This window comes from Corvus kubaryi, unplaced genomic scaffold (assembly GCF_017639235.1).
Source record: "Corvus kubaryi isolate FWS band 111438036 unplaced genomic scaffold, C.kubaryi_AGA036_p1.0 split3-73, whole genome shotgun sequence".
NCBI classification, from domain to species: Eukaryota; Metazoa; Chordata; class Aves; order Passeriformes; family Corvidae; genus Corvus; species Corvus kubaryi.
The window spans coordinates 26,819,207-26,963,385 of record NW_024582091.1 but is presented as its reverse complement, the minus strand read 5'-3'; the positions used below and the strand labels follow the sequence as shown (position 1 = coordinate 26,963,385).

The window sequence follows — 144,179 nt, the reverse complement described above, 5'->3', positions numbered from 1 at the left end:
AATAAATGCAGGCCTATCTGCAACATATGGAACAGCCTGTAAGAAGGGTGGAGGTTCATGCTTCAGTTAACAGCCTCTTGCAAAAGCCAAGCTCTCACCTAGGTTTTAATGGAACCTGAAGGAAGCAGATTAAGTCTTTAAGACTGTGTAAATTAGTGACAGAGAAAATGAGAAACACATATTTTGGTTAACGTAAGAAAAACAACCTTCCATACACCCACAAAAAAAAAACAGCCAGGCATTGCTATACATTCAAAACAAAGTGCAAAGCAAAGTGTTTCCCTCTGGATTGTCAGCATCCTTTTTCAGCTGTCCAGTTGTTTCATATCTGAATAAGAAAGCCTCCATTTATTTATGTAGTCACGCTGACACCAGGGCTTTCTACAAAATCTCTCCTCGTGTTGCCTCTGCACTCCACCTGGTTCCACTTAAGCTCATTAGTGAGGAATGATACCCCACAGGGTGGTTCCCAGCAGTGCTGGTCCTTTCCTCACAGACCAGGGCCAGCTGCTCTCTTGCATCCTGTCATGTCAGGACAGGCTGTGGCATGATGTTGTGGTGCTGGACTGTGACAATAGGCAGGAACTACAACTCACAGTTTTGTCACTAACCTAATTTCAAACATCCTCAGCATGGACACGGTAGCCTGGCTCTTTACCTCTCTGAGATAAAAAAGTTGCTTCCAACTTACCTAAACTTATTTGGTGATGTTGAACTAATAAAACAAACCCTGAATAGCCTATTTTTCAACACTGTTCATATCTCTGTAAATACTGTGATGTTTGCTACAGGGAAACTAAAATTATGGAGACACCAACAGAGAAAATGAAAGGAAAATATCCAAGTATGCATTAAAAAATATCCACTTGACAGGTTTGCAAATAGACTTTCAAAACTTTTCAAACTTTTTGTTGCTGAAATTATGGTTATCGATTATTATTAGCCAGCACATGTTTATCATGAGCAATAAGATCAAAACAAAATAAGGCAGTTTCTAGAAAGGAAAATAAATGTGACAGCAAAATATGCCCAGAGAGGTTGATCCTGTTTTCAGAGAGTGGTTTCTAAAAGTAAGGGCACTAACTTGCAACTGATTTTCCTTGTACATGCTCATCACCAGTGGGAAACAGTTATTTGATGGTTGGTCTGCAATGGAAGAAGACCAAGGCAAGCCACAGATAAAGGGCACAGCTGGACAGGCATCAGCCTTGCTCAAGTCAAGGCATTAGCCTTGAGTCTGGGTCAGCAAGGTGCAAAACCAGGTACAGGCACAAGTTTAACCCAACTCAGGCAAGGACCAGCTTAAACACAGCTTCCAAGGCAAGGTGGGGGAAGCTGCAAACAAGACTTGTCTTGAATGAAACTGGCAGCTGCTAGGCAGGATGCACACCATGAAAACCTGCTGCATCTGCTGAAACCACTGCTGTCGTGGCACACAGGGGTAGATTTTAGGGTGGAGCACTGTGTATTGTAAGCATTGATGAGGCACCATGAGAGACAGCTCACAGGCTTCCCAGTGGTCAAATCTTCTCAACTTAAAGGCATTTTGCATATGTCTGAGCTAGCATTAGTTCTTTTCCCTAGTTTCTCATGCTTCAGCAAGAAATTCAAGCATTCTAAGATACTGCAAGGAAGACTGCTCTAGTGCTTTGACTTCTATGAAATATATCATGCTATTTTCACAAACGGCTTGTCATGGCCTCTGCTCAGAAGATTTCCCAACTAAATTTTGCAAACTCATGGATCTTTGATAAGTATCAAATTACATAAGAGCTTATCTCTAAGGCGCAGATGAGCCCTTTGATATCAGCGAGTTTATTACCTGATGCAGGATTTATTGAGTGCTTCCACAAGAGCCCTTCACCCCTCCTTGCTCTCAATGTGTTTATATACCTTTTAATATATAAAAGCTGGGATATACTGCATAGGAAGCATTTGGCTGCTCCATCCTAGAAGAAAATTTGTACTCTTCCAGGAATCCTGTCCATCCATCATCTCCATCAAAAGCAAACAAACTTTCATAGTGACTGCTGCCCACCAGGAATCAAGTAGTTGCCTCCTTTCATATATAAACAACAATCAACTTTAATCAGCCTTTAATCTGTCAGTAGCCCTTTGATAAGAAAACTATCCACTTATACTTCATTAATCATGTTTCAGCAGAGCAGGCCAGGATCTGCTAGTCCTGTGAGCAGAAACAGACTCCCCTGGGGGTTTTGGTTTGGGGTGTTTTTTTAAGGCCACAGAAAGGGAAAAAGCATGAGTAGGTGTATGTACTTGTGAGTGTGTGAATAGTTCCATAGGAGTTTGCCAGCTGGAGGAGAGGCATTAATCTGCATTGCATTACATCACTGAGCAGATATTAGAAAGCACCACAACCATTTTTCCTTAACCCTACATTATATCTCTTCACGCTGCACAGGACTTTACACTTTCAGAAAACCTCAAGACACAGAAATGGAACAAGAAAATAGAAAAGCTTTCAGAAATAAGGTTTAGAAAACAGAAACATTATCTATTCTCATGACTGTCCAGTTCATGCTTCTGCTTTGCTTTTGGGGGCCTTAACATCTTGAGAAAAAGGACGCCCCACAAGCAATTTTGGTTGTTTCAAAAGACAGACATAATATTAGATAGATAAGTTAAAACTCTTATTTAAAATACTAGGTGACATTTTTCTGCTAGCCTCTGATCCATCTCAGTTTTTGTACATTCCTACCAAAAAAAAAGCCTGATCTAATTGAACACACTTGCTGTAATCAGTGCAAAGCTACCATGATTGTCACATGTGTAATAACAAACCAGAAGAATCAGAAAGTGACCCAGAAAATTAATTAAGAAAAGCAAATCTGCTAAAAGTTTATCAAACAAACAAAAAAAACCACAACAAAACAACAACCAAAAAAAAATCAGTGCTTCTGTCTTTTGATGTTTCACAGCTTGCATGAGAGCAAAATGAAGACTTACATGTACTGATTTAGGTGACTCTCAAATTTTGGAAATACATTAAGCGATCCTCATGTTTTTAGCTTGGCTTTGTCAGAGTCACTGATGAGTCTTTCCTGAATTGCCACTCTTGTTTTGCTCTTGAAGCAAGTGCCACACAAGTCAGTGACCCTGTCTTTCTCTGACTACATAGTGCAGTAGCAGGCTGGGTAAATTGCAACAACCACCATGTTGTTTTTTAAGCTGCTGAGCGGTACCACTTTGGTGCCTGTGCCTGATTAACTATGGACTTGGAATCAACAGAGGAGAAAAATCTCATAAAAGAGAGTGATGTATTTCACCAGCATATCTGATAGTGCTACAGCAGCAGGATGCAGACAGACTCAATAGGTCATGTCCACAGGCTATTGCTGGTGGGAGGCAGCTCCCCTCCCTCTGAACACAGAGAATACCAACATCAATGACAGAGATGGTAAGTAAGACTCATACCCTGAAAAATACCTGGGTGTCTGCAGAGAGGAATTCACCTGAACCAATTTGGATGCTGGCCTTAGGATGAGATGATTTTCTGCAGTTCAACAAGAAAAATCCCACTTTACACACCTGAAAATTTTCGCTCATTCCCTTGCTGTACCCTGTGAGCTGGTGGAGGATCCCAAGAACCCTTGAACTACCCCAGCCAGATGCCAGATGGAATTTAGGCTTGACAAAGGAATGTCAGAAGTGGGATCATCTCTAACCATACCATCCCTGGCTATTAAAAGCATCCACCTCCCCTCTCCCTAGCAGCGAAGCCCTTCAAAACAAAGGTCCACTCACAGCCAACTCAATAGGCAGTCCTTTAAGTTGCAGGAATCATCAAAATCTCGCATTTCCAGAGGTCATCTCTCTGTGTTAGTTGCCCAGAGGGTCCCGTTCAGAGGCCCATTCTGGTGAGTCCCTTGCACGCAGCTTTGACAGCCCATCTCAGTGCAGTTTTCCTGCCAGCCCCAAAAGCTATCAGCCCTCGGGGAGGTGAAGGATGGCAGCACTGGCAGGCTCAGGATGCACATGAGGAGCTCTCTTTCAGGCATGCAGGGCCTCATGTTTGGATGCCCTTGCTGCAGCATATCAATCTCTCATCCCCAGTGTCACACACCCCCGGCTCTTTTAATCTAAATGTTCACATCCTCACTCCCAAGAGTAAGAAACCGCTTATGCCTTGGAATCAGCAATTAAAATCACAGGCCATTCCTTAGCTGATGGTGGATGCTGTCCCCAGCAAGATCCTTTCTTTTCCCCAAGCCTCCTGCCCAGCCACCAGCTCAGCAGGCACCACTTGCCCATCCTTTTCCCCCAGATAGGCAGGATCAGATCTCAAGGCCCCACTGCCCTGGGCCTCCACCCCAAGGTCAGCCCTGGCCGCCCCTATCCCTGCTCAGGCAGCCCAGCCCCCTCCCTTGTGCTGCAGAGTACAGCCCAAACACCCCGCTGGAACCCAGGTCCATCCACATACTCTACTAGTGGTAGGATCACTATCCAGCCCATCAGCACCTGCTAGTGCTTGCCACTCATTTTCAGGCATCATTTCACAATAATTACTATTCTCTTATTTCATTAACAGCAGTAAAACACTTTGATAGAAGTCACTTCACACGGTGTCTCCATTTAAGTTCACTGCTGGTACTTCTGAGAAGATGAGCAGCTCAGAGTTTGCAGCAATGGGTCAGCTGAGAGCTGCAGACCTACATAGTCACATATTAATTTTGCATTATGGGAAATAGTGAAAAAGCTCTGACATTTGCTACTACTACATCTAAGAAAAAATGTAAACTGATGCAAAGCCAAAGGAAACAGATGGGTTCTGTTTAATATGATGCCATATTGCAATTTAAAAAGGTCTTGTGCTGTGCTGTCTGACATGCTTCGCTTGGAAATGAAAACTTCTGGATTCCTCTCATTTCCTCTCCCTTAAGCTAATGGCAGCAAACATTTGAAGCAATTGCTCCCCCTAAGCCTCACTCACTATTAAATTACAGACAATTTGCAATGCAGGTCAGAGTCATGGAAGGCTGTTTCCATGTAGATGTTCGATCTGGCACCCTGCTGAAGCTAATGAATCAACAAAATTTTGTAAAATTTATTTTTTAATTTATTTATCTTTCTTTTTTTCCTGAGTTAAAAAGGCTAAGTCCCTGTAGACACTTTTCAAGGGGACTAAACCCTTGCTAAGGCATTCTGAACTGTGTGAAAAAGAATAGAACAAACTTTCTAATAGATATCTTGGAACTGGTGGAAATACAAGAGCATTTGCCTTGTTATATTCCTGTGCTCTGTGCAAACTGTGCACATTATTTCTCCTGACTTTTGGCAGGATTCACAAGGCAGATTAAAATCCTAATGATATTTTAGTTGTCCATATCCAAGACTTCATAGCTACACTTACATACTGCATAACCATCAAGTTATTGAAACTGTCTTCTCAAAAACTGCCTACTCAACACCTTCCCTTTTTTCATGGGGGATACATGCTTGGCTCTCACTGGTGCTGCTGTGTGTTGTACTTGAGCCCCAGAACCGTTTCCAGCGTTGGTGACCCCTCTTCTGTTTCCCGGGGTCCCACCTGCAGGGCACTTCCAGAGTGTGAGCAGTCTCTCCAGTCACCCACATCACACAGCAGGCCCTGTGGACCATTATTTCCTCTGAGCACTCCTGTTGACACAGTGCTGACACAAGTCAAGTAAAGCTCTAATGACTCTTTTGCAGTGGGGATTTTGATTAACAGCTCTGTCTCTTCATGGGATTTTTCACACAGCTAGTTATCTACCAGGTGTCTCACTGCCAGCCAGCCACTTGCACAATAGGCTAACACTGACATTGACTGTCCAGATTTGCTAGCTGCAGCACTGAGATAGGTACTGAGTCGGCAGAGCTGACTCTAAGTGAGAGGTCACTTTCTAACAAATTTTATTAAGACTCTGAGATCTCTCTGAAGGGCAACAATCACGTTTGTTAATTTTTGTAAGATACCCTGGAAAGTTGAGATGCTGGTGTATTGAGACATTTATAAAAGGTCACTAAGAATTTCCATGAGGAAAGTGAATTTCCAGTGAGGAAGTAATTTGATTGTAGAAGTTTGAGGACATTTCATCAGAGGCAAATAAAGAAGGAATATTTAATATCAGATTAAAATCATACAAGACCATTTTGCACCACGAGTGACATTTGACTGCCCTCCTAAAGCACTGTTGTGGGCAGTTCACCTGAGAAGAATGTCCGTAAACCATAATTCACTGAAAAAATCTCTACACTGCTAAAAGAAAAGAAAGGAATTTCACCCAGAAATGAGAATTATATGAGAGGCTCCTCACAATGAGGAAAAGATAGCCCAGCACGGAGCAAACAATAGTGTAAAATGAACACATTTGGAAAATATTTGAGGCAGAGAAGGGAAGGGTTACAATGGATTGCATATGATAAATCAGAACAAACTGAATGACTTGGTCCTTCACTAGATGGAAAAAAAACTGGTAGCAGATGGCTTTTGCAAAGCCAATTCATTTAGTACTTTTTTTTCCTTCAATCTTACTTCTTCTATCTTCATTAAGAAAGTAAACTGGGCTCAGGTGGCTGACACAATTAACATCAGTGATAAAGTGGTAACAGTTTAGGCTAGAACAAAGACAAACTGGAGATTATTTATCTATGATACACAAACAGTCCCACTTCCACCAACTCTAGCAAACTCAGGGACATGAATGAACTGATCTTTACAGCTTTCAAAATTCATGGGGAAAAAGAGAAGTACCAGAGCAATGCAAAAGCCCATCATAGCACCCACATTTGAGAACAGAGAAAAGACAAAAAAGAGATATTGTAGAATGACCAGCCTAAGTGTCCTGCAGGGGTAAATACTGGAAAATATAAACAAGATTTTTGAGGCAAAAGGGAGATGATCATCAAGCTGATACAAATTTTTTCAAGACCAAACTGTGAAAAATAACAGAATACGAATTCTCAGTATGAAACTGGCAAAAGGAATGGATCTAATTCTTGTGATCCCTTTGTGTAAAGAGAGCAGTGAATAATGTAGTAAGTGATTTCATATTTGCATACAGCAATATGCACATAATGCTGGTATTTATATTTTTCAGAGAAAGAATAAGAAAGGAGATGTCTAAAAATGAAAATCTAAAAGAATAATCTAAGATGTATTAAAAATTATTTCTTGTAGGAAACTTAAGATGTTGGATCTATGGAGCTCACAAAATTGCCGCAGAAGACTAAGCTGACTTAGTGACAGCAGACGTGTTCATTTTCATGATATTGATATCATGATATTTCAATAACAAATTGAATGGATCTATGGATCAACAGAAAGGAAGGAATGGCAAGAATTAATAATGGGAAGTTAGACACAAAATGGTTTAGGAAAGACTTTCCATCCTTTCTTATCTTCAAATCAAGACTGGTTGCTTTCTGGAACTGACAAAATTTGAAAAAATATGAAAGTTTGCTGAGGCTCAGTAACCAGTACAAGGAAAATATATTCACTGTGTATTTTTTTTCTTTTTGACAGAGTCTCCACATAAGCTAAATAGGAACCTTACTGATACATGCAAACAAAAGCCTAATCAACTTAGGAAGCTCTCAAGGTAACATTTACTTGGAGGTTAGAGAATTAAACACAATGGACTTACCAAGACATAAGCCAAAGCATCATTTTTTGGTAAAATAATGCCTCGATACAGGTTTCACAAATATCTCAAAAGACAACAAATAGTCTCATATGTCCCAAAACCAAAGAGGGTCATACAAGCTTCATTAAAGGTTACAGGTATAAACTGACAGCATCATCCAGCTGATTCAGATAATGCTGTACTTGATTTGTAATACACTTGTACTGCTGGAGGTTGGTTGAAGTAGATAATTGCACAGAGACACATTATATTTCCACTGGTGCTTGTGTGTACATGAACACATGCCAGAAGATAAAACCATAATATGAACAAATCAGTGGACTTAAAATTATGCTCCTGATTTGTAAGTTACAATGGCATGGTTATATTTGGCATACTCTGACAAAAGGCAATAAGAGCTGCTGTACCCTTTGGTTGCACAAGAACCTCCTACAATCAGACAACAGAAAGAATGACCCTCCCTCTAACAATAAACTCCCTGTCTGCACAGAGGGGCTGAACATGAAACGTGCATCTGCCAAAAGAGAGGGCATTCTTCTGAACCCAGTGCCACCAGTGATGCAGGACTGTGCACCATGCCAGGGTGCCCTTGCCAGTGCCCACCTGCAACCAGCACCATGCTTGTGCTGCAGCCTTTAAAAGCAGTAGATAATAATGTCAAACAGAAAGTCTCTGAGGAATCTTGGCAGAAACAAGGGTGTTAATGTTTACGCAATGTCCACAGGACAAACACGGAAAGGACAATGCTCCTCTCACTCTGTCTCCTTACCCTAGCAGACAACAGAAGAACCATCAAAGTACGTGGCAAATGTAGTCAAGCCTGCACAGTCACACACATGAATTTTCATTTCATGAAAGGAAACGAAATCTCAAAATCAGAGAATGAAGAGAAATGAAAAGACTGGACAGGACATATGATGAAATTAAATGCAATTGAAAAAAAAAATAGAAAATTCAGAAATGGGGTGAATATCATTTAATATAATGGGATGACATGAGGTGCACTGAAATGGACCGAAACTTGCTGAAAGCTACTCCTTGGAACCACGAGATTTCATTTCCTGTCATGAAATCATGAAACAAAATCAAATCTCGAATTTAGGGGACAAAGTGAAATGAACTGACTGGACATTACATATAATGAAATTAAATGCAATTGAAAAAAATAAAGAGAATTTTGAAATTGAGTGAATACAATTAATTGCAATGTGATGACATGAGTTGCAGTGAAAAGAACTGAAACAGGCTGAAATAATACTCATTGACATCTCAACATCTTGGTACTAAGTGAAATGAACACAAAGGAGAAGAATTATGATGAAATGAAATGCAATCCAAAAAAATAAACTATTGAAATGGAGTGAATAGCATTAAATTTTAAATGGGATGACATGAGGTGCAGTGAAAAGGACCAAAACTTGCCGAAATGATACTGAAATCGCAAGATTTCATTTCCTTTCATGAAATTAAGAATATTCATTAAAGGAGAAGAAATCTTGAAATCAGGGAATGAAGTGAAACAAACCCAGAGAAGAGGAATTATAATGAAATGAAATGCAATAAAAAAAAAAATTCTGGAGTGAAAACTATTCAATAGAATGGGATGCCCTCTTCAAGTCACATACAGACTGCTCAGCCACTGTTAGCCTTAGTTGGCTTTGGATTGATAAATTGAATGTACAAGGTGTCAAAGCTCGTCACCAGTCTTCATTGTCCCTAAGAGAAACGCGCAGTCTGAGAGTCATGAAGACACCAAATGCAATGGATGGAGTTTGTAGGTTTGGGAGGTCCATGTTTTATTCCTAGTTCAGACTTCACTGTGTGTAAAGACAAGTAATAAAGAAATAAAACAGACAAGAAATACGTGTACAGACAAGAACTAAAACACGGAGAAAGTAGCAAATTCTGAACCATATTAGTGATTTCCACAGTTTTAATTAGTGTTAATAAGTTAATTATAAATGCATTAGGGTGAAATTATGCCATTTGCTTTAGGAATTATGTAATGTTAGCTTTATGACTGATGTAAAACAGTCAGAGAACCAACTCAAAGTTTTTCATGTGGAGGGACAATTGTTTTGCACTGTTGTTACTGGTTATCTCTATTAGCTATATGATCATTTACCCTGGAGTGATAGCACTTCAGCATGGAGAAAGGGATTCTTTTGCTAAATTCAAATTACAATTAGAAACTGTGAGTGGTTTTATTCCCTTTCCGTCCTTTGTCACAACAATCTTATTTCTTGGTCCTTCACACAGCTGGAATATGTCTGTAGGTCAGCAGTGAGAGATTAGCTTCATAAATTACCCTCTCCAGGCCCACTGCCATTCCCAAAGCATCCTAGTATCTGACGACAGACATGACATTCAAGAAAAAGGCAGTGTTTCATCACACCATAGAAAATAAATGAAGCATGCTGTTAATTTTTGGTACCTCTTTATAGATATTTTGATAAGCAACTATATTTGTAGACCACTGTGTCCTTGCTTCAGAGTTTAAGGAGGAGGACATAACCTGATCCAGTTTACAGGGCAATTCAGAGCCTTTGCTCTGAACTAGAGTAGGAGAAGCACACACCTCACCTCTGTAGAGATTACCACACGTCCGAATTTCCTCAGCAAGGTCAGAGACGACGGCATACCTGGGATTTCTCGACAGCTTGCAGCTCCAGACATGTACAGCTTAGACTGGGGAGTTGGCCATCCAAAAAAACCAGGGGTTTATGGCCTGTCCATAGCAGCCATGAGTTTTCTGTATGGTGCTGTGCAGTCACATCAACAGAATGGGTTGATGTGCTTATATTGCATGACCTGTAAGTCTTGGAGTCTCCCAGGGTTCTGGGAGAGCTGACTGTACATTTGCCATAACACACAGCCCTCTGCCCAGCAACCCCAAAGCAGAGGTCACAGCAGTTGCGCCTCTCTCCCCTCAGTAAAGCTATGCTTTGGTGTGAGTTACTCTGCAAATGATAAATCACACACACGATGAAAACCTTCCCTCACTCTGCCCAGAAGGGATGTTCCCAAGAAGCTGAGGACCTCTCTAGCTGCCAGATAGACATCAGGCTGCAGTCTGTGACTGGGTCTTCCACACAGACACACAATGTCTTATTTTCAGCAGGTTCCCCAGTCTGCACAGACTTCTCTAATGGGTCCTGCTAGCATGTTGTTGGACCCGTTGCTTTATCTCTTTATAAAGCTGTTTAGAGTCATACACACTTCTAGCAAAGGGTTTCCACCGAGTCCCCCATGTAAAGTAACTTATTTTCATATTAGTACTGTTATATCTATCTAGCCAAAAGAGAAGGATACTTGTCAGACCTTATATGTGTGCTGGTGTGCAGCCCCATAACCTTGAACCAAGGAGAAGAGGTGGTGACAGTGAGGCCCCAGCTGAGCATTGTCCTGTTTTGTCTCTCCCCTCATTCATCCCTTTTGTGAAACCAATAAAATGCTTTAACCTGTCTTTCAAATTGCTTTTTCGCACAGCTGAGAGGATGCTGTGGAAGCATTACTAATGATATGGTTTGCCTGAACAGATCATATATCATTTGGGGTAGTCTCAGATGAGCTAATATTAAAGACATGGGTGATTCATCAAATTGCAGTGAGAGAGAGCAATGTATTAACCCCTTGACACACTCCAGTAAACCTGGATTTTAAACAAGATTTTTTGTTTAGAAACAGGGAAGCAGATGTAAGGGTGAGAGAGGAGGTGGTAGGACAGGAATTTGAGACTAAATGGGATACAAGCAAAAAAACTCTGCAGGATTAATTTTGACCAAGGAAAGAACTACTAAAATCCGGTTGTAATAAGGAGAGCACCGCTAAGTAGAAAAGGGCACAAATTGAGAGTTAATAAAAATATTAAGAATAGTCATGCTACAAAAATCTCACATGACAGGGAAAGAGAGACAAAACTGTTTTTCTAACTCAACCATTATCACTTGCATGTTTGCCTTGTCCAAAGCTGCCCATCTCCTCTTTCAAGGAGAATTTGTAGGTACAGATTCAGTAACACAGACAGAAAGATCAACTCAGCAGCAAGAAATGGTATTCTATTATTTGCTTGGTTGGGTTACTCACTCGATCAGAAAACAAAAGAGAAAATAATTTTTAAAAATTCCATGTAACAAATTAAACACATTAAAAATCCATAAATATTTGGTAGTTGTCAATTTAAATTCTTCACAATTACAGAAGAAATTTAAGGGGCTTAGAGAAGCTACAGTGCAAAGAAATTCTTGACAGGTCCATATCTGGGAGTTTTAAATAAAAATTCAACCCTCAATAGCATAGAAATTAAAACATGCCAGATGTTACAAGGATTTGACATAGTTCAACAAGGGTAAAGTTACAAGTTTATTAACTACAGCAGCTGGTATGGGAGGATTTGCAATTTTTTTATGTGACATAGAGTTGGTGCATGTAAGCACACAAGGGACATGAAAAAAATGTTGTGAAAGACCAACAAAACGAGAACTCATTAAAAAAAATTGCAAGAATGTGAAGTGTAAGGGGGTGTAATAAATTAAACGAACAGCAGAGGTCCTTGTTAAACAGCCTGCAGCCATACAAAGAAGAAGAGATGCAACAAAGGATCATTTATTTAGCTTGCCAGCAAGGATTTTTAAGAGCTTTCCTGAACTACAAAATCTTTTCAAGTTATAACGCTTGTAATTTAATCCATCTCCTTTGAACTGAATAGAATATGGGCTCTGTAGAGCTGCCCCCCCCCTCCCAGCTCACACCTCTCCACAGCAGAGGTCCTGCCGTGAGTCTGAGCTGGGACTCGGCAACACTGGCAAAGGACTGCTCCCCAGACATGCTCGTGAGCCCATCCTGAAACCTATTAAGAAAACATTTACATGGGTGATTAACTTATATTTAAGCAATTTTATTAATTAACAGGGTGAATGTAAAGAAGTTACACCTTTAGATTTCACAACTATATTTATCTAAAATAATACCAAAATGCCCATGACACCTATTAGTTTCCTTTTTTTCCCTTGAGTACTTGAGAAAAGGGGTAAGTAGAATAGTTTTGTTTCAGAGTAGGCAGAGTTTTTCAATTAATAGCTTTTAGGAACAGCAGGCCTTGCTGAGCCATACTGCTGTGCAGATGTTGGCATTCAAAAAGTAATTTAAGTTAAATGTAAAGGCAAAAGAGAAGAGCATGGGTTTGTGGATACTACATAAACTAGATTGTATTCCATCTGTCTGCATTGAATGTATATGCAGATAGATCACTTTTTCATGGAGAAGTATATATAGGTAGATACATTCCTGGCATCTAAAAGCATCTAAGAGTAGCAAAGTACAGCAAATACAAGAAAATAGCTTGGTAGAAGTGTGTAACAAAACTATGTCAGCAGGCTGGAAGCCCAGCCTGCTACCAGCCTAAGGTTCACATTCTGCAGCCTGCATTTCTCTTTATGTCTTTCCCAAGCCATCACCATTTGAGGTTCAAATTTACACACTTTAGGATTTATCCCTCCCAGCCTTTACTATCCCAAGATGAGAAAAAAACAATAGTTCTGGTAAATTCTGGAAACATTTTCTTCAAAATCTGGAAGTTCAGAGCACACAAGTCAAAGATGGTAACAACAGTACATCTTGTCTGTTAGTAATTGTTTTTCCTACCCAGTGAAAATCTGACCAAATTCAGTCAAGTTACAAACCTTTCAAAAGTACAGTTTGTGCATGTTCAATAGAAACCACGTTTACCTTTGCAGCTAAAGAATATGAAGACTGCACAGTGGGGCATAAAACTGCACTATTGATCTGCTCTAGGGTTGGCCCAGGAACCTCACCTGAGAGGCAGATTTCTACATGTTTTCATTGGTCCTCCTGCTGGGTCTTAGTAGAGCAGAAGAAAATGGTTAACTCCATGATGCAAAGAGAGATTGGTACTATCCACATCTCACCAGCCGCTCAGAATCACAGACATTTCCATCTCAACCTCTGTAGCTGTTTCACATTTCCAGAGCTGGTTCATCTAGCCACGTTGCTACAAAAACACAGTTGCTAACTCTGAAAAACCCAGCTTCTTGAGTAATGAGTGTTACAGAAAGCCCTGGAGAAATAAAATGCTTAACAAATCTACAGCATGCATTTCAATGGCGTGGGATTGCGTGCAGTGACTTCTATTATGGTGGTGCTCTTGAAGGGCTAAGTAGGTGCAGAGCTGCATTGTGCTGAGTTCTGTGGGTGAGGTTCCCCCTCCCAGCTGGAGTTATCAGTATGTCACTTTATAAACTGCTCATCAGCCTGATTCCCCAAGAAAATGCTGTCCCAGTCCATTCAGACACATTTATGCTTACTTAGGAAAGTGTGTATACCCAGTCCTGAGAAGTGCAGTTTCACATATGAATTTGCCTACTCATGTTTTCAGGCACAGGTTCTATGATGAGGTGCTTCTGAATCACAGGCAATGATTACACCAAACTTTGCAACAGCTTTTGATAGTCAAACAAGCTCAGGAAACCACCTTTAGCAGAGATGCTTTGTGTACTAGAACATGAAATAGTTACAAATCAGTTTAGCTTTCTTTTTGTTTCATATCACTGTAGACAGAGAGAGAAGAGGCATGTAAAGAGTTGGAGTGATATTATACAGCTTTTAGAAAAAGTGCCAGTGACATTCTCAGCACTCCCATTTACCATGCCTAAGTCTGCAGAGTGGTTTATATTCACCCACACTGTGTGCTTTCCAGCATAGGAGTTAAAATGATCTGTCTCTCTGAAGCACCAGCCTCATTGATTACCCAGTCAAATAGGTTTGATTCAGCACATCTCCAGTATAACTGCATCTCTAGTAAGCAAAAAATATGTAATGATACTCCATCTTTCCACTCAGTTTGCATATGCTAAGTGCTGCCGTTTTTTTCATTTTTATTTTCTGTTTCCAAAAATTCTGTCACTCTGCTTTTATATTAAAACCTTACTTAGAGGATTTCTCAAGTTTCAGAGTCCTCCCCTGACAATATGCAAACACAGAATTACCACATGAGAGTTCTGCCAGTGAGTTTAGCCAGGAACATTTCCAACAGGATGCAAAGCAAATACCTGAAAACAATCTCCCATCTATCAGTGCTTTATGTAACCAAAGGATCCACTGTTTTACCAGCAGGAAACCAAAGACCAGTGAGCAAAGTGATGACCTTTGCTTCACATGCCATACCTCTAGTAGTGACTTGCCACCCCCTACCAATGCACGCTCTGCTAGCTAATCACATATGATTTATGATTGCTATACTTAAATCTTGGAAACTTGCCACATATGTTGGGAAATTATGAAGGAAATTACAAACAGCTTCTCATATAGATTAGTGTCTGTTCTCCCAAATAGTTTGGGATTCTTAGGTTTGGAGAAAGCTGAAAATTCCCAATTTCTTCCATACACTAAGGTTTTGCAAAAAAATTTCATTTGCAAGAAATAGTTTGTCTTTTGGATTTTAATATTATCCAGCAGAGGTAGACCCATTTTTACACAACACCATTTTCCGTATCCTTATTTATTCGTTAATGTTAAACATCACTCTAGCACCTCCCTCACTTAATGTAGAGTCACTTTTCCTGTTTCCAGGATGACTGCTGGAGTTCTCCCCCAGCTGGACCAAGGGGACCTGATGCAGCCACCCTTCCGGGAATTGAATTCTGTCCTCTGAAACATTCGCTGCTCTTTGCCACATATGTACAGCATCCGCCAGCCACGGCTCTCTCCTGTAACTGTATTACTGCCTCCCAAATCGAGGCATGAAGGTCTTCTTCATACAAGAGACTATATTTGTTGCCAAGGAGGATCTCACACAAAGGCAGAGAATTTAACTTAGCTTGTTTTGGTTTTGTTTTGCTTTTTAACCAGGTTGTACTGCCACAGACATCAACAGCAAGAGCTGGATCTGAATTTCTCCTCACTGTGCCATTTTCACCCTTAAAAAATAATCATCTGATGCATGATTTCAAAAAGAACAGAATTTGATTGCACCAGTGAAATTACGGGAGACTATAATTTTTAACTAAAACTCAGATAATTAAGGGGGGAAACTTTACCAAATGGCACCTCTCTCTTTCAAGCAACTATGCATTTATTGGTATGGCTGCTTTTTCTGAACTTAATTAAATCAACAAGATCCCATATAAGCTTGCACAGCTGTATTGCCTTCCTGCAGTTTCAAATATTTTTATAATCTTGGGTGGAGCGTGGGATACCAGGTGCTTCAGCAACTAACTCTGAAAACAGATGATTTTTTCTAAACTCTGCTATACTCCCAAAGTGGAAATAAACATCTCTGCATTCCCATGACTAAAGAATCCTCTTTTATTCTTTAGCAAGCAGCAATCAGAATACAGACTATTAACAAAATAAAACAAAACAAAATGAACTGCAGGGTAGGGTAAGGAATTTTTAATGTTTCCTGGAAATAAAAACAATAACATTTCTTCCTTTCTTTTCCCTATGTGAATAAAAAGAATGCTGAAATTAAAAATTTTATCATACAGCAGCTTCTCCCTCGATGTTAAGTGACACAGGCCTTTTAAAGCAGGTAAATATGCTATCATTTCTAAGTAGATCACTCTTTGAAGTACTCAGTATTTTGGGAAGTGAGACGAGGAGAAAGAAATTAAAGATTGGGGAAATGTTAAATTATTTTCAAGCTGTTTAAACCTAAAAGTTAATCACATATACCCAGATGGGTTGTAAAACCAGATAATACAATGGTAAAACACGTCTAGAACTTTTTTCACTTCTTGTTATTTTCTCAGTGATCTAACATTAAATATAAATGAGTACTCAGAAACTAATGAAAATAACTGCTAGGTACCAAATAGCTTTCTGCACAGTGTGTGGTAAAATGGGATTACTGTGATGATTGAAGAGCAGATGAAACCTTTAGTAACTGCAACAAATCTGTTGTGAGTTAGCTCCTGTTTGCTGCAGGTTTCATTTCCCCCTCAGTCAGGACCAAGTTGCCTGGGGCCCCCACAGTGCAACATGCAGACCTTGTGCCTAAGAACGCCCCTCCTGAGCAATTTTTAGCAAGTCAAATATGCCCAAAGCTCAGCTACCAAATGCTGCTCCTACAGTGTTGTGCTGGGACAACAAGAGAGTCATCCATAATTTCTTTTCATATTATTCTTACCACCTATCTTTGACATTTTTTCTCTCAATGTCAAGCAAGATCTCTCATTGCAAGCATGCTCACCATTGCAATCAGAAGCAGGCTGCAGGTAAAAAAGGAGGCATTTCCTTCCTGTGAGGGAGCAGGAGAATGGACTGTTCCTGCAGGCTGGATTTGCTGGTCAGCAGCCTGTGCTGGGGCCATGGCTTCACTCTCACATGTTGCAGAAAGCCAGACCAGTGGAACAAGTTATGGCTGTGCAGCCCCAGCATAAGAGGGTGTATAGTCTCATTTGAGGAAGCCACCAGTAACTGGTGATTCCAAGTTCCACAGTTGCCATCAGCCGTCCGTCTTCCTCCACCTCCAAATATCTGCAGAAAAATTAGTGCTAAAGAACTGCCAAAACCAAATCCTCACAGACTGCTGCCATCAAAGCTGAGCAGTGGAAACTGCTGAGGGAGGCAACATTCTACATGTTTTGGTGCCAAAATCCAAGTGTGTAATAACTAGGATTGGGAATGTAGTCTCCATTTTCTGCCATCTCTTGGAATTGGGCATCTCAGAAGGGCAACCCCAGTCGCCCATGTATGCCTGCCTGGAGAGGATGCCTACCCAAGGACTGTAGTTTGCATTCTACTGTCTCATTGTAGAGGAACAAAGAGATGAGGGGAAGGACCACATGGCAACCACACAGCAGATTTCCTTTCCCACCGGGCCCCCAAAGTTATACACTGCCAGGGATTTCTCCTTTTGGCTTCATGTGTCTTCCCTTGCCTTCTGCATAATCACACAGAGCATCGGATGTACAGCTCAGCTCCGGAATGCCATGCATCGAAAATGCCACACGTCAGAAATGGCACAGCATGGATGTAGGACCTTACAACTTACGCTGCACTTTGCTTCTGCCTCCTTCAGCATGAGCAGAAAATTGCACCTCCTGCAAGAAAGAGGCTGTGGGGCAATAGCGATTTGTATTAACAGCTAAAAAAACAAACTCGTGAGACTTTGCTTTGGCTCAGATGGGGTTTTCCTCAGTGTGCTCCCTTGCTGCAGAAAAGGTCAGCTGCTGTCACTAAGAAACTAGCTATACCACATTTTCAGCTCCAGGTTGTGGCCTAAGAGTAACCACTGTAATTACTTTGGCTGTGATATCTCCTATTCTTCAGTTCTGCCATTCTAGACATATGGCTGGCACATCTTTCTATGCCTGTGCTGGGAGGTAATGTTGAAAGATATTTTTATACCCAGAAAACTTGAAACAATTTAATTTTATCATCATTTATATTTACCTAAGCTTGCTTCACCCATTCACTTTTTATCTTTATATTGCCTTGTTTTTTAATTTGAAATTCAAAAATGGTTATTTCCCATAATTTTTTCAGCCTCACAGGAGACCATGATGGAGTATTGCCTACTTGCCACAGGACTATTGAATTATATTATTGAATTATAGCACTATTGAATTTTTGGATAGGATTATTGAATTTTCATCTGCCTATGCATTTAGATTCCACCTTCACTAGTATTAACTTCCACTACTACTCTTTTGCCAGGTCCTGAGGACACCTGTGGAACAGTAATACCTTGCTTTACCCAGAGGGAAGCAAGATTTGGGGAGAAAAAAGGCAATCGTTCAAACATCACCAGGAGGCTTATGTCAGCTCTAAACCAGAAGTAAAACAGCTGACAGAACTAGGAGCGTTTATTTTAGAAATCTACTTAGATCTCTTCTGGATCTGTTCGCTTCTAGTTCTTTGCTAAAACAGCTGGCACCACTCTTTGACTCTTTCCTCAGTATTTACAAATATACACATAAAAGTCAGAGGATGCTGCTTTCAGAGATGTTTCTAAATCCATTCCTTTTGTATTTACCAGCCTGGGACATCTTGCAAAAACATTTCCTTGTACAAAACGCAGTTTGGTTGATATAGGAACTGCTAGCTATGAACAACTTGGTGTGACTGAAAAGCAGCTGGTTTTCATTACCAGGAAAAGCCTGATAAACACTCCGGTTAAACCTAGCACATATGATCGCTGCAGGTCACAGTAGTTATCAGTGGTCTTTTTCATTTAAAGAAATAATATTTGCACTGGCCTATCCATAACACAATGGGTAGGTTGGGAAATTAAATCCTCAGCAAAAAACAACTCAGCTGCTCAAAACTGAATCTCTTGTGTGTTCTAGAACTTAGAAAAGGAAAAATACAATATCCATTTGTAATTAGCAGCTGTCTCACTTTAAGTGAAAGGTGTTATCTCAGAGATGGGACATGAAGATGCACAAGCTACACTGAAACAACCCTTTAAGATGGCAAAGTCAAATGTGAGTCACCTGAATTTGGCACATTTCTGCACATCAATTAGGACACTGCTTCTAATTACAGAAAAGGATAACGAGCTTGTCTATGCTCGTTCAGTACACTAGAGGATGGTGTTCATTTAATGAGCATCCCACTGATAATTTATTTTCTCCTCATTATTCGCTATCTGGGCCTCAGACTCATGTACAGCATGCTGTTCAGTTGTTCATTTTCCCAATGGGTTTTTCCACAGGCTTGGCACAGCATCTGAGTGATTCATAAGCGGCATCCTTACATGTTGTGAGAACGTGGCTGTATTTTACAAACAGGAATCTGAAACACAGAGATATCCACAGGAAAAGTGCCCACTGATTTTGCAACACTTGTGGTTGGAAACTAGTTGCATAAATAAATTCTTAGTTAAGAAATCCCTTAAGCATCAGGAGGCATCAAATATCCCTGGCTGGTGGCAGCAGTCCTTTGGAACAGGGCACTGGGGAAGCAAAAAATTGAGAGAAGTTCAGAATTTGACCAGAAAAACACAAGGAAGAAAAATCCATATAGGAATATATGATATAAAGATGACAACACTGGCTCAGAAGACTGTTCAGCACTAATTTTTGGAGTCAAGAAAAATACCACAGAGAAGTATTACTATGTGACACTCTTGCTCCTGTATGCTTTCCAGCAAGCCTGCTCTTGGCCCTGCCAGAGACAGGATGCAGGGGGAGGTGGATTATTGGTCCTGGTCTGGCACAGGCATTTCTATCTCTGCTCTTAAAAAAAACCTGGCTAAACAACAGTTCTGAGTTTGGCCTAAGATTCTGCATGGCTCCATAGGGCATTATCAACTATTAGGAGGATTTTACTATACCCAGTAGCAATATGTTTGGCAGAAAGTGGATGGTGTATTTTAAGATGTCACTGGAATTCAAAGAGGCAACCAAATATTTCTGGTTGATAAGGTCTTGGCCTAAATGGTAGGTGATTTTGGCTTTCAGACCTCAGTTTCCTCACTGACACCTCTGCTCTTGAAAATATTAGCCTTTGGCTTCCTACAAAATCCCATAAAAATGCAGTAGCTTTGGATCACATAAGTGGAAAGTGAAACAAAAAAAGCTATACATTAAAATGTTGCACTTTTCATGCAATCTGACACGTCTATTCAGTACTCCTAATAACATAAAATTAGTGGATTTTACATACGTAGCTTCTTTTAGGTAGGCTATCCTTGTCTCAGATTTTTCCTGTCAGAAGTCACTAGATTATTTTTTATTATTATATTTTGTTTTTTCCCTGGTATGCAGCAAAGATTTGACATCTAGCTATCATCATGAATCACACAAAGAACTAAGAACCCATCACTGGCAGAGTGATCTGTTGCCATTTTCTTGGAATGTCAGTGTCACCTTGTGTTTTGGGAGAGATGATTTTGATGCTATATATCTCTTGTTCCCCTCTAAAGCATATTCACTTAGGAAAAGCATCTTCGCCTTCCTTTGTCATACAGCGTTAGAGCCTTTGAAAAACAAGAACATCAGCAAAATTTTCTATGCATAGTTCCCCACTCCCTGCAGATCTGTAAGCACAATGCAATAAAAGTCTGACCTGAAGGGATTTTCTAATGAGTCAATGCTGTTTCTTTCATTGCAGAGAAACATCACTGTCAAAAACAAGTTGATGGAAGGATTTGCTTGGAAAAAAAAAGTAGTCAGAAAAGGTTTATAAGACTCAGAATGGGATTTTAGGTCTGAGAAGTCTCCATCCCAGAATAATACTCTCCTGGGAGTGAGGAAAGGATGGTAAGGAGTAACACAAAAGGTCCCACAGCCTGGGTAGGACCTTGGATGTGATTACTGCCTGTGAACCCTTCTCTCCATACAGCAACTCCATATTGCAGAAATCATTAAATAAGCATGAGACTGAGGAGGCAAACAGACTTTACAGCTTGCTTGTCCCAACTTGGAGAACCCATAGCAAGTCCTAGTTCCTTATCACAAAGGGAAATCTAGCACAAGGTCCTAAACCCAGCATTTAGATGCTTCAGATGCGTGCCCTGACCAGCAATTTGTTGCTTGCTTGGGTTCATCTGGGTAGGGTAGAGAGGGTTTGTGGAATGGGATTTGGGATGAGTTGATTTCTTCTAACTTTTGAAAACCTCTGAACTGTATCTGTTTCATTTTTCCTCTGAATGGCAAAAGTTCAGAAACCACAGCAAGTCCTGCAAGAAGAGAGAAGTATCCCACTTCAGCCAAATTTCCCCTTCTCTCCTGGGGTCCAACAGGACATGGCAGCTCCATGCAGGTTTATACCTACAGAAACATCTTCTTGCCTGGAGTTCTAATGCACGAGTACACACACTGCTTTCAGGTCAGAGTTTGAAATAACACATAACCCAGCCCAGTGTCTTTCACACAATTGCCACCTGAAAGGACTGATTAAGACATGCCTTTCTCCACCAGTAGGAAGTCTCACCTTCCCATGTTACAGCCGGCAGCTGTTTCATTTAAGGGGCTTTGGGGCAAAGGCAAGAAACCAGGTCTCCTCAGCTGGGGACACCAACCCCCAAAGACTCATCTGGACCAGTAAAGTATACAAGGCATGGACCCAGCCTCTGTAGCATGATTGTTGGGGAAGATGAAACAGGAAAGCCTTATAAATATGATTGCCTGACAAAAGATTTTGGGAATATGAAAACTATAAGCGACATGATCATACATTTTCTTAAATTATTATCATGGTTCATGGCCCAGTTTTGGTTCCTCTTGCCGTGGTTTGGAGAATAGCCCAAGATAAGCATTTATTTCAACTGGGTTTTATGCAATCTTCTTATTTAAAGGGAAAAGATAAGCCCGTGAATACAACTTCTTTATTGTGCTACTTTGCTTTAGGGACAGGACTAAGCCCAGAACTCTTGGGGGGTTTTTTTGTTTTGGTTTGGTGGTGGTTTTTTGGGGGTCTTTTTTTTGGGGTTTTTTTTTGCTAGATATAGACCTTGACCTGTGTGGTTTGGTGTGAGGACAACAGTTGACCTACAAGGCACTAAAAAGCCCTAAACTCTCTGCACCACCTGATATTTAAGGCATTCTCCTGCAAAATGAGACTTTCAGACATGAATCCTATCAGGCATGGGAAAGATTTAAGCTTGGATCTGCTGTAAAGATAAATTCCCTTACCAGGGAGCCTGGGCACATACAGACAGTGGCTTCATTTCAAGTGTCCCGCAGGCACAACATTTGCATTGGATTGTGCATTGGATGTTGAGCCTGAATGCAAAGAGATTTGACAAGTGCTCCTTCCCAGGCAGCATGGGATCAGTGCACACAGAGCTGGCACAAAGACAAGTCTAAGTCCAGGCACACTAGTCCCCAAGGACTCATCTGTACCAGTAAAGCAAACAGGGCAAGGACCCAACCTCTGGAGCTGGATCATTCATTCTCATTATTAATATAATTATATTGCTATAATGGTTACTGGTCCAATATAAATATGTTAATGCCACACTTTTACCGTCTAGAACAGTGAATATTTATTGCTGCTGGAGCCCAGTGCTGTACATTATGACCAGACACCGTCAGGAAACCATTTAATTTTCTGCCCACGTTAGAAACCAGAATGTATTCCTAAATTGGAGTAGTATGCTGCAGCTCTGCTTATGAGTCCTGTAGTCATTCTTGCTCAGCTTATTCTGACACTTGAATATAGACAGAATATCACCATATTTCTGAAATATAACATTAATAAACTCTGAAGAGGCAAACTGTGGGCATAATTCCCACACCTACAATGCTTTCATACACATTGGAGAAAAGCTTTCTTTGTGTTGGTACAGTAATCCACTTCGCAATTACCAATAGCACACCAGGCTTGCCTAATTGAAGAGATAATGTCAGTGGAATAGTTTCCTGCTGTAAAATATTGTAAACAGGACTGTGTAGAGAAAACAGTAATTCTGACTTTTTTTTAGGGGCAACGTTTTATGTGAGTAACTCTGTCATTGTTGCTGTAAAGCATCAGCATAAAGAAACAAAGAGCAGATGATAGTTATTTCTTTTACAAATTAGAAACTTACTGAAATGATGAATCTCTAAAAATATATAATCAAATTGTGTCTCATGGTGTCCCTATGTCTCATATGTTTCATCTGGAGCAATACAAATTCAGCAAAAGAAGACCTTGATCCTGAAGCACTTAAATATATGTCCTTATCTTACTTCTTTATTTCCAATAGTGCTATTGAAATCGATAGTCATTAAGCTCAATCCAGGCATAAGCTTTCTCAGGGTCAAGAATAAAGTACAATTTGAGGTAGCTAGCAGTACCAGTCTGATTCTGAAAGAGCAAATGTCATCATTTTTTAAAAAGCTTCAGCAAATTGCCTCCCTGACATTTTTGGAAGTTATTTTGACAATCTTCTCCTTAATGTCTGAGTTATGTCAAGCTTGTGGAAACACACTGTAATGCCATCACTTTATGAAATTTTGTCTTCCTGTGAAAGGTTTATGTAATCCTACTTTTACATGTTACTTACTGCATTCCAAAAATAAATCAAGTTAATTCCGCACCACAGAGGTGTGGATATAAGCATCTGAGGCAGCTTAGTGTTGGCAATTTTGTAAAAACACATTTATTTTATTGTTCACTCATTTTCCTTCTGCCATCTGTTTCCCCATCTATACATTTCTCTTTTTTTGTCAAACAACTTCAGTTGCAGGTTCTGTCAGCTACAGACATTTGCCTCACAGGGAAAACACCACTTAATGGTACACAAGCTTAAATTTAAAAGCTGATCTCTATGTCTTTGTCCCTCTTCTTACCATTGTACCCCACCAGTGGCAGAGACTTCTGCTTTTTACAAAAAAAATGCATGTAATGCAGCAGAGGACAAGAACTTACCTCTGAGTGGGCGATGCTCTGAATGAAGAGGGCGTTGCTGTTCAGAAGGGAGCAGGACTATCTGTCACCCAGGTACCTCCCGTCAAGAGGAACAGTGGAAGGAAATGTTTACTTAAATGTAATTCTTTCTTGCTGTTCTGCACCTGTTACAGCCACTACTCTACAGGGACTGTACTTAAAGTCATATTACTATTTAAATTTCCTTTAACGAAACACCAGGTCAAACAGTGGAGGAGGGATAGCAGTTATTCCACTTAATCTAAAGTCTGTGGTAATGTAGTCCAAAATTAAGACAGCCTCATTGCTGCAAAGACTGACTCATGCTCAACTTTTTGTATACCAAAACCCCAAGGTCTTTCACTGCTTTCCAGACAATAAGCTCCAATCCCATCTCCTTGCAACTTCTTGAGGAGCTCAGCATTGCTTGGTGCTGATGGAGGTTTGAGTGACAGACTTGGGGAGCAGGGTCAAGCTGAAAGGTGTGTTCCCTTTCTTCCTGCACCATAAACAATGTCACAGGAGAAGCCTGGAAAATATCTTATTCTGTAGATCACGTTAGTTTACAGGGAAAGGTGGAAATCCATGGGAAGAATTGGTAAAAAGATTTCCTAGATGAGGAAAGAGCTTAGAGGTCATCAGATCCATGCAGGAGGGACCTGCTTCCCAGAATCCAGAGGTGTTGGCAGTGGGATCTGACCAAATCCTTATAAGAAGCTGACACATTTCAGCACTGATACCTCCAGCACTTTTAAGAAGCTGAGGATGGCAATGGACTATTATGTAGCAGATGTGTACACGTGTGACTGTCTGGTTTAAGAGAACAATATCAAAAAAACAAGAACAAACTAAGTTATTATCAATATACTACTAGCAAGATGAGCATATATGTTTGCAACACATTGAAAAATAAAAAAAGTCATCACTTTGTAGAGGACTTATAACTTACCCTGATACTTCCTTTGGGGGCTCAGCCCAAGTTATCACATGCCCATCTGTGCAATCTTGGGAATAGACAGGAAAATCCAATATGTGGATCTGTGGACTTGCTGCTAGCATGTGTAGTAACCATGTTAAACACAGGAGGAAAATAAAACTGAGAAAGATTTTACTGAGTTATCTGTTCTGCAGGAAAGGACCCTGCAATCCCCAAGGTAAGAGCCATACGGGTTTCCCAGCCTAAGGCATAATTCATTTCAATCTGCTTATACTTGCAATAATCAGAGAAATGTTACTGCACTAAAAAGGACAAAAGACACAACTGATATAACTCATCTGAAGACACACAAAACCAGAAAGGACAAAAACAGAACCAGTACAACCTCATGCACTAACAACATCACCGACTTTCCTCTCAAATCCTTTCACTTCTCTTCCACCAAGTTTCCTCTTCTCTGTTTCATCACTTTTGTTTCTCAGGTGAAATGGTTGTATATGCTGATAGAAAGGTCAAGGAGATGACGCTTTTTCTTTTATTTCTTTTCTCACTAACATTCTTTGATCTTTTTCTCCAGAAATAAAAAAACTAGAAATCTCCTCTCATATCTGCCTCCAAACCTGGACAAGGTGAATTCAAACTGCAGCTTGTAATGTTCACAGCTTAATTCAGATCCTATTTCCATTCCTCTTTTCCTGTCTAAAATCAATCTCTTTATAGCTTTTGACTTCTGTGCAACGTGTATTATCATCACTAACCAATTACTGTGAAATTTTGGAGTTGAAAGGCAGACAAAATGCTTCACAATATTCACTTCATTGCAGCTTTGATATTATCTGAACCATTGAGCACTCACTTTCCTCAACAGACTGTTAATACATAAAGTCCCCAAAGCCCCTTTCTAGACTTTATAACAAAATAAATAAAGAAGGGGGGAAGTCTGAAGAACAAACAAGTCAGCTATAGTATCTCTTAGAGGTTTTTCTCTCTAAGTGTTGAATTCCCCTTGCAGATCACTCGACCAGAATTGTTGACCAATTATAACAATAACACCACCAGTTCAGAATCAACTGCTTCAAACTGCTTCAGAATGCTGCTATTCAGAGTAAGGGCTATTCCTCAGTAGTATCATTGTACTTAAGCTTAGTTTGTACTTTCCAGAGAGTTTCCAAAGTAACAAATAAATTGTTAAAAAGCAATGTACTAAATTTATTTTCAAGTGCTAAATAGAGAGTTTCTGAGACATTCAAGAACTGAACCTATTTGGTTCCACATCTGTGCATACACACCCCTCGGTGTCAGAGATCAGAATGTCTAACACCTGGCTGCCACACAGCCAGGACTAAGCCCTTGGTGCTGTGGCAGAAGTCCTCTCAGGCTGTCAGGTGTGGTGGCAGGGTCAGCTTGTCTGCACACACTAAGCAGTAATGCAGGGAACGGATCCTGGTGATCATTCACAGAGGTGTGTTTGTCACAGGGACAGAGCAGGGTGTTTCAGAGGCAGCAGCTCCCCAGCTGCTGCACAGTGCTGTGACCCAAGCAGCAGTGGCATCCTTGGCCAGTCAGCCACCCTAGCTGTTGCACTACCAAATGACCTTCACAGCACAAACATCTCACATGAGCACAAGCACCTTGGGCACCTCACAGCAGCTACCTGCAAGCACCCCTGCAAGACCAGTGCAATCCTTGACACAAGCAAAATCACAAAGTGAAAGCTTTCAGTTTTTTGGAAAGTATTTACCTTTTGACTAGGAGTACATCACATCTACAAAAAGAATGTACCCTTTGCCTGTCCGGGGCTGACCTCTGCCCACCCCCTTCATGGGTCTTCCCCACACCCTGCAGAGGCAGGCAGCCCTTCCTCTGGGGGCAGGAAGGCATCTCAGTGCTGAAGCCTCCTTGTTGTGTGAAGCTAATGAAGTCTCTGTGCGCGTAATCTCTGGGGTCTGAGTATCTGCCAAATGAGCAAGGAGCTCGCTACCAACGTATGAAAGAGAAGGGAAGAGCCTACTTAGAGTCTGCTCACCTAAAAATAGGAGACATACATTTAGTGTAAGAATACCTTTGTCACTACCTTTGGGGGACCAAGGGAAAGTGCAGATGCTTGGAGTTCATCCTCATGCATTTCGCCAATTGAAAGTGTTAGAGAGGCAGCAGTGTGCTAGTTAAGTAAGTGACTCACCCTCCAAATATTTCATGGCAAGGCAGGAAGTAGTCTTTAGCCAAGGATACTGAAGGGAGAGCACTTTATACAGACTTCGTTTGTGCCAAGAGTTTTTTCCAAAGGTCATGCTGTGCTGCTTCTGTCTCCAAATAAAAGTCTTTTTTTTTTTTTTTTAAATACAGCTTGGTTTTAACTTGCCAGTTAAAGGTAATCAGTAGCCATGGGCCCATTCTGGATAAAGACTAAAATGGATGTGGTTTTCATTGTCAGAGTGAATACAAAATACCTGTACCAAACTCCTGATGCTGCTAGCACTTTCTACTGTCAGCGTTAACAAAGCAATGAGATCTGCATTACACAAGGAAATAAACTTGTGAGTACATGCTACCTTTGTGTGTGTGTGAGAGCTTCTTTCCTTCCCTGCCTGTTTACCTCAGGAATGAAACATTTAGTCAAAAGATGCCTACAGTCAGTATATTTGAGTTCAAAGACTCCAAAGTTGGCTTCTTACATGGAAAAACAACCCCCTTTTGTATCCTTTATTAGGACATATAAACAAACAGAGAATACTATAAGAGATATGTTATACTATATTTTTGTATTAGAGAATACTAAAATATAAGTTTATATTGGTTTTTCTCTCCCTCAGAGTGCAAAGTAAATAATTAAGAAAATAGTTGTCAACACTGTCCTCATTTTGCTCTTCTTACTTCAGACCATTTGAAAGGGGGATCTTATAAAGGATATTGAGACACTTGACAAGGAGAGACAAGAAAGAGGTAAACTACACTCGGTAATTAAAAGCCAATTTGGAATTGCATCTTTTCCGAGGTCAAAAATATTTTCATTACCTGCAATGCAATCACTTACAGATTATTTTAGTATGCTGGTATCTCTGTGAATCTCTGTCTTTCCCATGATCCAGGGTGTGTGATGGAATTATTTTTGCTTGAAAGATGTAGGAAAGATGTTTCCAGTCAGTTACTGCTGCCCATTACTGCTGTAAAGCACTCCAGGTCCAGTGACTGCAACGAAGTCCATGTCCCATATCCCAGGATCCCACATACATTTGATGATGGCCATTGAGGAGGAGACTGTCACTAAATGGTGGAAAATTCCAGTTTCTTGTCATACCTGCTTTCTCTGGATTCATCAGGAACCAGAGAGAAGTAGCAGGAAAAAACTTAATAATGAAGCTGTCACTGCACTTGAAAATGCATTCAAATTCTAAGCCATGACATGATCCCTCTTAAAAAACATTGGCGATTGTTTCAAAGGTCATCATACAAGGATAATTTTGGCCTTGAAAGAGCTATTGTGCTTCCAGACATGTGAAGTCTCTTTCTAGTCCAAATTAAACCCATAGCATTTTTACATGTTGACATTTTACTCTTCTTCTTCCTCCTCCTCAGTTCCACTCCTTTCTTTTCTGAGAGAATTAAGCTGCAATACTGCTGAAAGGAAATGAATGCATTCAGGTGGGGGGGTGGGGGGGCAAGAGATGTAATCCCAGTTCTCCATGATTCTGTACAAGAAAAACAGCTGCCAAACACTAGGCTTTTTAAAACAGCAGTGTTGTGTATTGGCACAGTCTCTGGAGTGGATTAATACAGGGTGAACACCAACAATACACTCTGCTAAGTACAGCCAGTGTTTAAAACCATCTTTTTCTTTTCTTTCTGTTGTTTTTCTTTTTAATAGAATCAATCACATTTGCTGAGGCTCAGTTGTGCTCTGGCTTTCAGTCTTGACTGCCAAACTGCTCTGCATCTTCCTCTTTTATTCCACGTTGAAGCTTTGACCTTTGAGAATTTTTCCCAGATTAAGTGCTGAGAAACATTTCTCATATTCAAATTGACATAGTTGTGTTGAAAAGGTTGTTTTCCCTCTGCCCAAACAATCAGTGCTGTGTCAGACTAATAGTCTGACCTTGACAGTGTTCTATCAGAGAAAGGGATCAGCCACAATATCTGAGCTGTCTCTGTCAAACAGCAGATATTGTCTGTTGTCTTGTAATCCCTTATTTTTTCAAATAAATGTAAGAATAAAGGAATGCAAATTCCAGGCTTAATCATCTGTATTGTATTGTATCTCAGCAAACCATCTGGTAAAGTCTTTCACTCACACAGACAATTGTTTTAGCAGGTAAGGAGTAACATTGGGTGTTTCAAGGTGTCACAACTGCAGATATCGCACTATAGACTATGGTATGAAGGCACCGCTCTGAAAAATTAAGATTTATATTAAAATTTATTAAACTAAATTTATTAAGATATATTAAGATTAAATTAGAGTTTCCCAAAGCATTCCTTTCCACATGAAATTATTTTCTTAGACTACGTGTTGCAATGATCAGCATAAATAAATATATATATTTAATATCTTCCGATTTGATTCTAGAGGTCTAGCCCATCTGCCCATCTTTTTTTTTTTTTTTTAATCCACATTTTGTTTCTGCATTTGTGAGCCCCTTTTATACACATATCTTTACATATTCAAATATGTGGCCACTGTAAATGCAGAGAGAGTAAATTCTGGTCTTCTGCTTTATGTTTTAAGAAAAAAACCTTTGCAGCCACATCCTGGTTCAAATAAATCAAAAAATTCCTATGGATTCCAGAAGGGTCAAGACATCACCTTATCTGCTCATTTGGCAGAACTATGAAATGACCCACATGATCTGGTTAAAAGATTGGAGTCTTGTTATATTTTCAAACATTTTACTTACGTATTCTTCCTGACACGTGGTTATCCATTATGACAGTTCAACCATTTGGTTTGCATTTTATTTTATCAAAGTGTGTCTTAATGAGGCACAACAAACTCTGCATTTGGGAAAAAGACAAGGAAGTTATTCAAGTAAAGAAATTGATGAATCCTGACTAATGTTTCTGAATGATCCCTTCATTCAGAAGCCAGGGATTGGGTAAGATTTAGGATACCCTGCTCCTGAAATATAGCTTTTTTTCCCAGAGTATTCATTAAACTTGCACTAGCTCTAGTGCTTGCTGATCTCTTAGCAACCAAGTTCAGGGAGCCACACAGACTGAAGACAATTTGCTTTGCTTTGCAGGGTTAGTTTTCTTCCTCTTCAGTTCCCTGAACTGGCTCACCACAGCATCAGAAAAAGGCCAGTGCTACCACAGGGAGTTAGATCAGCATAAATTCTCAGGGAGTTTGAAAATAAGGCTTAAAGGCAGTTAGGTAGAAGAGTGAGAGCAGCACAGTAAGAATCTGACTAAATTGGCATTTGATGACTGCATTCAATGTATCCTGCTTATCACATTCATCATGTTGAGCAGCACTATTGCAATAAAACACCAAGAAATTGTCAGCAGACCTATGTAAATATGTAGCGAGTTTGTTCAGAAACTACGCATAAAAAGACCTGCCAGAGCAACTTCCTTTTGTTTTCAACAGTTTTGGGACTTTTATTATCCCATATAATTCTGTAAATGAGGAACAGTTCTATAAATCATTTTTCAAAAGGTTCTAAGGAAACCTATGGAAAGATCTTCTTTTCTTTCACGACACAATTTTGTATTCTTGATAGCACCACTAAAACTGCATGACAAATTTGTAATGAAAGTTTAAAACTCAGTTGTTTGTAGTTTGCTTGTTTTCTCTTTTGCTTGCTTCTCTTTTTCTCTATTGCTCTGCAGTCTAGAGCAATAACTTCAGGTTACCACAAGCAAATCCAGGTTAGGCTAAATTCACCATTAACCAACAACAGGTGGGCAACAAGCTAGAGGTTCTGGAGCTGAACTTTCAGTGCTAATGCACAAGTCCAAAAACTGTGAAATCTAGCCTAAAGCATGTAGCCTCAAAATGTAACCCCAAAAATTGGACATCTCATGCAAAATAATGGCAGTCAAAACTTCATGATCTTAAAATCTTTATTTAAAGTTTCTGGTTTTGTTGCATCAAAGAAAGATAACTAAGGGAGCATCTTAGCACAGAGTAACATCCTCAGATCAAAGCAGTCACATGGTGATCCAGGAGAGGGCAGGAAGCACTGACATAACAAGAAGGTAAAATAATCAGAAAGGAAAAGATATCTTGTATGAGGAACAATGCTAAAATCAACTGTTCTGAGAGAGGACTCAGTCTGAGGTATCTCATGAAAATTGGCAAACAAAAGACATGTAGATGTCTTGATTTGATCCACAGGAAAACCTGCTCTGCAAAGCACTCTGCAAAGGACTCAGAGCAAGCACTGAGAAATCAGAGTATGAGGCCCACAGCAATTATTTTTGTCTTTCTGCAGATGCAATCAAAAAGGGAAATTTCCTTTGTTAAATTTGATGGCCTGTATGAACAAACCAGTCTTTCATGCAAATCATAGGATATGCATGAAAACACAGAGTCCATTTCTAAGGTACCCAAGTATGATGTTGGCTGCTATGGATACAATAAGTGCAGCCACTGCAGCAGCCATGAATACTCCTGTCACACCAGTAAAATTTAAGAAACCACTGTATTGTCTGGTTCAAGCACTTGCAAACCCTGATAAGGTCTGGAGCTAGAGGAAGATCATGAGAGATTGTCACAGAACAGAAAGTAATCTAAACTTCTGCCTGCGCTTATCAACTAAAGAAAACAGAGAATAGAAAATAGAAGCTTAAAGACAGATTTTTGCACCTGCAAGCAAGAATAAAACCTAAATGAGAAGGAAGAAAACTTTTTGGCAGCTAGAAGTAATTTCTCAGCTATGGAAACTAGTGCTAGTCACTAAAGAAAGTATCGGTTTCCTTGAAAACCGCAATGGGAATAACATCAAAGTGTTAGTGGCTTTACTGTTTTCTACATACCAGGAATTTTGACAGGTGTATTTTTTACTATTAGATTAGTTATAAGTAAAAATATATAGTGTTTTGTATTCTGCAGCTTTGTCAGGAGTTATCAGAATGATATTGGCTACACAAGTCTCATTTGGACTTCCCGTCAATTATGAGGAAAATGGCTGATGTTATGGAGACGCAGACTGTGTGGTGGAATGATCCAGTAGACTCTGAATCAGGAGGACTAGGACATCTCCACTCGTGTAGCTTTTGAAATAAATATAGAACCTGAAAAGTCTGGCTATACCTCGTGGTGTAGAAGTCACTGGATGCTGTGTGGGTGAGTTTTCTGGTCCTGACTGCTTCCACACTACAGATGGTAGCTTGACTGGATTGCTCCATTCACACAGCACATGGCAAAGAGCTCTGTTGGAGCAGAAGGGGAGCACTGAAACTGGAATACAAGTGGCATCCATCCACACTCATCATAGGTTAAAGGCTGTTATTCCAGCTGGCCTGATAGCCTGAAGTTACAGACTGGTTTACAGTACAGACCCAGTACAGATGAGGATGACCCATTTATTAGGGTTGTTAAATACTTTCAGCTCAGAAAACAGGTCTTGTTACATCCTTCACCTTGATTATGAAGAGCAGTTTCTCAAAAAAGTGTTGTCAGCCCAGCCCAGCAAAACCATCTGAGCTCAGTGCAAAGCTTAGAGAAATCCAAAGAAACATTTCCAAAGCTATCTAAACAGTGCAGTATTTCTCAAAATATCAGGTATCTAGCTGTGAGACCTTCCCAGCAGGCCCAAACTTCCAATGCACAAGGAGACATCAAAAGGGCAGTTTTCCAAAAAAACCAATAGCTTGTACCCTCATCAGATTTGACTTTAAAACTCACCACATCATGTCTGTGATCATCCTGGTTTAAGTTAATAACTTTCTGCTACTTAGAAAAAGCCACCAAGTAAAGCATCTGATTCTTGTAAAAGGCAAATGACTCTTCCTGTTAAAGTCTGCCTAAGACACCAGAGGAGAATGGGCTGTCCCTGGCGATCCACACAGCCTGTGCACCTAAGGGCAGGTCCCTCGCAGCACTGATCTGCTTGGAGATTTACACAATGCCTGTCCCCATGCGTACACATTCAGATCTCCGATAGCTTAATAAAAGTGGACAAAACAACATGTATTTCCTCACAGCTATGAAAGCAAGTGTCTAAAATTGAAGGGACTTGCTTAATCTTGGAGCTGCCTGACTGCATAGCTAATAGCTTGGCAATTAGGGAGCTACGAGGATTCGTTTGTACGTGTGGATAAGCAACTAAATCAGCCAATTTTCAACATGCATGCACACTGCTCTGTCTGTTGGCTCCATCGTGGCTGGCTGCTGTCATAGCAAAACACTCTGTGCCAGCTGAAAGATGCCAGTGTCTCCTAAACTCTTCTTCATTCTGCTGTATGAGAAAACACAGCATGGTTGATTCATGTTATGGCACCAGGTAAAGTCACTGCAGACAGAGCGTGACCCACACATTTGAAGAAACTTTCTGTGGTGCTGGGTCTCTCTCCAAACAGCCAACATCCCAAAGCTGCTGTTCTTTTTCCTCAGATCTGGACAGATCTGGGTAGCACTTACGCAATTCGTTAGCCATCAAAACTTGCTATAGAGCCAGTTAGCAGCTGAAATGGTGTAGCTGTTGCTGTCAGCATTTCCTGGCAGTGGGACAGGGGACAGCTGCTCAGCCAGCTCTGTTGCTAACAGACAAGTTGGGTGAGCCAGTATTGTGCCTCCTGTCAAAGGGAATTGTTTTGTAATTCTATCAAATCTGTCAGTTGGCCAGGGTGAAAATAACAATAAAATACAAAAAAAAAAAAAAAATTAAAAATCTGAAAAACAGTATTTACTGTATGTGAAAATGACTTTCATCACCCTTGCGGTTAGGAGAAAATATTAAATTCCTGTAAAATTGTGTGAGAAAATTTTTTGGGTTTTATTATAGGCCTTAGTTTCAAAGAAATACTTTTGGCTTATTATGCAAATTAAAACTGTTTTTGATTGCAGTAAAATCAGCAGTATAGTTATGTTCATTCGTGGTCGAGACTTAAATGTCAAGGACATATAGGAAGTATAATAAACACAACAATTTAAAAAAAAATCTAATTAACTGCCTTAGTTCATTGCCTTTCTCATGTAGAAAGCTTCTATTATTCTGATGTCTTTGATTAAGCTCTTTCAGAAAAACTCAGAGAGCTCCAGCTGTCCATCATAATCGATGAGCTCAGCTAATTGCATCATACTAGCCAGTGCCCTTCATCAGATAGTCAAGACTTTCAAGAGCATTCATTTAGTGCCTGCAGACTCGACATTAACAAATTAAGCTGTCAGGAGTACAGGTGGCAGAGCACAATCAAAATTTATTCCTCCTCCTTGCTTACTGGGCCATTCAGGGAAAGTAATTTTAGCATCCAAAACCAATAATCTAAGACAAAGCACCTTCACAGGTCTCTCCACTTAAACAAAAAAAAAAAAAAAAAAAAAATCAGAACTAGAGAAACCAAGGATTTGAAAATATCCCCATCAGATCATACTTACAGGTAACAGGTGAGATACAATAATCAAGACATGTAAGTCTGGATCTGCCTTGCTGAACTGTTTTTGCTATGGGGAAACATTTCTTTTTCTCATCACAGTAGAAAAGTATTTGACTGCATTTTAGGCTTGCTATGCAAGGCAACTAAGGCTGGTTTTCAAGCACTGCTGGCACAGAGCAGTTTTAAAACTGCTGCAATGCTTAAAAAGGGAATGACTGAACACACAGAGCTGGCCGGTGTCAGGATGCCTTCTTATGGGACATTCTGGGTTGGAAAAGAATGTTCTTGCAAGTCCGCTATCTCTCTGCTACATCTAGCACAAAGGGACATGTCAGGGGAAGTTCAGAGTTTAGTGGAGGCTTTAAAACCCACCAAACTTGCCAGAAAACAAGCTGCAAGCAAACTGAGAGCTTTGCTGCCCTAGTTAAACTGTTGGTGATCTTAGTATTGCTTCAGTTCTCTCTGTTAGATTACATTTTTGCTGTCAGCTGCAGGCAACATATTCCTTTTTGGCCACCAGCATATCCTTGGAGTGCATAGGATAAACTTGCAGGGATCTGAGACAATTTCTTCTTTGTGTTGACCCAGGAGGATCCATGGGAAGCCTTTTGGCAGTGAGCCAGAATATGTACTTCTGTGTGACTTCATATCCAAGGCTAAGTTAAGCACTGTTGGATTTGGGAGAGTTTTTAGCAGTTTTCCAGGGTCTGGGCTTTTGGGTGGGGTTTTTTTTCAGTTTTGGAAAGCTGTTTTATGGGCACTTCTACAGGGGTTGTAAAGTTCAGCATGGATTTTTATGTAACTCATTTTCTTTAGCCAATGTTCCATTATTATGATCAAACAACTGATGAGGAAGGGTGGGGAAGCTTCCCAGGAGGGAGAATGAATTAAAAAAATTAGCGATATGCAGCTTGAATTAGACAAACAATTTGGGAGAGAAAGCAAAGTGTCTAAAGACTCCAGACAGAGGGGAAAGAGGCCAGTTTAGGTCAAAGCATGGGGGAAAGCTGCACTGTGAAGGAGTGTGCTAATTGTGTCGGTTAATCAGGGTGTGAGCACCATAAACAAATTGAGAATATCTGCTTAAAAGTAAAGCAACCCTTAGAAATAAAGGGGATTTATTTTTACATTAATCTTCTTTGGTTTTGTTGTTGTTAGAGTAACCCCTTCCTGTCTTGACCAGGAAGAGCAGCTAGCCCTTGTGCCCAAGGTTTCAGTGAAGAAGACAAGACACAGTCAACAGGAGGAATCGTTCAACTAAGAGTAGCCTCACAAAGGAACTGCTGTAGATTTGGGGACTCTGCAATAAATTTGCAGAGGCAGTAAGGACACGAGTGACATCATGAAGGATTAACAAATTAAGAAATACCTTTCTGGAGATTTGGAGAAGATTTACAAGGAGAAGAGCAAAAGGAAAAAATACAAGGAAAATTGAGTTTGGGACAGGTCTTCACTTTAAGAGGATTTATCTTAATGGGATCATTATTAGTCAGGGCCACCCATTCTCTTCTATATGATGGGATGTGTTGCTGTCATCTACAAGATCTGCAACAACCCAAATAAACTACATGCTATGCTAAAATCCCACTTCTTTCTCCATCAATGTATCCACTAAGTACTGTCATCATCTACAAGCAAAATAGGCTTGTCCTGTTCCTCCTAATCAGATTCCCTCCAGACTCACAAACCTACAGGTATATTTGATAAAATTAGGGACAATTCTATTATAAAAATAGCTTTAAAAAAAAAAAAATCTCACATAACATTTAGTTTTTTCTACCACAAGGTATCACTTTCCTGGCTATCACAGACTGAATTGAATTGTCTTGGCTAATTTTATCTTAACAGACAAGTAGACATGCCCAGAACTTATATGAAAGACCATCTGGAAATATTAGGTTCTGGATGTGCAAGCCAAGGTGTCAGAGCAAAACACTGGGTCACAAGAAACTGAATTATTGGAATATTACAATGGTTCTCTTGGCATGAGAATTTTAACAAGAAATGAAAAGATTTAACTGTTTATCCTCAAAAGACAAGAAACACAGCCTCCATCCCTGCAAATACTCTTCACCTTCATCTCACCAGCCCCACCTTTTCTAGTTCACTTTTTAACATCTACGAGTCTTTGCTATTTATGCAACACTGCATGTGATGGTGTTTTCCTTTCTCATGCGCCCTTCTACACTTGAAGTTAGGCTAAAACCTCTTACTCACCTCTAAGCAATTTGTTAGAAAATCTGTCTCAGAAGCATACAGAATAGAATCCATAAGGACTGAAGTAGTTATTATCATTAATGGTAGCACAGCACATCTACAGGTCAGGCCATTCAGCAGGAATAATAATATAGCAAGAGTACCAGGAGGTTCAGATAAAAATGTTAAAAATGACCGGAAGTACTGAAATCCTTTCATATTGAAAAACTGTGAAAATGTTTTTATTACTTATTAGTTACCTCTGGGGAGAGGACATTGGACTGGGAAAACACTATCCTAAATCTGACTGACTTCTAGCAACCAGTGTAGGATGGGTTTATCAAGTTATCCAGTATTACATATGTTGTGGTTCATTCCCACTCTTGCAAGGTCCATACAGTTCCCAAGGACAAGGCTTCTAGCAAGAGAGAGAGGCAGCTGTTTCCCTGTTGCACTCTAGAGGAGGAAACCTTCAGACATCTTTCTCGGTAAACAAGGTTGCCTTTAATCCTGTAGTACTAAGGCATTTAGTCCTACATTTCCATCAGATTTGCAAGATTTTGGCATGCTTAATTGAAGAGTTTTACGGTAGAAAAATTGGGCAATGAGAAGCGTGATGGCACAGAAACACTACTAGGCTGGTTGTAAGAACCTCGGAATGAGCCAGATCCCAGTGTTGCCAGTAACTAATAACATGAGGGATGAGAGCTGTTGGCTTTAAAGTGTCTGCATGTGGGAAAATAATTAGTTGATGCCCTTAAATAGTATGGCAAAGAAGGAAAGAACATGCTTATGTCTCCCTGCACCAGATCTACAACTTGAAGTCTGGCAGTATGACATTCTTGAACCCTACAGCATAAATTCTACCTTCTACCTGCAAACTGAGACTGTTCCTAGAATGACATAATCCAAAACCCACAAAGTAAGTTAACAAAAGTGATGTTTTGTTTGCATGGCTATGATTTTATTAGCATCTCTCTGTGACACAAACTGTGACAGAAAAATTCTTGTTTGATGACCCTCAATTGCAACAGGTTTCTGATTGTAGATAACCAATCCATTTGATGATGCATAGACATGCTGCCAATGTCTTCTAACCTTTATAAAGGTACTTTGAACACTGGTTCCAAAATATTTTGGCTGTCATACATCACTCAACTGTCAACATTTCCATTGGACCACCATACTACATTATCCAATGTTCAGCTGGTAACATTTGGCACTAGAGCTCAACACGCTGCTTGCAGATGGCCCACTGGGAACTGACAAATCACACACACAACAGCTTGAGATTGGTTAATTTGGAACATGTTATTTGTAATAAGACTTCCACTGGATTCTTCCTTTTGTCTTTCACCAGTCCTACTGTCTATTACAGTGAATCAAAACCAAATGTTAAAGACTGGGGAAAGAACTGGGCAAAAGGAACAGAAGATGATACAGTGAAAACAGAAGGAGAAACTCCTGTCTCTGCACCCTGCCATATTGAAGAAGTCCTGTTCCAAATCTCAGGCTGCTTACGTAACACAGCCGTATCATCTCTGCCAAAGATAAAGAAACTGGAAGTCTATCCCAGCATAAATTTATATTTAAAGGTTTATATTTCATAAGCACTCTATGCATATTTTTAATTTTTTGAATTTTTACACAAATCTGCAGTTTTTGAAAAGGAATACAGTATTTTAAAGTATTTAAAATTAAATGCAGAAAACTGCTTTTGTAAGCAGGTTTTTTTTAGCAAGCTATTCCACTGTATAGTGATATTCAGGGAAACATATAATATTTTCTGCTGAAAAGACTTTGGTTATATTTTTTCTTGTATGGGACTAATATATTTGGGGAGACAGATCTTGTGAGCTGTGTTCCATTTTTTTGTATTTCTTTAGAGTAAATTATTCAGTACTTCCTAATTCTACCATTTGAAGTTATCAGGATTTTCTTTGTTATATAGAATCACGACATGAAACTTTTTCCAATTTTTAAAGCCTTAGGCCAGTCTGGGATTTTCGAAAGACATTAAGCAGACATCTTCCTCCTTTTAGGGCTTTGATCCTGAGAATAATTACAATATTTCCTCTCTCAAACTGCTGTAAATTAGCATGGTGAACTCTTTTACAGGGATACAAATAACTTTGTTCTGATTTTACATAAAGAAATATGATGGGTAACAATGTTTTTTTCACTTGGTAGCTTTTGACCATTTCAAGAATGATATTTTCTGTTTTCTGTAAGTGTGTTTCAGGCATTTTGCATTATTAATAACCTAGTAGGTGAGATACCTTCATCGTACACTGAAGTCCTTTGGTTACCTGCTGCCTATGTGCAATAAATACCAGGCTTTGCTTGAAGAACTTGTAGTCTTAGCATGCTTAATGACATTACTAATGGTATTTCTTGCTCTGATGAAGCAGATGAATACTTGAAGAAAGTCCCTCAATGGAATGTGCAGGATGCAGATGGTCAGTTGTCTGCACTGAGCAAGGCCCATGATGTTTCTTCTTCCTGACCAGGTGGACTGTAGCAAACACCCACAACAGTTCCACTGAAGTTAATTCTTACTCATAAGCTCTTGACTCATTCTTCATCCACTCCTAGGCAGAATTCCATCCATTTAATTTGCTGTCCCACATAAAGAGCAACTCCACCACCTCACCTTGCTGGTCTGTCTTTCTTAAAAATACATGGACAGCCATGACAGCACTCCCAGTCATGGGAGCTATCCCACCATGTCTCTAACTGAAATGAAGTCATGGCCCTGTGACTGCTCACAGATCTCTTATTCCTCCTGTTTATTCCCCATGCTGCGTGCCTTGGTGCACAGGCACTTCAGAGGGGTAATGGAGCATACCATTTTGCCAGGAGGGTTACAAGAGGTATACACACCCTTCAGGTGGTTGGCCTTCTGGTTCTCAGCTTGAGAGGCAACTAAGGAACATTTGCCACTGCTGTGGCTGGCCTGCTTATTCCCCACCTGGACGTGATGCTGTGAGCACTACCAATTTGGACACCATCCCCCGAGTCCTTCAGTTTAAATCCTGCCTCATCAAGCTGTCAAATGCCTGGGAGAAGATATAGAAGATTGGGTGATAGTTGGTTTTCCAAAAAACAAAAAATATCCAAAAAGTTGTCTCACATATATTATGGTAATTTGCTGCACAATTCACCGGGTAGTTAAAAATCTCCACTGCCACCATGGGAATTGTGATTCTGTCACTTACTGTCAAGATGTTTTGTTCTCTTTCTTGCCCCTGATCTTTACACCTCAAAGTTGTCCCTGTAGCAGAAGGCCTAATGGGGTGCTCATGGAGACCCTGCCTGGGGCCTCCCTGGTCTTCTGGTTCCTGAGCCCCAGAAAGAATTAGAAAAGCCCTGGCAGCCATGACATCTCACCCTCAGGCTCCGGGAGGACTGTGTGCTTGCCACCGCATCAGGTTCAGCTAACAGAGAGATGCTTCTCTTCCTCTCAGGATGGAATTACCCACAATTGCCATTTATATATTTTATTTCCTCCTCCTAATCTTGGTCTTGAACCTCATATCCTTGTGTCACACAGCATTTTCTTTTCTGCTGGGGTAATACTTTGTCCCACAAGCTTGAGTGGCCTTGCCTGCTCAGCTACACCATTTCTGAATCAGGCAGAGTTTCTTCACAGTGAACTATCATACATCCCTCTGTACAGCATTTATGGACACAAAACTGTGCCTACAGGTGTGTGGAAGTTAACTGCTCCCCAAAAAACTATTTTACCCTCAAATGTCTACTGGCTGCTTCCTCGGTTGATAATACCTTCAACCAGAAAGGAAAGGGTGAAGGAAGGGAAGAAGAAGGAATCCACTCTCAGAATAAAGCCCGGTAAGCCAATTTCTGTGAAGATTTAAGAACGAAGCCTGACAGGCCAGAGGTGTTACCACTCCCTTCACACAGGACCACTGAGGGACAGGGTGCTGACCCCTTGGCTGGAGCAGTGCACATTAGTATAATTATACCCTGACTTCATCCCAAAACCTAGCAAGGATTACTGTCTTGTCTTTTTGATATCGTAGTCACAAAATGAAGTGAGCTGTGGGCAACATATTCAGCTCACTTTCATATACACACTGCAAGCCTTGTTACCAGGGCCTCACAAAGCATCTCTTGAAAAAGGAATACAAGATGCTCTTTGTAAATAAAAGTTCATGAGCCTGAGGAATGAAGTCATTTTCCAAAATCGCAGTGAACGATATTCTTTTTCACGAGCCAACAAGAAGCAGAGAGGTGGGCTTGAGGGGAAGGAGCTGAATGAAACATGTTAGAAAAACCACTTAGCCCTATTAGCCCATGGCACAGCCAGGCTGTCTCCCTCCTCCTCTTCCTCCTCCTCCTCCCGCCCACAACCTCCCCTCCCCCATGACACAAGGAATGGCTAGTCTAGCGGGGTTTTTTTAAATAAATTTGGCACCTTTCTTCCTTCTGCTGAATAAACTGGAGATGTTAAAAAATAAACAGCCAGGAGAGTCAATGATTTGTTTGGAGCAGTCAGATGGACTTGTGGGGAGCTGGCGTGGAGGGGGAGGAAAGGGTGACCTCACTTTCTGAACAGTAAAGTTTGAGTGGGAGGGTCTCCACACGAAAGGTAAAAAAGGGAATGATGTGAACATGTGAAGGAAGCCAGAGCACTGAACAGAGCGTCAGTCTGTATCCTGACAGGGGGAGATAAGGTGGCTGGAGAGCTAGCGGTGCTTTCCTGGAATACAATCTCTGTTTGACACTCTCTGCTTAAGCACTGCCCATCTGTATGTTATTGTGCTGGAGCCTCTGGGGAAAAAGAGGAGCCACAGGCACGGAGAGTGGAGAGTGAACGAGGGAGGCAGCAAAAGCGTTTTTCTTCCCTTCTTTTCCTTTTTTTTCCTTTTTTTTTCCCCCTCTTTTAAATCGGGATCCGGTTAGACTGCCTTGAAGTGCCACATCTGGAAACTGAATGCTGAAAGAAAGTTAAAATAACTGAGGCACCACTAAGCCAAGGGGGGCTGATTGCAGAAGAGGGTAAACAATTACTGAGACGCTAGAAGACCACTGCTGGATGTAAGGGGAGGAAATGGCTTTGATCTCCGCCTGGCCCCTCGTTTCTCCTGTATTATTCTTTTTGAGATGCTTCTCCTCCAGCACAGCCTCGAGTGAGGGAAGCGTTTTTCAGTTTGACATTGAAGGTAGCTCAGCGGTCAGCACGCAAGAAGCCACTGTTATCAGAGGGCAGCAGCAGGCAGTAGCTACTGGAAGTTGGGTGCCTTTTGCTGAGGTACAGTAATTCCCTTCTCTCTCTAGTGTCTGCAATTTTCTGCTTTCACCTGTCTGTGTCAAAGCTCCCATCTGGTTAATGTTATCTTAATCATTCGATCCTTAAAGTGATACAGGAGGATTTTGTTGGGGGGGGAGGTGGTCTGAGACGTTGCATTTTGGGACTGGAGAGATACAGTTCAGACTTCAAAATGTACACATGCCCTGCCTGCTGTGAGCAGACAGCTGCTGTACTTTGCACTGAAGCTGGCTTAGCGTGTCTCTGACTTTCCTGCCAACATAACTAAACAGGCCTGTCCAAACAGAGCTATTTTACAAGAGTTAATTGTCACAACACTTTTCTGCTTGCCTTGTAATTTCTGCAATTGTAATTCACTGAAATTTTCCAAAAGAGTCTGTCATTTGATGGCAAACTCTGTACTGTAAAAGTTTGTGCTTTTGCCTCTGAATGCCATCTGCCTCCAAAATTGGAAGTTTGTTTTCACAGCGAAAGCAGGGGATGATAAATCAAATGAATCTAGAAAACTATCTGCAGAGAGCACACCTGCAGAGATTTTAAGACTTCCAAAAATTATGTGGTTGGGATTAGTGACAAACGAAATTAGAGAGATCTGGGAAGCAATTTGACAATGGAAAATTTTCCCACAAGCCCTGTATTTTGGGATTGATTTATACTTCTCATTTCAGCAACACTACATCGGGAATGGTCTACACAAAAGCACATCTTGAGGAAAAAATAAATCACTCCAGCATACATGGCACGGGGGCAGGGGGGCAAGGTTGGAAGTGGAACAGTGGACACAACACAGTAATATCTCATGCGTGGTAGATGCAAAGTAGGAGGCTAATTGAGTTCCATAAGGTCATGGGAAGGGAAAGAGTAGTTCTTCTAGCATAACATTCAAAAATGAGGTGAGATTAACACAGCTGTGTCACTGTGACAATATCAAGATCGCAATCTCCAATATCACATGGCTGATTTTCCACCTACAGTCCACTTGCCAGAATTAACAGCCGTGGAAATAATGTGCATAAAGCCTTCAGACAGCCAGGGTTGCTGCAGGGCTGGGCAGAGCTCATTCCCCTGCTCCGAGCAGCTGGACAGCCCCAGGAAACGCCTGCCCACCCTGCTGGAGACTCAGCACGAAACATGACCTGTGTGAGAAAACTGAAGGTTAAACCCCGCTTTGCTCGGCATAAGGACTCTTAGGAGCTATCCCAGTTTTTGGACAGGCTCCATGGTGTGGGATGTACAGATTTTCTCCTCTGGCCTTGGATCAGCCCCGAGAAGCTGCATTGCCACCTGTTGCTTACAACATGGAAAGTCCCTGAATGAAATGCCTGACTTAAAAGCTGAATGGGTTTTGTAGCTGCTTTTCACAGGATAATGAGCATCAGTGATTATTAGTCTTTCTTGATAAGACAGTCTAGTATGGTTTTCCCAAAGACACAGTTTACATTTCTTCATGTAAGTATATTAGATTTTACATTGGGAAAGCGCTGTGAGATACATTGGACACTGCAGGGGAAGGACACTTCAGTTTCCTTCAACCGTTTCAATCCTTCCTAAATTTTTCTTTGGCCCAACATAATAGATTCAATAACTGGTGTTTCTTCTGGCAGTTTACTTCAGCCCATGCAACGGCAGCACTTAGACTCTGGATCCCATGTTACGACTGGATGACAGTGCCTGGTATCATCACACCAAGGCCCTTGGCTGCAGAATGCTATAGCTTCATGAGGAAGAAGCAGGGACTTCAGGCCTTTTGCTGCATATTTCAGGACCCACCTCCATGGCAATTTCCAAAGAGGCCCAGTAGGATGCTTTTTGGGGAGAGGACTGATGGCTCTATAACAGTGAAAACCCACTTACCCATGGATGCATGTGTGTGGCTGGTAGCAGGATTTGAGGAACAGGCTTTAAGCCTGGAGGTTGATGTAGTGGCCAGAGAGTGATGGTTTGGCAGTCTCTCATCCAAGGACGGAACATTACTTCTGGTCCTCAAAGAGCTTCTCCCTCCCACAGCTCACCTCCCCTCCCTGAGCCTCAGGAACAGGGTCATCCCAGCAGGTTTGAATTAACCTCTTTTGAAGCGTGAGTTCTTAACCCACAGCTCACAGCGAACCACAGAGTAAACTCCTTTACACAGTGTGGTTTGATTCAGCTCCTTCTTCTAAATATTGACTCAGGCCTACAGCTCTCCCGAGCAGACAGAGGCTGTTAGTCACGTCAAACAGTGCCAAATGATACAAAGGGGGCAGTTTCACAAGGCAGAGTTACAAAGCCACAGATGGGGCTTCGTTGTGGTCTGTGGTGACCGTCAGCTGCAGCATGAAACATGCCAGTGGGAGTTTCCAAGATGTAACTGGTGGAATGCTCTTGAATCCTGGTAAGAGTTTAATGTTATGAACCTATAGAAGAAGAGGAGATCTCAATTAATGTAAATACATATTAGTGACTATTTCTCAGTTTTCCAATCCTCTTCCTTTACCATGTGTGGCAACCCTAAACTGGGAAGAACTGGCAGAAGTGGTTTAAAAAATCAGAATTAAAGTTAATGTGGAGCTTTGTCTTTTTTTTTTTTTTTTTTTTTTTTTTTTTTTTTTTGTGGCTGGAATTTGAATGAAAATCTCTTAAGAGAAGGAAACTAACTGCATTTTTAATGCTATGCTAATATGCTGTATCCATGCACAGAGAGGACCATGAGTTGGACTTCAGGCAATGTTGGCTACCTTGGTGCCCTGGTTCTTAAACATTATGTAATCCAGTATATGTGATCCAGTACACCTAAATTAGGCACATAAATTGTTCGTAGATGTTTCAATCAGAATCATGGACTCTCCTCAGGTACAAACCCAAATTCCCCATACAATAGTGGAGACCCTAGGTTTTCTAATCCTCGAATTCCTAGCAGTCTTCCCTGAAAATGCTCAAAGGAGTCTCTTCCTCTGTAAGGACGTTTTTGGATGCTTGTTTCAGGACAGCTTTATTAATCAGCTAAAGCAGATGTTTAAATTAACTGGACTAGATTCCACACAATGAAATGTTGCATTACCTATATAAGGAACATTGTTAGTGACCACCAGGCAGTAAGATATCTGCTTCTTGTTTCAAAAAAAAATTGCTTATAAATTGATTAAAATTATTCAGAAAAGTATTATGAGAAGGATTACAGTGTTAGGAATTTGAAGATAGCTGAGAGGCTCTGCAATCCAATTTGCCAACTCAGTGGGAGGTTAAGAAAAAAATTCGAACTTACTGTGTAAGTACATACACAGGCAAAAAAAAATTACCTAAGGACTTGTTAGTCTAATAAATTAAGGTCTTGGCATATGCAACAACAACTGAAGGTGACTATGTTGAGACTACAGGTTAGTTAAAAATTTTATTTTCAAAAGTGATTAAGCACTGGAGATTTTATTCAGTTGTGTTGGTTTGTCCATGAAGAGGCAGATCAATATGAAAAGCACTCTTAAGTATTCAGTTTCTTGTGCACTATTTAGGAAAATTAAGTTTCTTGGCTCACAAAGACAATAAGGGGAGGTGGGGGAGATGTTACAGTGCTGAATCCTGATGTCTGTGGGGAGACAGAGGGAAAAAGAGTGAGTGCAGAGCAGTGGATCCAGCTGATCAGTGCAGCCCAACAGCAGTTGGTGGCATGAAGTCAGAGATTGTTTTTTCCAAACAAGGATAGATTTAAATATTTTATAAGGAGGATTCATAAGAGATGGAAGCAAAGCATTTAAAACTGACAGGCAGATATCAAATAAAAGCAAACAAACAAGTGGCAAACATCAGGGATCTTTGTTTTAGTGTTCCACTCACCAGCTTGGATGCAGCAGAAGGAAAGTGAGACACTTCCAGGTTTGGTGAGGCACAGAGGTAAAACTGAAAACCAGAAGTTCTGAAACAGTTATATCCCACTGTCAAATACATGCCTCTAAAATAAGAGGCAGGTCATACATTACCATTTGGGTCTGAAGCCTGCCACTGTCAACATCTGTGTTTGTAAATTCCACTGATATCATGGGTTTAATTACATAGGTGTAGATTTTGTTCCCCATTAGGAAGAAAGTTCCTTACAGAGTCTAAGGTGAGAATAAACAATGGTACAAGACTTCAAATACCAGAGAGTATGGCAAATGATTCCCTGTGATCCACATTGTGCAGTCACTCTTCTTAACGTAAAATGAATGTAGGGTGACACCCAGTAAAATACTCATTTCATTCTGATGTAAATGACTACAAGAGGCCAGAGACCACTATAAGAGATGAGTGTGGGAAGAATTAGGGGAAGAAAGGGAAGACAGACATTCTGGGGAGACATCTCCCAAACCAAAAAAGACCATCTCAAATGTCCTGCATGGAAAGAAGAAGTGAAGTAAATAGTGGGAAAGGAAGTAAACTAAAGCAGGAAGAAGACAAAGGAGGGGAAAAAATTAGAGCAAGAATGAGATAATCAAGAGTCTTAAGAGTAAAGAAAAAAATGAAGTTGGGACAGGGCGGGAAGCCAATTCACAGAGTGAAGGAAGACATGATATTATTGGACAGATGGAAGAGGAAAACTGTTTCCAGCATCAGTGTTTTTGGCTCAGGGGAAAGGCAGAGAGGCAAAAGTCCTTTAAAGGAAACAATTATCATAGTCAAGTCAAAATTAGCCATTTACTATAAGAAAAAGTAAGACACAGAAGTTATGTGACGGAGTTTGTGTGTTAAAATGACATGTTTGACAATCATTTTTTCCCACCTGACTTTTACCAGCAGCTGCTGATAAATAGCAAGAAGCAGTTTGAGGTGCTTGCTTTCTAGTTCTCTAAAGTGATAAGCAATAATTAGCATAGGACCTGTGACAAACTCACCTCTCTAAAATGGCTCACATTAAATATATAAAATGACAGCAATCATAAGTCCCAGCCACTTGTTAACAAAGACTCAAATTATCATCAAATCTTCTTCACTCCTTTTCCCCAAAAAGGTTGAAACAGAAAATCTTGCAAACTGTTGAGAGAAACCACAATTTGATCCTTACTTGCAGCATTAATCTGTTCAAAACAAACTAGTACTACAAGAAGCAGCAGAAGGCCTAATCCTGAGGTGTGAGCCAAAAAGGGTTTTAGCTTGACAGGAACCTTTATATTCTTTTAAGCTAATGTGAACTGCATCTACTTTAAAAAAGCAGATCTTTAAAATAATTCACTTCAGATCCTTGAGGTTATGTTAGGTTAACTTCTATAATGGGCAATTTGGATTTCTAGCTGCTGGTTTTTTCTGATACAACAAGGTTATGTTCTGAGAAACATCTATTAGTGGGGAGGAAGTTTTACTGCAGATGTTTGTGATTCCAACTTAAGTTTCTCATCAAAACTTTAATGAAAATCAGATGCTTGGATTAGCGCCACCAATCCCCAAACCTTTTAAATCATAGGAAGCTGAAGCAAATGGAAGCACAAGACACAGCAGATGGATAGTTGGAAATTTTCTCCATTTCAAGAAGATGTATAAAACACCCACCACAAAACACAGTTTAAACTCTACTGCAGTGAATTCCCACAAAGTTTTGGGCAAGTACCAGCAAAGTGCCCCAAAGCTTATTCAGGTCTGTGAAAACCAATAAAAGGCATTTTATGCCCGCTCTTATTCACAACATGGGAAGCAAGGAAGGAATTAAAAGTCCAGTTTTTCCAGGGGGCATGAGAAGAAATAAAAGAATTGCTTTCTGAAGGAAAACCTGGCCTGATTTAAACTGATAACAATTAGAGCTTCTAGTGCTCAAGAGCTGTGTAAAAGAGGCCTAGTTTCTGAGTAACATATAACCAGCCACTGATAATTTACAACTTGCTTCTGGACTTAGATTTCAAACACCAAAATATAGACACCCTTTGGGTTTTATATTTTAATTGGTCCTCTTGAATGTTTGGATCTGATCCCAGTCCATTTTCACACACCACCATGAGCTGGGGATGTTTGGGTTATGCATCCTAATGCAAGATTCAACAATTGCTGAATAGAATTATATACAAAGCTGTTAGAGTTCCAAAGTTTTTGAAATCTATTTCTTTGCCATCAAATGATCTCAAAGAGATTTTCCTAACTGTCAGTCAGGATACATAAAGTGTGTATTTGACAATGAAAACAGATTGACTAAAATGCGGTAAATAAGATCTGGCTTTGTGGTTCCTGTTTAGCTGTATTGTGTATTTCTTTATACAGTTATCTTGAAATAAACGCTTCATAAATACTAGAACCCTTTTTTTTTCTTTTATGACAAACCAGCAAGAAACAGTGCTAAACCCACAGCATTCAAGAGCCAAAGAATGAGAGAGGGCTGTGAAAAATATTTTAGAAATGACTATTCCAATTTTACAACACATTGTTCGTAAGAACAACTAAAATATTATTGTTTAAGTCATGGCATATAGAAGCCAGGGTGTATGAGACAAACTGGCACACCTGAATGTTAGTTTGAAACATAATAACTACTGAACAAAAAGACTACCTGGATGAACAACTTCCAATAAGTTCTGCAAAAATAGACTTTTTAACTAAAACTGTAAGACTCAGAATCATTGTTTGACTCTGTCTACCCAACAAAAATGAAGAAAATTAGCTCATTCAGCCTTTGACCATTGCTGAATGGTGGAAAAGTAGCTACGTAGAACCAGCACCTAAACCAGATACTTTCTGAGCTGTGTAGCACCCTTTTACCACCCTACAATGCATCCTTTTACTCTTTTATGAAAGACCTTCTAAGTGCCAAGAGATTAGCAGAGTTTTCTGCCAAGGCTAATGCAAGGCCAGCATGTCCTAGGGTTTCCTACTGTGGTTTTCCACCTCTGAGCCTGGATGGTAGCCTATGGAGAGCTACAGGGGGCCTGCCATTCATTACTGCCTTAGGCTGTGCTTCCCACTCCTAGCTCCAGGGACCCTTCCTCAACAGCATTTTGTGGAAGCAAGCATTTGTCCAGATCCAGTATCCAAAAAAGAAAACAATAAAAAAAAAAAACCTGGCAGAACAAAATATAACATAGCCCTCCCTACCCTGGCTATTAAAGTCCTTCATGCCCCAGAAAGGCTAACACAGCCTTGAGGGTTGGCAAGGTCTCCAGAGCACGATTTCCTGGCAAAGTTCCATTCAGGGGGAGGTGGACAGGTATTGGAAGTCTAGACATGGTGTAAGGTCAGGGGAAATTTGCGTACCCTGCTCAGCCTATTGCAAGTTTGTGGTTTTCTGTGGCTCTCTCTTTCCAGTCAATGGCAAGGATAGTCTGAAGAGGTTCAACAGGGTCTCTAAGGCACCAGCTAATTACTTTTAAGTCAGCTGGAAACAGGCTGTTTGGTGATGGATTTCTGTGAGGGAGAAGAAAAGAAGTTGTTGGGTTTTTCTCTTGATGCATTGATTCTTCCCTCTCTTTGAGCCAACAAAAAATGTATTTTTTTTCAATATTAGACTATGCCAATGATGAAAGAAGCCCAGAGGCATTGAGAGAAGAAGGCAGGTTACCCTTCTCCCCAGCCCTGGCATTTCCTCTCTCCTTTCAGAGCACAGCCTCTGCTCAGCTTCATCCTGAACATAAGGCAAGCAGTATAAAGTTAACCATGCTGAGCTGTCTTACTCTCTTCCCACACACTTGCAAAGTGCTCAGATGATCCAGGGGAAAAGCCCTTTTTCTGAGAGCTGCCCAGAAACACAGGATCTTCCCATCAGCCTTCCCTAGCAGCTGTCTGTCTTGTCCATAGTTGGGCCACCCTTGGGAGGCAGAGACAGATGAAAGCTCTCTCTCCTCATCTTTCAAGACTTTCACATTGGCCTGGGTTTCTTTCTAACAGACTTTTAAATTGATGCTATGGCTATTGGCCAAGCAGATCACTGTTTTTCTCTGCTGTGATTCCAACATTTCAAAGAGCTGCAAAATCAAACCAGGAAACACTAGAAATCTGGAAGGGGGGAAAATAATGCTAAAGGAAAATCAAAAGAAGCTTGAGATTTACCCTCTCAGTCTTAATAGTGTTCCACAAACACAGTCGTACCTGCTTTAACACCCACTTTTCTTTTTCATCCCTTGAAAATTTTTGTCTCTATCTGGAAATCTCTCAGGGAGTACTGTAGTTTGTTATTTGATTATGTCTCACTTATCTGAGAGACTCAATGACTTAGAATGTACATTTCATGTAAGTGGGGACTGGGTGGAGGGTGGTTAATGAGGAAACAATGTAGATTTATCCCTTTTCCTGTAAATTGAATACATTTGGCTTTTTTTTTTTTTTGAAAGAGGAAAATTAACCAGCTACTCCTTCAACTGCATATTTTCTATTTCCAACAATGAGCATGTGTAAGAGCAAGTTTTTCACTCAGTTGCAGTACTAATAAGTAAATTAGAGACTGGTATTAATCTCAGATTCTTAGCCAGCTTCCAGACAGCTAAAACACTTTAGCCCTCCCCATTTTTAGAGAAGAATGCCTTTTAAGCAGAGGCTTTGTCTTTCCCACTGTATATGGAAAAAATGACTGTGCAGTTCTATGGAGAATGCCTAGTTGAGATATGTTTATGTTGGATCCAACCCCATCTCTGTTGCTGAATGGCAGTTTGTTTTCCACTTGAACTGGGGAAGGGATAACAGTCTGGGAACTCTTTCAACACAGGAAATTTTTAAAAAATTTAATACAATTACTAAGTCAAGGTAATAGATAATGTTGTTGTTCTGCATAAAGCCATCTGGCTTTCAGCTATTTCTTGGTTTTGCGGGAGTCCCCATCAGCCTGTCACTGCTGCCGTGGAGGCATGCACAAGCCCACCCAAGGAATCAGAACACAGAGTAACAGTGGGCTGGGGAGAAGGTTCCTTGTAATTTTTTCCTGCACACCATGCCGGCTTTGCTTATTGGTTTGGAGGTTACCCATGTGCAATTATCCATATTCACTCTCTCTCTGACTGCTACCTCTACCATGCCATAGGGAGAAATAGGGGTAACGCTTTTTTCTGTGTCTTCCTGCCAGCCAGATTTTATCTAGAATTGTAGCAATTAATTTCAGTCTTGCTAGTTTTTGTTTTAGCAGTCCCTGAGCTTTGCGCCTAAAACCTTGAGAAGAAGGTTTCCACCAGCTTCATAATCTGTGCTTTTTTGTCATCAAAAATAAACTTCTGTTTTGGAGGCTGATGAGTTGATAGCTCATCAGGTAATACATAAATAATCCCAGTTGTCATGGATAAGTCAGAACATGAAGTTTGCAAGTTAAAAAGTTATGAAGTTAGTGTCTTGTCCTGTGTCCCTTAAGGCAATCACAACTTTTCCAGTAAATTCTGAGGAGAGCTCAACCCCTCTGTATATATAAACGATGGAGAACTTCTAGTGTTTAGTCGCTGCTTAACACAGCAGCAGTTGGAAAACAAGACTAAATTCAATCATCAGATACACTCTTCAGCAGCTGCAGACTGGCCAGACATGGTGTGCCTGGCTCCAGATCAGCCCTGTGCTCTCAGGTGGGACCATCACTGGGAATGCAGGCATAAAGGAACAATATTGAGATCCATACACAGGGAATGACAGAAACGACACTGGTAACAGAAAATAATACTTCATTTGTTTCATCACTTATTAAGCAGTTCATTTACTGAAAAAGATTAGAGGTTCACAACCAGTGTCACTGCTTTATTTATCATTGTTTTGGTGTTTGAAGATTCAAATTACTGAGCTTCACAAAAACACACTGCTGCAGATTTAATGAGCATTTCATATCACTTATCTAGAACAGCTTATTATTACATTAATTTGCCCAGATCTATGGCAAATGCACTCACTGAGGTTTTTTAATCGAACCTATCTCAGCTTAGAATTTCATTCAAAAAATAAGAATATGCAAAAATATTGGAGGATTCCACTGAATGACTATTTAAGCAGGAAATAATTTGCTTTTACATTTGCAAATTAAATAACAAAACAGAAAGCTTGTTAGTGTGCAATTCACATAATTACTTTAGTTTGCAGTCTCATTAAATGCAATTAGAACTGAGATACCTGTCAAGATAAGTGGATAAAAAAAGATTACCAGCATTGTTCCCAAATTTCTTCACCAACTTCTGGTTAATTTCTAATTTATAACATCAGTGGAACACTCAAAGTAATAAATATTTCACAGTTAACAATGTCAGAAATTTAGAACAATATAGGGATTTAATGTACTACACCAGGGTGCTTATAATAAAACTATCATGAACATTGATTTGAAGACTAAACTAAAAAATGTGTTCCTCTCAGGAATGTTTACAGTTTGCAAAATAAATTTGAAATTGCAAATGGCTAATTTTCATGAGGTTTCTGCATTTGAACTGGTAAATACTACAGAGTGGCTTTTTGCATGCAGACAGTTGCCTAACAGCTGTAGTGTCCTATTAAATGGGTAATTAACTATCTAGCTATGATGTCACACACTGAATTACTTTCTCCAGTAATAATAGTTAGAATGTGACCTTTCTAGTTCATAAGAATTTGATACTGTAGACCAGAGGTAATGAAGGCTTATAGAAATTATAAATAGAGCTTGGAGGCCTAGGGGAAGCTGGTGAGCAAGTCTGTTTGTTTTTAATTCTCTAGTTTGAAAGGCTTCAAAGCTCAGACAAATTTAGCAAAAATCAACAGAGAATAAATAAAATTGCAGAGCAGATGTTCGCTTCTGCCTGCACATTGTGGAGTACCTCATGGTGGGGAGCAGAACTTCTGTCCATCTCTCTCTATGATTACTTTGATGGTAGAGCATGTCTGACCAACAGGTCAGTAATTAACTTCTGAGGGCCTCATTCTCCAAGAGGAAGACAAAGATCCTTCTGAAATGTCACTTCATAGGGGTTTATAGGTTCAAGTACAAAGACAATCTTGAATTTATTACTCACTGTCTGGGAATTTAGAGTCCATTTATTTCTTCAAATGATAACTTAAGAGCGAAGGATGACAGCTCTGTGAAAGGACACCACCAGGGAATTTTATTTTTTAAATTAGTTATAGTTTACCTCAGTGGTTTGAAGAACTCATAGAACTCTCCTCCTTAGCCAAGACTTGGTCTAGGAAGATACACATAGTAAATTAAGAGAGAATAGTAGGACAGATAAGGGGGAAGTTACCAGCAGAACTAATGTTCTTTGTACCTTGAGTATGAACTTCTGGTCTTAATTTGTTTTCTCAAGAAGATAAAAATGCTTTCATCATTGTATCTAACAAAAACAAATGCCACAGAATATATTTTTTAAAAACAACTTCTATATCAAATAGATTTTTCCATATTCATGCTTCCTTCCTTGTATGAAAAAAACGGATTTTCCTTAAATATCTTAAAAGCTCCCTTACAAAGTTAGTTTGAAGCTTTCATGGGAAATTTTATCATTGAACTGTAATTCTTTCTCTGGACATGCTTTGACTAATCCTTTTCATATATCTGGTATGCTTTGGCAGTAAATCTTTGCAGGTCACTCATAAAAGCTACCCTCAAATACAAGAGTGAGGTCTAACCCTAAGAAAGAATGGTGGGAAAAATGGGGAAGGCAGATATGTGCTGTGTACATATCAAATGTCTTCAAACCATGACTGTTTAGCTGAAAGACAAAATGTTCTTTCAGCACTGCATTAAGAAAAGTCTTGGGCCCAGAAACAGCTTTATATTCACTGCAGGCATCTGGAACAAGCAAAACACGACTACGCCATATCTGGCCCCGTGGGGATATTCAGTATCCCTGGTGGTTCTGACTAGTTCTCTTAAAAGACGTGAAGGTGTTGAGGAGTGTCCCTGCTGGGTACATTGGGTACATCTGGGACACTGGAATTACGTTGTGTGCTCTGCCATGGATTACACTGCGTGCATTTGGATACAGTCACAGATAATCGGCTCTAGGTAGCCCTGCTTGGACCAGTCAACCTCCAGAGGTCCCTTTCAGCTTCAGCTATTCTGTGATTCTGAGTGGCTGTGGTCAGTATTCCATTTTACTGATCGAGAAACTGAGTGGCAGAGTAATGTTCATCATCACACGAGACATGAGCAGAAGAATGTATTTTCTTGAGTCCCAGTGTCCTTATGAATATAATTAGAGATAGAGCAGCTTGTGCACAGAAACAAGGTGATGAGTTTCTTTGATGTTCAGCAAGAAGGAATATATTTGGTATGTTCATTTCAAACATTATAATGAAACTATTTCTGTGGAGGTGTTTGTAGATTAGAGGTAAAACATATGTAATAAAGTGGGTGAGTGGCTGGAACCAGGTGCAGGCATAGGCAGGGACAGCAAAGATAGGAGAAGAGGAGTAGGAAGACAAATGGAAAGCAGAACAGGGAGAACACAAGCATGAGTAGAGAACAGGACAACAACAGAACGGCTGTGGGAGCCAGTGGGGGCAGGTGGAGATCCAAACCCCTCAGTGTAATGTTCAGTTGCTCCATTAATAGATACAGCCCAGGAGAAGCACCCAGGCCTCCCCCAAGAAGGGCCAATGAGCAATCATCTCATCTGGTTGGCATTTACTGTAAGACTGTTTAAATTACATTCAAGCCTCGTTGCCAACAAGAGAGACATATAATATAGACAAGACTAAAAGGTAACCTATAAATAAAAGCTAGAGTGAGCTATAAATACAAACTGAGAAGCCATGGATTTGATCAATGTCTCTCAATATACAAATGGACTTAATGGAACACTCTGTGCAGCAAGCCCCTCATTGCTACAAGTACTCAGTGTGCTTTTGAGGCAATTGTAACTGCAAAAATCTCTATCCATAGGAGTATTCTTTCTCCTTTGGCAAATCCAAATCCATACAAATTTTGGGAACACAAGGTCTAGAAGAAATTAAACAAATGATTAGCAGCTACATAGTTACTATTGTAAAAATGTGGCAGCAGTATGAATGACAGTCAGGACAGTATCAGAGCTGTCATCAAGTACTTGTATATAAAGAGGCCAAGGACGCCTTCTAGAAATATTTTCTCCCTTGTGTCTCAAAAAAACAGAACAAAACAAAGCAGAGAAAATTTAATTAGACAAACTCTACCCCAAGTCATTCACTTCAGGATCCATCAGATCATAGAGTCATGGAATGTTAAGATTTGGAAGGGACCTTAAAGATCATGTAATCCCAGGCCCCCCTGCCATGGCTGGCATTGTTGGAGGAGCAAAAAAATCAAAGTGTTTCAATACAGCCATCTGTTATCTCAGCCATTTCAGCTGTTGAGAGGCAAAGATCACCCTCCCAAGCTTTCTTCATAGCAGGTATTATGTGAAAAAATGCACAGTTTTGCTTTGCATTTTTTGATTTCACTTTGCTGATGATCTTCAGAACAGTCCAGTGTTTGTGTGTCAAGCTGATGAAGATAAAAAGTGTGAAGAAGAGGAGCAATGCCAAATAATATTCAAAACAGAATGGTGGGCCTACTCTTTTGGAAAACGGGAATCAGGAACCGTACAAAGGCATCTGGCAGCATCTGGTGCTGGGTTTAATGATTTGTTATCTCCCAGTCAAGAAATGTGGCAAGTCAGCCTTTCATGGTTAGGCTGAATTAGAAAGATGGATTATCTGCTGATGCACATTGCTCAGATATTGTACACATACCTTTAAAATATGTACTGTCTCCTGGGCACACATAAAAACAGCATAGTTCTAACTTTAAATGCATCTCAAAATTTTCTTAACAGGGTTTCTCAGCCATACTCAATATTTGGTCCCAAAGCATTTTCAGCAAGAACTAGTGAGCCACTGAGTTCCTCATCCAAAAATGTGGAAAAGTCTAGGTGTGAAGAGCACCAGAACCCATTAATTAATAAACACCTTATCAGTCTGGTAAACTCAGTCTCTGATGGGCTCAGAGCAGTTGCCTACACATTCAGAAAAGGGGGTGCAGGTTTTCCTCTCTGCTGACCCTATGCAGCAAGTGCAATTCATATGTTTTCTAGTGACCATGCAAGTCCATCCAGTCCTCTGGGACGAGTGCAAGAACCAGCATGGCTCAGTCAGCAGCAGGGCCCTGCAGAGCAAATATAGGTATACCCTTTTCCCCCACTTAACCCTTGTCCATCCCCTTGTACATGCACACTTCTAAACCCCCTTGCAGTCAAAAGATACTCCTAAAAACTACACATATTGAATTCTCAACCCGAAATTTAACCTCCAGCAGTTAAGCACCTTTTCTGTGATCAATAAAGTGCATGTTGGCTGTGTAAGATGGCAAAACCCCAGGAGACCCCAGGGCTCCTGAGTGTGCTGCACACCAGTAGAGGGGCTGACACCAAGCTGGAGTTGCACACAGTGTTTACTGTACAACTGCTGGATTTTATATTTTGGCAACAAATGGAGAGAGGTTTCTCCTGCAGGTCACCAAAGGCAGGGGGGTCAGGAGAGTGGGATGCAGTGTTATCACAGCTATTTTTGTTTGCATAAAGTTCCCCAGCAGGCTGAAGAAGAACTAAATCTTTGTGTCTATGCTTATGGATAACACATCTTTGACCTGTGGAATTTGAAATGTCTGTTAGTTTGCTCCCAGGGAGCAAGAAGTTGTCAAATGACCATCAGTCTACAACTGGAAGTCAGGATTTTAAAAATCCATGTTTAAATTCACTGGAAGTCAATTATGTCCTGAGCTGAAAAGCAGATGTAAAAGTCACGTTGCTGTCCTCAGTACCTTTTGATGAACGAATTACCAGAAGTATATTTGTATATCTGTCCAAGGTAAAGAAGACAGTTTTGTAGTTAATGATTTCCAAACATGATAAGCTATAGATTTTGTGCCTGCCCACAGAGGTTTTAAGACAGGATGTTCATGGATTCAAATGCTTTGTTTATTTACATCCCAATTTGGTAAAGCAGTATTTTTAGTGTGCCTTTTGGAAGGAAACAGAAGATGTCCTTAGAATGGGGTCATTCCTCTTTCTAGGCTCGATCTTTCCTGCATGTAGGGAGAGAATTGGTTGGGCCTGTCAGACATCAAGATTTCCTTTGTATGCATCCACTTTCTCTACCTGAACATACTGACTTGTGGAACATACTCTAAGGAGCCTTTGCACTTCTCCAAGGATACGGGGTCCAGCAGTTTGGCCAGATCTATGGCATAGCTATTGCAGCTTGGACACTTTTACAAGGCACAGCACATCTGACATGTGCAATAGGTTACATCTCACAGTCTTTGTTTACAGAGCTGGCACCTACACGAGAGCTACCCCTCCACGTCCCTCTGTGCAGTCAGGAGAGAGCAGCAGGCACAGCTGATCTAATTTAGATGCATTTCTGTATACAAGGAATCAAACCATACAGCGGGTGTCCAGCTGGCTTTTGGCCACATGGCGTCCCATGTAGAGGTCTCCATGTGGATGACTCCCAGCTTGCTGTGGTTTGGTCTTCCCACACAGGCAGTCCCGCCACGCAGCTGCCAAGGCCAGCTTGCCCTCACACCAGCACGGCCACAGCTGTGTTAGCTCAGCACTGCACCTGGGGCACAGAGCTCCTCGGGGCTTCAGCCCGTGGACTCTCTCCAGGGCTCACACAGACATGCTGGGTGAGACCTGCTGAATGCTGCATGTTTGGCAAGATTTCTGTGAGCTCTTGGCTGGGGATTGAAAGTGAAGTCCCTATTATAGGTGATCAAAACCAGGAATCTCTTTGGAAGAGTCCTACCTATTCTGAGGGAGCCAGAGAAACTGAAATAACATCAAATGTGCAGTAAAGGACTGCTTTCTCAAACTTGTTTCTCTAATGTTCTTATTTCTAATAAACAATTACATAAATGAAAGTACTGGAAGATATTCAAGCAGGAAGATGTCTTTATTTTTAGGTAGGGCAATAGGCTATTTATCTCAAGTTGGCCTAAGCAAACAATCTTCAAAAATGCCTCAGAACTGTAGCTGCCAATTTCAAATACTGCTTATAAAGACAAATAAATAAAAGCAAGCATGCTTGAGTTGGGTTTGGAAATGTCTTCAAGGAGCAGAGGGCTGATGTTTCCATGGTAATGCTGTGCACTTCCAGCAGACTGGTCTCTGCTTTAGACACAAGGATTTTAAAATCGATGGAGGTGGTTTACAGTATTCACTCATCTCTGTATGGCAAAAGATGTAGAGTTTCAGAGATTTGATATAATTTTGAGTCCCAAACTTCTGTTTGTCTAAACTGTTCCTTCCAGATGGATAAACATTACATATTGATGTGAAGTTGTCAAGAAGAGACATTGCTCCACTCAATTTGTTTGATTTTTTCATCAATGCATTGAAAACTTGGACTTGAATTATCCATGTGTCCTACTTTTACAGGTATCTACGGCTGATATGATGCCTGCTATTTCAGAGGAGCAACATTTTTCTGTTTTCTTTTCCCTGTGTTCTGAAGCAAAGCTCCATAATGTTCAAGTAGAGTTTATTTTCTTTTCTCCTTCTTTTTTTTCTTTCATTCCATAAGAGACAATGGGGATTTCTAAGGGTCCTACAGTTCCAAAAATGGTAATCAATCTATGTCAACTGATAAACATTATTATGCAAATAATTCACAATATGTGTCACAGTTCTCCATAAATGTTTTGATTGAGAGATAGCCTCTCAGGTCAGATTTCACACTTCTCAAACTATGACTCCCTTAGGTTTATATCTTTTGACAATATTTTTACCACCTTTACAGAGCAGATCAGACTGCAGAAAAATGGAAACTAGAATGCACAAATATATCTTCAAAATTAAACTATAAGGCAAATTAACTTGCAGCACTATCAAGATAAAGCAGGTAAACAAACGGTGGTCTGTCAGCTTAACCAGAGATAGCTCCCTGTGTATGTACTTGGCTAACACCAGGTGACGGGTGATGAGAATTAATTATATTCTCTTCCACTGAAGGCTAAAAGAACATGATCAGGAACAGTTTCTAAGACTTGAATAGCATACCATAAATTATGATAGAGTAATTTATCCAACCTCTTGGCATAATTAATGTGTGGAGGCTGACAGAAACTAAGAAAATGTGCATTTTTGCCTCTTGCCATCAAATATCACCTTTCTACAAAAAATACGGGTGTTTGCAATATGGGATAGAATTTCTTTCTATTTTTTCAGATAGATTTGGGATGTTATGTTAATTAAGTGAATTTTCATTTCATCACAAGCCCATGGGTTTATCAGGTTCAGCTATGCCCAGACTGCATTCACTTTTACTATCCTGAACAGACCTTTGAAGTGAGAATCTACTAAGTAATACCATAATGTTTGACCTTTGCCCCCGTGCCTGAACATCCATGTAGCTCCCTGAGGATCCTTCTCAGATCCAGAAGGAAGCACACCTTTGGACTCCCTCTCTAGCAGCAAAGACCATAACAGTGCTAGGAGCTACACCCAAAGCTCTACTGGCACTAAACTTACCAGTGACCTGGCAGCTGATGTGCCATGACTACTGCTTTGACTGCTGTTCCTCACACTCAGTTCCCCATGGGCACCAGCTGTTTCCTCTTTTACAATGGTCCTGGAGGAAAACACTGTCTTTCTCTTCTGGGTTTGTTTTGGACCAGATGTAATGGGATTGCTGGTCCAAGACTATAAATAGTATAATGGATGTCACAAAGGCTGGGATGTCCTAATGCAGATCATTTCACCCTGAATACACATGCTTTTGTGTACCCCTGAACTTGGGAGGAAACTCTGGAAATAACAAGAACTGGTGTGGATCCAAGGGAGCCTTTTATCTTGGAAGAAAATCTTTGTGTTTATATATTCACAAGAAAGTCACAAGTTCCAGTACTAACTAAAGCTACGTGCCATTCTTTCTCACCATTAGATGGGAGAGTCAATGACTATGTCTGAAATACTGAATAAAGCAGTGTGGGGACCTCCTAGTCAAACAGGATAACCCAGCCCATCTCCATGTGCTGAAGCACTCTCTGTGTTTGCCCAGAGAAGGGCAGTCCTATACAAACTGCTTCTTGGCAGCACATCCTAACAGATGCCATGCCCTGAGCTGGGCCTGGTCATTGTGAGGAAAATTGCGGTCTGTCAAGGAGCCAAGACCAAGACCTGAAACCACACATTGCCTTTCTTCAGCTGGCCAATGAAGATGTGGCCACAGAGCACTCTGTGTTACCAGCACAGCACTCTTCCTTTGATGAAAGCAAACCAGAAGAGGCAGGTTCACAGCAAACACCCACCCCAGCACTGCTGCACCACTCCTGCGAGCTGGCAGCAGGGAAGGAATGGGGATCTGGTTCTGCCCTCAGTTTGCAGACACAGATAGGGAACAGCTACAATGAAATTGGTGGAACTGATTGAATATAATATGGGAAAAAATTCATACTCTGTGTATGTGAATTGTCCTCCATCTTCAGGCCCATCTTGCACTCAGACTAGCAAAAAGGTCTGAAGAAACAGAAAATTACTACAGGCTCCCCAGCACTTTCAGCATGCAGCTGGTTCTTGTTTTTAAGAAATGTAATCATTAAATCCAGATGTAGGGTGGGAGTGGGGGGAATAAATGCCCCATGGGTGCAAAGATTTTCAGGAGATCAGCAAGGCCAACATTTGATTGGACTTTTCAACTTGAACTGGAACAAAATTTGTCCCTTGGGGAAAAAAAAATCTAATAATTGTGAAGACATAATTGCTAATACAGACCTAACATTTTGGCCTTCTAATTGTCTTCACCATTCAGAAACAGACAGTGGATGGAAATGTTCCTCCCTCAATTGCCTACATAACAATTTTGCAGGAAGGGTATTTCCATTTTGTTCCAGACCTTTTTCTGCTTTGTGTGCAACAATTTTGTGCTCCCAGAACATTCAGAAATTTGAATCCCTCAATTAGCTCAGCATTCTGACACTTCTTTTTATAAATATGATATTGGCTCAAGCTCTGGAACAACCAACCAATCGCTCCATTATCGCTAGTAGGGTAAGGAGCAACAAAAATATATCAGAATAATTCAGAATGCCTGAGAAAACTTCAGAGCCCAAAGGAAACAATCTGGATCCCATTTTCCCTTCATTCCCTCTTCCCTCATAGCACTGACTGTCAATACCTCATTTCTGGTTTACATTGATGCAACCCATGGTTTAAAGTAGTGTTTTAAAATAGCAGGCATCAGCACCTTCCAAGCTTTTGGTGATTAATTGAATAACATAGAGGGGAAAAGTTGGAAAAAAACATACACATATGACTTCCCCACATCTCGTTTTGAAGAGGAGCTCTGACAATGAAAACAGAGGGACCCAGAATTGAGGCAGATCACTTGAGGAACTGAGAGGTGTGTCTGCTAATAATAGGAGGCAAACTGGTTCCCAGTGGACTTCAGCAAAGACTGCACAGCCCTCACCCGTATGCTCAAACCAAGGGTGTAGCACTGACCTGCACTAACTTGTTACTGCTGGGTGTGTGGACTAGATGAAAGCTCACTCACGGCTGCAGTGCAGACGTACCATCAGTTGAAGTATAAATGAGATTATCTTTATGACTGACTGAAGGATTTTCATAGACACCTTTACAAGCATTCCTACATTTCCATTGTCCATATTCACTATCATAAATGAAAAATTATTCTGCTTAGACCTGCAAAACCAATAAAGCTTTTGGGCAGACACTAAAGGAACACAGCTAGGACCACCCACTAGCTCTGAGGCATCAGAGAATATAACAAGCTTTAGATCTGTATGGGTGGAAAGGAATATTGCAAAGGCAGACATTGGGACAAGAATCTGTTTTCAATTTAGAAACTAACTGTCTCCCTTCCACAGTGTGTGGTGTAATCATTCAGCTGCAATCCTTAGTCTGGCAGGAGCCAGTCCTACCACTAAGACTAAACCATAAAGACTAAACAACTGAAAGAAACAAGCAGTACAAATAGACAGTATTTCTGCTGTCCCAAAGAGTCTGTGGTCTGAAGACTTTGCCTCCCAGGAGCTATTATCAAAGAAAGTGTTTCCAAAGCAAACCAGATAAAATTCTGCGCACAAGAATGGTAAAGGCAACTGAGTTTTCCATTTATGTTCATCTCAACTTCTCAGAGTTTTCTGGGTTAAGGGTGGACTAATGATTCATTTCTAAACCTCATTTTTAAAGTTTGTTATTAGTCATCTCCTAAGATACACTGTCTTCTAAGTGAGCAGCTTGTCTGGCTGGTTAGAAGGACCTGCCAACACTTGGGAATGGAAGCTAACATGCAGATGAGACTCGGGATTGCTGGCTCTTGCTACCCAGTGCTCCACAGTGGTAGCTACAGCACCATGCAGGCATGTGAGTGCAGGTCCCAGGAAAGACAGGGCCATAGCATTGTGCCAGGGCTGGCTAGCCCCAGCCACCAGCAGGGACCTTTGACACTACTGCTCACAGGCCAGGTGCAGCTAGGGAGATATCGCTGTGCGGGTACTGTAGACCTGCTGCTCCTGCCATAGCTTACGCTGGGCATGAGAAGCTATGGGTACCACAGTGCAGAAAAAACCTTCATCCCTGATTTCAGGGCAACCAAGGAAAATAAGGAATAGGAAGATACAAAGGAAAGCTAATCCTGATTCGATCAGTGCACTACAATAATAAGCCTCTTAGCTCATACAAATGCAAGAAGACACACACCCTTCTGAGTCACTTGAACTTTACACTTTTCCCACTTTTTTCAAGGGTAGGTGACCTCAAGAGCCACAGCATACAAAAAGTGTTGTAGAGAGAGCCACAAAAAGTATTGCAGGAAATCTGGTGTACGTCAAGCTCTGACAGCCATCTCAGGGTTGCTGTTTGTAAATGATAGCAGAAACAGGGTGTGGCAAATAATTCTTGGAGAGCTAAATGACAAGCCAGTGTCTTCACATCAGCTCTGCAATAGAATCGCAAGAGTTAGACAAGGGTAAGATATTTAGGATCCAAAAATTCATAAGTCTGCATGGATCTAACATAATACATGTGACACAAGGAGACTGGACAGGATGAGCAGGGTGACACAGGTTAACAGAGTGACCACAGGTTGCTCCTGTGGTCAGCCTGTGCATGTCTCACCAGCTTTGCATAATGAGGGAGAAGATCCTCAATGAAGAACAAGAATTTATACATAACATATCACACAAAAACTATCCTCTTTAATTTTCTTTCTATTTTTCAGTCTTTGAAGGGCATCTTAATAGCTTTGTGTTTCTGATTCCTTATATTATTGCTGTAATTACTATTCAAAAGAAGATGATCCAGATATTTACAATTTCTCTTTAATTTTGGTAAGCTTTGGTAAGTTATCAAAATTACTAAACTATATACAACAGGCACAGCCACACATTTATTCAAAAGGGCATTGATCTTTGTAGGTATGTTTCTGTTTCCTGTAGGTTATTCATTCAAATCTCATCAAGGCTTTGATGTAAATTTTCTAAAGCTTTTCTTTTTTATTTTTTTCTTAAGTAAAAGCTATTCCTTTCCTATAAACACACCTTCTTTACCGAATAAGGATTATGATTTCTGGTTAACTCATCTTCTAGTACAACATGCAGTAAGAATCTGCCAGCTCCACGCCCATAGCTTGTCAGGGACAGGACGCAGGCAGGAATGCTGACAGCTTTAAGACTCTAAGGCAGAAAAGCAAGCACCAGGACAGAGAGTGAAAGAACAAGTTCAGCATTGTGTGTGTGGTCTGCCACGATGGGGTTATACAATGTGCTCTGAGGAGATCTGATGGTTGTAGTCTTGCTTTCCCCTCCTCTCACCAAACCCAATTCTCCAACTATATATGCATAGGAAATACTTTCTTTTTCATTGCAGGGATGCCAAGAAGGATTTTATCGTACCAGCTCAGGAAAATGCTCTCCTTGCAACTGTAATGGTAATGCAAACAGATGCCTTGATGGATCTGGAATCTGTGTGGTAAGGAATTCCTGTCTTCTCTGACTGTCTGACTTTTGACACCAATGCTCAGTTTCAATACACAGCAAAAGCAGTGCCTGTACCACAGGAGCTTTTTCCTGAAGAATGATCATAAGTAGGGCCAAGATCAATACATTAATGGATTACCCTGGCCAAAATTCATTCTCACTTAAATTATCTCCGCAGATTCAAAACTGCAGATTCAAAACACTTCCCTCATGCAGTATTTGTGAGAGTTACTATGCTGGGGAAAAACTTTAGTCCATCAGAAATATGGAAAGAGTTTTGTATACCTCTAGAGAAAAAAAATGTATAAATTCAAACACATTTCATTCTCCCCTCTATGAATACAGTGCTGTGTATAATATAAACAATTTACAATGGTGAGTGACCCCTGTGAGAGTACATACATGTGTTATCCATAGCAATTCTGCTGCATGGCAGTTTCCTGCTGTGAAGGAACGACATGAGAAGGTTGAAATAATACACCAAGGGAAGAGTGTGTTGAATTCCAAGGTACTGTTACAATTTCCCATATGTTCAATCTGACTCAGAATCACCTCATACAGAAAGCTGTGTGTTAGTAATAGTCTTCAAACATTTGTAGCTCCAGAGCAAAAATCAATCCAGTAAAACTAATCCAAACTACTAGTGGGCAATCAGGACACTAATGCACTAAAAAAATGATGGAAGTTAGTACTGTATTTAAACCACATAGCAAGAGCTAGGCACTAGTATACTCTTCGCAGGCTTGTAAAGCAGGAGTAGAGCCCAGAACCACTTGCTCTGCAATGTGTTACTTTTGACAAGTCATAAACCTTTGCCCTCAGTTTATCTCTTCATAAAATGGACTCATAATATTCACATACTTTGCATCATTGCAACCACTATCAAGTTTTCAGTTATGTGAATACATAAAGTCAAGTTCCATGGCATATTTCCTACCATATTTATTTCTGTGGGAAGAAGACAGTGCAGCTGTTCAGAGCAGGAGCAATTAGTATGGCTTGGCCACTGTAAAGTGCTTAGAATTGGCTGGTTTCTGCAGAGCACATATTGACTTAGTCTTTAAAAACTAAATTTTCAAAAGTGGTTTTAGACCACCAGGCATTCCCAGCTATTCTATTTCACATACACAAGGCTTTTGCTCATGGGATGATTGTCCCCTTAGTGCCAAGTGACAATGATGCCAAAGGGAAACTTTTGATGGAAGACTTGGGACCAAGACAGAGAGCTTGTCAAATGTCTGCTTCTGATCACTCTGGTCATCAGAGAGCTTCTGGAGTAGACTATATGAGTTAGGAAGTGATTATATCCTCAGGTTACAAAGACAACAGAAGACCTGTTTCCTATCTTCTACAAAAATAAGGCTGAAGTCAAGGGTTCAGGACAAACAAACAAAAAAACCCAGAAAATTTACAGTATCAGGAAGAAATTATCTGGAAGTAAATGCGCATTCCTGACTGGGGTTTCTTCAGGATACTAAACTCTTGGAACCAGCTAGGTAGTAAGTAAAACTAAAAGCTAAACCCTAGTTTACTGTTTGGATTCAAATAGCTATTTGATAGCTTATCTGAAGGATTTAAAAAGCCATTAAGCTCAGGTCATTTACTTCTGTATAAAAAGGAACAGTGAAAAGGCTTAAGTGAAATAAAAGTGAAAGGCAGAGGGAAAGAGCAGAATGAAAGGGAGGTTTAAAGGTTTGATAGCATAAAACAGAACCAGAGATGCCCATGGGGGCAGCAGTAACAGGACCTTCCTGAAGATTCGGAAATTTCCAGAGAAGTTTGGAAGACTAATGAAATTGGTAAACAGCAAAATGTGACTGAGAAAGCAAGGGAGAAGAAAAGCTTAGAGAAAGAAAGATGGGACTTGAATTACAGCAGGAAGAAGCATGTCAAATGAATGAATTCATTCTGTTTAGGAAAAGGTGACTTGATGGTTGGTAATGTGACTTGTATTTGTATCAGCGGACAAAGGAGCCTTCCCTAAGGGCTGTTCTGGAGAAGGGCATGTGTGGGTTTGGCCAAAGCCTGATGGGGCAGAAACGAGTCAGTACCTCTAGAGCTGGGAGTTCCTGTGAAGAGATAAGACCACACGGTATGGAGAGCTCATCATTCTCTCTGTTCTCAAATTTTTAGGCAAACTACTCCAATAACTCTTGCAGTGGTAACCACCACACCTGATAGTAAGACAAGATTTTCTTCATTCAGTTACCTTTTAATGGGCTGTTAAAAATTAAACATGTATTTATCCCACATTATTACTGTTGTCATCCTCTATTTCCATGAGTATGAACTTGCTATCTCCCTGCTTCCAAGATGCAACAGCATTCTAAAGTTTTATCACTCATGGACTCTCCACCATAACCACATCTTACCTTAACCTTGAGCCATAGATACAGAATGTCTTTAGTAGAGGATCTTTAGAAGGACTGATCTTCCCCAAAGTTAAGGTTTTCTTTATCTGCATGTTTATCAACATAATGGAATGATTTAAACATTAAAAAAACCCATCACTTTTTAAAGTTAGCTCTGCTAACAATGCTGGAAGCAATAACATCAAAGTAATCATAACACTATGGTTGGTTGGTAGGTATTTTTTTATAGTAATAACTAAGCTGTAAGACCTGAATAAATGGACAAGACAGTACAAAAAGGAAAAAGTACTCTGTTTCAGAAGGGATGAAATTAAAGGTTTGGACCCCATATGATGCTCTGAGGCCATCACATTATGCAAATCCCTCAAATCAATTTGGCAAATGAAGTTCCCACAGCATACAAATTAATGAAATTTTCATTGGCCTGTGCCCGGAATTCAAAATCAAATAAAATTAAACCCTTTTTAATGATGCCTTAAGGTAGAGTGCTCGTATCTTTAATTTCTGCTGACATATATATCTTGAGGTTCTGTTTCAAAACTTCTCTCAGCTTATTCATAGAGTGCAAATCAAACCTACAAGTCATTAAAAGCTTATTGAATGACACAATCAATGAATCAACAATCTCTTTAGGTAACCAGACAGAAGAAATTATTGCAGACAGAGACTTTCTTGCATAGATGTCCTCATAAAACCAGTGCAGGAATCAGTCACGTAGTCCTGTAACTAAAACTGAGGACACACAGTCCATTTTGTTAGGATAGAAAATCACCCAAGTGTTAGAACAAGAATAGCCAGCACAGCATAAGCTCTACTAGTCATATATTAAAAGAGAGATGTCAAATACTGCTTCGTTTCAAAGACACCATCTGGTGATGCATGCAAGGCTGGTAGGGGAAGAAACACCAATTCTTTGTGCTATCTTGGACTTTGGATTTTTAACATAATTTTCTCAGTTCTGGCTAAGAGAAGAAAATTAAGTCTCTTTTCAGGCTCTAGCTTTTGATTTTAGAAACATGCATATATGTGATATTAAGTGGGTAAAACTGCAAGAGCTTCAAGTGGTCATCTGCAGACCCAGGGAGGTACATTTGTCCTGCATAAAGCCCATCAGGTTTTGCTACTAATAAGAGAGGAAGATATTAAGGGAATGTTTTGCCTCCTTCACCATCCCCCAGACTGCACCCCACCAGCAATCTACAGCTGACCTATTTCTTTAGAGCACCTCCACTGAGGGTTGGACAGCAGAAAATTCAGACATGGGAGTGGCCTTCAAATGACTGGTCATCAGAGGGGCTGTGATGGTCAGCTCTGGAAAGAGTAACTTATGGAGGTGGAACAGGTTTTCTAAAGCTGTCATATCCTGTGCAAGTAGTACAATTGTCAGGGCTTCACCATACTAAAAAATTTGATTGCACAGTCTAAGGAAGGAAGTTGCTTGAGGCGACTGCAATGTGCTATGACAATGACTCCAAATGAACACAAAAAAATGGATCAAAATGTTGGAAGTTTTCAAAAAATACCAAGCTGTTTATCCAGGCAAAATTTTTGTTAGACTGAGTTATCAGTGACCTACATGAGGTTTCTACTGTTAATGGAGATTAGATCTTCCTAGATGCATGAAAACACAGAACAGAAGAAGTGAGTCAGGAGGAAGCATTCTAGCAGAAGGTGAAGTGTAAATTTCTTGTTGTCTCCCTAAAAATCTCTAAGTGGTTTGTTATGATTTCAGTCCCATATATTTGATCAGTCTTTATATAGGGCATCCAAATACCCATAAGTAAATAAATAAATAAATAAATGTGACCATTTTGGAAAAGAAAGACTAAATGATCCTTTCCCGCCTTTTATGGAGTTTTTTTACAATAGAGCATATTGTTGTGGAAGTGATTTGTGTTTAAGCATTTGGGTTTACAGCTGAGTGGAAAGGTTGGAACAGATCTGGCAGTTTTGCCCAAGAGGATAATATGTTCCACATGGTTGCCAAGGCTGGTTTGGAGAGCTGCCAGTGGATCTACAACCATCCATCAAGCACGAACAAAAAGCAGTAGGGAGCTAGCAATACTCCCCAGCTCATTAGGTACTTTTGCCTACACAAGGAGCCTTGCTGCTTATAGCTCACTGCTTCTTTCTGCAAAGATGGGCTACAGATATCTAAACAGCACTGGTGATATAAGTTTGAAAATCTAGCCAGAACTGCAACAATCTCATGCTAAAATGCAGCCTTTCTCTTCTCCAGAGCATTTTAGAATGCAGAAGTTGACAAAAGCATTAGTATTAGTCAACTCATTTTCTCAGGTATAGCTATTTCCCTCCCTCTTAACTATGTTTAAACTTAGTATTTGTTGTCCTATCCAGCTCACTGTTGAAAACATGTACCAGTGACCCCCAACACTTTGTTTCCACTCCTGCACAGCCATGTAGGAGGCACAGAGGAAATCAGGCCAGGACTGTAGGAAGGGGCTGCTGCTGCTCTCCCACCTGCTCAGCCACATTTGTCACAGCTAGCTGCCACAAGTGATGGGTTGAGAAACTAGCAGGCCAGGTGCATTTGGCAAGGCATCAGCTCCCACTGTACTCATACAGGACAAGGTCCACAAATCAAAACTTTGACATAGATAGAGGGGGTATTTTGACCCAAACCACACCAGGAAATTAGTTTTGTAGCTATCCTCTTTTTTTTTTTTACTTAGACCGGTGTTTTTACTTCAGTAAAAATTGCACAACACTTTGTACTTACTTCTAAGTGCTTCATCTCCTCCTTCCATATGAAATTCTAAAAACTAACACTGCATCTCACAATGGCTGGAGAGACAAAGCTTGAAATCCTAAACCTCATAGATGGAAAAGATAAAACATGTACAACTCTTGGCTTTCAAGTCATTATGCTGCACTCTTTTTTTTATTATTATTTTGGTATAGCAACATATTCTGGTGTGCTGGCATGCACAATGCTATGCAGCTCTGTAACCTCAGATATGAGAGCATATGTGAGGGGATGTCTAAATCTACCTCCAAATACAGACTGCACAGCAATGTAAACCACCTGCATCTATTTATTTTTCCTTGTGCAATCTTCTGCATTAACAATTGTTAAAAGACTGTCTCTCAGAAGGACAAGTAATAAGGGAGAAAAAAGGTAAACAAACCGACAATTCCTGATATATTGTAACAATGACTGTTTTCATCTCCAAAGTAATAAGATCATCAAGGTTTGAGGACACTTCCAGATTTCACAGGCAATATTTAAGACCCTGTTCTTTTGGGAGGTTTTATTTGTGGTTTTAGGGCGGATTTGTTGATATACTGACTTCAGGAGAGGCAGGGCTAAGTATTAACTTTTGATTGCCCCTGGAGTGGATGGTATGGAGACACTGGTCTAACTCGTGCTCTGCACCAATCTGTGGCAGGTCCTGTCTTTCTTTATGTTTAGAGGGTACACAGAAAACCAGTCTGCTACCTGTTTCCTATGGAGAAGGTCCAGACCACCTAAATTGCACTTTGTTATCCCTCAGATGAAATAACTTCCCTAAAACTGCAAAAATGGCAGATTTAATGAAGCTGGTGCCTTTGAAGACCATTTGAATGAGCTCTTCTCTTGCGAGTTCAGGTTCTTAAATGAAGGTGGGGTAGATTCCCACCTCAGTTTTTCAGTTATTTTAATTTACACAAGCATGTTTGTCTTGTGGTGGGAAACTTGTCCTAGTATTATTGCCTGAAGAGAATAAACAAGCTTTTCACTATTATTTGTGCACAAGTGTATCTGTTGAAAAGAACTGCATCACATGAAGTGCTCTGTGTTCTCAGAACAGTGGTTCCAGCTTTACTTTCCCATCAAATATGTCTAGGAGCTCAGTGCTGACAATCATTTCCAAGTAACACCCCACACTCCTCCACAGCACCATTTCATGTTCTTTTCATGTGTGCACAGATAGTTACAGTAAGAGCCAGGTAGAAATGCTCACACAGATTGTTGGCCTCAGTGAGACCAGAGTAGTAAGACCAGCTAAGACATTTTCTTACACCGGCAAATACAATCCAGCCACTCGGTCATCAGACAAGCCGCTGCTGGATGAATGATTACACGCTGTAGATCCATACAGAAGCTTTTAGAAGCCAGGCTGCTATTGATGATCCACTGAAAATTATCCACTGAGAAGCAAAACACTTTTCTCAAACTACCACGCCAGTGTCACCCAGTGCTGGGAATCACCCATGAGCTGCAGGGAGGATGTTTTCCCTGCCTTCAGATATGTCTCTTGGGCTTAATGCACTCAGCAGTTTACTTGGAGATGCAAAATAATGGAACATTAAATATAAGAACACTTTTTCTATCACTGTAAAAATATGGTTCTAAATACCCACAGAAGTTCTGTCTTGCTAAATAAGATAAAGTTACTTTTATATAATCACTAACCAGAGAAAAACTACAAAGTGCTCTCAGTTAATGGGGTAGCTGGGTAAAAGAGCCCTTTTTCACTTCTGTTCAGTTTAGAAGATGAAAAACTGTAGATTTGAGAAGCAACATTTGCTGTCCGGCTCTGTTCATTGCGATAGTATTTGAGCTTTGGAAACCAGCAGCAGATTGACTCTCTTAATACCCATGTGTTGTTTGGAGAGCTGAGGACAAACAAGGTGAAGTGAACTGATCAAACACAGTGCAGGCTACAATCAAACAGAGCCCATCCAAGACCTCTGCCAGTGCTTCAGACACAGGGTGGCTCAGTGTCTGAGCACTCAGTGCCCACGGTCTCATGTCTCACTGGTGGTACATTAACATCACTTTTTCAGTGGATAATGACAAATGTAAAATATTTTTTAAACTGTATTAGCCTTCCATTAGCCTTCTGGCTCTCACCACATGCGCTGTGATCAGTGCACTTCTTTCCCCCTCCTCCTTCTCCTCCTCTTCCTCATATTCAAACTTCCTCCCAGTATTCTCTCATTTTAGAGGCTCTTAGTTAAAATAACCCTCCGGTTTTCCATATACTAAGTATTTTATCCCTTACAGCAAATATGACTAAGAAAAAACACCTTTAGCTCTAAAACTATTGATGGCTAATCTATTTAAAGACCTATGAAATAAAAATTGGGTTTTTTTCCTTTTTCTCATCTTGTTCTACTTGCTGTAGAGTTCTCTGGCCAAATGACAGCCTTGTACAAAGAAATAATTTCTGTGCAACGGGTTCTCTCTGACTATAAAGCACGCAGCAAGACAAGCAAAGTTTTCTAGAATCAAAAAGGATCTGAGCTAAAATAATGAGTCCTAATGGGGGAGCCTTTAAGGAATTCAAAGAAGAAATATTGATTTAAAAAAATCAGATATGTTTTTACGAGCAAAACCAAAAACATCAATGTTGCCAGGACAAAATTCTGCTGCTAAATAGAAGTCACAACACTTGGATACAAACTAATTTAGGAATGCTTATGCAAGTGAATCTTGACTATTTATTTTCATTATGTCTTCCCTAATCTCATTCCTCTCATACTCTTTTCTTCAAAGAACGCACCATGATTGGAGAAGAGAGCGAGTTTCAAATCTGCAGGGGCTGCCACAGGTGGAAAATTGATTAGCTGAGCTCACCCATCCCCACTCCAGCACTGCTGAGGAATTTCCAGCCACAGAGACACCAAGGCGCCCTCGCCCCAGGCTAGGGAGCTCCCTCCCATTTTGAGCACTCCTGAAATCCTACACACAGCTCTCCTGTCGGTTCCTAGCTCCTGGGGCAGGTAGCAGAAGAGGTCCCACGCAGGGCCTGACTGAACATCTCTGCGGCCCATGTATGATCTCCAGCAGAGGCAATGGGAGGTCCAGGCTACAAGGGCACCCAGACTGACCCATTTCTGAAGTCTCTGCTTCATACTCCACCATCACCCACAACTGCTCTATTAGAGTATGTCACAGGGTACATACCTCCTGAGTCCCTGGAATATCCATTTATAAATCTGTTGCTCATTAATTCGTCTAAGGAACCCCTTTCTAACCCTGCAAGTACACTTGCCTCCTGGCAACAAGTAGCAGAAGACTATGCTCAGTGTAGGGAAGTACCTCTTCAAGTCAGTGCCCCTCAGTTCTTGTATTACAGAATTTGGGTGAACTATTGTATTGCATTCAGCTTAGTCACAAACTTTCGAATTATTCATAACCCAAACACACCTCCTGCCTTTCTGTCTAAGCTGAGCAGCCCTACATTTTCTGTTTCTGTAAGACACTGGTGAATACTGAACAAAACTCATATCAGCACCAAGGCTTAGGTGTTCCGAATAGTGACTCTTCCCACTCCGAAAAGTTACTGTTATATCCTACCCTTAACTTCCTACCCTTTATCAGTTTTCAGTTTGCAAAAGAAAACTTTTTCAAGTTTCCTTTCAACTTAGTTGGTTTTTCGTGGAAGGCCAGATAGGTAATATCCTCTGGTTCCGCTTCATACCCTTCCTATTTGCACCATTATGCAGCAGTGAAGCAGGAGTTCCTGAATCAGATGCTTATTCATGTACTCAGAGATCCTTATTTATTACAGACACTGTCATCTTCCCAGGCATGGAAATCACATCTGTCAGTCTGCAGTTTCCATGGTCCATGCTTTTAGCTCAGAAAAGGAAAGAATCAAGGAAGCTAACCCAAACCTACAGCAAACATGCACAGATAGAGTACTTCTCCACATATGTCTGCCATGGATCTGCTTCCTTGCTGCCTCAAGTCTGGCACAGCTGTTTGTGTCTGCACTGTATCCATACAAAGTTCTGTAACTGGAGAGTTCTGGTTCAGGGACACTGCAAAACTTCACAGTTGCAAGAGTGGAAACCTTTTTTGCATCCTTCCTACTCTTTTAAAGTACCTTGGTGAGACAGCTCCCAATGCTCCCTTCCAGTCACCAAGTCCCAGAAGCAGTCTTGCTGAAACCTGTGTCTGGGCTCAAGTCTGTTGGCAGTATTTACCAGCAGATACCTCTTCTTTTTTGTTTTGGAGTCATTAAAAGGGATTTTTCCCTTCTGGCACATGCAGTTCAAAACAGGGCTGGCAGCTACACCTGAGGAGCTCTGACACTTCTGCTCCAGCACCTGCCAGCTACATATGTCTGTTTTGTCCTGTGCTGCACCTTGTCAACACTTCCTGCTGGTCATTGTAATAATTTATAGTATTTTTATTCAAAGCTGTGTCAGCTTGTTTGCCTGAATCTGTCAATACCTTGAAAGGTTGTGCCGGTTTAGCCAAAATTAGAAATATATCCTCTGAGAGAAGGCAGATTACAAACCACCCCTCCCCCCTACCAGGTTTGGGAAAAAAAAACTTTTTCCTCGAAGGAAAGTGAAAGAGGTAAAACTATTTATTTAACAAACACACGGGAAAAGGAAAATAATGCTAAATAATAAAATCTCTCGCTGTGGAGAAAAACCTGGGAAAATTTCAGAGTCCTCCCTTTGGTCTCCCTCCTCCTCAGAGCTGGGACTTGGCCCAAGGCCAGGCCCTTTGTGCTCGGTGGAAAGTCCTCCCAACGTGTCCTGATATTGAAGCAGTCCAGCAGAAAAAGGGAAAAAATCTGAAAGTCCAGGAAAAATGAAGTTCAATTCTCTGGAGGAAAAAAAAAATGAAAAACTGCTGAACAAGCAAGCAGAGTGCCTCTCTGCTCCTCTCCCCACAGCCCAGCAGCAGCAGAAGGAAAAGAAAATGCAGAGAATGAGAGTGTGTTATCTCTGTCTCTGTCCTTGAAAAGCACTGCTTTGAGAAGCTTGCTCAGTTTTCTCTCTCTCTGCTCGGGCTCAGTTTAAAAGCATAGAAAGGCATAAAACTAATTTCTGGGCATAGGGAATACATCAAGACACCCCAAGACAAAGGTCAAGGGTGATCTTAGCCATTCTTCTTCTTGGCCAGGTCTTCAGCTAAGTGATGTCTTTCTGAATCAGGCAGCACCTCCATTTAACTTTCACCATTCTGTCTCTTTCCACTGCAGGACTGCCAGAGAAACACAACAGGACAGCACTGCGAGCAGTGTCTGGATGGCTTCATTGGTGACGTTGTCAGAGGAGTGCCCACCTTCTGCCAGCCCTGCCCCTGTCCCCTGCCAGCACTTGCCAAGTATGTAAAGAGTCTTTGCTTCTCTTTGATTTGGGTTGGCTTTGGCCCTCTCCAAGGTGGGGTCAGCATCCCTTCCTGAATGCAGGAGACAAAGGCTGTTGCCCTCGAAAAACACAGGGGAAAATAAGAAGACTACCAGCTGCTCATGTTTATAATCACAGGAAACAGCATTTCACATTTAGAATGTGTAAAATATCTTTAAATGCTCATACCAATTCTTACCAAGAGGGAGGAGAATGAGCTAGTTCAAGTTCATCCTTTTATGTAGAAGAGATTATTCAGTTATCTGGTTGCTTTTAAAAATCCGTTACAGTACAATTCTCAAGAAAGGTGGCATGAGAGATTTACATGGCTGAGACAGAGAGGAAAAAAAGACAGACAGAAAGTTCAATCCATGTCACCTGAAGGGTAAACCCAAATACAAAAAAAGCATGGCTTTGCAGTCCCCTGAGTGTACAGCAGCTGGATCTGGTTAGCACAGTAACAGTTCAAAGGAAATTGTTGGAGGACCCTGTGACAGGTACAGTGCCCTTTCAGCTGATGCCCAGGTATTTTTGGGTAAGAAAGTCTGAAGCCTGACAGAAAACCCAGACCAAGTCAGGGAACTCCAAATGTTGTGTGCCTCGTGCCTTCAGAAAAAAAAGAAAAAACAAGAAAAAACAAAGAAAACACAAAAATACAAGCCACAACCAGCCATTAGAAACAATTAGTGGCATGTCAGTAATGCAGCTGAAAGAAATTATCAACTCCCTCTCGCTCAGATTCATGCTCTGGGAGAGAGGTATCTATGCAAATCCCACCACAGGCAGATGATAGTAAGTAGTTGCCAACAGGCTGAAGCTGTTTTTCAGGGAGCTAGATATTCCTCTCGTGTTGTTTCCCATTCTGCTTTCAGCAGGACTTCACAGCAAAGGGAATTTTGTCCCTACTGTATTTGTTTGCTGTTGCTATAGGATTACTCACACAACCTTAAGGTGGAATGAGCTGTGTTTTGCTCATCTGCTCAGGGCTCAAACTGGCAAAGGAACAAAATCACCCTGGACAAATTCCCACATATTCCTTCTTGGCTTTTGCAGTGAGCTGCAGACATGTGAGAAGGGCCATGGGGTGAAGAACAGCTATTGTTGAAAAGCTTCAGCTTTGCCTGGATTACAGAGAAAATCCTTCAGAAACAGCAGAAGAACCTGGTTTTGCTCACATGTAGAAAGGCTTAGGAGTGAGCAAGCTCTCAGATGAAGCAGACTATTTCTTCCAGTTTCAGTAGCAGCTGTGATGCCTGAAAAAGTAGAAATACAACAATCAGGAGGGGTTTTTTTCCTTAGCAAACTGGTTTTTTAACCTGTTGGGCACAAAGCAGCCACTTTGGTGTAAGAAGCGGTTCTCTGAGCCACAGCCTGGGCTGCACATGCCTGAGGCACTAGTGCATGAGCCTCGAGCTCTGCCAAGCAAGGTCGGTCAGGCAAGGTCTGGTCTGTGCTCCCTACAGCTCGATTTGACACAGTGTGTGACTGGGTCTGCATTCACCCAGACCCTGCCTCATCCTGCAGCCCAACAAGCTCTGCAGCAGTGCTCCCTGAGAGCTGGGAGCTGGCTGGTCCACCAGGCCACTGAGCACGGCTCAGTGCAGTGGGACCTGCAGGGACTTGGGCTACAGCCTCTGCCAGTGCTATGGGAGATGGAAGCAGAGGCCCTGTTTCAACACACTCCTTACCTAGGGACATTATGTCTCTGCTATTCCAGACCACTAGAGAGAAGGAAATCCCAAACCCAAAACTCAGCAGCATAGGATTGGGAAGGGAGAAAAAAAGTTGCAAGGAGCCTGAATGCAAACGCCTCAACATTAGCAGCAATACATGGCTTGGACTTGATGAGCCTCAGGGGACCCTTCCATCTCAGGATATTCTATGTTCTATGACGTTGTCCCCCCTTTGAAAATATCTCAGTAAAAATCCACTTCACTTCTTTGGTTTTCCATCAGAAAAGTCCTGAAGGTAATAATTAAAGGAACATTCCATCCCAATTTGCCTCATACCACTATTTAAATAACATGCAGAAATTGCCTGTTCAGCTTCTTGCATGAGAGAGACCTGACCACAGAAACAGTCTTCAGCTGGGGCTGGAACAGGCAAAAAATAATTGAGCAACATTAAGCTTTACTAAAGCTTAACTAAATTCAAAGAAAAAATGCTCTTTATTAGTTGGGGTTTTTTTTCAATTTTCCTGCATTAATCCTACTACATATAACGAGTAAGGCAAAATAATAACTCTACCAGAAGCAGAGAAGCATTAAATGGCTTTAAAAAAGAACATCCAAAGGATGTTGTTTTGTACTCTGTCTTACTTCGGAAATAGAATACCAAATCTGTGAACAGACAGACTCATCAGAGAGATATTTTTTCCAGGAATTCAGCAGTGTCTCTGGATTTTCTTAGCAGACTATCTTCCTATCTTCTATCCTGGGAACTTGTGGAGTAACTTTTGGACATTACACATAAAGTATAATGTCATCTCTTTGGAATAAAAAAAAAAGGAGGATGGAGGTTGTTTCACAGTCCAGCAGATGTTGTTTCTTTTCAAACCCAAGGGAATTATAAAGCCTTTTTTTCCCCCTAGAAGTTCACAAAAAGTATAAAACATGAGGAAGATTTTAGTCTTACTTTATAACTTAAATCCACAATGCGGTTTTTGCAACTACGTGAAGGAATTACACTTTGTGAAAGAAGAGGAAGCCTGCCAAACTATTATGACTTTCTCAACATGTTCTTGTAAAAGTCACACAGAAGTTAATTTGTAAATTCTGTGAGAAGAATCTCATTTTATGTTCTCTCTGGTTATATGAAATGTTTTGAAACAGCAAATATCCAGACAGCTTTTTTTGTCTCTGGTTGTCCAACCAATTGAGAAATGCTGGCAGGAACTGAAATTATGCGGGAATTCTCGTCACCTTTCAATGTTGTTTGTTCCTGGAACAAGCATGGGTCCTGCACTTTCCCATTGCTCTGAGTCTTTTGGCCTGTGTGAAATGGATGCAACCCAGCCACAGCTGTCCAGCACCGTACAACTCAGGAGCTGTGTTTTAGCAACCAAGGGCCTGCAGCCGGAAACTGCTGCCACTCTCTACTCTGGTTGCATTCTAGTGCTGGCAGAAATTTATTCACACATGTTGCAAACTAACTAGAAACATCTTAGACCATATCTCTTTCTTCCTGCAAATATATTTAAGCCATGTCCATCACTGTGTTTGAAATGCATATAAAATTTGCAATTTCCACATCTGGCCACTGCTGTTCCTTGGGTCTCATATTTAGTAAAACATTTGTTAAATCCTGAAAACATAAGAAAACAAAGGAATCCATGATTTAGAATCGTGGCAGTAGAAATTACAGCCCAAGCCATTACTGCAGTCAGCATACTTGGCATGTTGGTCTCAGAAGAGGCCACAGACTCTTTCCAGCTTACTTGGAAAAGATGGTAGAGCAGCCTCAGTTACTGTGAATGAGAGCAGCATTACTGAGGTCAGTTTTCACCACTAAGAACTTCAAGATTGGAATTGAGGAAAACTATAGGACTCGCATAGGAAACTGCTGCATCCATTCCAGAATCTCAGTTCCTGAAGTGCTCATTGCAGTGTCCTTCACAAACAATATTTTACCCCTTGGGATAATAGACAGGAAGGAATTAGGTTCACGTGACACGCATATTTATCTTAAGCTCCTTAGCTAAAGTGTGTGTATCAAAACCTGCAGATGTGTCTGATCTGCACTGCAAGACAAGAACTTTCATACATATACATCTGTATTTATATGGCTCCATAGTGCTATACACTAATTAGTGCTTCCTAAACTAAAGACTAAAGAAGGGGTATAATGTAAATTACACAAATAGCTTAACACCTATTCAGCTATGAATAACCAAGAGCCAGAGTTCACATTGACAACAAATGTCCATACTGTAACAAAGAAACATTCCCAAGTGTTTGTCATTGCCTGGTATTCTGACTATTCATCCTAATAAAATTCCAGCTTTGCAGTCTTCTGTTACAGAAAAAGTGGAAGTGTGCGTTGTGTCTGCAAGGAAAACTATGCAGGACCCAACTGTGAAAGGTAAGAAACTCATAGGATGACTTGTTGGTCAGCAATACAGAAGTCCAGAATTTTTTCAGAGAATCTTCCCATATTGGGCAGAAATCTTATGCATTGTTTTCATCAGGTAGAATCATGTCTGTTGAATGATCTCATTCAGTTCCTACTGAAAAGCACTAAAATTTGCTGTGCACGTCAGCATATGACAGACATTTACATATGATGTATTTTGATCTAGTTCTTGCACTTTGTCTACCTTCATGTGGCAATCTTCCTAAAAGGAATGCAATTTAATACTATAAAATGCAAATCAGAAACAACAGCTGAAGTGAAAAATATCCACCATGTCAATGCCTCTTGCAATTCACCCCTCTAAAATATGTAGCAGGTTTCTACCAAATAACTTTTACAAAAGCAAAGGAGAAAATCCACTATCAAGTCAAATTCTTAAAGCAGATGCAGCTTTTTTTTAGTTACATTTTAAATACACTTCACAGGCATAATTCAATAAAGTCAGGCAAACAACCATAGGCCAGTGTTGCTTTTCAACTTTCCCTTATGTCCATAAAGAATTTCCAGTAAATATTCTCTGAATAACAAAGGATACAAATAAATGGAACTATACAGCAGAAATATAACTTCATGTGCTGTAAGATGCTGTCTTACTTGTTATGAACACATATGGATTATGTTTCAATGAATGTCAGGGACCTGATTATAATTCAGAAATTGTTCTTGAACAGCCAATAAATTAAAAACCTCTCACACAAAGACTGAGGGATATGGGATGGCTCAGACGACGGCTTCCTGAACATCTCCTTTTGTTTTCCCTTAAAGCCCCTGAAGTGTTTAAGTCTTAAGTCAACTGTCATTAATGGGCAAGCCTTGAATTCAAATGATACTTAATGTAACAGTCAGAGAAGGGAAAAAAAGGATGCTTAAGATGCAAAGAGAAATCAATATGAAAAGGTAAGATGAACAATGAGTAGAGGCTTTTCCCCTTACAGATGATGCAAAAACATCAATTACCTCCACATCACTAAAATGATGACAGCAACAGTGAAAGCAGATGGCACAAAAATAAAAACCCACCCTTGTTTACAGGCCCACGACTGTATTCTTTTGTTCTTTCAAAATGTCAGGTTTATACACAAAGGATAATGCAGACAATTAAAAGGTCGTTGAGGTTTCTTAATGGTTATTAAAATGTCAACCCAGACTACAAGCAACACAAATCCCAAGAAATGGGTAGCAGCAGTATAGAAACAGCAGAAGATAGCATCGGCTTTGTTTTCTAATGGCCACTACCCAGCCTGACACAGTGCATCTGTCTCAAGGAAGGCAAAGCTGTGCAGAAAAAGCTACAGAAAGAAATCAGCCTGTCCTCATCACCACAGTAAAACTTCGGCTAATTGCTGGGGTAAGCTGCAAGCAGTGACAAACAGGACTTGCCTTCTGGTAGGCTCCTGGTCCTACTCCCATTTGTATCAGAAAAGTCAAAAAGTGTTTCAAAGCTGGATGATGAATTGCTTGTCCCTGCCCACTTGCCAAAGAGCGAGTCTCTACTTGGCGCACTGTGCTATTGGGCACTATCACCACTCCCTTCTCCCACTGCAGCTGTTGTGCCATCAGCTTGCTGGCACGGGATCCTGAGAGAGAAGGGTCATTGCCCCAGGCCCTTCCCGAAGCCCAAAGAACAACTCGTGTCCCCAGGGACAGGAAGAGGAAGGCTGCATCCTGCTCCCTGCTCTCCCTTCCAGCACTCCACAGCACTCGGTGACAGGCACTGCAGTGCAGTGTGCTGCAGGACACTGCTCCTCAGGCAGCATGTAGGATCTCCAGAGCAGCTCACCAGGAGGCAATCTGCTCCATTTCCCCTGGCATTTGTGTAGGAGGCTTTCTTGCGCTGCTCTGGAGGCTTGGCACAAACCTATCCACTTCATGTTTGCCAGCAAAAGGTGGCGTGAAATCACAGAGGCCCTTGCAAGGAACTGAGAAAACCAGCTTCCCAAAGTGAAATATAGGAATTAATCGTTTTTCTCCTGGACTTCAGGAGTAAAGCATCAGGGTGGTAACTGATGAAATCCAGGTTTTGTTAATGCATAACTGTTAAAAAAGATAACCGAACAAATGACACTTTAGTGTCCAAAGCAAATAGATGGAAAAGGTTCTTTTGGCATTGCCAGAGAAGAGGAAGTTAAGAGGAATTTCTTACTCACTGATAGTTACAGGAAGCCACTAGGGCTGCAAAATGAAATAAAGATAACTTTGCAGTTTTATTATGGGAGAGGAAATATTCCTTTTTAGCCAAAAAGGGTCATTTATTGATACAATATAGGAAAAGACATTTACTGCAGACCTCTTAACTTTTTCAGGCCATAAAGTGCAGAGATGGAGCAGTATATTTCCAGCCAGTGGCCTCTGCTCTTCTCACATTCTATCCAGTATTCAAAACAAGTTAAGTGCCTCAGCACTATGAGATACACTGAGAGGCAAAGGGAAGGGGAAAGTGAAGGTAACACATTTATTTTCAGCTCCAAAAGTTTCTTTTTGCTTTAAACAGCTGCTCCAGATGAGAAGTTATGGCTAATAAAAGTGAGTCATGGAGTCATTGAATAGTTTGGGTTGGGAGGGACCTTAAAGATTATCTGGTTCCAAGCCCCTGTCATGGCAGGGACACCTTCCACTAGACCAGGTTGCTCAGAGCTCCACCCAGCCTGGCCTTGAACACTTTCAGGGATGAGGCATCCACGGCTTCTCTGGGCAACCTGTTCTCGTGCCTCAGATGGCCATAAAAAGCAGCACTTACAAAATACCTGTGGGGGTGCGAGGAAATGTCCTCTACATTCCTGGCAAGTGAACTGAACAGTATATTTCAGAAAAGAAGGGAAAGAAGTGCCCTTGTCCTGATGAGACAGGACAGACATGGCAGGCCTGGTGGGGGTAGCACACTGTTGTTGGTAGATGTGGGCAACAGTGAGCAAAAGGCTGGTCTGACCCCAGCCCTACTCAGTGGCCTCTGTGAACTTGGTGGCCACATTAGATGATCATTTAGAAAATACCTCACTACAGAAAAACAATAAACTGAAATCTTAGAAAACCACAGCAAGACTTCTGGCATGACTGAAAAGTAGCTTTACCCATCACTGCCTGCTCTAACTCCCATGGGAATGGGGAATGATTCCACCAAATCATAATCATAAATGACATAAATGCATTCAGTGTTGCATTCACAGATCTTCAAGGGGTGCACAGAACTCCCGGTCACACTTTAATTCTTTACATCTGAGTCACTCAAATGATAAAATCTGCACCAAAGACTCTGGCAATGCTGCAAAGAGACAAAAAGAGTGTTTGTCATTGACAAAAGCAGTATTTGAGGCAGCCAAGTGGTTTATATTAAGATGCTTAAAATTTTATGTGTTTCTACTGTGAGGATTCAGGACTGGAACATGAACAAAGCACTGTTGAGGAAATTACTCTCTGTATGAAAAAAATATATAAAACAGAAAATGTAGGAACAGATCAAAACTCAAAGCTTTTATCAGATCCCCTACATTTTCATGGCTCAGACATGGCAGAACCTGGATTTGTCTGTGTTCAGATTGTAGAAGACAACAGACCATGGTTTATGTATCCAGATAGAATCTGGGAAAATTAATCTGAACTGCCTGAATGCTCACCCTCCCTGCTTACCAACAACAGACATAAAAAACAGCATCTTAAACAGGACTTTGGATGGGAGACAAGGACAACATAGTGATAAACCAGAATGAACTATAATAAATACTCCTTACCTAAATCATCGCAGCAACTATTCAATCCTCCAATTCCTTCAGCCAGCAATTGTTACACCAGCTAGTTATTCCCCTGCTGGCAGGAATTCTTCATTTCCAGTTTTGGGGTATGAGTCCCCTGATCTCTGTGCTCCAGGCCTCTGCTTCATGGGCCCTCCTGCCACCACACAGTGACGCCGTGAACAGTGTGGGTTGCCCCTGTCCTACCAGGTGATCCCTCCAGTCCATCAGACACTGCTCCTTGCTGCTCCAGATGCCAACTCCTCCAGAAAATCCCTCGCTCAAGGATTCACCCTCATTAGCGCTCCATGCCCACCCCAGTACCAAATCTCCTTGTCTTAATGGTTGTTTTGCAAAAGCTCCCCTTGCTTGTAGGATTAAGCACATTCCCTGATATCAGCAGAAACATCTTTAACTGCGACACTTTCTTTCCAAATAACCAAATCTATTACTACCTCTTAGCTTAGGGCCACTGATCAGCCAGGAATGTTACACATCACCAGTGTGTCTGTACTCTGAAAAACCACTATAGTATCAACATCTCTCTCAATGTAAGATGTAGAAAGTTCTCAGCTGAAATGCTTCCCAGAAATGACAAGACACGATAAGAAATTTGGACCCATTTCAGGCCTTCGTTGTGGTGCTTGGTACCCACCTCCCTCTCTCCTGATGCAAACCAAGAGAGGAATCCTCCCTTCCAGGTGACCACTCTCAGCCTTTTACCCTCATCCAACAGGCTAACATCAAACAGATCTGAAAAACAGAGTCTGGTTCAGGCCCTATTCTATTTGCAAAAACCAGAAACCACCCCAATACCTCACCACAGAAGTATTTCTATAAACCTTTCCTGGTCAGTACTTTTTATGTACATTTATAATAGAAATAAGGCCTGGACTTCCTCTGAGTTTCAGGATCCTGAAATGCAGTCTCTTACCCCAGTTTCCTATATAACACAATATAGTTGGTGAGATACAGAGCTGAAAGAGACCAAAATAAACACTGTAGAGCTGCCTTGCTGCCAAAGTAATTCTGTCACAGATTTTAAAACAATAGGGAGCAAATTATTTCACTGCTAAAGACACGCACAAAAAATAAATTAATGCAGACTGATGTGCTTGAGATAGCAGGAATGTTCAAGAAGGGAAAAATATATAACGGTACAGATTGAGATTAGAGCACAAAATAGCCTCAGTAGGAGTAAAGCTCCTAATTAGCCTTCTGTCCATTAGAAGCTGCAGACAGTGATCAATTCCTGGTAACATAAATAAGGTCAGAGAAAAAAAGGTGTTGCAGATTGGAATGTCATTGCTCGTCATTGCCTGTGTTGCTCTTCCTTTCAGGTGCGCCCCTGGTTACTATGGGAACCCTTTGCTAATTGGAAGCACTTGTAAAAAATGTGACTGCAATGGCAACTCAGACCCAAATCTGATTTTTGAAGACTGTGATGAAGTGACCGGCCAGTGCCGCAACTGCCTGCACCACACCAGCGGCTTCAAGTGCGAACGATGTGCTCCGGGCTACTATGGGGACGCCAGATTAGCTAAAAACTGCACAGGTATTCTCTACAGCTTTGTAAAGCAGAGCTGAGCAACAGGCAGCACAGCGTGGTCTGTGGATGATCTCACAGAAATTAGAGATGCCTGAACCAGTTGTCAGACACCTGTGGCTCTGGGAGGCAGGTGATGGGATAATTTGGATGACTGTTCAGTTGAATCATCCCAGGCACCAGGGAAATATCTCTTTCCATGTCCCATGAGCAAGTCTCAGACCCCAGAGTCCAACATCTCCAGTACCTGGGCAGGTTTAATGTAAGCACTGTTGTGTTCTCCTGAATCTTGTTTTAAATAAGGGTCCCTAAGAGTTCTTTGGGCAGAGTCTTCACCTTTGTGGTTGTCCACACTGTGACCATTCAAACTGATGGTGCTTAGAGACTTGAAAGTATGTTTTATGGGAACAGGATCATGTCCTAACCCAATATCCACTCACTTTCTGCTAGTTTCCACACTGGTAATATATTCTGCATTTCCTAAAATTCCTGTGTAATGCTGGTTACTGTATTTTCACACAAGAGATGACTGTACTTTCAGGGTCTGGTAAAGTGCTACCCAGAGCGCCTTAGCAAAACATACCTGCACAGAGGGGTCACAAAGCTTTATCTCCTCTAATATAATTATTCTCCTAATTTACATGTAGTTTGATCTAAACAGGGCTTTGACCTCATACCTTTCTTCCTTGCTTTGGCTCTGGGAGACAAGTTTACATCCTCTTTGAAAGCATTTAGGAACAGCCACTGCTAAAAGCAAAATGCAGGTGCTCCGAGCAAGGTCCTGGGGCTCCCTCACAGCCTCTTTGGCAGGGGTCCCTCAAGGACCAGAACACAAAGGAGGGAGACAGATCATTCCTACCTCAGCCTGACTCAAAGGTAAGACAGTCAAAGCATACACTCAACTTGGACCTCAGAAGTGCTCCAGGACCTACAGGTACAGAGCTACAGGCCTCAGGGACTTAGCAATGTCTTGATCCTTCTTGCAACTCTCAGTACACTTGGACTTTGCTTTTTACTACCTTATTATAAAGTGTTTTGGGGTGCACAGAATGGAGGCTGTGAGGATGTTCTGTTATCAAGTGCCCTTTGTGCTGCTATTTTCATTTGTAGGGGGCCACATATGATGCCACTACTGGTCCTTTCTGGTTTTATGTTCTGGTGACAGCTAGAATTTGAGTATCCATCTCCAGGGTGTAACTCACATTGCTAAATCACGTGCTTGAATTCTATTTATGCTGAACAGGAAGAGATGGTGCTCATGCACAGTGATCCCAAAAGCCAAAGCCAGCTAAAAAGACATCAGCTGCGGCGAATGGCGTGCCCCAAAACTCACCTCCTGCCTGGATTTAGGTAGCCAAGACATGCATGAAATTCAGCATGTCTGTGATTTTGAGGTTGCAAAAGGGAAACCTTGTTTATGAGCTTCATTGCCTAATTCACTTCACCTGAGATGACTTAACTGCAGTTTTCCAGGAAGGAATGATAGGACCCAGTCTGTGGCTCCTGAATTCCATGAGGCAGGAGAAACACACCCAGCACTTCAACTTTGCAAACCGCAGCAATCGAGCCCTGGCCATGGCCAAAAGCTTCAAGCACCTAAGAGTAACTTTGCCAGAAGTCTGAGAGTTACAGGGCATTCCAAGTGTCTGAGCAGGTTACGCAATAAGCAATTTTGGAAGGCATCTCTGAGCGTATAGTTTCGAAACTCAAATCAAACTTTCATCGCCTCAGTACAGTTTTTTGTTGGCACCCTTAAGGAGGTACACAGGTCTTCTCTCTACAGGCTGTTTATGCAGATTTCAAATCAGCGTGGTAATTCTCTTCGTTAGCAGATTTCCTTGCAGTGTTTGATCTTTGCTGAAAATAGAAAGTGCTTGGGCACTTGAATATGTTGTGAGAGGTACAGCTTTTCTCTTTTCAGAAGTGAATTTAATCTTGGAGTTCACTCTAGGAAATCCTGATTTTGCAGTACTATGTTTCAGAGAATTACACACTTCTCATTTCATCTTCATTTCTGCTGAGCACCACAATGTGCTGTGCTTGACAGTACTGTGTCGATTGCAGTACATCAATACATCCATGATATTCAAACTATTTGTGTAGCTCACAGGGAAAGCTTATACTTTGTTTGGCTCTGTGGAACAATTAGAAATGATTCTGAAATAAGACATATATCTTCTTTAAACTGAAAATACAGAAACAAAACTAGTGTAAGAATCAAGACAGTCTGCATACATGGTTTCCACAGAGTGCCTCAAAGGGTATATAAAACAAAAAAAGGCAAGAAAACTAAATGAACAAACAGCTCTATCAATCTAAAATAATCTTTTTTTCTTTTGAACGGAAGACAAAACCTGGGTAGCTGTGAATGGTAGTCTTCAGCTGCTTTTAATTTTTTTTTTTTCCTAACCACATATCCTTTAGCCACACACCAAAGCTCTCCACAAATGTCCCTCAGAAATAAAGGTAAATTTAGAAGCTTTCCCCACCAGCAAACCATGGCAACATTGAAAGTCTTAATTCCTTACTAAAAATGTGTTACCTCTTAAACCAGTAGTTGAAAAATGGCCCAGACTGCTTTTGAAATTAATTTGCTGTAAGATTTTGTGGAACAAACTCACGGGTGTTCATTTAAATGAGAATACACAATTTTATTTTCTTGGACACCGATCTCATCAAAATTTTAAGCTTTTAACTTTAGTCTTGCTACCTGGGGATAGCCTAGTCCCCACGATACAGGTAAAAAGAAATCTCTATTTTCAACTGCTACTTTTCTTTCACTTCTTAAAAAAAAAAGAAATAACAAATTAAAAATAATCATAGATCCAAAAACTGGAAGGCACAGATTGTGATAAGGCCAAAACACCAACTGCATCAGGAAATTCATAACCTATTTCTGTCTTACATTAGTACATAAACAGATTAGTTCTGCTAACACTGGTCCACTTACACAAAATTATTCTGACATTAGTGCATGATGTTGTGTTTGAAGTTGTATTACAAATTTTCACTTGACAAATCCTTAAATGTGCAATGGGAAATGTAAATACAAGGACAATTCATAGATAACAATGAACAGGCTGCAATAAAAAGGCAGTAAAATATTTTGTTATATGAGGTTCTGCTGAAACCATGAATCACAAGAGCAAAATAAATTTCAGATTGCTGCTGTTCTTATGTTCTGCTTGAGCTTTTGTTATTGTATTGAAATGTTCCAAGAATATTTTAATCTTTAAAATGATATCTTTTAAAAAGCCAATTAAACCTTGAAAGAGGTTTAGAGATGCTAGATTAAAAACTGGACTTTTTAAAAAGCCACTTGTGCTGGCAATAAAAATGTTGCTTTCTTAAGTTTGAAAAAATGTAAAACGTCATTTATTCTTCATTGTAAGTGGTAGGAGATATTTACTTTTTGATATGTTCAGGCTGACGATGCAACTGGAATCCACTATCAATCCCTGATAGCTGCAAAGCCTTTTTAGTGACAGGCTGACACAGTGCTGATAAATTCCACAGAGCTGTGGAGAGATTTGTAGCTAATAATTAACCTTAGTTGTCCCACTTTTCTTAATACATGAATGAATGTATGTAATGAATGAAATGTCACCCTCTCTAGACACTGATGCACAATAGCCCTTCTGGGCAACTCTGGCCTCCCTGACTCTACTTGTAACCAGGCTTTGAACAAGTAATTTCAGCAGAGGTATTCTCATTTTTTTTTCCACTTCATATTTCATTCATTCAAATTTGACCAGGGTAAAAAACACCTTTTTCTGTGTATTGAAGGGAAAATCAGTCCAAGAAGTTCTTGATATTGGTTTGAATATCCACGCACAATCCTAAGTACAATAATTTCACTAGTCTTGGGAAGGGAAGTTGTACATTTTTAATATTCTTCTTTCAAATGCCTTTTCCTTTTCCCCCAGCATGTAGCTGTGGAGGGAGAATGTGTGACAGCCAAACTGGAGAATGCCTCGCAGACAGTCCTGAAGTTTCTACTGACACAGACTGCCCAACCATCAGTAAGAACTTTATCATGAAAACACCAAAAGTTAATATTGCTCTTAAATTTAGAAGCTTACAAATACTAACTTAAGAGCTTGGTACTCCAGTGGGCTCAGGAGTTTGACCATGGTCCCACAGGGCACTTAAGTGTGTGAATGTACACAATGTCCTGCTGACTGAGTACTTAAGCATGTTCTCACACACTTGTCTGAGTACAGGCATATTTCCAACTCTGTGACACGGACTGCACGTTCCAGTACAAGCTGCAGAGCAGTAGGGAAGTCTCACCAAAGCCACTTCCATAGACTTTGAGACACACTGCCTGAAAAACAATATTCTGGCCCTAAAATCTGCCCTCACAACTTTACCTGTGACATCTTGCATATAATTTATGGTTCTCTAGTTGTGGTTTAACCCCAGCCACCAACCATGTACCACGCAGCTGCTCGCTCACTCCAGCAGGAACAGGGAGAGAATCAGAAGGGTAAAAGCCAGAAAACTTGTGCACACGCAAGCCACACACACTTTTGCAAACAGAGCAAAACTGAATTAATTCACTGCTTCCCAAGGGCAGGCAGGTGTTCAGCAATCTCCAGCAGAGCAGCACCCCACCACGCACAATGTTTACTTAGGAAGACAAATGCCATCACTCTAAATGTCCTCCCCTTCCTCCTTCTTCCCCCCAGTGTATTTACTGAGCATGATGTCGCATGGTCTGGAATATCCCTTTGGTCAGCTGGGGTCGCCTGTCCTGGCTGTGTCTCCTCCCACCTTCCAGCACATCCCTAGTCTCATCACCAGCATAGCAGTACAAAAAGCAGAAAGGGTCTTGGCTCTGTGCAAGCCCTGCTCAGCAACAAAAAAATATCTCTACATTATCAACCCTGTGTTCAGCACAAATCCAAAACACAGCCACATACTAGCCACTGAAATTAACTGTGCAGAAAATTAACTCTACCCCAGTCAAAGCCAGCACAACATCTCATACAGATTGTTGCTGTTGACAATTTGGCATATATCCACCAGCCAGTTCCTTTCCCACTGTCTCCCATACTCTAATGATAGGAAGCCTGGGGACTTTCCAGGAGTACTATGTTGTAGCTATTGTACCACAGGTATTTTTTAAATGTTAGTGTATTTATACCCATATATAATGCAGAGCATGTAGCACACATGGGTTTCTAAACCAACTCCCAGGAAGAGGGGTCATGTGCCTGAAGAACAACCAGAAGGAAAAGATTTGGGACCTGCTAAAATATCAAGCAAAAGTGTCTGTAGGAATCTGTGTTTCACATTCACCCAAGTCACTTCCATTTAGTGATGGCACCAGTGTCACTAAAAACAAGGTGGCAGGTGGCATTGCAATCACTAGCAGGAGTAAGGATAGAGTTCAGCACAAGCACTTTCCAAGCACATTATAACTGTGTTTTTAGAAGTTGCCCTTGTAATCAAGTAGCCGGCCAAGAGCCCATGTGCTGGACATCCTTATTTTTCATACCACTAAATTTTAGATACCGAGCTTGGGGTTCTGACAAAATGCAGTTGTTTTTTTTTAACCCTCATCTGTTGTCTTTCGGGCCACAGACACGTAGAGCCTAGGTAATAGCCAGGATATACCTCTCCCTCTCTCCCAACTGATTACAGAATCCCTGTGGCAGCCTCTTTGAGCAGTCCCATCTGGTGCTGCTCAGCTGGAAATGTCATAACTGTACTGTGGGACCTTGGAAGTGGGAGAATGAAAGAAAAATGGGTTCCATCAGGAACCATCAATGACAAAGAGAGGGAACATCATGGGACAAGAGCACTATTACATGAATTTAAGATATTTGCTGTTAACTGACACAAGCACCAAAAAAAATTATGCTCTCTTATTTTCTTATCAGGCTGCGATAAATGTATTTGGGATTTGACAGATGACATCCGATTGTCAGTTCTGGCTATTGATGAAAGCAAAGCCACTTTACTGAGCATTTCTACAGGTGTTGCAGCTCAGAGGCGTTTGAATGACCTGAACCTCACTACCACTCATCTCCAGGTACAAACATTGATGACATTTTGGTTTTCCCATGTAGTTTGAATCTTTGAATTTCCACTCCATTCCTGTAAATTTCAATTCCTGCCCTCACTAGAGAAGGAGTTTGTTTTCAGATGCTTGACTTGTTTTTCCCCACACACAGGAGGCAATGTCCAAAAAAAAGAACCATGCTGTACTTTGGACCATCCAGGTTGATGATGCTGCAGATGAGATGAATGATCTCCTCAGAGAAGCAGAAACACTTGATGAACAGGTTTGTTTACAGCCTTCTGCCAAAGCTCTGAGGGTTTGCACTTTGTCATATTCACCTGTTGGCATAAGAGGCAAGTATAGAATAATTCCAGTTGGAAGGGACCTAAAATGATCATCTGGTCCAGCTGTCTGAGCAATTCAGGGCTGACCAACAGTTAAAGCATGTTATTAAGGACATTGTTCAAATGCCTCTTAAACTCTGACTGATATTGGGCATCAATCACCTCTCTAGGAAACCCATTCCAGTGTTTGACCCCTCTTCATAAAAAACATTTCTTAACATCTAGTCTGACTCTTTAAGTTCACCAAACAAGAGTGGGTGTGCCCTGACAGCTGGAAGAACTCTCTATTTGTATTTTTTAACTTTCTACTTTAAATCTGAATTAAAAGCATGAATGACTTATCATGTCTTCTTCACAGAAAAGGAAGGAGCTAAAAAGTGTGTACAGTGTGGTTGGAGGTTTGTCACCAGTCACAAAAAGCTTCCCCTCAGGATGTGAGTTCCCGCCTACCCCCTACACAATTGTTTGATCTGGGATAGACACACTGCCTTTCTCATTCACATTTTGATTTCTAATTAAGTGAAGTAAGCAACACTAAACTAATGCATATTGACTTTAGGAGCATTTTTACTATATCTATTTTATATGTATGCTCTCCTAAAATTAAATTAATCCCAATTAGACATTTCAAAATATATTTCGAAACTGCCAGTTTAAAAGGTTTTTCATGTACCCACAGAGATGGGAGCTGGATCAGATATTTAGATATCAGATATTTTTAACACAATCATAATCATAAATGTTGCATCCCCATCCAAACACCAGGCTATAAAATTAAGGTTATCAGCTCTCAGCTCCCACAACACTTTCATTGCACCCTAGAATACTGCTATGATATATGTTAAGAGAAGAAATAGGGTTCAAAATTGCTTATCCTCTATTTCAAAAAGATAATATTAAACATCTTTCTGTTGCTACAATATACATATACCAGTAAAATACATCGTTCTATGCTATTACCAAAGATAGGCACAGCTGTCATCGAACTAGATAATATTTCATGCTTATTACAAAATGCCAGACCTTATATTCACTTTACCAATTCCTTCACAAGACAAATTTAAATTATACCTTAAACTAAAACTCAAATACAGGAGCAAGTAGGGGGCAAAAAAAGCAACACAAAGGAAAGTGGAAGAGAAAATTTATGTTTGTGTGTTTTTAATCAACACTTACTTAGCAGAAAGGGCATGCAAGAATTATACAGACTATGCCTGCATTCAAGAGAACTTGTATTAAATCAGCGCGCACACACAACTCCGTACCTGTGGATATCTGTCAGAGCTCACATGCCTCAGTGTCCCTCTCTGTAGTTGGTGGGCAGGCCGATTAAGGCATTAGGTTTTCTATGAATATTTAGTGAGTTTGGATAATAACATTTCATTTGCAGTACTATCTGAGGATTTCTTACCTCATTCCTCAATTTCACTGTCCCCGAACAAATAAATTCAGCGTTTCCTCTGGTCTTTTCTTCCTGGCTACTTCTAATGCTAGTTCCACATCAATACTTGTGGTTGCTTCTAAAGGCAGGGAAATAATGACCCCAGACTCTGACAGTGGAAGACCACAATAATAACTCTGAATATATTGAGCTCTTTGCTATTTCAAGGCACATTTATGGAAAATGGGTGCCAGGGCCTTGAGTGGTTTTTGCGGAGACATGCAGCATTTTCTGTTCAGAGCATTTTATGTGCACATCCCCACATCTCAGAGGTGCAGATTCTGATCTAAACCACAAAGGCAGGGTGAGTGTACCAACTGTAGGCAAATCTTCCTGCTAAATATAATTCCTGTAACTACCTGTAACTCCCCACATCTGCATGGGGTGAGTTTTGAGTAGAACAGCATGTAGCTTGATCCTGAATATTTGGAAGATGGGAACAAGAAACCTTTCTACTAACTCTTACACTTGGTTTATCACTCTACTAACCCTTACATTTGTTTTACCAGTATGCCCATCCCTTTTAGTGGTGCTACCCACCCTGGCCCTGCCTTCAAATGCCACCTGGGGCTTCCACAAACTCTAAGTAAGGGAACACAATGCAGAGTGCAGCCTCCAACACAATGTAGTACAGGACTGTGTCTGTGCTTTTCAGAGTATTTTCAAGCCTTGAGCTTTTTCCTATTTTTAACAAGTTGCAGAGCTGGGGACCTCATTTGAGGGCAACACAGATCTGAAAATGGTTGGGAGCTTGACACCTTTTGCTTTATTCTATTTGTTTCCTCAGGAAATGCCATACCCAGCAAAACGAGCCAGCCCCACTGAATGTACAACTGTAGATAATTTATGAAAATTTGATTGCAGGAGATGATGGATAAATATGGGACAGATTTTAATCTCTCACTCTGCAATTCTGAAAACACCGACAAGACAGATCTTTACTTTCAACACCTTTAAATACCACTTTATATGATAAAAAGGATTTTCACGTGCTCATCAGGAGAAAGCAAAGTGTGTGTTTATACTGCTCATCCTCACATCTGAAAAGAAATCTAATGTTTACCTCTCATGGTTTATTCATAGGGGAATGAAGCATCCAGCAAAGGCCAACTGGTACAGAAGGAAACCACGGAGAACAACAACCGTGCTTCTCAGCTTGTGCAGCAGCTCAATAATATAAGAGATAACATTGAAGGTAAATAGATTCACTTCTGGTTCATCTCAGTGTCAAGAATGTATTAATGAAACCTTCATGTATTAATGGATCATCAAGAATTTTTACTGTCCTATAAATCAAAGGAAAATCTTTTGATATATAGGGCAGCATGTAATTTATGGCAACAGTGAACACCTTCTCAAGCACAACTGCACTTAAAAAAGATTTCCTACTCAGAGATAATCATCTTCATCTGGAATATCTATGACATACCATTATCATCCCGAAATATAAAAGTGAGATTAAACCAATTGCAGCCTCTTCTACAGTACCTGCAGAAAGCAATGACACCCCAAATCAATGTACTCAAAAACATCCCTGTGCCCTGTACACCTGTGGCAGGAAAGCCTCCATTCTGCTGCAGAACACACTGCTTTCCCCCAGTCTTCAGCAAAGTCAACAGTATGCAAAAGCTGTGTATGGCACCAGAACAGAAATTCTGACTGGTAGTTGATGTTAAATAGCCCTTTTCCAATGGAAATATTTGATTAATAGACCTCAGTAGTTCTATCTTGGCAGTTATTGCAAGCCATGTGGAAACTTGTGTAAGGAAGAGCGGTTACATATCGTTATCTTTGCTTATCCTTATCTCCACAGGTGCTCCATTGCTTTATCTCAGGAAACATGGTTAATATGTCCCATCTCACAAAGGAGGCAGGCTAAGACCAGACTCATAGGATGTTACATTTGTACTGTCTTTTTACACATGGGATGCTAAAAAATCTTTGATGGTCTGGCCTTCCATCACATTTTATTTCTAAAATTATTGAGTAAAAGAGTCAGCATGAGACTCCTTTTAAGTCACTAACAATCATGGTTGATGTCTGTGGATCATCATTTTGTACCATTAATTGGTTTGGAGCAGGACAGGAACCACATAAGGCAGATATGCATCTAATTTGGCACACAAATAGCACAATCAGGTTAAGCTGTTACAGAAGAAGTAACATCCATAGTTGTGAATAAAGACAGTGAAAGCAGCTGGAAACAAGTAGGTGAAAATTATTTCCACCATGTTCAAAATTGTTCTTTTACAGAGGCATCACCCCTGTAAAAGCCATCCACTCTTTACTGAAGAGAAGGTGTACATGCACACACACACACATGCCAACATAAGGAAAAAGAAATCCATGGAGCCCTGGTCGTGATCAGTTACTGCTCAGTATGAGCCTTTAAAGCTTCACTAATGAGCTCAGAGCCCAGCAAGAGCAGGCATACAGAGACTCTCTGCCAAAGGATCAGTGGTGCCACAATTACACATCTATTTTTTATAAAAATCTTCCAGAAGAATAGTGCTGGTTTTGCCAGCTTTGGTTATCCACAAAAGTAGTGACAAGCACTAGCCAAAGGCACACACATCACAGGGCATAAAAGGGGAGGTGATTGGTATTCAAGGCCAGGGAGTGAGAAGTGAGTAAACTTTGTAATGATTACACTGGGAATGGGTAAACTCAATTTCAGCTGCAGGGATACAACAGTGTTTTTTGAACTGAGACCAAAACCTTGAAATAGTATCTATCTCCAAACCAGCTAGACAGTATCAGGCCAGGAGCCATATGTTACCTCCTTAGGGTGCCTCAAACTTCTGCAGATGGAAAATGAGGTTATTTCAGTCTCCTTAGCATTGTTATTATTTAACAAAGAGCAGCACTTAAAAACCATGATCCTAGATGAAACCCCAGCCTGCTACATGCCACAGAACCTAAAATAAAATTATTATTCGCAGCCTATAAGAAATGTCAAGCCAAATAATGCACACAACCCATGTCTTCTTAATCCCATCCTCTTCTGATGAGACCTCCACATATGCCAGAAAGTGTGATTTATTTACAGGTTTAATTATAAGATTGGATTAAACATAATAATTATCTACTATGGAGTTGAAGATAATTAAGACTTCCTTTTGCCATCAGTATTATCACTAATCACAAAAGTAAAAGCAGTCCACGGTGTTTATTTCTCTGTAGTCATACTGAATCGACCATCTGTTCCCTTTTCCCCCTAGAAATCAGCAGCAAGTCAAAATACTATGCAATTCAACAAGAGCTGAGCCCTGAAGAAATTGCCCAGAAGTGGAGTGTGGCTGAGGAGATGCTGAAGGAGATCAAACAACGAAAGCCTTTCACTAATCAGAGGCAACTTGCAGACGAGGAGGAAAATGCAGCAGAGGAGTGTGAGTTTTAAGTCAACTTTCAGCCACGTGTTGATGCTCAGCTGGCAGGTTATGGGCAGCTCTGGGTGTACTGCTGAGCCCCTGGGGAGGACCAGCAGGCACTTGGCAAGCACCAGCCAGTGTGCTGGAGATGCTGCTGCTTCCAAATTCCTGCTCCAAGTCCCTGCTGGTGCTTGGTGCTCCCCATGGCAGAATGGGGAGAAAAAGGTCTGTGTGTCTGTGTGTGCCTGTGCACTGCAGCACCTCAACAATAGCTGCTTAGGAAGTTTCATGGCAGGGCTGGAATTGCTCGTGTGAACATCTTCCCCCCGCTAGCTCGGCTATGGGGACAGCAAACACCAGCAGACAAACTGCTGGTATGGGAAAGAGTAGCAGCCTAATTGTCGCAGCTTAGTCAACATGAGTCAGAACATGAGGCATAAGGACTGTCTTCTCCAGAACAGGCTGCCAATGAAAAACAAATGAAAAGCAGGGAAAGACAGATCTAGTTTCTTTTAATAAAATATATTTCAGAGGGGGAATTAATAGGATTAAAATGAAATAATAAAATAAGAAGTATCTTTCCTTCTCAAATGAGGAGGGAAAATTAAAATCTAGGTATACGATCTCTCAAGTGAGCTTTACAAAATGTGTTTTACTGTCACCTGAGTAACAGCTACAGAAATTGCTGTATAGGTAAGTTTTGTCAGAAATCCAAGCTTTGGATTTATTGGCCTCTTATTTTTCTCCCAGTGCTACAGCAAATTGAAGCATTTCACGAGAAGTACAATGACACCAGATCCCTGGTAACTGATGTGCTGGAGCAGCTCAGCGAACAGGATGTGAAGCTGTCAGACCTGGAGGAGGCATTAGACGAGGCACTTGACCATGTTAAACAAACAGAGGATATAAATAGGGAAAACACAGCCAGGCTCCAAAGGCAGGAGGTACTGTGCACTACATTTATCATAAGCACTGACTGTGAACACTCCATCTCTGCCATTGCTTAAACTGTAGATTGCACACAATTTAGGTTCAGGAACCACCACACCAAAAAAGAATTTCTTGGATCACTCAGCAGGATGAGTTTGACTCTTCAGTTCTAAGAAACAACATGTGGAAGTGCAAGGTACTATTACCTATTTGTGGAGTGACAATGAATGAGAAGTTTCGGCATGTCATGCCTCATCAGACCAAGGAAGAGGTGGATACCTATGCCTAGACTAGGAAGGCATGCTGCAGTAAAACCCAAGAAGCTTGAAATTTCATGTAGCATGGCTGCTATAAGTATTGTGGTGGGATTGTTTCATCCTATTATATACTGACTTACAATGTGGGAGGGCCTCACAAAACTAGTTATATTCTAAGAAAACAATTACTTATAAAGATTCTGCACTGCATTTGTGTCCTGGGCTGAGTTCACTCATACTGTCTGATCCAAACTTTCTCTGAACCACTTTAAACAAAATGCATCCCCATTTTTTCAGGAGTAGACAGTTGTCCTTGAATCTTCAAGCACAAATCCATTGTCTAACCACTCCACAATAGATACCTTGAAATTGGGTTTCCTACTTGCTAGGTGAACTTGCTAGCCTAGCGATAAGGTTGCACCAGTTTTCTCCTGTGCCCTGTTCAAATGAATAGATTCAGAATTTTGAACAAAGTAACCACTCTAGAGGAGACCTCAGAGGTGACCTGTCCCCTATAGCATGGAAGTGGGGCACCTTTGCCTGTAAGGGGTGGCATTAGGTTCAAATCCACATGCCTGATGAGAAAACTGAATTTTCAGGTTTCATATCCCAGAAGAGTACCCAACCCATCAGCCAAACAAAAGAAACTATTTTTTGTCTTCACAGCAGTTCTGTGTCTCTTTCCCTGTTTTCTTATGTTTCTTTTAAGGAGCGCAAAACCAGAATATCCCACCTAAAACTTTTCATTTCTTTTTTCAGCAGGGAATAAAATTACAAAGAGAAAAATTTGGGGCCATTTGAAGCAAATTGTTTTCATTTAAATGGCTGAAATTGTTTGGATTCTGGAGGAGAGGGTGTTAGTGAGCAATTTTGTGATTTGAAGAATGGTCTTGCAAATTCAGGCCAACCTCTGCGTTTCATAGCATCAGTGGCTGAGTTTTGAGTCCTTGAAATTTGCAGTGCTAGAAGTTCATACTGATGTGGAAGGTCTAAGAATCCAACAGAGAGATCAGGCGTGCTCCTCTAGGGAATCCTTTCCCAAGAACTTGAGATCCTCAAGTACAAAGCCTCTTCTGTTGTTCCATTGTTCCATAATTACAGCGCCAAGCTGCAGCTTGTCTCACAGTTATGGAGCAAAGCCTGAAGTGTGTAGTTGCATTTGTTCACTGTTTTTAACCATTTGGATTTCCATTATTCCTCACAATAGAGGCAGATGCTGTACAAAAGAGATTGTTCACATTGGCTTTGCTACTGACAAGGAAAAGAGATCTGTGTACTGTAGATTTTAAAAATCTCCAGAAAAATATAATCTCCAGATGACTATGAAAAATCCATGTTTAATTTGTCTCTGCTGTGGACTGAATAGTGCTTCATTCCAATAGCTTCTTATGCTGTAATATAAAATTAAATTAATAAATTTTTTTTTAATCATCCAACATTTCTTTTACCAAAACAAAAACAAAAAAATGCAAAGAATTCACATCATAATATGTAGCAATTAGAGATGTATGGGAAAATCAGACTTCAGGTATGTCTAAAATCCATTTAGTTCACCTTTTGAATTTACTTTAGCAAATTTAACAAAACTGAAAACACTGTATTTTATCAAAGCACAAATAGTATTGGATGTGATTTATATTTCAAGCTTTCTTTTTAGAAACAACATGAGAACATAAAAGAGCAAATAGATGAAGTGAACAGCATTCTGCTCAGTGCCACAACCATTTTGGAAGGACCACAAAAGGTCAACTCTGAGTTAAGCAAAGTAATAAAGGTAGGTGCCTCAGTGGCTTGTTTAAATTATACATCCTGATTTTTTGAAGTCATGTGTTTAGATCACTAACAGAAAAACTCTCCTTCTTTATACTGGTTCAGTGAAATACTAGTTCATATTCCCTGAAAAAGTAAATGGTTTCTTGGATGAAAAGCTCTGTAACTACAATTTACTGCCTAAAAAAAATAATTCTATTATAAGGACACCTTACTGTAGGCAAAGCTTAATGAAAGATTTTGCTGTAGAGTTCTCAATTATTTCATTACAAGCAGCTGCCAAAACATGTTCTGGTAAAACGCTGCATTTTATGCTAAATTCCTTTTCTAGTGCCTACAAGTGAACACAGAAGAATACTAAAGATCCCAGATATCAGCATTAAAACCAGGCACCATGTCAAACACATGTGAACAGATTGTTGTATAGAAATCCTTTTCTGGAACTGTAGACCACTATCCAGTGTTTTGAATCAGACATGGTGCTGGAGGAAATTTTTAGAAATTTTAGGGGTTTGGTTTTTCTATGAAAAGATGAAGAAAATAAAACAGGGATTTTGCTAACTAAAATATTTAGCAAAGCTGCTTTCTTTATTTATGCTTTATTTTAAAATTTTGAAATAATGGAAGAAAAAAATGAAAATTTCCACAAGGATTCATTTTGGTCACAGTTGCCCACTTCTTGACACAAAAGCAAATGTCAGAAGTCATTAATTGTTCTTTGAAAAAGGAATTTGACAAAACAGAAAGACAGCTTACTTTGTAACCATCCCCATGATCAAGCAGTATGCTGGGGCTTTTCTCTGGTGTTTTGTGCAACACCAATTGCTGCCGTTTATGATTTCGGGTTCCCCACTGCTGTGACTTAGTTCACACATGGAGGATGTTCACACTGCAGGGAAGGAAGTACTATGCAAACATCACACATTGTCCATCCTCATCAGCAATAAGTATTTTCACATTTCGCTCATTCATCCTTTTTCCCTCCCTCCATTTCATCCTCTTTCTTGTACTTTGAAATACAAGATTTACATTAATAATATACATAAAATATACATACATTATAATCACATTTTACCACATTTATAATCTTCAAACACATCAGCAAGCTTGTGTACTGGAGAGAAGGTGAATGCAGGTCCATTTTGTCTTCCCCCAAGTATTTCATGTAAGGAAGAAACATGGCTAAGGCAAAGGATACTATTTCTCCTTGCCAATACATACACATAGGTAGTATTTAGGTGGACTGATTTACAAATCAGACTAATCCAAGATTAGCATGAGGGATCTCTTTGTGCAAGGAGGCAGAAAGGGGACTTCACTCTGAAAGACTTGTCATTGGCACAAGACATAAAGTAAGACTTTTATCATCTTTCTTTTTTATTTTATGCATTTCTCTCTAACACTTTCTTAAGTGATTTCTGGACTTTTTGTTGATTTTTATCTTCCCGCATGTGTCTTTCCATGTGGGCATTCACCATCAGATCTTTACTCTTTTTCTCTTAAAAATGTAAAATAAAACAACTATAACAGAAATAAAGGATCATTATAATAATATAAAGGGTAAAATAAAACTTAATAATCAAAATACAGACTTGATTTTTTGCAACCTTCATCTTCTTTCCTTCCTCCCCTGCTTTGTTCAGAATGCATCAGGGTTCTACGCAGAAATAGATGGAGCAAAAAAGGAATTGCAAGAAAAAATAGCCAATCTGTCCCTGTTTGATGATGATTTGGTAGAAAAAGCTATGAATCATGCACACGACCTAAGAAGACTTGCTGATGAGCTGGACGGGTAAAATTTAACTTCAGCAGACTCTGTTCATACAAGTGCCACTTGCTGAACAGCTTGAAAAGACGAGCAGGAACACAGCGATGATAAATAGGCAGCAAACAAATCAGTGTTAAGTCAGGTATAGAAGGACTTGTCATGGTCCAGAGAGAACAGCTGAAGTTGAGCTAAGAAAAATCTATGAAACTTTTTAAAGAACAAACATATCATGTTTGCATGACTTTCTCTGTAGTCTAACTGGGCTTGCTCTCCTCTTCCTATAGCAAAAGAATAGGAAAGATAGATTAGTGAAAATTAAAACAATACAGGCAAGATTAAATGGGGTTTGCAGAAACTGCTCATGTCAGTAAGTTCAGCCACATTAGAAAATGTTAGCATTACAGGGGACAAAATGAGCTTTGAGAGAATTTTATTCCAAGAACACTTTTACAGATGGAGTAGTTCTGGTGCTCAGTAGGTTGTGTCCCAATGAAACTGGCTCACAATAACATCAAAAACTTATTGCAAGTTTTCTATTTTGCTGGAAGATACTAAATGCATCAACATTGCACCAATTTACTAAAAAGTAACTTCTAGATAAATTTAATGATTTTATTTGCAATTGGGACTATCCATGGAAAAATCACTGCTGTAAATGAATTCTTAAATAAAATATGTCACCAAATTCTACCTTAAGTAACATCATGGGCATATGCTTTTGGAAGATAAGCTTAAAACTACTCTTCAAGTATATTATCTAAATACCAGTTGTTTCTTAATATTCGTATGCCCTAAATAGGAGATTAAAATGGAGGAAAAAAAATAACAGATGGTTTTCTTTTATGCAGTTGTATAAAGGTGACATCTGAAACTGTTCTATAATGCAACACAAACCACAGAAACATAAAAACCAAACAATATGTTCTGTCTGAGATCAGCTAACTGGGGGCAGCAGACTAACTTGAAAAAAAATAGCCCATATGGCTTGCCTTCCTCCCTTACCAAAATAATTTAAAAATTATTACCAAGTCCAACACATTAGGAATTTCACAAAAAGCAAACAAAAGTAATTACAAAATATCCAGATGGAAATGTGCTGACTCTGTATTTGTTGAGAAGACTGTCCTGCAGTGAGACTTTAATCCTTTGAAACATTTAGCCTGTCTTCAAAACATCTTGGTTTTATAAGTTTGCTTTATTAGCCTGTTAGGCTTTTAGTTGATAGAGTTTATTGTTTTACCTTAGGGGCATTTAGCAGAAAAGTCTTGCAATAATGCTGAATCTGGAAATTAAATTATCCCTTAGTGTGCAAACACTTTGAAGTGAATGCACACATGTGCAAATATATCTATATTTAGAATCTATATCTAACATATACTTTGAAATCTGCTTATCACCAGAACATTAAAAAATAGTATTTATTCAAAATTGTTAACAGATGAATGTTGAGCCCTGAACCATCTTCTGTTTGGAATCTCCCCTGAAGACCAATTATCATCTAATAAGCAGATCAAAACCGTGCCATCAAAGGTTTCTTTTGGTTTTTAAATCCAACTTCTTGCAAAGTTTCATGACTAAGGGTAGTTCTTCATCTGATTCTCCCCCTTTTTCCTCCTACCTTTGGAAAATATAAACAGTTCAGTGACACAGCTATCCTGGTCACATAGGTCTTTCCATTCATGGATAGGAATTATTCCTGAAGAAGGTTATCCTGTTAATTTATGGAATATCTAATCTAGATTTTAAAAAAAGGTAAAAGCTCAGTAGTCATTTGTTGCTGCTCACGCAAATGTTAAGGGCAAAATTCTCAGATTTAAATGACTGGGAAGTGCCTTCTATCCACACAGTTTTCACCTGCTTCAGATTGGTCAAACACAATGAAGAGAATACCACTTAGGCCAAGTACATTTATGTGTGTGATTATATAGCCAGAAACTACAGTGTTTCAGTTTGGTTTCTTTCACCTTTTGCTCTCTTTTTAACAGGAATTTGTATGGTGTTGATTCAAACGGTTTGGTACAAAGGGCAATCAATGCTTCAAATGCGTATGAAAACATTGCTGGTTATATCGAAGAAGCCAATAAAGTTGCATTGCTGGCACTGAACACAACAAACCGGGTCAAGGATGTAAGTAATATTCATAATATCAGCTTTTAGTTTACAATGCTTCAGGGATTTCAGGCAACTAAATGTAAAGAAAAAACTAATTTAGGTTAAGTAGCAGCAATGAACTTCTCACTGCATATTTTTTCCTTTATTATTTCCTGAATTAAATCCCATATAGTTAACTATTCTTCCAGTCTGAAGTCCCCTGGTATTTGAAAAGACACAAGAGGTTCTTCTGTCCCTATCCCATAGGGTGATGCTGCTCTGTGTTGTCACTCACATTGAGACATTTCTGTGAAATTGCAAACTCCCTACTCTTGTAGGAACCTGAGATGGCATTTAGTGTTGAGTCCTCCTGCTTCACTCAGTGCCATGTGGCAGGAAAGATGGTCAAGATATCACTACTTCTCATAGCAAACCAGGCTGAAATGGGACAAAGCCCACTCATAAAATCAGCGTAAGGATAAGGATGCTAACTTTTTCTCTGGCCTTACTGTTCTAAAATACTTTACACGTATTTTTTGTATGCCTATAGTTACCAATCTGTATACGTGCTATTCACCAGCAACTTATTAGTGGGATAGCAAGAGGACTTGGGTAGATTAAAGGGGTCTGAACCCCACAGGGCTGTGGGATTTCAAGTCCAGCCCTCTGTTGACTGCAAGACAGCTCCCCATGAAGTGAAAGCATTCACCACCTATCTGAGATGACAGTAGAAATGAACAGTCACAGTACCTAAATAACATGCAGCATTCAGTCACATTGACTAAACTGGAGCTGATAAATTAAGAGGATTATCTCTATCTTTGTTACTCAGTGGTGTTGATTGGAAAACCATACATTTCTTTAACTTTATTAAAACAGAAAGTTTTGCTTTTCAGACTTTTTTTCCAATCCAACTTCCAATCTTAAATGTTAAAAAAGCAAATGAAGCTGCAGTGACTTTGCAGTTGCATTTATATGCAGGTAAAAGGTAGTCCACAATTAAACACAATAAAGCAGAACGTTTGATAAACATTACTCTGACTTTCTCTTTTGGAACATGCTTGTAGGCTGCAGTTGGAATTGATACTCAGGTCGTTTACCATAAAGGTAAAAGTGAAGAACTTCTCATCCGAGCCATGCAGCTACAACGGACAGCACATGACAGTAAATATACATCCTTTCTACTTTCCAATTCAGCTTATAGCCACGCACATTGAAATAAATTTCAAAAGCACATCACTAAGCAGAACTACTGCTGTAACAGAATAGGTTATTGATTGAATTTACCACACAAAGCACTTGAAACAGCCATTAGCACAGTTTGAGTAGCTCATGTTTTGTCATCCTGCTAGATACTGATAGTTTATTTCATTCATGAAAAGTCCATTTCAGATACAACTACTGCTTAAATATGTGACCCTGCAAAATGTTGCTCACTAATAAATATACTCAATTAAGTAGTAAAATTAAAATCAAATCACAGCAGTTTAAATGTTCAGAAAGCTGGATTTCACCAGTGGAGGATAATAATAAATGTTAAAGTATTTTGGCCTTTCTTCGCTATAAATGAAAGAAAGCTCTAGAATTACAAATTACCTTTCAAAGTTTTCAGGGCGTTTTGAGTTCCTTAAAACTTTTCCTGTGTGCTAGTTGCAGCTATTCTCAGCACTTCTGGTAAAACAAGGAGAAAGTGTACTGACTGAAATACAGCTCTCCAGGTTTTTGTAAGACACCCTGTGGTAAGCAGGGGCGCTGCAGGGCTGCTTTTTTCTTTAGATTTTGTAAAGAGTGCAAGTACATCCTAAATTAAAAGAGACCACGGTATCCTGTCTATGGTATGTTAAATGCCTAACAACATACATCCCCAGGATTGAATTTACCTTTTCAGAAGCCACTTTGACGTCCCTCAGCTGTACCTCCCCTTTTCTCCCCACAGGTAGTGGTTACACCATTGCAGACACCAGCTGGCAAGTCAATGGCACTTTTGCCAGAATGAGTGCCCTGCGGAGCCAACTGATGAGAGCCATTGCAAAAATGCAATCAGCAGAGACAGGTTGGAAGAGGAACTTCATCTTTATGATGCTTTATCTTCATACATTCAAGAGCATGATTTATCTTTGATTATGGATATGAAGTTGATATTAAGAGTTCAGCACTATGGACACTTAAAAGAATTTGACTGAAACTACTAGACCTAGACAGCAAATATCCTGCTTTAGCACTTTCATAATGAAATTAAATGTTTTGCCACTGAAATTATTAATATTTTTCTTGAACCTTGTGCTGGTTTTGGCTGGGGTAGAGTTTATTTTCTTCCCAGTGGCTAGTATGGGGCTGTGTTTTGGATTTGTGTTGAATATGCAGTTGATAATACAGAGATGTTTCTGTTACTGCTGAGCAGGATTTACACAGAGCCAAGGCCTTTTCAGCTTTTCATACTGCCACTCCAGTGAGGAGACTGGGGATGCATGGGAAGTTAGGAAGAAGTACAGCCAGGACAGCTGACCCCAACTGTCCGAAAGGATATTCCATTCCATATGACATCATGCTCAGTGTATATAAACTGGAGGGAAGAAGGGAAAAAGGAGGGGGAAGATGGAGAGCAGGGAGGGATGGGACACACAACACGCTTGACAATTTGCAGGAGTTAATTTCTTATCATTCCCTATTTATTCTGTAGCTGAGGCCAGAGAGCGTTTGGAGCAAGCTCAGATGAAGACTGCAGAGGCTGTAGGTGCTACCATGACAGTAACGCAGGCTACAACTCCCATGGATGAGAACGTGAGGTTGTGGTCCCAAAACCTGCAAGACTTTCAGCACAATTCAGAGGCATATGATAGTGCTGTGCATTCAGCTGGGGATGCAGGTATGGTGACCTGAATTTTGCCATTCCTTAGCGTTAGTAAATCAGAGAATCATAGCAACATCATGTTGTATGAATTGTTTACATTGCATATTCATTGCATATAATCGTCTAGCTTTTTACGTCTATGAAAAATTTCAAAAATTAGCTGTTGTCTAGAGTCTTGACTAAATTTTAAAACCACTGCATACTCAGGCATTTCCAAAAATTACTTAAACACTTAAGTGCTGAAGCATTACTGACTTCGAATTCATTTTTATCAGGGTACCAAGGTCACACTGAATGGTAAACAGCTTGTTTAAATACTTCTGGCTATTATGATTGGTGATTTAGTTTTGGGGTTTTTTTGGTTTTTGACATTGAGAGGCATTTGAAAACAGAGCCCTTTTGTCCTCAGTAATACAAACATGGAGGAGAAATGGTCCCTCACTTGATGATCTTGTAGTCTAAACAAAGGGGTCAAAGAGGATTAAGGAGGAAATAAAATATTTAAGCAGGGTGATTTCTGGAGGAGCTTGTAAACATCACACTAATTCCACTTTTATTGTTGGAAACACTGGAAACATCAGAAAACTTACTATGAAAATTTTCAGGTAAGTTAAAGACAAAAGAAAAGCTAAGGCAGGATACAAAATTGAAATGAAGATGATAGGCAAGAGTAGAAAAAGAAGCGGGAAGATGAAGCTGAAACGAAGTGACTGTAGAAAGAAGGAAAAGAGCAACTGGGGAAGAAAAGAACCAATCTGGAAATGAAAATATATTGAATAAAAAATTGATTACAGCATCGCTATTTATTGCTCCATGTATTCTTGACTCTGCTCAGGAGGCTCACTAATCCTAAGGTATTTATGGCTAGGGAGGTTGGAAATCCAGAAAAAGTAACTTCCTTCACACGTTTGATGATACCATCACCTGCAAACCTGTTCAGTGATGTCTTGCCTCGTAAAAGTGCCTCAGAGAAAGTCCATAACTCCACTGACTCTGTCTCCAGAAAGTCTGAATCTCAGATCTACTGCCCTAAATCCCTTCTCCTTCTGTCAGGAAGTTTGCAACTCAAGTGTCATTTTACAGTAAATGGTGTTATGAGTACCAAACCCAACATTGCTTCTAGTGTTCCAAAGTCACAGTCTTCCCTCTCAGCTGGGGAATCCCAAGAGTCATGTTATTTTCAGAATTCCATTATCAATAAGACACTTACCCTAGTATTTTTGGTTAAGTGCATGCTCCCAAGAACTAGAATAGAAGTGGTTCCCTTCACAAGAAGAAATTCCATGCTATTCAACATCCCAATTTCTGGGTCCGGAGGAAACTCAGATTTTTCTGAGCTTTTCATCAAAAGGGAACAGTGAACCTCTCCCTCTGGGAATGGTGAGCTCACTCTTAGTCACTGCACAGAGCTCCATAAGAGTATAGTTAATACAACAGCACTTGTATTGCATTGCATTGCTGTAAAATATTTTTGATCACCACAGGTACAATTTGGGCTATGGGCTCTAATTCCCATGTAAAATAATGTAAATGTGGATATGATTGGCCTCCCAGGAGTGAATGGTATGATGAAAAATATCCAAGAGAAACAGTGTGCTATAGCTTACACGTGGAGGTTCTTGTTTTAATTCACCTTTACACTTGATTTACATTTAACATTTACCAGTGACAGCTTAGTAGATGGAGCAGCAACACAGACTGCACTCGGCTCTTCATGCTCAAAATACCAGCAGACATTCAGGATTCAAAGAAATCTGCTCATACTAGCTGTTGTACTGGAAGAAATATTGCCAGCAGCATTTGAGGTGCTCTGTAAGAGTGAATAGAGTTTAAATGGCCCAGGTCTCCCTTGGTATTGTTCCCAAAAAGGAACAAGAAGAGCTCCTGTGAGATGTGCCTGGAAAAAATGTCTTCTCTGTGACAGGGGGTTTGCAGGTAGGGAGTCACCTTGAAAATACTGTGTTCATATCCAAATGTCTGGAGGGGCTGCTGACCACAAACTAACTGTTGGAGAGATGCTAATGTGCAACCTACAGCAAAGTGTGCCCTACTACATTTGTGGAGGAAGCTTTCCTGTGGCATTTTTTTCTGAAGGCATTTGATTCGTTTGTTTTAAGGTATGATGAGGGGTTTTTTGCCAGAAAGATGAGGTGGAAATAGCTGAGAAGAGAGATCAGTGCTACACAGGAGGCTGGCACAGGTAGTGCTCCAGACAGATGTGACTGTGATTCACAGCCCAGGAACACAGATGTAAACATGCCAGGCACGGTGGAGTGTTCCCACATCAGCTGTGTATTCTGCCAGGAGAGGTTGATCTGACAGGAAGAATGTCCACCAAAGTCCAAAGGAAAGTCACAACAAATGTTCAGACAAGTGCCTGGAACACCAAAACACCTGATCTTCATGCCAATAACACTACCAGAGCAGCTGAAGCCTCTAAGCTGGCATGTCTGCACTGCCCTTGAATAAAGCTTGCACTTGGTGTTCGGAAGGGTGAGAGCATGTCTTGGCTGTGCAGTTTGTCTGAGAACAGCCCATGTTGCCATTGTGCAGGGAACTGGTGGGCCTCAGCAGAGAGGGTGACACTTTGGGAAGGAAAACATGGAAGGGGAAAGTGTCTGGAAGGTTATAGTCAAGGTATTTCCTCCTTACAGTTTCCCTTCTTTTTTATGTTTTATCACTGGATAGGAATAGCTTTCCTTTCCATTCTCACCTTCATCCCAAAGACTAAAATCAAAATCAATATTCTTCTGTGTTGAAGAATGCCATATAAAGGACAAGGAAAAGAGATTTATAATGAGATTTCACAATAGTTCTGGTAGTTATAGATGTTATTTTTGTGTTTTCATGTTATAGTAGCATTTCAAGTTTAATAAATCAAGTTTCAAACAGAAAACCCAGGTTTTAAGATATCAAATCAAACACAATTCCAATTCAGTTGCAGATTATTTTTTTTAAGTGGTTGAAATTTACTAAATCATCTTCTGAGCTTGCAGTACTTGCCTTAAAAAATGGAAAAAGGTAAAGAAAACTTCCTATAAGTTGACTGGGGTTTTGTTGGGGTTTTTTAAGTAGAAAATTTAATGCATTCTGGAAACACCATTTTACCCAAAATTTACTATAATTCTTTGACAAGTCACTAAAATAATGATATTTTAATGTACAGTAAGCTTTATACAGAACAGCTGATTACTAACTCCCAGCACATAAGGCCTTTCAGGACTAATTGGAGAGTTTAAGTTCTATATGGACCACTCCTAGACTGAACTTGGAAAGTAAAATACAAATGAAAACAGCCAAGCAGAGACAGGACAGGACTGGCAAGCACAGATCTTTCACTCTATCCAAAAACAAGCACACTTGTAGGACTCCATGCGGTCTTCTCATACTCTGGGTTAATATGAATGAGGCCGAGAGCTGCTTCAGTCTTTACTCAACAGAGACTGGAAGCACAGAAAAGTGATTGCTCCTCCCTTCCTGCTTTCTATACAGTCTCCTATATCTGATGATTAGCCCCTTTACCTGCCTCTCTGCAGTCTTCATCCGGGAATGTTCAAGGCCAGGTTGGGTGGGGGGCCCTCAGCAATGTGGTCCAGTGGAAGGTGCCCCTGCCCACAGCAGGGGGGTTGGAACTAGGTGATCTTTAAGGTCCCTTCCAACACAAGCCATTCTAAGATTCTCAGACAAAGGTAAAAATATGATGGGAAGAACACAAGAGCAGGTGGATGTAAGTTGACAATGCCTAAAGTATAACTGCAAACCCTACAAATCTGGTCTTAACTTTTATAGTGAATCCATGTCATTAAAAATTAACTGGGAATGCTGGATCTTTCTTATATGCATGTAGCTTGCAGCTAAAATTGCATTTCATTATATTCAGCTACTTGTACCTACATTTAATTAAAGATGAAAAATGATGTGATGTGTAAACATCCTTCAAAGGGCAACATGTCATTGGAATCTGATGTGATGAAATTGGATTATAATTAAGGGTAGTTATTTTTCTTTCTTGATAATTTTTCTGCTTATCTTTCTGGGAAAGGACTTCTCTCACATTGAACACAACAGAGCCCCTGCATTTCCTTTTGCTAACAATGACACTTGCACATGTACCAGCAGAAGGCACAGCAGCAAAAGACCAAAGGTCCAGGACTCTAATTCATGACCCTTGCCAGATGCAGGCAGGAAAGCTGACGAGGTTACCAACCACAAGGGCTGGGGCAGGTACTAAGCACAGTTTAGGTACACACACACATCATCATCATCATCATCATCATCATCATCATCGTCGGCCGCCTATTGTTGTACACTACAGGCCTGTTACCACAGCATGAAAGTGGCAGTGTTTCTGACATGAGAGTGGACTGTGAGCCACAAGCAAACACATCTCCTCTGCAGCCACTGCTGCTATCTGGGTGATGACCTCTGAGAGACACTCACAGCTGAAAGCTGAGGAAAATAACCTATACATCTCCCCTACAGTGAATTTGAAGAGCTCATGAACCATAACTCTTAGATGCAGTTCCAGGTCAGCCACAGATATCCAGTGAGATGCTGAACAAACAATCCTTCTGCTTCAGTTGCCATATCTGTAAAATTAGGCTTAACATTTATTTGTCTTGAAGGAAGATTAAAAGGTTAAAACTATTAATGTTTGCAGAGCTCCTTGAGGAAAATATTACAAAGATAACACACCAGAGTATTACCTATGAGTCCTAAGTAAACAGTCTCCTTTGCGCAAACTTATTTCCAAAAACTTTAGCAATACTAGATTGTTAGAAATCACTACCATTTCTGAATTCACTGCCTCTCACACATCATAGTTACAACTTGTTTGGAAAGCAGAAGGGGACAGGTGAGTTAACCTAAGAGGATAGGATGGGATTTTCCTGGTGCAAAACCAGTGTTTCAAGGAGGAATATAAAAGCTGTGTCTTCTTTTCTAACTGCAGTGAAGAAACTTACAGAAGTTTTCCCTCAACTCCTGGACAAACTGCGCAGAGTAGAACAGAAGGCACCAGCAAACAATATTTCTTCCAGCATTCAGCGGATCAGAGAGTTAATTGCTCAAACCAGGAGTGTAGCAAGCAAGGTAAAACTTTTGGATGGGATTTTTGGTTACTAGTACTAATGATCAAATCTTACTATAACCTCCATTTTGTTGGGCTATGCTAGAAGCCCAAACCTGGACATTGTCACCTCTCCAAAACTGGATGAACAAAGCACCATGGAGGTCATTGAAACCTTTACAGGTACTATTTGCAAGCAGGCAATGTTATCATAGTATTCATGGTAGACTACTGTTACTGCAGTAGCAACTTGATAATAAAGATTTGGGCACAATGTGTAAGATGGCCAGAACAACAAAACCTAATTACCTACAATTTGTAGGCAAATTAATTACAGCAATTTAATGTAAGCTTTTCTGAGCTTACATTACAATTTTTACTTTACAATTTCTTTCGAATTAATTTTCTGCAGGGTAAGAGAATCTTTGGCTTACACATATTTAATAGAGAAAAAAACACTTTCATTACCATACATAAATAATGAGTGTGTTTTCTATGACAAAAAAAAACAAGGTCAAAAATTAAAACAGAATATTTGAATTCATTCAGAGAAATAAAAATTTAAGTGCATTATTGTATGTTCACAGTGCTGGAATATAACTTAGAAAAGGAAAAATCCATTCATTTGTAGAGCTTGACTGTCCTTTAAAATGTATTTTGTGATTCAGGTACACTGTGTTTAAGCTTGAAAACATTGCATCAGTTATGTTGAAAGCATTTTGAACTAAAATGAACAGTTTTACAATTTTATTAACATCTCATAAATATCACTGTAGATTCAGTGATATAACAGGATTACTCATGAAGAGAAAATGGTCATACTACTTCCAAAGCAAAGAAATAAATTATGGGCAGAAGTTTTATAGCTGTGTAAGAATTTCATTATGTGCCGTATACGATTATGTAGCCCTGATTCAACTAAGCACACATCTATCTCCCTCTGAAATGCAATTTATTTTATGAATATGCTTAAGCAGAGTTAATTAGGACCTTTAATTAATTTTAAAATTAATTGCTTCCATATTCTTTACAGTATCTTCCAGAAAATATTGTTACAAACATACAATTTTACATGCCAATAGGTGCCAACTCCACTTTTGCAGTAAGCAAGGCTGCTGGCTCAGTATTGTTACCCACTTACCTTAAGTAATGACTCCAGGCAACAAAAATGTGTCTCATCCTCTACATTTGCAACTGCAGGTCCAAGTTTCCATGATGTTTGAAGGCCAATCAGCTGTTGAAGTCAATCCAAAGATCAACGTGGAAGAACTGAAATCTTTCACTTCCATGAGCTTGTACATAAAGCTTCACAAAGACAACCCACAACTGGCAGCATCACCAGACAGATTCATTTTGTACCTTGGAAACAAAAATGTAAGAGAACAACCCAGTTTATTTTTATACATCTATTAAAAAAAAAAACTGAAAGAGGTTTGAAATTTATTTGCCCTCAGGTTTTCCTCTCACTGTTTCTTCATGTTTCAAAATTAGAGGTGTCTACTATAGGACCATCATTGATTTTGTAACAAGCAAAGAGCAAGGGTTCCTGAGACCCCTTTCCTTGAGACTTGTCAGCCCAAACAATGAGGCATTCTCTCTAAAAAGCAAATTGGAGTGCCTCGAGTGTACTGCTTTGATTGTCACTGCTGCAAGCCACACTTGCTATCTCCTCTGCCACTACCAAGGTGCTCTGAAGCAGTTAATGTCACCTGCCTGGCTTCTGTGAGATACGCTTTAATCAGTTTATGCTGCTGACAGTGTCAATTCCAAATCTCTGAGGTCACAGGCCCACAAGATAAGCAGGCTTCTTTATCTGTGGTTTGTGCTGCTGTTGTACACTCTGTTGATCACTACTTTGAAATAGCTATTCTTTAAACTGTGGTTCTGAAAAGAAAAAAATCACAACTCACAAGCCAGGTATCATCGTGGCAGTCTATTACTTGGGAAGGTAAAGAGTCAGGCTTTCATTTTTAAGCTTTTCTAAAAAGAATGTCTACTGAATATGAATCAAATTAAATCCCTCCTGGCAGAATATTTAATTGCAGCATAATACCCGGGCTTTAGACTATTTCCTGCATATGGCACTGCACACTAAACAGTGATGAACAGCTTCCCATTGAACATGACTAATTCATGGTCAGCAGAGATCTCATGACCTTGAATCTACCTCAGTCAAAAGGGATATAAAGTAAAATATCAGAGACTTTTTTTCTGTACAGTTTTATGTGGTGAAAGCAACCAGTTAGAGAATTAAGTTTTTGCTTCTATTTAAATAGCTTTTAGTAATATTTAAAGGTGTCATTCAGTTGATCAAAGCTCACACTTTACTAATGTTCTGCATTAAATCTCTTTCAGTGTTGTATCTCTAATGTCCCTCTCCATTTGTGTTTTAGGCAAAACATTATATTGGTCTTGCAATTAAAAATGACAACCTTGTGTACATTTATAATCTGGGGGGCCAAGACGTGGAGATACCTCTGGATGCCAAGCCAGTCAGCACCTGGCCTTCCTACTTCAGCATCATCAAAATTGAGAGGTAAAGTGATAACATTTATTTCCCCAAAATCAAACAGTTAATAGGAAAAATCAAGCAGAAAAGGCTGTGTCGGAATTGCCCATCAGGAATTTTCAGTGCCTGGTTCTACTCCTGCTGAAATAAATGGAAATTCTCTCTGCTTTTGAAGAGCCGAGACCCAAGGGGCCACAAGGAGGAAGGAATAGTGTCTGTGGTCCCTCCCTTTTTTTCGCTCCTGATTACTAGTCTTTTATAAAGGAAATAAAAACCCTTCCTGGAGTTGGAGGCCTGCTTGTTCTTTTGTACGTCTTGCCAACACTAAATTCTCTTCTTTTACAATTCTTTTCTGCAGGATTGGAAGACACGGCAAAATGTTTTTAACTGTGCCCAGTCTTAGCAGCACAGCTGAAGAAAAATTTATCAAAAAGGGTGAGGTCCTTGGTCCTGGCTCCCTTCTTAATTTGGAACCTGCAAATTCTGTTTTCTATGTTGGTGGAGTGCCTCCAGACTTCAAGGTTGGTCAGATAAATATTCTCTACTCAAAACTAAATAGTGCAAACTAATCTTGCTGGGCTTCCATTTAATCACAGAAATGGTAGATAAACTCCTTATTTAGTCATTTATCATCTTAGGACTCCATCTTTTAGCCATGGCAAAGAAGTTTTCCCTAGCATATTTTGTCATACAGTAAGATGATCAGGTTTCAAGTTTCATGAAAAGTAAGAGAAGGAAGGCTTGCTAGTTAAGTAGCATGCATAAACAAAGGCCGATTAGTCCAACTAAACAAAGCTTGCAGGCTGCCAGTATTTTTCAGTGCTAATGAGTTCTTGGTACTTAGAATTTCTCTTTTACAACCATCACAAAAACGAATAGTAACGTATTGTTAATTTTAGGATCTTGTGGGAAACTAGCAACATAGTCATTTGTTTGAATTTAAATTATCACTGGTTGGAATCCAGCCTTATAACAGCATGAAAAATTGCCTGTGCAAAATATGAAGACCTGTGTGAGACAGTTGCTTCAGTCTAGATCCTAACAGTCAGCATGAATTAGCACCTCACTTACCTGCTTCTGTGAACATACCAGTTCCTCTTTTGGGATTTAAAAATCAGTATCAATGATCTTGGCTGTGAAAATTGCATGGCTGAATAAAAACATACCTAAGAAAACTTTGGAGAATGCTAAATTCTTTAAGCTAACTGTAGTAGGTGCTAAAAAGATCCAAATACTGATGCACAAGAAGCTCTCCCAAAAACATAAAAACAAAGAGTAACTCGATACACTCATGCATTCCTGAGCTTTGTATTTTTGTGACTACTAGATTTATGCCACAGTCTGAATTTTAGATTACTGAGCTCTGGGTGCAAACTGCCTGGGAATAGGGCTGAAGACTGAATAACAGTTGCATACACACACACACACACACACACACACACACACAAAAAGTCATCCAGCAAATGAACCCTCCAGGTTTGTTCCAGAGTAGAGCAGAGGAAAAAGAAAATAGGAGAGTGAAGGAAAATGGGAAGGGAAATAGGAAGAAAGAATTCATGGTATTATTTGATAAGTATATGCACCCCTTCCCCCTTAGAAAAGGACACCTTCACATTTATTAATGTGGAGTCTGATTTGTCAAAAGCTTTTTGCTTCCCTGTTACATTCTTTGCAAATATGAAATGCACCATTTAATCACTAGAATTCTCATGCTTAACATAATTTAAAAGAATAGTAGAAGAAACAAAAGAAAAAAGAAAACATGATCATTTACCAAATACATCTGTGCTGCAGATAAGAATGCAATTTTCTTTTACAGCTACTTATATTCTGCATTGCTGTATTACCATTACTACTATATCATAAGAAAATGGAAATAATGAGAAGATGAAGAAAAGCTACTCACAGTGATCAAACTCTGAAGTACAAGAGGTGTTATTATTATTATCACACCTGTTCCACAGGGCAGAATATTTTAATATAAAAAGAATGGTCTGGGTCTGCCAGCTTTATTCTTTTGTATTTTTCCCCTCACCAGTGTGGCTATTTAAATTCGTTTTGCAGTGACCTTTGTTAAAAGAAGAAGTTTCTACGTCCTGCTAACTGTTCAAAATAATATCTACTGAGGATTACCCACTGGCACAGATTTTGAATCCCAGTCTCCTGGGTTTAAAGAGCTCTCTCATTTCTCTCTCTTTAATTATGGTATGAAGTCATTTTTCTGGCCATGAAGGATATCTATACATTAGATATGAAATATCTACTGAGAGATATGCATTCAGTAAGCTCTGTTATTAGTCAAATCTTAGTCTTTTTCCCCGTTTCCAAGCATGCTCCCTCGTGTAGTCAAAACTACAAAAGAAGTTTTTGTTTGCAGCTGCCTCACCTGGCCTGATTTTCTCACTGTGAGACAAAATGATGTGCTCCCTATTCACTTACAGCCCAAAGGCCATATCATGGTAAGGACTTAGAAGACTATTCACAGTAGCAGCAACCAATTTTTTTGAAAATAAGAATTGCACAGGCACAAAACTGATCCCAGGCACAAATGCTCTCAGAATACCCAACTAAAGAGTGGCACCTTTCTCCTTTTACCCTTCCTTGTCCTCTGCACAGCTCCCTCCTAGCCTAAACCTCCCTGGCTTCGTCGGCTGCCTGGAACTGGCTACCCTGAACGATGATGTGATCAGCCTGTACAACTTCAAGCACGTCTACAACATCGACACCACCACATCGCCACCTTGTGCCAGGTAGGGGACAGGCCCATCCTCGCTCTGCCGCTCTCGTTTGTTACAAGCGCCGGCCCTGATGGCTCATTCCTGCTTTAGATTAAAAATGTGAAGGTGGTATTGAGTTGTCCCAGAAGGAACTTGGTCGCTTTTAGCTCCTAATTGCATCGAAAAGTTTAATTTATATATATATATAAATCTTGTGGATTTCTGCACAAACTGGGCAAGCTATTAATAGAAATATCTGTGTATCCTTATAACGAGGAAGTGTTGTGGGTCTGTCACTTCTCAAGGATGGGCAAAGAATTTTCCTGTACCTCTATACATAGCACAGGATAAAATCATGATGTAATGATGGAGGAGTTAGATGCACCTTCATAGCTACACACTACTTTTCAGGAAAAAAATTCCCAGAAAAAAATTGAAAGAAAGTCAGCAGTCTCACCATCACCAGGCAGAAGCAGAAGTTCAGAACAATTATTTAAATAAAATATGTAAAGGCCTTTAAGTTCCCCTAAATTAAAATGGGTACATACCAACTAATCCTTCCTTGCTTGTTTTTCCATAGAGATAAGTTGGCTTTCACTCAGAGCCGGGCTGTGAGCTATTTCTTTGATGGCTCTGGCTATGCCTTGGCCAGAAACATTGAGAGAAGGGGAAAATTCAGCCAGGTGACTCGATTTGACATCGAAGTTCGAACACCTACAGACAACGGATTGATCCTGCTGATGATTAATGGGGTGAGTACCAAGTTCTGCTGGTATCCTTTATCCATTAGCACCACAAGTTCCCCAGTACTTAGAATATCTTGGAAAATCCAAAATGCTTATGTCTCACATTGAGCTTCCAGAAAGAGGAAATACTTTGTGTTTGTCTGGTGCATGTATACATTAGGAGGGAACGGGAACTTGCTCTGCAAAAGCCTCAGGAAGTTGAGGCCCTGAGTTGGACTCTGCTTTTATCCAGAGACAGTCAGGACTTCAAACTGGTCATATCCTTGTGATGATACTTCAAGAGAGACTCCAGTTAACCCCAGCTGTCAGACATTTATTTAAATGTGAATGCACAATCAAAGCTATAGGAAATTTCTGTGAAGCAACTCCCAAAAAGTAGCCACTTTTTGGTAGCTGCCACTTTATAACTGTGCCTCAGGGTGTACTAGAGTTAAATATTTAAGTTACTAAAAACAGAAAGCAGTCCAAATAAAAAGGCTTGTTCCAAATGTCAGGAGCTTTTCTGAAGTGTGAGAGTGATGCAATCTCTGTGAGAGTTTGAAGACATGAAAAGAGCCTCCAAAGACAAACGCTGGGGGTTTTTTTGGTTTTTGGGTTTTTTTTTTTTTTTTTGGTCTTTGGGCATTTCCACATCAATCTCCCAAGTCCTGTGTGGATTACAACCTAGTAAAGCCACAGAAAACATTTTTCTGTGCAGATGCAGTCCACAGACAGGCATTTGTCTAGACACCTACATGTAACACGGCTTTAAGCATTTAGGAAAAAAAAATCCACTCTTATTAGAAGAGCTACTCTCTAGTGTTTGCCTTTAGAGTAACTTCCAGAGGAGGGTTGTAGGAAGCAATTTGCTCTGCAGCATAGCATGCTACCACTAACCTTCGTTCTTAGGAGGTTTTGACTAAGCAGCTGCTGTTAAAAGTTTAAGAGCCTTTATTGCAGAGCACTTATTTTTCTTCCAAGCAAAAGCACCTAGAGGTTTCTTGGAGATGTATGCACTGTGTTTGTCAGTGGAAACTGCAATCAAGTTGGATATCAGCTGTGGGAGACCATGACTGCTCACAAGCACTTTCAAAAAGTCTGTGTAAGCTGGTCCATTATTCAATTCTGCAAAGACAGCTCATAAATATTCTGAATGTAATCCTTGTTACATTTTCAAGTTTAAGCTGTTCAGAACAAACCCAAGCTGCAGTTTCATTTTAAAGTGCTAGATTAAAACCTACTCTTACTTCTTTAAGTAGTGAATCCTGAAGGTGGGCTCATTTATGTCAAAGGCAGCAGTTCTTGGCCTGCAGCAGTGTTTTGAGAATTATTGTACCCATGTTTCCATTAGGCACAAGCACTAGGAGAGAAGACCAACATTAGCATTGAAAGCATTAACCCAGATGCACGTTTGCTGTAAACTGTTCTTTCTGTTTCTTTATGTTCAGTTTTGGAACAAGACTAATTCTAGGGTGGAGATCTTCATTTCAAGCACTCCTTAAAGATTTTCTAAAGTACAGCTCCTGCTTATAAAGTTCAGGTCACTCAGCCACAGAACAGAAACAGAATCATAAAGTAGGAACAGTCAGGAATTCTAGAACCCAAATACATAGTAAATACACAGTAAATACACTCTAGCTATTGCTCACCTTTCAGTAAATACATCAGTGCTGATCGGGGCTGTGCAAAGACAAAATCCTGAGTGATTACAGACATTGTGATAGAAGCTGCTAATGCAGATATGGCCATTTTAGCCCAGCATTGCTTTTACCAGTATAATATCTTTCATTTACGGCATGTGGTATTATTTGAACAGTGAACAGATGTGTATGCATCAAGAATGCCCTGCTGGTAAGTAATAGTGACATCACTGCACTACCAAATACTATTTCTACAGGGAAACAGTTCACCAAGTCTTCCAGAAAGTGCCACTCATAAAACAATTATGTGCGTGTGTATATATACACATATATTATAAATATTAAAATACAGGAACTGTGTTATAATTTTGCAAATAAAAACTTATTTCCCAGTATGTTTTTCCCAATGTCAGTCTCGTAACGCTTTTTATTAATTTTTTGAAATTGCTGTCACTTTTCTGACTGCTGTTTTGCTTTACACAGAGCATGTTCTTCAGCCTAGAGATGCACAATGGCTTCTTATACCTCCGCTATGACTTCGGTTTCAGCAACGGCCCCGTGCTTCTTGAGGACTCCATGAAGAAGGCTCAGATTAATGATGCTAAATTTCATGAGGTACAGATACGGTTACTATCACAGCCATTTGACCAACTATCCCAGAAGCTCCAAAGCAGCAATAATTTCTCTAACACCCATGAAAGAAGCAAAACGATGAGGGTGCAGGTGGTGATATGGTAGAACAGGCAGAAGGGTAGAGTGTATGCAAGTCCCACCAGTACCAAGCAGAGGAAAAGTGAAGGCTCTCCCTGCCTCCTTATAAATCAGTGCTTGTAGACAGATTGTGTGTATTACTCGCCAAGGACAGGACCATTCACATGAGAGAAAAAGTTTTATTAATTCAAAATTAAATTATATCAAGGGCAACTCACTATTTCAAATACAAAACTTCCCTCAAAAATATCATTATGTTAGTTTGACCACCTTAGTTGTTATGCATTGTATTACAAGAATTATGGCATTTCCCATTTCATTTGAAAAGAGAGTTGATTCAGTAGCAACCTTCTATATATGCACAGTATTTTATGGAATTTGGCAGATAAAATATCTACTTGTATTTGGTTTCAGGGAATTTGCCTTAAGCCAGTGTAACTGTGACAGTAGCAAATTCCCTTAGTGAGTTGCTTCTCCTGCCTTTTACCTGATGTAAATTCAAAGTCTGATTCATGACCAAAACTACAGCCATAGTTCTGTTCATGTTTAAGCAGCAAACAATTAAGCTTTTTATGTTTTGACAATGAAATAAGTTTTTTAAGAAGTATGCCCTAACTTCTTGGATAAATCAAGAAAGCATTCTGAAGTTTATGGAGCTTATCTGTTTGCCACAGTGTAGAATGCGACATGACTACTTTCATTTGCTTTATTCATAATTGAAATATCCTGAGGATTCGGTCATCAGAGAAATAGTGACATTGAAACAAGCTTCCTACTGGTAATCATTGTCAGCCTCTCCCAATTTACAAACAACTTCTCTGATAAATGGGGGGAAATTTCAAACAAAAGGATATAAAGATGCAATCAATTTTGCAAGATCACCATAGCAGCTTACAAAAGACGACATTTTTAAGCACATGCTTTTCTTTTCAGATTTCTATTATATATCACAATTCCAAGAAGATGATCTTGGTAGTAGACAGAAGACATATTAAAAGTGTGGACAATGAAAGAACAGCAATGCCATTCACAGATATTTACATTGGAGGAGCACCTGCTGAGATCTTGCACTCTAGGTTGGTTTACAAATGCAATTCAATCAGTATTTTCAATTAATCACCATATGTTAGTTAAGCTGTATGGCCTGTCCTTAAAGGGTAACAATAAAACAATTTCTTTGGCATCAACGTTATATAAAACAACCCTTCAGACACTCTTCCAAGTGTCTTTCAGAGCTCTTAAGTATTGAAGATTAGGCTTGACCCAGCACAGTTAAATTCTACTGAAACTGGCCCCAGTTTTAGTAAGGGTAACAGAAACAGTTGTGTTCTTAAAACAAAAAGGCATTTTCAAAGAACATGTTAACGTATAAAATTGCTATTGCTCCTTGCTCTGCAAAAAGTGACCAGGACCCTCTACCAACTGCATTTTCAAATCAAAAAATTGGTTTTTTCCCACTAAGCATTTCAGTTCTGATTCATCTCAGGTTCTCTTTGGATCCAAGTCAGCTAACTCTGTGTAGGTGTAGGAAGAAAAAGTCTCATTTTCCCATTGTACCATTTGACAGAAACCAAGTTTAAACTCAGTAGACTGTGTAACTCTCATTTCCTGCCGTAGGAATCTGCCGGACCCCAGGGTCATGCTCTGAGAGCAGACTGGCTGCTTGAAGAAGAGTGTGCAGTATTCATTCCCAGGGTCAGACAGCACAGTCAGAATTTTCAGAAAGGCTCCAGCTGCTGTTTCAAGCGTCACAACTGCTAATAGGAATACCCTCCATGTTAAAAAAAAAGCCAAGAAAAAGCAAATATTGCACAATAGTTTCTAGGACTTAGTGGTAAATCTGCTGAAATTTTATTCTTTATTTTGTTGTCAGAAGAAACTGTTGAATTGATAAATAATGGCTGAGATACAAAATACTTAATCTTTAAGCTTTTAAGATAGGGACAAACTTCATGTAAAGAAAAACGATGCCTTTCAATCCCATGTAATTATTTGAACATGCAAGCAAAGTGGTGGGCAAGGGAGAAACAGAGTGTATAATTTATCTGTCCTTTCAAATAGTTCTTTACAAAGGTCTGTCATAAGGGGCTATTAAGAAAGCTAGTGGAGTGGAGAGAGAAAAGGCTGAAGTGGATTAGAAAGCAGCTGGGAAAGAGAAAATAGGACATAGTAGCAACTTTTCAATTTTCACAGTATAAAAAGTCTAAGCACATACTCAAAGGATCTCTTTCAGGGTTAGTATTAAATACATTAATGATATAGAAAGAAAGTACAGGAGGATGGTGAAAATTACTTCCAATAACCAAGCCTAAAGAACACAGAAAAAGCCCAGAAGGACCTAGAAATCTATGCAATTGAGCAGCAGCTCAATGGCAGATGAGAGTTGTTCACAAATGTAGGATAAAAGATGAATCACATGAATTATGCCTGCAGTTTTCCAAGCAGATTGTGGTTATTCTGAAAAACACCTGGAAGGTACTGTCAAAGCAGGAAAAACAACATCTCAATTAACAAGCTGTATCAGAAAAAAAAGACCATAGGCATTGTAAAAATATTATCAATTATAATGTTGAAAAATATATACAGAAATTATTTAAGCAGAGCTGCAACTTTGTCTCTGGTGTTTTACTCAGCTTTCATTCTCTTGACAAGAGTAGACGGCAAAAACGTGTGGGCCAAATGTTGTGGCATCATTCCATTTTTATCAGGAGAATTATTATCCTACTGATGATGTACTACTCTCTATTACTACTATCTACTACTGATATCTATGCTTGCTCTTTGCAGACAGACTCACATTTAATGGACTTTGCAGGCAGAAGCAGCAGTGTGGGGAAACAAGCTCTAGTCTTAGAGTAGTCTAATATTCTTCTAAAGCAGCATGTTTTCATTCACTTCAAATGCACTTTTCTCTGTCAATTGCCTTTTTTCTCTAAATGAATCTGGAAATACCACTATACGTTATTTTTCTCCCACCTCAGTCACTGCATAAAGCAGAAAGCTAAGGGTAAATAGGAGCACTGGCAACTTAACTCTTAACTGAGTTAAGAAATGAACTCAGAAGCCTTTCTTTAGGAGAAAGCCTTTCTTCTATAGCCTGTTGCTAGAAAAGGTTGTGGCATTTAACAGAAAGGCGTATTTGTCACATCCAGCCAGTTTCATGGTCAAGCAGAGTAGAGATTATACTGGTTGATTGATAATACACACTTTGGTCCAAATCCCAGTAGGGATGGCAGGAGCCTTCCTGTTGATTTTGCCTTCCCGCTGATTTCACTGAGGAGCAAATTAAGCCCCTACAGCACTCCTTCTCTCACCTTATTTCAGACATGTACCTGTACACCTGCACTACTTCACCTGATGGTCTGTTTTTGCCAATGCAATAATATGGGTGTTTCCAGATCTTGATTGATCTGCCATGTTTCCAATGTCTGCCTTACAACGAGATAACTCATAGACAACTAGTGCAGGTAGCAGATGCCAACAGTATCAGTCACATGAGGTGAAGAGAGTCCCACTGCTAAAGTACATCTTGCTTAAGGAACAAGGACTGTTTTCATGTAGCCAGGTCAGAACTCTGGATTTCACATTCACTCCTTCAGTGTATTTGTTCCCTGGTTATCTCCTGGACTGGTACCCAGCAGCTCCCATGTAATTTCCTTGCCCCTGTCACACACTTTCTGTGATTTTAGGCAAAATACTCCTTCATGAACTTTGAGATTTGTGAGGATACATTCAATTATATTCACCCTGTGCTGTAATGCTGTGGTATCTTGGTAAGATGTGGAGTTGAAAAACTGAGACTAATGAGTAGGAGCAGTTGGGATACACTGCTCTGCTGTCTACCTCAAATCTGACATAAAAAGGATCCTGGAAACCCACCCACTGCTCTCATTTAAAATTATGTAAACCCACACATCAGCAAGTAGAATTTACTCTTACTTTCCTGACCTCTGTTAGTATTTTTTTTAAGAAATAGAGATCCATTTGTTTACAAAGCCAAGAATGGAACTTGCTAGTAAAAGCAAGACAGGAAACCCAAATCAGAACTTCTCTTCAAAGCTAAAAAAATAGAGATAAAAATCCATTTATTTTCACTGTAAGTAGTTATAAATACATAATTTACTACAACTGGTGCATCTTGACTTTTCAAAACATAGAATGTGGCTCACTAGTTGTTTTACATAAAGATGCAAGAATTGGACACTAGTGAGGCAAATTACTGAAGTTCTTCCAGCTCTTTTAGACCATTCAGAAAGGCAAGTGCTATCTAACTGCAGCTTGTTTGGCATTGTCATCCAGCAGCATTAGCTCTCATCTGGCAGGAAGTATCGGCTTTAAAGGCTGCATGAAGGGCTTCCAGTTCCAAAAGAAGGATTTCAACTTGTTGGAAGAACCAGGAACCCTGGGAATCAGCTACGGGTGCCCAGAGGATTCACTGGTAAGCATAACACCATTTGTGACAAAAGAGCAAATTTTGACAATGGATATAGCTGGGAGCTTGAATTTTACTCCAAACAATGGAAAGACAGTCTTCCACCAAGGAAATGACCATGCACTCACTCATTGGCAGAGGTGGGGGTTTGTGTGTGTCTGTTAAGTCTGCTGACATAATACCCAATTTTCACTCTGAACTATAGTACAAGGTGTTTCACTTAAAATTCTTCTTATATGTGAAATTGCAGTGCGAAAGCTGGATCTGAAATAAATCATGTGCTGTATTCTGAATGGAAATACTCCAACGTAATTTGGTTTTTCTTAAAGATACAAGGAGAATCATCCTTACATACACCCTAGTATAGATGTGTGAAATGGAGAAGACAGCAAAATATTCACCCTTCAAATGAGTTCTCCCCTTAAGCCAGATCAGCTCTTCCTCTGTGACACACACACCAACACCAACTGCACCAGCATTAGCTCTGAGAAAATTGCCATTTAGCTTCCAGTCCCTTCCATCATTCATCAATTTTCCATTACAATGCAAGGCTGGCAAATACAGACTGTGTTTGGGGTCTTCATCCTGTGGACATGTCTATCAAAAGCCATGCTGCAAACCTGTGAAGGAGAAGGATCACTTGTAGAACTCATCACTACAATCTTACCCTGTGTCAACAAGGAAGCTATCTGCAATTTGTCCTACTTTGGACCGAGTTTTGCTCCTGAGACTCAAAGGGTTAGAGACCACCATGTCCAACACCCTCTATCTCAGTACCCAGCACAGCACACAAAGTAATATATCATGTGCTGGAACTGTGACTCAGTGCCACACAGCTCAGATGGGGGTGTGAGCCCCTCTGCTTCTACTTTTCATGCTCACTAACATCAGCAGACTTAGGATGAGGCCAAGATCCCAGGAAGCTGAGAATAATTTGACTTAGTCTAAAATTGCTACACTTTCTCAAGTTTTTTCCATGATGTGAGGGAAAGCCTACATAAATTAGGTTAAGATATGAAGGAAAAATTGAAGGCTTTTTAGAACCGAACTGGCTGCAATTGTAAGAAAAAAAAAATAGCCTCGTTCTTTGTATTATTGGAATGTTTTCTGAGGTTCACTTGTAATTTTGTTTTATTTAATACATAGATGTCCCGCAATGCATATTTCAATGGAGAGAGCTTCATTGCATCAAGCCAAAAAGCGTCCCTCTTTACTGAATTCGAAGGAGGCTTTAATTTCCGGACATTGCAACCCAGCGGGCTGTTGTTTTACTATTCTGAAGGAGTAAGTATCTATTTTTTTACTGTTTGTTTTATTTTACCTTCACATTTTTTCCCAGGAGAATACTAGGAGAATAACACGATTTTTCACTTTATGGTTTTATGATAGAGAAAGCAGTCTGCAATACAGAAGCATTCACTGGTGACCTCATTTTTACAGTTTGCATTTGATCTACAGATGAAAACCAGCAATGCTTCGACGTTATTTTGATGCTGAGAAGAGAACTGGATCATGTGCCTAGAATTAACATGCATCCATTCGGGCTCGCTGAAGTCCTCTAGGGCAGAAATGCACAGAGCGTCTTCCTGTACTCAGCAGCACTGCAATCCCTATTTGGACCTGCAGGTGCTACCAAAGTACAAATAATATTAAGGACCTGACATTTGCCATCCAGACAATCACCTAGAAGCAAAGTTTGTTAGAAACGGTGGCATGGTATTTCGAGCATTGCTGAGCTCACAGAAATCAGTCAGAAAGCTGCCTATATTCCCAGATGGCACTCAGACCTCCACGTGTGACCGGGAAAAGCTGCTCTTGAGAATTGCTCCTTGCAGCTATGGGAAGCCAGGCTGCTCTCAATACCCCCCTCAGAAGTGTGACACGGGCAGAAATACGGACTTGCACTAACAAAATGTTGTGTGAGACAACGCGATCCCAAGATCCTGCAGGCTCAGACTGACATCTGCAGCAAGCATGAGCTCAGATGACAGAACATTTGCAACCACCCCCAAATGTCTGTTCTGCTATGCTTGCAGAGTATCATCAGCAGTGCAGCAGAGAAGGCTGTGTGACACCGATAACCACTTCTAAACTCTCACGTGTTGCAGCCTGGAGTATTACCTTAAATTGAAATCAGTAACCGTGTCAGTTCCCCACATCGTTTGCATAAATGAGGCCTCACACACACACCACTTCAGGTTTTAACTCAAAAGCTCTAATCCTATGAGGTGCCAAGTGCCCTACTTAACAAACGGAAGTTGAGCTGTTTAGCACTTGGCAGAATGAGACAGAATGATTCTACCTTGCACAGTGGCAGTGCTTGCTCTAATGGAACTGAGAGTATTCCTGCTAGTGGCACAGTGATCCCATATTCCTGACCCAGATAGCACATCTTATCTCGGAGATAATTTTGAGTGATTGAAAGGGTCTGGTCAGAGGGAATTAGAAAAAGAAAAAAACGTCTTGGTCTTAACAGCTGCTCAATACACTACCAGGGCACCAGAAATACAAATGAAATGCAAACATCGTACATTTGTGCTACATGGAAGGAGCCCATGTGACAGATACATGAGACACAATCAGCAGCAGAATTCCCAGAATTCAGGCTTAAAAAGTGGCAAGAATATAAATTCTAATGATACCATCTCTCGTTTTGCTTCTCGGAGTATATCTTTTTGCAAGTTAAGCACAAACGTGGAAAACAGCCAGAAGGGAAATAAATACAACGGGAAGATGCACAGAACTGTTAAATTTTCTGTGTAATACTTGCTTATGAAGATGCTTTTTTCTGTATTTCAGTCAGATGTATTATCCATCTCTATGGAGAGAGGTGCTGTGGTTTTAAATGCAAGTGGAACCAAAATTCAGTCACCAGACCGAAATTACAATGATGGAAAAACCCATTTCATCATTACTTCTGTCACCCCAGAAAGGTAAAGCTCTCCAGCATCTTTTATTCCCTACCTTTAGAATAGAAATATTTCTTGTAAAGCACATTATCATTTAACACTCACTTTGAAAATGACACTTGAGTGGGGCATTTTTTAAATGACTGATTTTTAAGTGTGATTGAAAACTGGCCAGCTTGGCCTGAGCACAAGATGATGGGAACTGTTAACAAAACGAAAATAATAGTTTTTCTGAAAGCTTAGTCCTTCTTTGTCCTCAGGTAAGAATGCAGTTTAATAACATTTTAGGCTAGCATTAGTTCACTTTTTAACAGGATTGATTCTTCTAATTTGTTAAAACAATTCCCAGTTGACCCTAAAGTAATTGAGGCATCTTCACATAAAGCATTCATTTGGAATATACACAGTGGAACATGTTAAAAATATTTTTAGCACTGGCAGCCACAAATGTAAGACTAAATACAGCAGTAGGGAATAAGTCTCTCTCTGTGCTCCTTGAAAAACTTGAAAGCTTTGGTTTATTGGTATGTTTAACTATTGTTTATATGTTTAAATATTTTTTAGAAGGTCATGTAATCAAAGCAACTTTCTTTAAGAATCTTGCCTATGAGATACAAGCAGATCATTCTTACTTTTCTAGTGGAAATGAAGGTTTGTACCTATGACTTCTGACATCCAAGAATCACAGTTTGAAAAGCTGAAGGTGTGAAAAGGTGCCTTGGAATAACCTCGGGGATTGTCATGTTTCCCTGAGTTTGCCAAACAAAATCAGTGTCTGATGCTTTAGTATATTCAGTTTCTTATTAAAGCCAGAGAATCATTCATGACTTCTGCAACAATTAATGGGTTGCAAAATCAGATTAGGTAAAAAAGCATTGTATAAGCTCAAACACCAATGCACTGTGATGAAAGAGAAGGAAAAAGGGATAGGGGCAAAACAAGAAAGATTAGCATGTGCTTGGATCTTATTTTACCCATATGGTGGCTCCATCCCTTCATCAGCAATCCCTTAGTTTATCTTTCTTCACTGTACAATTTTGGACTTCACAATTAACTGCAGGGTAATATTAAATCCATGGGCCAAAGTACACAACTTTGCCAATTGTTTATTGTACTGCTACTTATTGCATAGCTGAAAGCAAAAAGGTCCTCTCATGCCTTTGAGCACTACCATTCAGTGATGCATGCTCTGAGTGGAGCATCTTGGGTGTGTGTAATGTGCTGCGGGTGTGATCACTGGCACTGATGTTTCCAAAGCAAACCTGCAAAATGGATGCTTTTCCTTTGCAGGTATGAGCTGACTGTTGATGACAAGAAACAGAGCAAGAAGAACCCAGCAAAGGACAGAGCAGGGAAAAGCCCAGACAGCATCAAGAAGTTTTATTTTGGTGGCTCTCCCCTCAGAACACAGCAAGCCAACTTCACTGGCTGCATAAGCAACGCCTACTTCACTAGGTGAGTAACATCCTCCCAAACACATTAACAGGCAGTCACTGCCCCTGCCTGACAACTTGAATAGTAGCTCATGAGAAGTGATTTATTGTCACAATAAAAATTCCTGTCTCATTTTGTGAGGCTAGACAGCATGCGTGAATAAGATTCTTACCTTACTTGCCATTGAATCTGTTGGCACAGATCTGCTAGGTTAAGATATTGTTAAGGTGGGAATAACTTGATGAAATAAGCTTTCAGTACTGCACCTGCTAATGCTGCTGGGGCAATGAATAATTTGCATAGCTGCAATTTACATTTATATTACGTAGCTTTCAGATCGGCCTTTGAAACAAAATGGTTTTAAGGCATCTCACAGAAGCCGGGGAAGTTAGGAGTTTGGGCATGAGAAAATGGTCAGAATGTGTTGATCTTAATTGCTCTATGAAATGTTCTTATATAGATTTTAAAGGTGAATTTGATGCTGCAGGTTGACACTCTCTGTTTATGCCAGCATTTATACAACAGCAGAGGTAGTATAGGCTGTCCTCATTACCCACACATTGACTGATCAATCTGTACTTTTATCCCCAATCCAAGAATGAAAAATAGTGCATTCAAATACAATTTTATCCATAAATGTACAATTCTGAAATTTTTATTAAGATAATTCCAACACTTGGAAAAAAAAACTGTTCTTGTCATCTCCTCTTTGAAACACAGGTTGGATCAAGAGGTTGAAGTGGAAGATTTCCAGAAGTACTCTGAGAAAGTTCAGGCATCTTTGTATGGATGCCCTGTTGAATCTCCTCCAGTTGCTCTTCTCCATAAGAAAGGAAAAAACTCATCAAAAGCCAAAGGAAACCGTAATAAAAAGGTCGGATAAAAATTGCTCCAGTACCACTCTGGAGTTTTCCAAAATTCTCCAAATTATGGATCTAAAATGCATAAAGACAATGTCACATATACGAAGGAAAGGATCCTGTTCCTTTACATATTCCATCACTGCAAATGATTGCCCTGACACAATCTATCTGGCCTACAGTTGCATCATTCTCCTTGGCTAGAACACTAAAATAAAATACCTGACTTCTTAAAAAAAAGTACTTCAGAAACAAGCCTTTTTGATTTCTTCTGTCTTCTAAAGGCAACAAGCTTGCTTCTGATCTCAGCTACTTCTGTGTGGCTCCCTACTGGGTACAATTAGCACACATTAATATAAATGGGGGAAAAACCTTCCTCCAGCATGCAGCATTTCTAGTCCGAGCATATCCTCTTATGCCTATAGTATAGCTGATATCGCCAAAAGCAGAAAGAAAAATATTTAATTAGGAAAACTGCAAAAAAAAGAAGAATTGTAATTATGTTAGCTACACAAGTATTTTGTTAATCCCTTGTTCCATCCTAAATCAGCATTTATAGTAGATCTATTCAAGGAAAATTTGACTTGGGAACAATCCTGGTATTTATGTAGGGAGATAATATATTAGTAGTTCATATATAAATGATACTGTTATTTTATTATGTCCAATATTAGCTAAAAATTCTGGTTAATAGCTCTTTTTCTATGAAGGTGGGAAGAGATAAAGACAAGATTTCACAGCCTTCATCTAGCCTCAAAAAACTGTATCAAGTGAATTTGCAAAGAGACCCTCAGTGCCACTTGCCCATGAATCCCAAAGCAACTGAACATGCCTACCAATTTGGAGGAACAGCAAACAGCCGGCAAGAATTTGATCACGTACCAAAGGATTTCAGTCAAAGGTAAAGTGACTTTAGAGATAAAAATGAAATATGCTGGGGAGGAGAAAGAAGTATTTCAGATTTTTTTTAAAGGGACACATTTCTGCTGTTACCCTGGCTTTTTCCTTTATATCTTAGGCTACACTCTGTGGAGAACACGTTGTTGGGTTATATTAAAAGGTGCTTCAGTTGAGTAAGAGCAATACATAGAATGTGTTTCCAGTTACATCCATCTTGTGGAGTCTTCATCTGCATTGCATATTAACAAAATGTGTGTTCTTGCCTATTTATATGAAGCTTTTGAGGATGTTGGTTCTACACAGGCAGTGCACAATAATCAGTCTCCTTACCCAAGAAGCAAAGGCATTAGAGCAGAAGGGAAGCAGTAACATGATGAGTGGATCTTGTCAGTAGTGTATTGGTTGGGAATCTTCACAGTGCAGTAGGACATAAAGCTATGAAAACCTTGTCCAATTCAAGCCATAATGGAAATGTAAGTACTAATGAGTCCAGATACTGTCAACATTTAATTTTCAGACTCCCACAGAATATGTCATGCAATATTCAAAATCCAACAAGAATTTTAGTTTAATACTTTCCATTAAAGACTATAAATTCAACAAGACAGCACTTCCTGGAAGCATACCAGACCACTAACTCAGAAAAGAGTGTTCTTTCCTGATTTAAATTAAAAAATAATTATGTTCATTTTAATTGAATAGTGTTTTACTTAGGGCAGTCCTGACAGTACCCATATGAAGAAAACCCAAACTCTAATATCTTCATCCCACCTTCATTCCTACAACACATATTAATTTTCCAACTGTTACTAAAGCTTTGTTATTGCAGTGTTCATTTTAAAAAAGCAGTGAGTTGTGGTGTTTTAAAACAACTGATATTGGCAAGGGACTGAGTGTCTGTGGAATGTACACACAGATGCAATTGGGAATGTATAGATCCTTGAGACAATATGAAGAATGGAAACTGGGCTAGTCACCTGACATCAGAGGAAGGAGGAATCAGTTCTGGCACTGTCCTACACCAATACAGCTTTGCCATGTTTTAGACCGTAAGTAATAATAGCAATCACTCAAGAAATTTTCACTGTGGCAACGTCGAACCAACAATGGTATAACTTCCCATGTTGTCTTGGACTTCACAAGAAACTACAGGGAAGGGGAAGCCTAGACCAAGTCTGGAATAACATAAACACCAGACCTCCATGCCATCACACTTAAAAATTCCCCCAACATTGCTGTTTAACATGAAAGGAAATGTAGTGTATATAGTGTCAGATTTTGGTGGTCTGCATTGAATTTATTCACTCCAGAGATTTTAATTTTTGAAAACAAGTTCCTTGCCAGGCAGCTTCTTCTCCAGCTTTGACTTCTGCTCAAAAAACCATCATAGAATATTTCTCAGAAACACCACTTCCATAAAGAAGATTAATATTTCTTTGGATGAAAGGAAAATCTCAGTCTTCCTCTGACTGATGTTTGAGTTAAATCAAATATATCTGCTTTAATGTTAATATTGTGGTTTTATGTGCCAGAGCTCACTTCTCTATCAGTCTGAAAACTCACTCATCTCATGGAATGATTTTCTACGTTTCGGATCAAAAAGAGACCAACTTCATGGCCCTTTTCGTTGCTCATGGCCGACTCATTTTTATGTTTAATGCTGGTCATCAGAAGATAAGGATTAAGAGCCAAGAGAAATACAATGATGGTCTGTGGCACAACGTAAGTAAAAGAAAGCAATCATTATGATGGCACATGCTACCAAGGCTGCAGTAAAGACACCGCTCATGTGACAGCTCAGGGAGTTTTCATTCATGTATTCATAAACATACCTATATGTTGAGAAACTTCCATCAATATTTTTAAATCTTCCATGCAGCATTTTATCAAGTCATTAACTAGGGACAGGAAAGTGAGTCAGTTATAAAAATTCAGTACTTCCCAACACTAACAGCTGAACAGAAATGAAGGAAACAAGCAGAACAGTAAGGCAGTTAAGAGTTAAGAGAGCTAGGAAAGGAAGGGCTAGAATAATTTTGTTCAGCTAATGTCTTTGAAGTGCCTAAGAAAGGAGTACAGCTGTCTTAGGCTACCTCAGTAGTCTATGAAAATAAAAAGACAATTTTAGGAGTCAAGGTGAATTTCCCTCTGTAAGTATCTCTCCTCATTAACTACAGAGGAAGCCTACAGTTACTAAACTACTGACTTGGGCATGTAAGTGTTTAAAGCAGGTTGGCTGAATCCACACCATAAAACTAATGAAGACTGTAAAAATGCTAACACTGATAGGTAGCAATGAATCATGTATGCAGATATAAGATGGGTAGATCTCAGTAGACCTTATGACACCTTGATTACCTCTGTCTTACACACTAAAATGCAAGAAAAGCAGCAGTTTTACTATCTAGCTTTCACATGAATATGAAAAAAAGAGTGTTGTCCAGCAAAGAACACTGGCAGTTAACAAAACAGGCTTGTAGAGTATCACTCACACACTTTTCTTCTCAAATATCTCATCTTCTTCCACTGCACAGCAGTGATCCCTTAACAGATGAAAGTAATCTTCCACATTTTTTTCTTCCCTTCCTAGGTGATATTTATTAGAGGCAAAAATATTGGTCGCTTGATAATTGATGGTCTGCGAGTACTAGAAGAACCTTTTGATGGGAATGGGAATACTTGGCAAGTCACTGAACCACTCTATATTGGAGGTGTAGCTCCCGGAAAAGCTGTGAAAAACATCCAGGTAAAGCAGACCTCTATGTACAGACCCCATACCTCTATGTAAAGTTAATACAAAAGATGACTGTAGGGATGAGATCAGACAAAAGCTTATTAAGATCTTGATCCTCATCCTGCTGAGGAGCAGACAGCTCAGTTCATGTATAGAGCAAAGCTCCCACAGGGCTGGGGTGGTGGTAGCTGGGTTAGGCTTCCATAGCCTTGCAGCAGCAGCTGTGAAACCAATGGTCTATGAGGAACAGAGAAATCCTAGTGATATGCAAAATTAGATGAGACAAGTAATGTTAGGCAAGATCACCCTGTAGTCTGAGATACAGAATGAGTTTTGGAGAGATTTTAACATTGTCTTAGTACCTCTGTTTCAAGCACCTAGAGGTCAGGATCCTGTTCTACAGCTTGGTACTGAAATACATGGAAAGGAGTGTTAAACCAAAAATGAACATAACAGTCTCTTTCAAGGTAATCGTTAGTGTTATGTGCCTAACAAGATAGATAAACCACTCTGAAAAAGTAGACCACTGTCTTGCCTTGAGGCTATGAGGTATATGTATAGCACTGCCTTGCCCTAGTTGTGCTTTGTTTCCCACAGTTCAGTAAAAACTGTTTGAGAAACAACACAAGCTGGAATTACCTTGAAGTCATCAAAAAAAACATGAGAGGCTATGAGAATCATTTTTCCTGTTTCCCTTCTCTGGAAATTGTTTTTTAGTTCAAAACTTACATGCCAGCCAATCACAGCCTTACAGCTTATAAACAAGTAAAAATAAAGACAGAAGAATTTACTTTCTTCCACAAGGAATTTATTTACTAATCAAGGGTTTTTTCTCCCCCCAGATTAACTCTGTCTACAGCTTTAGTGGTTGTCTCAGCAACTTACAGCTCAATGGAAGACCACTTACTTCAGCTTCACAGACTTTTAGTGTAACACCTTGCTTTGAAGGCCCATCAGAAGCAGGAACATACTTTTCATCAGAAGGAGGATATGTCGTCCTTGGTAATATACTCTTAAACAAATGTATCCCAAAATAGGACTGAAATATTCCCTGTGCTTTGAATGGCATTTTTCACTAAAGGGTGTAGTAATTTCTGAGGCTATGAACTGTAAGGATTATCAGAAACAGATCACTCTTGTAGTAAGCAGATGATATTGACAGGTCACAATGTCACCATGAAACTTAACAAGTTGTTACATAAACACATCTGTATGTATGTATTTCAAATAATAAGAATAATTTACCAAAGGAACAGACCATAATATGCTAAAATTATTTTAGAAGTCAATATGGCCAAGACCAAGTACACCATCAGAGGGTCATCCCTTATTTTTTTAATTAATAGAACAACATGCAATTAAAAAATCCTGCAGAAAGGCTTTCTGCATGTCTTGATACAGAACAGCATGACAGAACACATCTTTTCTGTCATTTAGGCCTGCTGTGTCCCAAGAAGAGTTTTATGAGGGTGTTTTGGTTACATAGGCTCTGATCTGAACAAGAAAGGAAACTGCACAACCCTATTCACTGGCAGCACCAAGAAAAATCAGACAAGTGTTTCTAATTTGCTCCCTGGCCTGTCACCAGATTGAAAAAGGGAGTTTCTCCTACTGAATCATCAAAGCTCAAGTGAACTCCCACTCACTCAATAATGACTGCTGAGTGCCTAGGAAATTGCACAATAAGAAACTGCCAAAAAATACAGATCATTGACTTTGTGCTGTCCATTTCATTGCTAAGAAATATTTTTAAACAAAATACATTTTTTAAATAATGAGAAAAGTAAATAAACCTTTATTAGTACTCCAAGCAAACGCAATCAAAACAAAAGTTAAAATGGGTCATTGACAGCACACCATGGTATCTCACATTTCAATAGTTTTAAGAACAAATAAAATCCACCCGGGGCTTGATGTTCTATTTTGACTTTGAATAAATGTCCAATTTCATCATTAACTCAGTACAAAAAGAATGTTATTCTTTTTACCTCACAGATGAATCCTTCAGTTTAGGCCTGAAATTTGAAGTTGTTTTTGAACTACGTCCCCGAAGCAGCTCAGGAATCCTACTGCATGGTCACAGCGTGAATGGAGAGTACTTGAACATGCACATGAGAAATGGACAGGTATAATGGGTCACATCTGCTCCACTGCCTTGACTGGTTTCTCTTCCACCTACATAGGCTTGGCTACATGCAGATTTTGTCTTACTAATTTGCCATTAACTGATTCTTATTTCTCTCCTAAATATAATAACTGCTTAGATTAGGCAAACCAAATATTTATTTTAAAATACTGAAGATAACACCTGAGACAAGATCAGATCACTTTACTGATACAAGCTATAAATACTTCGTTTGGCACTGCTGTTTCACCCACACATTAAAAATGTATCACAGTTACAAGGTAACTGTCAATAAATTTTTATTTCTTTTTTCTTAAAAGATAAGTCTGAGTTACACTCAGTCTCTTCTTTCTTTATCAGATATGTGTGTGATGAAAAGAGTGAGGGAAAGAAAAAGTTGTGATTGTCTGCTGGCCTGATTTCTACAGGCTCTGGAGCACAAATGAAGGAGAGAGGTTTGAAATTAACTCACCATATAGTTGTTGCTATTGCTTTTTTTTTTTTTTTAATTGTGTTCATTGATAAAATCTGGATCTCTTTATGCTACTCATTGCATACATACAGTAATAAATTTCAGTCTTAAGTGGACAACACAAGCAAAGATTTAGAGCATGGGAAATCTTGGCAGCTTTTTGGTCTTTCTTGCAGAGGAGAAACTCAGGGCACAGTCAAGAGACTAAGCAGTGTGGATATTCTTCAATCACTGCAATGATGACCTGCCATTCAAAGTGAAAGGGTATTTAAGTGAGGCTGGCTGTACTGCAGTTAGAAATGCAACACCTGAGGAAATACTCTCACATCTCCTGCAAGAGCAGGAACCTACAGCAGAGCAACTGCGTAGACAGTTTAACATCATGATTCATCCTATCCTAAAGCAGGTGTCTAATTAGGTGACTAAATGAGTCATTATTCAGAGAATGTATTTTTCTATATTGGCTGTAGAGAGAACCAGTGCTTCAGTTAGACACCTAACTTTTGACAGCTGATTAGGTAAGACGAAGCCAATTCTTACCCCTGTATCTAGTCCTTGGTGAACTAACAGAGAAATTCTTAAGTACATTGTGCTGATGTGTATCATGCCACACTTAAAAGCTGAGTCTGTATAGAACCGGTCCAGTGTAGTACTTCTTATGTAAAGTTCTAACCAAAGGTCTGCATGTCCAATAATTTGTCTTGTTTTCCCAACTGTATCAGTTGGTCTAACAAAAGGCGCTGCTTCACTTACTGCTTCACACCTCACTTTCTGTATAATGCATATGCAATTCATAAACAAAATTCACCCTGGAAAAGCAGCTCTTCCCTGTTTGTCACTGCAGCAGTCCAGTACCTTCTTAGTAAGGAACTGTGTTTCTTTACCATTAACTATCTGCTCTCTTTGAATGCATTACAAAAGACCTGTTTCGTGAAAACTGTTTTGCTGGACAAATTAGATCAGCAACTTTAATTCATTTTTTAAATGTACACATCTCTATCAGTACAGCTTGACTGGAGGATTTATTAAGGAGTCACTTTCTCCTGTGATTCCTTATTTGCTTTAATCTATACATTTTGTCCAAGGGTGGATAAAAGAGAACATGAGGATCATTTTAATTGGGTTGTTGGTGCCCTTCTGGAAAAAAAATATTTAATATCTCTTGGTTATAACTGTATCAAAACAGAGACCCTCCAGAATTAAATATAAGTTGTTTCCTTGCAAGATGCTCTTTACAATTACGTAGTGACAGGACAGGGGGGAATGGCTTCAAACTGAAAGAGAGTAGATTTAGATTAGATATGAGGAGGAAATTCTTTTCTGTGAGGGTGGTGAGGCACTGGAACAGGTTGCCCAGAAAAGTTGTGCCTGACCCATCCCATTAAATGTTGGAAGACCAGGTTGGATGTGGCTCTGAGCAACCTGATCTGATGAAAGGTGTTCCTGTCCACAGCAGGGGGATTGGAACGAGATGATCTTTTTCCAATCCAAACCATTCTACGATTCTGTGATTTTCAGTCCACTTGGAGTCAGCATAATCAGGGACAACTTCGACATTTGAAAGGCCTGATTGTTTGGACTCAGAGTGTGGAGTTCTCTGGCAATCATCACCAGGAATCCCATACTCCACAATAGGGGCACAACACTGTTTTGCTGCTGCTGGAACATTTCCACGCAGAGAGATATTAATCTATTAACTGAAGCAGAGGTGCAAAATTCAGAATTAAGTTCACTTTCTAGCTCTCCCACAGATTTATTGGTAAGCTTGAACAAGTAACTTAAAAGTCATTCTTAAATTTGCTGTCTATTCCTTTCTCACATCTTTTCTGCTTGTTTATACTTGGGTTTTTCATGACTGTTTTCCTTTATTAAGTGGCTAGCAAGTTTCCAAAACATCATCTGATGCCTCTAAACACTAATTTACCACCCAGGAAATTATAGAGTAGAGGTACTAGTAAATGAGTGAAATTAGCCCTTATTTTTAAATCTTTTTTTGAACTCTTCCTTGAGATAATTAGGAATGTCTCAGAGTTACTGAATCTGAACAACTGAAAAAAACCCAAACAAAATAAATTTGGATTTAAAAGGTACTTTATTTTGAAGAATTTAATGAAATCATGTTTTCCTTTCTCTTGGATACTTGACAGGTTTTGAGTGGGGAATACAACATTATTAAACAGAAGGTAAAAAGAGAAAAAGAGGGGGTTTAAAGTGATGATTACGTTATTTTCCCTCAGGTTACTGTGAAACTGAATAATGGAATCCGGGATTTTTCAACTTCAGTGACACTGAAACAGAGTCTCTGCGATGGCAGGTGGCATCGAATTGCAGGTCAGTAAAAAGTGATCACCTCCTAATTAAGGTAGAAGAGCCCATCTGCCCCTCCCCAGATATCCATCTCCATGGGCTAGAGCATTGGCAATGCAGAAGTATTTTCAGTTCTTCTTTTTCACCTGTCAAGACCCAAGTTTGTGTGAAAGACACAGGCTTACTCATCCCTCAGACACAGAACTATAGAGCTTCCTGCAAGGACAAGCACAAGTTCCTACAAAGATAGGAAGAACAAACAAAGATGGAAGCTCCTTACTCAAAGAACAGAAAGCAGCCTAGCTGAAATGCTGGCTACCTTTCCTAACTTATACACCAGATCATATTCTTCCTTTCCCAATTAGAGGTTAAATAAGTTGATAGAATACAGTAGGCACAAGTACATGCTGCTCTTAAAAGTAAAATAACAAGACGGATATGGGGAACCTTTTGCTCACAACATAGAGATGTCTACAGTCAGGATTTTCCCTGTGTGCCAGACAGTCATCCTTCTTTCCTGGTTTTAAAAGTCAAAAAGTGCTTCCAAACCCTGGCTACTTTGAATCCCCTTATATTCCTGTCTAGATGCAGATGTCTTCCACTATCACTGCAGAAGAGATCAAAGTCTGCGCCCTTTCCACAAGCATTCAGGTTCTGTTCTGAAGGAAATCCAGGCACATAAGCAAGGGAGATGCCTCACTGCATTCTAATACATCCCCAACTGGGAGTGATTCGGCAAACAGTTTTTCTAAGCCACCTGCCATTGTATGCTCATAACCTGGAGCCTGAACACTGCTACCACTGATCAAGAGCCCCACTCAAAAGCACCCTTGCTCCCAGTGTATATTCCATTGGCCGTGCTCCATGACAGAATCCACCCTCACATTGTCACTGATGGCTCACACCCGATCTAGCAAATACTAAATCAACTACTCACACCAAACAGGTAACTCCTGTCTGTCATAGAAAATTCATGTGCTACTTCTTGCTGACCCCTGCTCCTTCTCCTTTCAGTTATTAGAGATGCAAATGTGGTGCAGCTGGATGTAGACTCTGAAGTCAACCATGTGGTAGGGCCGCTAAATCCAAAGGCAATTGACCACAGGGAGCCAGTGTTTATTGGAGGTGTACCAGGTACGTTTTTGGTATCTTTGTGGTACATTCTTCTCAGATTTCAACCCTGTTTCCAGAGAAAGCATAAAGACTCACTTTTCATTTTAAAAAAGAACAAAACATGTGAACAACCTGGTAAAATTCAAAGGCTCAAGAGCTGATCAGAAATGTTCTGTCTCAAGTTCTCCAAGAAAAAAATGTGCTGCTTCACTGAAATTAAAACATTCACAGCTGCTGGAGGGTAAGATATGGATTCAGTAGAGAATTCAGTGAACTGAATTCTTTTTTTTCTATCTTACCTTCCCATGTGGGCTTACTGGTTTTTTAGGAAGTGATTTATTTATTTATGGGATTGGAAACTCGCTGTCACTGTAACTGGAATCGCAAGGTTTAGTTGCTGGTAGGCTTCTTTCCTCTCCTTCAAGCAATGGCATCTTTGAACACAAAACAAAACATGGAGATTCTTTTTCTGACTAGGGGTTTCTACCAGACCGATTTCTGCTCCTGTGTGTTTGTGACTCACAGACCATCTGTGTAGCATGGGCCAAGATTACTACATTTCCTTCCCTTACTCAACAGACAGAGCTACTCTGTTGGGGTTCATAAACAAACTGTAATCAACACTATGTGATACAATTTTTAAGTCAACTCCAGTACATTTCTCATTGAAAACATGAAGCATTATTTCTCTGAGCCTTGAATGTCAATCATTAACAGCTCTAACTACAAAATTCATTATAATGCTTATCTTGGATTAGTGGCTTGAGTGCATGGTGTTCACATCCATCCCACACTACCAGGAGGTAAAATGAGCTTAAAGGGAATAATAAAATCTATGTGCAGATGCCTGTTCACTCTTTAAATCCAAACTCAAATTTTATTAGGACAGAACTCTTCCCAGAGAGGTAATATAAAGAGGTAATTGCAAACGCTGTTCTGCTTCATAATAGAGCCTTCTATTTCTACATTAATTATAGAATACTAAAGCAATGCCATAAATTGGCTCTACAATGCTATTATCAGCCTGGCACAAGAAACTCTTACACAGAACTTCACAACAACAAACAAGATATAATTCTAAATAATGCCATGCAGATACAGCAAACTGGATGCAAACTAACAAATCAGACACAGATGATAATACATGTGATGCTAAATTACAAAAACAGACACTGGGACTTACCTACTCTGTTACTTAAAAGAAAATGTAGTTGTCAAAAAAATGCAAAATTGTGTCTCTGTTGACAATGTAGTATCAGGAGTTTTACATAACTAGGTAACTAACCATACTTTAATGGCCTCTAGGACACTGGCAATAGGCCAAGTGTTTTAAAAGAACCACAGAAGATTCAGAAGAGCTACACTTAGCAGCAAATTTAAAAGATTCTGCCATCAAACTGATTATTTTGCCCATCATGAGCTCTAAATTTTTATTTATTTCATTTTTTTAATCTCCTTCTTCCAGAGTCCCTGCTAACATCAAGCCTGACTACACGCAATTCCTTCATTGGCTGCATTCGTAACTTCATGATTGATGAAAAGCCAGTGAGTTTTAGTAAAGCAGCTTTGGTTAGTGGTGCTGTAAGCATTAATACCTGTCCAGCAGCCTGATAGTGCACTGCATCGATTCTGAAAAGTTCCTTAGACCACAGAAAGAAAACTGGAGCAAAAGAAACCGTGTTCAGCAAGAAAAGAAGAATGAAAATATCACAGCTACATCTACAGAAAGCAGGAAGGGGGGTCAGTTCTAATATTTACACGCAAACAAAAATCACTGAAGAATAAAGGGCTGTTGCTTCTGCACTTCTCTTAATATACCACAAGAGTGAGCTTTACCATTTCTTACAGTGTATGCGTGGCCAGTCTGTTACACAAAAATATGGGACTATAAAGGAAATTAAAATGATATTAAATGTTACTTTCAAAATAGATCCTCTACAAAATTTCATTCCGTATCTTAGTCACCCTTTGTTCCACAGAAAAAGATCTGCTAAAGCACATTAGAGAATAAAGCTAGATAAGAGATTTACATCACAAATACTTTTCAGAGATCTTATTGTATATTTTTAATTTTCCATTCAACTCATTTATATATTCCTCAAATAAAATGGGGGAAGAGAGTATACTAATTATGTAAGCTTACAAACAATGAAAAATTAACATTTTTATTCCACTTCTAGACTTCATGGATATGTTCTAGTACAATATGAAGAAAAGATGTATATCTTTTAAGACAGATGCTTATATATATATATGCTCATTTACCTAAACTAGGTAATTTTAGAGTAATGCTTGCCTTAGAGACAATTCCAAATTTCAAGTTTTTTCTCCGAATTTTTAAATGCACTTACATGCAAACACAGCACTAAATTCACAATCTCATTGTGATCTCATTTGCACTAATGTTACACAAGTAAACATGAGGTGTAGAAAGCAGAATCACAGTCACAGTTTCAGGTGACTCCCTTATCATACAAAACCATCACTTCCCTGTGAGACTCCTGCAGGACTTCAGTTTACAGCAGTAATCCTCAAACAAGGAACATGTTCCTTTGGAAGATATGTTGCTGCAGAGGAACCGGGAGTGAAATGGGAAGATAGAAGGCAAAGGGCTGTAAATCTGAGCTATGTTATACCCATAGAAGGTAGATGGAAGTTAATGGTAGGGTTCAACTCACAGTAGGCTTGAACATGAAATAGACACAAGTCACTTGCAAAACTTAGTCCCTTCAGTGATCACCTACAAGGAATCATTTAGCTTTCTTTTCTTTAAAGAATAAAATAATGTTACAGAAAGTTTTATGGTTGCTGAGCAAATTATTGTTGGAACCAACTCAAAACATGACCAGCTGCAAAGCAGGAAAGTATGAAATGTGAAAATAAAGGACAACACCCTAGAGACTAAAAATTAATAGGAATTCATCTGGAAAACACATAAATGACAACTGGAATCCAAAGATCTTGAAAGTACGGACAGATGGAAGAACCACCAGGATAAGGTACATATGTAAGCACTAAGCAGCAGCTTCCCTACTACTCTCAGTAGGGTGAAAAAAGTGTTTTGACACACTGCAGCAGACTTGGCTTACTCTGGATAAAGAACTGCAACCTCTGGATGCACAGGCACAGGAACTCTCCAGCAGCTGGGACCCCATCACTGACTCTCCACTTGTCTCTAGAGTCCAATATTGGGTGGTAAGTGAACACAGTGGGGATTCATCAGTCACTGTCTCTCCTTTCACCAGCCTTGTTAGCTCTGCTCATACTTTCAGCCCCATTCCTGTTCTGCTTGCCTTCTCCTGAACACATCCCCTTTTCTCTTCCCTGCAACTCTCAGGCAATATGCTCCAAGGACTGATTCCCCTTCCAACCCCTTACAGACACCCTCTGCTTCTGGGACTGATATATAGACCCTTCTTTTCATCACTCCACAGCCCACTGTTCATACTTGAGAAGCAAGCAGTAAAGTATCCCTCTTCAGTCTCTCTGGATCAGGCATAGATCCCTAAATCCAGTTACCTTTAAATGCCATCTTTATCTCAGGCACCAAAACCAGTGTGCTTGCTCAGCTTTTTCCTGCTCCCAGCTACTACCCAGACATGGAACAGAAAAATTACGGCTTTTGCTTTGGGAACTTTTTTTATTATTGGTGTTGAGGGTGAATGTCCTCAGATCAGTGAGCTGGGTTCCCACTGGTTACAGAGGCCATGGATGGTGCCAGAGCAGTGCAGCTGGGAGCAGGAAAAAAAAGGAAGTCTCTCTCCTCCCAGTGCCAGTGAGTTGTTAGATTGGCTCAAAAAAGCTCATGACACCACAGCCTGAGGTAAGCTTCCTCAGGTCCTGGTCTCCAGGACCCTATTGCTGGAGAGAAAAAAACAGCAGATTCCCTGCTTAGATAGGTTCGTTACAAGGATTACTGAAATTCCTTTTGAGTTGCCTGCAGCTGCTCAGCAGAGATAGCCAGGAATAGCATATGCTTGTGCCCCCTAAGAGCATCAGAGTTTAGTGAATGCTGGTATTAAGTGGAGCATTGTATGTCAACTGGTACACACATACTCGGAATGTTTTTCTGTCTTACACCTACTTCAAACCAAAGCGTATTTTCTCATATCCACATCCAAGCTCTGTGAATAAACAATATTTCTCTTAGCCATATTTGCTGAAATGTGATTTGGTTTCATTCTGTGGATTTACATTTAAGAATTACTTTTCCGATTAATCACTCCTTTGCATACTTTATATATGGAAAACTAAAAATACACTAAAACAGTATGTGAATAAAAACCACATTAAAATTCATAAACTGCTACTATTCAATTTACTTCTCTTAACTATATCACCAGCTAATCAAACACAGCAGTGTTTTGGAGGGCATCTTCCTCAATTTTCCCTTCTAGGCTTCAGAGGTGTAGGTTTTCTCTCTGCAGAACAGGGTTTCCAAAGAAAAACACTATAAAGCAGTGGATACTTATAGACTCAGAAGAGAGCAGAAAATAATGTAAATTTCCCTGCCCCCAACATCCACATAGACCTTAAAATTACCGTTTCATATGCACCAAAGAAAGTCAGTATGTGATGCATTACCTTGTCCATACCTCTGCCCTCATTTCAAGGCTGCTGGTGTTTAAGAGAAGGCAACTGCCTAAGCAGAAATCTTCCCAGAATTCAATTTCTCTTCTGTATCTATCTTAAAAATTACAGCTTCAAAGTACAAAAGCCTTCATCTACAAAGATTTGGGAAAAACCCTCAAGTTCTCAGCTGTATTGTCAGATTGTCCATTTCCATTTTCAACATGAATATAACTAACTAAATTCTGCAGAAAGCCTACAGAAAATGAGCAGCGACCCTAAGGAGATTATAACTTTTCTCGGCAAGATTCAAGGTTTTAATAAGTGTTGTTATAGCCATTACCTAAATTAGGGCTGCAACTACACAGTTATTGTATCCTGAAATATTCTGAAATTGGACAATTGAATGACTATCTAAGAAAGAAACCAATTTCAAGAAGAAATGCTCATCAAAATGCTTCAAAATACAGGATATAAATGGGATCTCAGTGCCCTCTAACTCTTCATCTCAAGATGTACCCCAAACCCAAACCCTAACCCTCATCCTAACCCCAACAACTACATGAAAGGTGCTTGTAGTCAGGTGGGAGTCGGTCTCTTCTCCCAGGCAACAACTGACAGAATGAGAGGACACAGTCTTAAAGTGTGCCAAGGGAAGTTTAAATTAGATGTTGAAAAAAAATTCTTCGCTGAAAGAGTGATTGTGTGCTGGAATCGTCTGCCCAGGGAGGTGTTGGAGTCACCGTCCCCAGACATGCTTAAAAAAAGACTGGACGTGTCACTCAGTGCTATGGTTTAGTTGATGAGGAGGTGTTAGGTCATAGGTTGGACGAGATGATCTTAAAGGTCTTTTCCAACCTAGTTCATTCTGTGATTCTATGTGGAGAGAACAGAGTTCTTCTCAAGAATCCAGAGTATGGACAACAGCCTGACCAGAAGAATGAAAGATGAACTGTTACAAGCCTGACAGTAATTTCCCAAAATCCAACAATTCTAAATTAAAAAAAAAACCTAAACACACAAACAAACAAACAAACAAAAATTAAAATTAAAATTACAAACTGACAAACCTTCATATGTGAACTAAGACCTGATATAAATCAAGGGATAACATTAGTTCGAATTCCAGTGTATTCTCCCTACAGCAGCATGTGGCCTAAATAGTCAAATGACTGTTATTAAAAAGACGCTGAAAGCATAGCACACATATTTAACTTGTGAGGTACTTCTGGCTCTTGTTACAGTGCGGGATTTAAGGGTTATTCACAGATTCACTGTGGTCCATGGCAATTCATTTCCACTCAATAACATAGTAAGTTATTTATACAATACTCAATTTGTGTTCCAAAGCTGTGGAACACCATTCCTGTATAACACATCAACAAAATGGTACTGACAAATTAAGGGTAAGAAACACACATTGCCATAAGTCTGTTGATTAAATGACTAACATAGACAAAAGTGTCTCCAAGGGGACCTGTATAGATTCATGCATTTTATACTATGTAGGTGAAGTGGAGCTCCATCTACAACAAAACAGAAAGTCAAGCATGTGATTATTTCTTTCACAGAGTTGAATATGTTCTCTGAGCGTATGCATCAAGCCAATCTGGCTACTACATGTCACCTTCCTGCCCTTGGACCTCCTTTGGCTAAAAAATGTCCCCACATGAACATGAATCTCAGGTGCATCCCCAATTCACAGTGTTTCCAGGCTCAGAGAGAATAATCACTTTACATTTGCCTTCACAGACCACTTAAAGAACACTGGAAGCCAAAGCACAGAGTGTCTTGCTGCAACATCATGTTCAGTAGGGTGAATCTCACTAAGCTGAGTCTTGAGGGGACATAAAACACAAAAACTACAATTAACTTAAAAAACAATAGAAAGTGGAGCTAATTACACAAGAAGAAAGCAAGCCAGATACAGTAATATTAACAGGTTCTGTAGAATTTAAAGTAAGCTTTAGAATGCTTATAAGCAATGCTGTACTGCTTTTAACCTAAGTGAGGCCAAGAAGACCTGTGAAGAGAAGACTTTAAGGACGTGACAGTAGGCAAGAAGTATAGAAGCAGTTTGACATCTAATAGCACAGCCTACAAGTTTGGACCACTTCAAAAAACCACAGGGAACAAAATTAAGACTAGGTTACATCTAGTCTGTCTGGAGAGAAATGACTAAGTACTTTCCTGATTAATATTCATGTAGTTTTACACTGGTGATTAGTTTATAGAAAAGAAATGTTTGAGGCAGTATTACTCTATTCATGCCAAACATGCTTAAAACACTAAAGCCATTGGTCCTTCTCATACCTTTCATACATGACACGTGAGTAAAGCTTGGGCCGCTCAGTACTTTTTCTTAAGAGCAATATGAATTTCAATTAAGTTTTACAAAATTTGTCTGTGTATCTATTTCTTGTATACAATGCATTCTTATCTTGTATTGTACAATACTTTATTTGCTGCAACACATACATAATACTTCCAGGAAATTTTTTTTAAATAGTCATTTATTATAATTTTAT

At 39.9% G+C, this 144,179-nt stretch overlaps 1 protein-coding gene and 2 long non-coding RNA genes across 4 annotated transcripts in view; 1 reads left to right on the top strand and 2 right to left on the bottom strand.

Moving 5' to 3' along the window:
- LOC121659304 overlaps window positions 1–13,734 on the bottom strand; it is a 19,340-nt gene extending 5,606 nt beyond the window's left edge. Inside the window, exon 1 of the long non-coding RNA XR_006014265.1 lies at window positions 13,439–13,734. This is a non-coding gene — a long non-coding RNA (uncharacterized LOC121659304). The remainder of the gene's footprint in view (window positions 1–13,438) is intronic.
- Window positions 13,735–41,253: 27,519 nt separating this feature from the next.
- On the top strand, window positions 41,254–141,391 carry LAMA4 (laminin subunit alpha 4). 2 transcript variants are annotated; one of them, XM_042016334.1, is made up of 38 exons: window positions 41,254–41,887; window positions 63,610–63,711; window positions 74,044–74,168; window positions 78,191–78,271; window positions 83,388–83,602; window positions 87,520–87,615; window positions 89,482–89,633; window positions 89,776–89,886; window positions 92,472–92,583; window positions 94,610–94,777; window positions 95,510–95,703; window positions 97,604–97,720; window positions 99,360–99,508; window positions 101,470–101,611; window positions 102,643–102,739; window positions 103,512–103,628; window positions 104,256–104,441; window positions 109,378–109,517; window positions 110,695–110,868; window positions 111,888–112,030; window positions 112,362–112,524; window positions 114,620–114,753; window positions 115,301–115,472; window positions 117,569–117,700; window positions 118,730–118,872; window positions 122,099–122,234; window positions 123,375–123,512; window positions 125,028–125,161; window positions 126,428–126,592; window positions 127,292–127,445; window positions 128,142–128,332; window positions 129,864–130,053; window positions 130,922–131,077; window positions 131,908–132,067; window positions 133,061–133,191; window positions 135,900–135,993; window positions 136,984–137,103; window positions 138,548–141,391. In XM_042016334.1, the coding sequence occupies exons 1-38, from the start codon at window positions 41,687–41,689 to the stop codon at window positions 138,691–138,693; spliced, it is 5,481 nt and encodes a 1,826-aa protein (XP_041872268.1). In that variant the 5' UTR covers window positions 41,254–41,686; the 3' UTR covers window positions 138,694–141,391. The 2 variants fall into 2 exon arrangements, with proteins under 2 accessions (XP_041872268.1, XP_041872267.1); XM_042016333.1 differs by having other exon boundaries at window positions 122,096–122,234.
- Window positions 96,050–110,719, bottom strand: LOC121658873. The gene is made up of 3 exons (XR_006014072.1): window positions 110,636–110,719; window positions 98,473–99,762; window positions 96,050–97,337 (listed from the first exon to the last, which is right to left on the bottom strand). It is a non-coding gene; the product is annotated as an uncharacterized LOC121658873 (long non-coding RNA).
- Window positions 141,392–144,179: the final 2,788 nt, after the last annotated feature.

What these genes read in the sequence shown, in the direction of transcription:
- LAMA4 (XM_042016333.1), top strand. Translation starts at nt 41,687, where the DNA reads ATGGCTTTGATCTCCGCCTGGCCCCTCGTTTCTCCTGTATTATTCTTT. An exon ending in GCATTCAGCTGGGGATGCAG is followed by an intron (nt 104,442 to 109,377) that starts GTATGGTGACCT and finishes TTCTAACTGCAG; the next exon opens with TGAAGAAACTTACAGAAGTT. An exon ending in ACTTCTGTCACCCCAGAAAG is followed by an intron (nt 125,162 to 126,427) that starts GTAAAGCTCTCC and finishes TTTCCTTTGCAG; the next exon opens with GTATGAGCTGACTGTTGATG.